The sequence below is a fragment of the Paramisgurnus dabryanus genome, chromosome 3, assembly GCF_030506205.2.
Source record: "Paramisgurnus dabryanus chromosome 3, PD_genome_1.1, whole genome shotgun sequence".
NCBI lineage: Eukaryota > Metazoa > Chordata > Actinopteri > Cypriniformes > Cobitidae > Paramisgurnus > Paramisgurnus dabryanus.
The window spans coordinates 44,736,755-44,880,933 of NC_133339.1; the positions used below are offsets into that span (position 1 = coordinate 44,736,755).

At 40.2% G+C, this 144,179-nt stretch overlaps 1 protein-coding gene and 2 long non-coding RNA genes across 3 annotated transcripts; all 3 read right to left on the reverse strand.

Moving 5' to 3' along the window:
- Positions 1–46,536: 46,536 nt before the first annotated feature.
- On the reverse strand, positions 46,537–104,574 carry LOC135744760 (5-hydroxytryptamine receptor 3A-like). Its single transcript, XM_065263069.1, has 9 exons — positions 104,498–104,574; positions 95,513–95,694; positions 95,368–95,412; positions 86,635–86,744; positions 64,317–64,486; positions 63,959–64,089; positions 51,655–51,847; positions 46,873–47,013; positions 46,537–46,754 (listed from the first exon to the last, which is right to left on the reverse strand). The coding sequence occupies exons 1-9, from the start codon at positions 104,535–104,537 to the stop codon at positions 46,537–46,539; spliced, it is 1,230 nt and encodes a 409-aa protein (XP_065119141.1). The 5' UTR covers positions 104,538–104,574.
- Positions 87,163–90,608, reverse strand: LOC141281996 (uncharacterized). Its single transcript, XR_012336474.1, has 5 exons — positions 90,311–90,608; positions 88,731–88,787; positions 88,525–88,586; positions 88,182–88,243; positions 87,163–88,021 (listed from the first exon to the last, which is right to left on the reverse strand). It is a non-coding gene; the product is annotated as an uncharacterized lncRNA (long non-coding RNA).
- A 29,352-nt stretch (positions 104,575–133,926) lies between the features above and the next one.
- Positions 133,927–134,711, reverse strand: LOC135744841 (uncharacterized). Its single transcript, XR_010530869.1, has 3 exons — positions 134,423–134,711; positions 134,247–134,312; positions 133,927–134,160 (listed from the first exon to the last, which is right to left on the reverse strand). It is a non-coding gene; the product is annotated as an uncharacterized lncRNA (long non-coding RNA).
- Between the last annotated feature and the right edge of the window lie 9,468 nt (positions 134,712–144,179).

Below are 144,179 nucleotides of genomic sequence, written 5' to 3' on the forward strand. Positions count from 1 at the left end.
ATTGCTCCCATCTGGGCGTAGACTAAAGAATCCCCATTGCTAGGAAAATGTCTATAAAAAATATTTTCTCCCAATGGCAGTTTAATCATTATCAATTACCTTAAATTGTGTGTATCTTAAATGAAACAATAGAACGGCTGTTTTTTTCTTTCTTACAGTGTTTAATTGTATAATTTGTGTATTTGTGCTGTTGATGTGTGATGTGTTTCCTAAGCAGTAAGCTAATGTGAATGTATGTCGCAGTGTCAAAGATAAATTTCCGCTCTGTAAAAAAAGACTGGACAATAAAGTTCAACTCAACTCAATGAGAATTAAGAAAGGAACATGAAGTAAGAGAACAAAGATGGATATTGGATAAAGCAGACTGGGATAAGTATAGATAATTTAGTGATGAATTATTGATATCTATTAATAATAATCATGAAATCGAGAAATTATGTTCTGAAATTAGCAATGGTTTAATTGTTGCAGCAGGAGTTTCTATTCTAAAAACAAAACCTAAGACATTAAATAAAATAGTACCATGGTGCTCGAAAGTCTTTAAGGAAGTAATAAAAGATAAAAATAGAGCTTTTAAAAAGTTAAAGACAACACGTAATTTCCAGAATTTAGTTTGATATAAAAGATCTCAAGCAGTGGTCATAAAAACAATAAGACAAGTGAAAAAAGATTACTGAAAACAGTTCTGTGATTCTATTGATCAAACTACTCCAGTGGAGAGAATTTGGAATATGTTTAAAGTTTCCATTCTTTCTGTGTTTTTGAAGCTTTGATTGTGTTTATAGTGGGCAATATAACGTGTGTTCATGTTTCACGTGTAAAAAAACACAGTATTTTTCACACAATTTACTTATCTCTATAGCGCTGTTTTCACCGTCCTCAAAATGGGCTGATGTCTTCCTTGTTCTATGAAGTCCCTCCTTCAGAAATACGTATCGAGTTTTGATTGTGTAGCTTATTAAGTGTATTGTGATTCCATAGCAGCTTAGCTTGCCGTTAGCTTAGCTGGCCACTGACGTATTCCTGTGAGTGGAGGTTAGTAAATAAACTGTTCTAGTGACGTCATTAAAGGTGCCCTTCCTCTGTCGTTTTTATTGTTTTAGACTGTTGTCTGAGGTCTACTCATGACGTTTGCATGGTTTTTACATCCAAAAACATCAAAAGCAATAAGTAATAGGCCATTTTGTACACTGATTTTGAAGCTGGTTAGAGAAATGATCCGTTTTAATGGGCGGGCTGCATTGACGACTTGGAAGTAAACGCCCACTGCTATGATTGGATAACAGTTTTTCGTTCAAACTAACTTTCAATTTAATCTCATGTGTAATCAGTTTAATGTTAAGTGAGTGTCTTAAGACACAGTGTCTTTCTTACATACGCATATTTTATCATAAACCCTTTTATCACACACACGCGTGTCTTTTATTGTAAACCCACGCACAAAAACACACACACAAACACACACACACGTGTCTTTTATCGTAAACCCTTTCGATGCGCGTGTATCAGCGCACGCACAAACACACACACACACACGTCTTTTGCATAAACCCTTCGATGCGCGTGTTACGAACGCACAAACACACACACACACACACACACACACACACACACGTGTCTTTTATCACATTTAATGCGTGTGCATCATGAATTTGGTGAGTCCCGGCCGCAACTGATAGTGACACATAGTACTAAAGTGTTTTACTCACACAAACACGCGTGTCTTTTATCATAAACCCTTTCAAAGCGTGTGCAGCATGAATTCGCGTCCCTCGGAAGAGAAAACACCGGCCGCCACAGTAACACATAGTACTAAAGTGTTTTACTCACACACACACGCGTGTCTTTTATCATAAACCCTTTCAACGTGTGTGCAGCATGAATTCGCGTCCCTCGGAAGAGAAAACACCGGCCACCACAGTGACACATAAGTTAGTACTAAAGTGTTTTACTCACATAAGCTGCGCCATTCTGTCCGGATCCAATATTGATAGAGGAGCATTGCTTTTTAATCGCAGTCTCTCTTCAAATCCAGCGTTCTTCTGAACATCCAAACATGTAGCAACTGTTATGATTCCCTCGTTTAATAGGAATGATGTCTCTCAACAAAAACAATGACCGAATACGGTACGGTTGACGTTTAGCCATCCTTGCTGTAACTTGTTATGAAAACTAACTCAACTACACGTAATATGTGGGCGCGGTCTCAAGTTGAAGAGCTCATGAATAGTAATGACCTCGATCAGTTCCACGTCACACTGATGAGCTTTTCAAACTGACCTGATTTCTCCGCTTATTTCTTTTCAGTGGCTAGAGCTGACAGAGGAGGTGGAAGTTAATCTTCACATTCACAACACAACACAAACACATATGGACCTAACACATATCAAAAAATACAAGTAAAAACAGTTTTATGTGGAAGGGCCTCTTTAAAGCAGGAAGTCGAGGGCTGTAGTCCAAACCGGCTGTTCACTGTAGGCTTTTAAAGAGAAATTCTGTTAAAGAGAATATATCGCCTGGCAATGAACATTGAGCTTTATCATTTTACAGGTATTGTTCATGCTATTATAGCAACATTACACACTAACTAGGGTTTAAAAAATGGGAATGGAAAGGAATATGGATAGCCAATGCTGATTAAGGGGCAAAAAACTATTACAAGTCGTAAGGAAAAAGCAGAGGTTATGACAAAAACATTAGCCAAAGTGCACAGCACAGGAAATTTACATCATGAAGAAAATAGAGGTAGAGAAAAAACTATGGCAAGCGAAATTTGCATTTAAAACATAGATTTGATTATCCTTAATTATTAAGAGATATCTCCGTTTGCACTTTGACAAGATTAAATGTATCTTCAATTATAATTCGACTAATAATAACTATAATTCAAGATATTTGTAAATGTATTTTGACTAGTGGTAATTCCATTTAAGATATCTTTAATGACGTCACAGAGATCGTTAGTAAATGCGTAATACATACACAAAAGTAATAAGAGAAGTATAAAGTAATAAAACCTCTAAGTTTTGTCCAAACACTATTTTCAGATATCTGAAATGAATTATGTACTAGAACTATGATGCGACTTTGACGTTTTACTTTTATGAAGTGAAATTAGAGGTGAGGAGAACTGTTTGTGGTTTGGATCGACTGGAGTGATTTGGAAACCATGGCGGCTGCCGTTCTGTCAGGAAAGGAACTCAGGAGTCAAGTGCAAGTTAACAATTTATTTAGAAAAGGTTAAATATAGAGAACAGGAGAGCAAAGTCAATGGTAGATCCACACACGGCACACACCCGTTGACTCACTCTGGTGGAATCACTACTGTGGGGATGAAGCACTCCCACAGTAGGAGAGAGTGAGTCGGTGCTACACAATAGTCCAGTACAGATCCGAAGGGAGAGAGAGAGAGCCACCCACGCACTCCGTCGAGAACGCCAGCACAGTCACCACACGCAACAGAGGGATGATACACGCCGCCTTGAAGGTGGATGACAGGCAGAGATGGAAGATGGAAAATCCAAGTTCTCAGATGGGTAATCCACTGTGAAATCCAGATGTAGTAGAGCCTCCCGTAAACCACTGGTCACCGCCTAAAAACGAAGCGAACCAGTGGTTCCGAGAAACAACAGTCGTTAGAGTCAATATAATCCACAATGGTAATAGGTGTACTCCACTCACGGGTGATGATGCAAACCGGAGAGAAAGGGAGACAGCTGGTATACCGCCTAGAAACGAAGCGAACCAGCTGTAGCGAGAGACAAACAAAGTCAATAAATCCAATACTCCACAAGCGAGCGGTCCGGGTGAAGACGAGTCCCCGAACGCCGAAACCAAACCTGGGGTAACAGAGGAGAAGACAGAGAGCGACTGACAAGACAAGGCAGGGCAGCAGGACTGTGATAAAACAATGAGCGCGCAACGAAGGACAGGACTACGTGCAATATAAAGGAAAAGGTAAACGAGACACCACCGGTGAACAATTACCAAAACAAGGGGGCGGAGTAAGTGAATACACGAGGAACCGGCACCACAGGTAAACAACACACACACACACAGATCACACAGCCATCGATCACCCAGCAGTCATGACACGTTCTCAACAAAATTGCGAGAAAATGTCAGAATATTGAAAGAGTTCATTGCCATGGAACTTGTAGAGAGCGGGAAGTTTGTGCGATTGACAATTGCACAAAAAATTGCTCATTTACTATCTCCGGAGGAATCTGAAGGACTTAACAAAAGTCTGGATGCTCTCCTGTAGTGATGGGTCATTCATGAACGATTCGTTCATTATGAACGAATCCTTAATAGGACTCAGGAGTAACAAGTCGTCTCGGATAGTGATTCGTTCATTTTGTGTTGACCGCGCATGTGCAACATCTATTGGTTCTGTTACGGAAAGAGAATTGATTAGTTCACCTGCCGAGTCTTCGGGTCCTCCGAGTCGTTCGTTCCTTTCACACGTGACAACCCTGTGAGCTATGCTATGTTGTCAGAGCCGGCGCCAGACCATAACTAACAGGGGGGCACTTGGCTTCCAACGGGGGGCACACAATAGCAACAATAACTTGCAAAAACAAGACATTAAAACAACAAATACAGTGCAAGCACACACTCATACAGCTGGTACAGACTGTCAGCTCATTTCCCGTATAAAGTGCAAAAGACCACAAACTATGCGCAAAACGATTGAACTTCGACCGCGACAAGAACGCAAGCTGAGCTCCGCTGCGCTCGCGCTTTGCTCGACACAACGACAAACCGCCCTCGCGCGGCGCAAGCCATTGAAATGAATGGGTTTCATAGCGCAGCGCACACCGCGTCCTAGCTTTAAAAAAGCCGCTTTACCATAATCACGTCGTAATGCTGTTAACAGTGTATAGCCATACTTCACATTTAAGCTTACATAATTTAAAACAACGCTAACTTACCTTTAAAATAGCTGAAGACGGCGTGTAGGAACATTAAACTTCCTTAAAACAGTGTCCTGTAGATTTGTAAATTCCAGCTTGACCTCTAGTCTATGAGCCAGTCTGTGTTTGCATGAAGTCAGATGGAGCAGGCGGTGTTCTAATATCCATATTTTACACGATCCATACAATGCCGCGAAAAAACACGTTGCTAGTGTCAAGTCACAATTATGCTAAAGACGTAAGACGGGTGACATTACAAGTCATGAAACATTCAATGTTTAATTTATTTTCATTATTCTTGATATATATTAAATTAATAAAAAACTTTGTAGGGTGGGGCAGAACAACCTGTTTGGGGGCGCACTGCCCGCGAATGCCCCCCCTTGACGCCGTCCCTGTATGTTGTATGTACCGGAAAGAGAAATTATTAGTTCATCTCGAGTTTTCGGGTCCTCCGAGTCGTCCGTTCCTTTCACACGTGACAACCCAATGGGCTATGCTATCTGTACCGGAGAGATAAATGATTAGTTCATCTCGAGTCTTTGGGTCCTCCAAGTCGTTCATTCATTTGTCATGTGTGATATACAGTATAAACAATAAATAACAATTATGTGTACAGTGTTTATGTGTACATCATTGCTATGTTATAAACTTACACAGGCATCTCTATTATTAAATAATTGTACATTTAATTTATATTAATCATGTAATTATTGTTAATAAGGTTTGCAGTTATTAACTTTCTGTATCCAGTCACATAACATGACAAAAGGCAGAACAACTCTGACCCAAAGACTCGAGATGAACTAATCAAATCTATATCCGCTATGGGCTGCATAGCCTTATATTGGAAAGATCGAATGACTCGAGTCAAACCCGAAAACTTGACATGAACTAATCAATTCTATTTCCGGACGGCATACACAGCCTGTAGGGGACTGTCATGCAACAGAAGCACAATGTCTTGTACACGAGGACTGACTTAGGAGGTAAGATAATCGCTTGAGTCTCTTGTGCAGGGGTCAGCTTATGCGAATGTGAAATAATAAAATAAGCATTTTTATTTCTCATAACTTGTTAGAAATGTCATAATTGTTTGCATAAGTGGCAGTTCTGGGGGAATTTGTGAAATAACAAGTAATCATAATCAAATGAACGAAAAGAACGAAATGACTCAAAAAAATATTTGTTCATTTTGATGAACGAGATTCAAAGATCCGAATCAGAAAAATGATCCGAACTTTCCATCACTACTCTCCTGTCAGTGGTCTCTTCGCATTTACCAAGCGAGGGAACTGGAGCTTTCTCTGTCTCTTGAAGAAGCTCAGGTGAGTTTTTGATAAACGATTTTGATAATATGACATTGACCTGGTCTGTTTGTTTGTCTCTCTTTTTTTGTAAATACAGTAACCATAATCAAATGATAAAACAAACCAATATACCACATGCAAAACTGCAGTGGTCAGTATCTATCAAAAGCAGACAGGTTCATGGGGGCCAAGGCTCATTGATGCATGTGTGGAGTGCATGTGTGGAGTGCATGTGTGGTACGATGCAACAGGTGAGCTACTGTACCTGAAATTGTTAAAAAAGTGAATGTTGGTTCAGAAAGAAAGGTCTATTGGTGACGAAATATGGACCTACACAATAATAGGCAGGTGGTCATAATGTTTTGGCTGATCTGTGTATATCGTGACAAATGTCTAGCTTTTCAGGAGGACCTGTTCTTTTAACAACAGCATTCAAGCTTACCACAATGCAACAGAAATATCTGCTTAGTCTTAAAAAAACTTAATATCTAAAACATTAGATCTAGCAGTAATAACTAATCTAAAATAAACTTTAGACAACACCAAAAGTTGGTCTTTGCACAAACTCCCTCTGTCATGTATATTTTAAACATTGCATACTCTGTGTGAATTGGCAACTGAAGTACAAGTATTGGCCTCTGGGAAGATTTTTCCATGATCATGAAGGAACTCTATTTGTGGGCTGTGAGGGAAACCCAGTGGTGGCACTGTTAAAGCTCCAGTGGCAAACTCCATTAGCATCTCAAGGGTGATCACACTCTCCTTCTGCAAAAAGCAATTGTAAAGAAAATATGATAGTACAGTAAGCTTTTATTTAAGCAATTATGCTCATGAGAAGTGTGAAATAGCTCGGCCTGTGGCCTCGTGCCTCTGGCCTAATCACAGCCATGATAATATAGAACTATCATCACACGACTACGAGAGCAAAATGGTTTTTATAAGTTTGCCGTCACAAGTTTGGTAAATGACAACTAGAAAACAACAACCTAGTGTTTAAAACCCTCTTGTGAGGAACTACTTTCTGGCGGCGGCTCTTGTCAAGTGTGTTTGTATAAGCGAGAACTGCTTCATTCGTTTTATACAACAACAATACTATTGTTGCTGTTCATGCCGACATTTGCTTGTCGAATTAGTGTTACATATATTTAAACAGCGGTTTAGTAGAGAGCGAGAGAGATAGAGAGATGACAATCTATTCTAATCTAACATTAATAATGTAACACTGTACTGCATGATTTGAAACGATTACACTGTAACATATGGTTTGTATGATTTACTAAATTCTGCATGCAACAAAGTTATGATGATTATCTACAGATGTGGCCTTTAAAAATGCGCGTCTCTGAAAGCAGAATGCCGCGAGCACTTCCGAAATTCTGCGAGATCCCGCAGAAGGGGGATTCGGTGGGGGACGCAGGAAATAAAAAACCTGTAGAGGGCAGTCATGTTTCAAGTAGGGTATACTACAAAAATGTGTGCTCGACTTTATGCTTTAAGCATACTATATGATATTGAAGTAACATGACAGGGATTCTCGGTGCTTTGGCAGTACTTTGATGTCACATGCAAGCTTTTTGACAAACATTTGGTTGGCGAAGTTTTCTTTTGCCAGTTACATAAACAGTCAAATATTCTTCATAAAAATCTGACTTTAACGCGGATCATTCGTATTATTTTTTTGTGTACACTTACAGTAGAAGAGACGTGATGATAACGGAGTCTTATAACAAAATAATTCGCGAAGACCTTTGAAGAAACCGAGAGCATTTGCGCAATATCATTAACTAGTTTATCTAATTGTACATTTAGTTCATTTTTGCATCTGAACGTTTTTAATAGCTTGAACATGTACAGTAATGCAGAAAAGCGCATTACAACCTTTTTATATTATCATGTTTTCCTTTACATGGTATGAAACTCGATATAAAGTGTGCAATGGTGTTGAATAAATGTGTATAATGTGTTATATTTTGTAGTAAGTAAATAAAATCATGTTGTAAGTGTAAATATTCAATTCGAGGAGTTTCTAAGGTGTTTGTCATCGGCAAAAGGCGCAGTTTCTCTGTTGCTGATTAAAACCCGTTGGCTACATGGGCGTAGATTTAGGGTGGGACGCTAGGGACATGTCCTTACCAATATTTAGGGAAGACTGAATTGTCCCTAGCAATAATTTCGACCAAAATTAATCTGTATTTATATATAACCACTGATGTCCGTCTTATTCTTGTGTTTTCTATTTTTTACTTATTATATTTTTTTCAGGAATCATTTAAATGAGATTAGAAATCTTTTGCAATCCCGTTCTGTAAAAATAACGCTCTATGTGGTACACAAACAGTTAACAGCTTTCGTTCTCTGCAATGCCCGCCTCCGTAACTCACATTGCTAATATGATTGGATTAGCATTTCTTGAGTCCCGCCACTCTAACTCACATCACTTTATGTCTTTACTCGCTACGTGTGATAGGATGGTTTCACTTTGTACAACGCGCCAAAGTTCACTCAACAAGACGCGCGTGATTATTCGGGCTACAGGTAAGTGATGAAGAAAGTTTTATTATACCCACTGTAACTGTTTCATGCACAAAATACGGAACAAGTTGTGTCACATAATGATTCAAGGACAGTCTTTTCACCAATACACGACAATCCCATGTTAACCTGAGGATTTGCTAACTTGTGTCAATCTTTTATAAATGGGGTTGTAAGGTGTTTTAGGGGGTCCCTAATCCATGAAAGAAAATAACCCCAACATGGTAAAAACATGAATTCATGTCATGATTGCTGAATACTTTACATTACTGCACTGTGGTCATTACTTGCACAGATGTAGACATAATGTAAGGTTGCATTTTAAACTTAAACTATTTTTTTCACCCTGATTAACTGTCTGTTAATGAAAAGAAGATTTAATGTGAACTACAGAAACGTTAATAAACGTTGTTCAGGAAACAGCATGATATACATACCTACTTCAACACTGGGATTTTTTTGGCAAAATTAAATTAAGAATTAAATATTAATTGCATATTCTTCAATGTTATAAAGTAAATATGGATTCATATATGTTACAAAGTGATTTTCTTGATATATGTTACAAAGTGATTTTTTTTGACAAAGACTTTAACAGTTACTGTTTATTAGGCTCTAGGACATAACGAATTGTTTATTATAGTACATTAAATTTGGGATGGCACCGGGGGTGGCGAGTCAGATGTCACTGAGTAACGTGCATACTGAGTTGTCTGTTGGTTATGTCAAGTAAACAGTGATAAACAGTTTTTGCAATGCGACCATTTTATTTATGTCCCCACCAATGCCAGGAGCAAACCTACGCCCTTGGTTGGCTATATGGGATTTTTTTAAATTAACATTTGTTCTACTTATTATTTTATTTTTTGCCTACATTTACTCAAATAATATCAATGTAAAAATAGTAAGTAAATCATAGTTCAAGTTAGGCGTAAAACGTACATTTTTTTAAGTTGATGTTAAATACAAATAATATTAATTTGAAGAAAGCAATTATTACATGTTTAAAAACTTAAATATATAATTCTGACATTATCAAATATATTGATTAAAATAATCTGTAAATTAAATACTTATATTATTAAGGCGTATACATCAAATAAAATATGTACATTTTAAACAAAATATCTATTTCTAGTCATTAATTTTGGTTTGTCTAACTAAAAAAAAATCACATAACTGACATTAAAAGATTTTATTAAGTTACTTTAATCATTTATTTTAGATAGCCTACATTTACAAAGCCACTGAATCATTTTTACAGTGTATACATTATGATCTTACGGTATTATTAAATGCATATAAATAAAAATATGTAAAACTAAAGGAGATGTCATACACGGACTCCATGAAAGCATACGTTTCTTGTTCGGTCCACGTGGGGTTAAACGGTCACAAAGCCTATTCTCCATAAAAATCCGACTTAAATGCGCATCATTTGATTCATTTTTTCTGTGCAATTAGAAGAGACGTGATGTATAACGGAGTCTTATAACAAACCTCTAATTCGCGTAGACCTTGAAGAGACCGAGAGCAAATTTGCGCAATATCATTAACTAATTTATCTAATTTTACCTTTTTTGTGATTTGTGAATTCATGTTCTGCTTGCCCCAATTCCAAATATTCTGTTGTATTATTATTCCCATTTTTTGTTAAACCGAGTATAACTCCCAAGCTGAACACCTACAAAACTAACCGTTTTGTCCAGTCTTAACAGTGTATGATATTCAGCTCGTCTTAATTTAATTATTTTATTCCGCCGAATGGAAACAAATCCATAGGCTATCTGAATGAATGGGATTCAGGAATTAAGTACAATAGTCTATACGTGCGTTAGTGAGACCTGTCGGCAGATCACGTTTGCCAAAACATGAAAAGAAACGCGTTTTCAAAACATATTGCGAGCAAACACAGACGCCTTCATCTGGACGGGATTACATTTCTCAGATGACCTCTGAGTTCGGCGTAAACCAGTAGGTAAAATGCGCTGAAATTTACAGATTACAGAGGTCGTCAGAGAAAAACACAGACATGGCCGATTCAGACGGGATTAAAAACACAGTGGACCTCTGAGAAGCATGATTTTCTCAAAATGATTTTTGTCGAGGGTGCCCTGCAAGCACGAGTTTGAAGCCTATGAATGAAAACGTTATTATTCGCTTTGCGTCAAACCCTGTTGCTGAAGGAGACGGACCGAAGCTCCGGGAAGGTGTGTTGTGGACCCGAGGAGGCGGAGCTGCGCTCCGGTGCGCTCCGGCCCAATTTAACCTATTACTTCCACTAACTGAGGTATCCTTCCTCCTTTGCTGACTGCCTGGTATGATTTTATTGGTCATCTAGGAATAATTTTCACTTTATCTTACTTAATGGGGCGCAGCGCAAACCCGTTGGCCTTTGACATCACACTACCGCGAGATCTATTCAAAAGCATACTGTATGCCTACTGTCTCGCGGTGCTAAGACGTCACATGCCGTCCGATCGGGCTGCGTGGCGCCGCAAGTCGTCAAACGAGCGCTGAGCATTGAGTCAAATAAGACACGCGTCAGAAAATTACCGAGGTCCGGACGGCCATGCCCTTTTTTTGCCTCAAAATGCAGACAAATAATGATTTTAGTAAGGCATGTTTGTTAAAACTAATTTCCTATTTAAACTAAGTCCTGGCTTAAGCTTATAAAGACCCCGCAAAAACCCTGCTACAGCTCCTGAGGGGGTGCTCTCACTATTCACATGTAAATAAAATGGTTAGAAACCGGTTTTTCTGGTTCTTATTGCAGGACTGTGCGGGGGGAGGGCATTCCGTTTCCATGTGGAGACATTTAACAAACACATTTGATATACACCAAGTTCCAGATTACAACAAACACCAAAAACACATCACGTTTGATAGCAGTGCATGTAGGCCCTACTTATTTGAGTATAATGATAGAGTGAGTATTATGTTGGACACTTTTTTGGATATCAAATTGTCCTTTTCTCCAGACAAATAAAACACTGATGTGCATGTCTATAGATCTTATCCAAAGAGTCATTGCTATCATTTTCACTTTTGTGTTGGGTTAATTCCCTGACCAGACCTCTGTCATTTTCTTACGCTTGTCTTATAATTTGACTCAACGCTCAGCGCTTGTGTGGCTTTTTGCTGCGCCGCGCAGACCAATCGGCATGTGACGTCTATAAGCAGAGGTGGGACAAAGTCATTGTTATGCAAGTCACAAGTAAGTCTTTGCCCTCGAGTCCCAAATCAAGTCGAGTCAAAAATGAGGCAAGTCCCAAGTCGAGTCAAAAGTCAAAGCCAACAAGTCTCAAGTCGAGTCCAAAGTCCTACCATTTTAGTTTCGAGTCATGTCAAGTCCTCTTACAACAGAAATAAAATGCATGCTGTGGACAGGTGGAGGGAGGCCCCTATACTGCATTGCATTTTCAAAAGATCAAATTGGCCATGATGCCACCATGGCTGAAAACTCGCTCCACTGTAGCACTAGAAGCAGGCACTGCCAAGGCTACTTGAAAGAGTGAAGGAAGAGTGCCCAGAACAAAATGGCATTCTGTCCTTCTGCCATGTCAATGTAGTGACTTAGCTGCAGTGGTATAGATCTCTTGGTGATGTCAAAGTACCGCGAGAGCGATTCCAGTTATCACGTGGATAAATCCGCTTTGAATCGCTCTCGCGGTACTTTGCTGTCACTCGCCTGTGGGTTTTTGTAGCGCCACACCACTCTGCTCCCCAGTCACTTTCGCGCCGCTATAGTGATTTCATATGCCGATCGGATCGCGCAGTTCGGCAGAAAGTCAAACACCCCAATAGCCTAATATGTATATGCATTTCAACCCGCTAAAGTAGCAAGTGTAGCATGCTAATGGTCAGTGCTTCACTATTACTAAAAGTTTGAAATGTCACAAAACCATGCTGTTACTCATCCTCTCACGCTATTTTTAGCGGGTATACGGAAATCCTTTACAATTCCTAGTAGACTACACCAATGCTGAGCTGTACTGGTACGGTCCCAACATCCAACCAACGTGGGACTGCAGTGATTGGATGTCGTGCAGGCAGCGCGCGTCCTCTCTGCATGCAGGTGGTGCACATTTTTTTCATAGATGCAGACACACTGAGAGCGGTGCGGCCGTGTGCATTTTTTGTGTAATGGGTAGGTTGCTTCACTGCTGATTCTTGCCATACCTCCGTTGCCTAAATGCGCACGCATACGGTGCCATGTCATCATGGTGTACAAACAGTTAAAGGGTCTATTAAGTAAGATAAAGTCAAAATGAAACGGAGATGACCAATAAAATCAAACCAGGCAGACAGAGGTGCAACACAGAGGTCAGATGCGCAGTTAGTGGAAGTGCAAGAGAGATGTAAGTAATCAAACGCTGACTATTATACAGCAGTTTATTGACGAGAAATATGAAACCGTAGTGACTGTCAAGGTGACAGGACAAGAAACATTACTGCAGCTGAGCCAGGGGCGCCGCTTGCAATTTTGGGCCCTATGAAAGAATAGGGGGTCAGGCCCCTACCATACCCATTTCGCACCAAACATACAATCCAACCTACTGTAGCTATTCAAAATCTTTGTCTGTAATTTAATAATACAGAACTATTTATTTTGCTATTGTTATGAACACAATTATCAGTATTTATAGACACCTACAATGACTGAAACTAAGATAATTTATTGTGCAATGTAAATTTAATTGAAAAATACAGTACATTAATCGAATATTCAGAGAAAATGTAACGTTCTTAAAGATTAAAGATAAATGTGACCATGCCTGTGAAAACCCAGCTGAAGTATTTCTTTGTGGTTTACTGTTTTCCACATAAATTCATCCTACATAATGTAAAGAACATTTTGTGAAAATATAAACTTGATATCTTTAATATTGACTGAGTAATGTCATGTCAGCGATTGAAATCAAAGTGAAATTAATGCTTGAAATTAAACTGTGATGTTTTTATTTCACAATAAGATTTGAGACTTTAGTCTGATTTTCACAGGCAGTCTCAGTGACATACTGTATACTTGAGCTGTTACACACATCAATAACATTATAACATTTAAAAATGGCGAACAACAACAATGCATCTTTTCTATACAGTTACCTTATGCCAAATAAGACTGGGGAAAAAATGCTTGACCAAAGCCTGTATTATAATTATTAGCATTATTTATAAGGTAAAGAACAAGCTTCACACACCAGCAGCTTCAGTAAAGCAAAAATAACGACAGATCATTGAAACTGTGAACTTGAGAAAACAGCTATACTCGTAAATGACTCTTCAGACTGTTTTTATCAACGGGACTCTAAAATGAAATGAATGACAACTATAGCAGATTGCAACATAGATTTCCATTGATTTCTTAAACCTGTTGCAAGGTGAGAAGCTTTAATAAACATAACTGGACTAGTTTAGCCTTCAGTTTTATCACAATCAACTCGATTCACGACTGCATTAAAATACTTCCTTGGCATATTGCGTTACAAAACATTGAAGTGTGTAACCGATCGCATTTCTAATTTATGTTAATTAGATTATATGGGCGATGTTAATTAAAACAGCTTGTAAGGGCTGACTTCGCGTTAGAATCATAACATAAAACAGAGAACGTAAATCGCCTTGTGCTTTTTTAAACTGAAGTGAACAGAGAGAAGACTTTACAGTGGAAAGAAAACTGCACTGTATTGATCCAGCGTCACATTGTGTAAACTGCATTTATAGTAAGGAAGTGCACATATGCAGATATAATAGGAAATAGCAGTAAATACACACACCTTGTTCTCTTCTGAAGTTCACGCGCACTGGAGACCGTGGATTAAAGACGGCGCTAAAACGCAGAGTAAAGACGGGGCGGAGCTAAGAGGGCTCAGCTTAAGGGGGTTGCGTTTGCGGCACAGTCCTTGGCTGGGGCCCTCAAAAGTTCATGGGCCCTTTGAATCGTCCTAACTTTTCCCCCCCTTACGGCGCCCCTGAGCTGAGCACTTGGGTGTCCAAATTTAATGCGCTGCTTTCTCTCCCTCCAGTAATTCACTTTCCGTTATTCAGCATGTTTATTAACAACATTCAACGCCACCCTTTAATTCTTGAAGATATGTTTTTAACTGTATAATGATTAGATTCACTGTGTTGCACTGGACTTCTGCTAAGCTTGAACTTGAAAACGCGATGCATCACGTGCGCGGTACAACGCTTCATCCACCCGTAGCGTGCGTGCACGGAGTTTAAATGTTCATATTTTGGCTTGAACATTTTATTGCATTCAGTCTTAAAGCCTAATAAACAGTACCTGTTGACATTAAAGTTAAATAAATAACAAAAGAAGAGAAAGTGTGCAGCAGTGTGCCCAGGATGGTAAAATAATTATTACAATGTATTCCTAATGACCAACACAAGTCTTCCGCATACTGACATGGTTTGAAATCTATAGGTATTTGATTCTTTGGTTTTCTGATGTATATATGTAGAGCAGGGAAATAAGAAGCTTTTTTTCCTGGGGTGCATGCCCTGGAAAATACTTATATGGACCTCGGTATTTATAAAATCATGCAATGCGGCGTGTTTGTCTTTACAGTTATGAAATTTATTATTTTAAACACACATTTCACAAAGTATATATTGTAAGTGTAAATATTCATAAACTCAACACTTCGGAGGCGTTTTTCTAAAGAATAATGTTTAAACTTTATTGGTGGTGGTTGAGAATAATTCCTCTTTCCATATGTAACGCATTTTAGCGCAATATAAATGTATCATATTGTTATTCTTAATATATAAGAATACTAATATATTTTTTAAAACATTTATAACATATATTTATATATATTTATATATATAAAGATGCTTAGTACAATAGCTTTGCTTCATATAAGTTTCTGTAATACATCATTAAATCAATCACAAAACGTGTTGACAGTGGCAAATTAAATGCTTGTTAATTTAAACAAGGCAGAAAGGTGTATAAAACAGCTTTAATTAACAATATCTGAATTGGCTCTTTTGTACACTTCTAATTTTCTCATGTCATAATTTATAATTATTAATTAGATTTAATATAAATACGTTTTGAAAAGTGTTGAATGCGAATATCTGGAAGGCGATGCGGCGTGTTTGTCTCTACAGCCACATGTTATAAAATTGATTATTTTACACACACATTTCACAAAGTACATATTGTAAATATTCATAAACTCAACATTTCGGAGGTGTTTTTCGTCCGCAAAAGGCACAGTTTCTCTCTTCGTGTCAATTATTTTGGTTTGACCAACTAAAAAAACACATAAGTGACATTAAGACATTTTATTAAGTTACTTTAATAAATTATTTTAGTGATATTCTATTTTACAATAATATTTTTTACAATTGTGAATTACGTAGAAACACTGACTGCATATGCGCAAGAAAGGTAGCCTATTATTAAAGATTTTATAAATATAAATATGTAAAAACGAAATAAAAAAGATATCATATGCCAACTGTGCAGCCGGCATGGGTTTAAACGCCTTTTTTCTAAAGAATAATTTGTAAACTTTATTGGTGGTGTTTGAGAAGAATTCCTCTTTCCATATGTGAAGCATTTTAGCGCAGTATAAATGTATCATATTGTTATTCTTAAAATATAAGAATACTACTATATTTTTTACAACATTTTTAACTTTAAAACATGTCTTTTTTATACCACATTAATTTCTTTAAAATATTGATACTTTTAGAAAAACTGAAAATTATAAATATTATGAACAAACAATGAAATGGTGTCAAAATTCGACAACACAAATAATTAAGATATTCATTGTAAATAGAGTCGCGTTTATTAGGCTCACACTAAATTCTCTGTTGCACTTCCTATAAATTCGCATTGCACGTCTCTTAATAGTTGTATGCGCTGTTATGCTGGCAAGAAGGGGTTGACATATCACTTTGCTGTTTTAATACAGTAGCAATGTAAAATATTCAGCAATGCCCTTATTAACTTCTGGAAACAACGCGATGCAATGTTTTTATGCGCCACCTGGTGGATATTCTGTGAAGCGAAACACATTAAGGGAAAATGGAAAGTAGCCCCCCCGAAAGCACTTGCAGAATGCTGCGAGACTCTGCGAGACGAATTGGCGAATGCCGCGGGAGAAAACGCGCATTTTTAAAGGCCACATCTGTATTCCTGATTATGCACAACTCTAGGAATAAATCTATAAATAGTAATATATACTTACTGGTTGTAATCCTTCAACAAAGTAGGAACAGATCTATCCTTTAGGGGCAAAAGTATAAGTATAAATGAGTATAAATCCAGCCTTGAACTCTCCGAGGTTAAGGAAGCAGTCATTTAAAAAATGACGAGAGCATATATAAAGTTTCTGGCTGCAGTGCGAAGGAATTGCATTAAACATAAATTGAAACCACTGTTTTTACATCCTCTGCCTTTAGAATACTGTACAATGTTATTTTGCCCTCACATAATGCCCCTTAATTTGCCCCTAATAAAACAGCGTCTTCTAGACAATAAATAACTCCACAATTTCGTTATCAAACAGACTTGGGAAACCGCCCCTTAGACAGTATTTTATAGTCTGAGCACATTAAGGAAACAGGGCGCCAATTCTTTAATAACCATTTTTTTTTTTTGCAGGAGGGAAAACAGCTCTTTGACAGCTATTTGGTAAAAAACCTTTTTTAAAACATTCACATAAAAACATTGTGCAAATCTTCGCCTTAAACACTCCAAAAAGTTTTATAAAATTCTGCTGGTGAATCATCAACTCCTGGCGACTTTCCAGTAGAAAGTTGTTTCACAGCTTTTGAAAGTTCATCAAATGAGATCATTATGTCCAATATCTTTTTGTCCTTGGGCTTTAATTTAGGAAGATCTTTTAAGAGTTGGTCCATACATTAAACATCACAGTCTGTATTACCAAACAGTTCCTTATAAAAATCAATACTTATATTTCTTACTTTCCTCTTCACATTAGCTATAGCATTGTAAGAAAACTGTTGACAAAAGACATTTATCTGTGTTTTCCCCACTTCCCACCATTGAAACAGATTTTCAAAGTTACTTTTTCTTCTGCCTCCATATTTCCCAAAAACTTCGTAAAAAACTTAAAATTCTTTATCCTCTAATAATTTCAAATTAAAATGCTAATAAAAATTAGGTCTAGAAGTTTTTAGATCATTTTAATCTAAAGTCACCTTATGATGATCTGAGAAACCATTTGGTAGTATTAACCCTGTTCATAGGGCTGCACGATTTATTGAAAAGTAATCGAAACCGAAATTCAGAAACTTTAACTGACCCTATTTTATCATGTCGGTTATTTCATGTCAGTTTGTTTTTAATCTTGTTAATACTTTCCCTTTAAAACAGACGAGACGAGACTAAATATGTTCATCAAAGACCTTTTTTCCATGACTAAAACGATGACAAGACTGCATCAATGTCCAAAAACACTGACTTAGACTAAATTAACATGCATTATTATCTTGTGATCGAAATGTCGCAATAAATATTTTTTTATATTTTGCAAGTTAATAGTGTGTGGGATACCCTTTATTTTATATATGTCTCTTTATCCAACGCACCTATCCGGAACTAACAGGTGTGCGACATTGTTCTTTCTACCAACAAACTTAAAATTGTTTTTATGATGGCTAGAGCCAACATTTTTATATTAAAGAAATAAGTTCATATGCCAGAACATGACTGAAATTGTATGTATGTGGAAACCAATATGTTATAGCAATAAGGTACAGCATACTTTCTCTATAAATAACTATCAAGTCCATCCAACCAATAGCTATACTTGTTTTTCTTTAGAGGGTCATGGCATGGGGGGTCTAGAGCCGTGAGATGCCGCATTGACAGGCTGTCAATGGATTTCATGGCTAAACCAAAAGGGTAAAAAAAGACTAAAAAAGTTCACAATTGTGCCATCCTATATCTAAATTGTAAATAATAATAAAAAATTCCACTGACCCTTTGGATTTCTTGAATCGGTAATGTTTTCTATTGCCGTCTGGAGATATAGCCAGCATGTCTGGTGTGCATGCTGGGCATTTAAAGGGCTCTATCAAGCACAGATCTTCCTTTTTATAACTGCAGAAGGCAAACTCCCGAAAAACTGTTAAATGTATTGCCACAAATACTACCCATCTGGATAGAAGGATGGAACAGCTTTGGTTAATGAAAGATTTTAAAGTCTGATATTTAAGAAACTTTCTAAATGAAAAAGGCCCTTACCCGACCAGTGGAAAGAGATCGATGCTCAAGCATTTTGAGGAATCCTTGTTGGGATAAGGATGGGCCAGCTAACTTCATCTGCTCGAATGATGTGATCACATCAAACTTAAACAGCATTTGGCAGCTGGTGGTTGCTGGCCAATATCTACATTCAAGCAAGTTACTAATCCCAGGAGTCCATTTAGAAGAAGAAAGTGGACAGCATTAGACATCGACCGATACTCTTTTTTTTTTTTACCGATACCGATAACAAATATTTGATGCTTATGTGCCCGATAACCGATATGTTGAACCGATTTTTATTTACTGTTATACTTCTGTTTTTGACATAATTACTACAACACTACTGAACTGAACAAACCCTTATAATAATAATAATCACCACCACAATCACTTCCTCTTTGCATACAAAGTAATAAATAGAGGGGACTGAAAGAGTGAAGAATAATATTAATTTAATAAATAATTTAGAAACTATATACATGGACCATTCCAAACACCCCTATTATTTCGTCAGAAATGGACTGATCCAAAGTTCGCCCTGGAGTTGCCAGGTAACGGAGCGGGAGAGAGAACAGTATAGCGGAATTGGTTGCATATTTTACATAGTTTATAGAGTAAAACAGGTGGATTAAGTGCCTTTTTTGGGATATAATATCTTCGTCTTGACCAGCAACCTGTAGCCTTCAGCAATCCAACCAAACGTTAGCAAAGAGATTTTACAAATAATATCACTGACTGGAATACTACATTCAGGAAAGTAACAAACAAAACGACTTGTATATCATTAAATTTCTTAACTGGTAATGTTATTTGATGTCAGAATAATGAATATTTTGTTGTTATAGCTTATGAAATGGCTCCGCCATCATATTTGCTGTGCACGCTTCTGCTCCCGTGAGCTCCTCTCCTCAGATGCGTTCAGCGCGCAATTCTCAATTCTCTTCTTTATCGGTCAATCCGATATTACAAAACCGATATCCGATCATCGGAAAATGCTCAAATATCGGGGGAAATAACGGAAAACAGATATATCGGTCGATTTCTTGACAGCATACACTAGTTGTATCGAGGCACAGGTTGTATGGACCTTAAAACAAACATGTGTTTACCATTTGACCAGTATTTGTACAGCACAGAACAACACAATAATTGTAATCCTTTATTATACTTAACTTCAACTGGTGGGATATAAAAAGGTAGAAGGAAGTGACAAGACATACCACTGATTGTCACCAAGACTGTCTGCTTTCCTGGGATGATTTTTGAGGTCTTGGTTTGGACCACAGGGGCAGATTTGCAGTGGTGAAAAGAATCAGAAGCATACACACTGCAGTAAGTCAAATTACAGAAAGTAATATCAGTAATGTCTGCACATTTACTAAACAAATAAAAAAAACAGATAAAGGAAACAGCAGACATAGTTTTTATAGTACCACTGTACATGTAGTAAACATTATGAAAACACGGTGAGAGGACATACTAAATTATCTGAACATACTTCACTGAGGTAATACTGGTCCCCACAAACCACCACAAAGGATGTTGGTGAAATAGGATTGAAAAACCCATCCAACATAACTTCTCTATTATGCAAAACATTTTTTCTGTGGATCTCTGTGGAACAGAAAAACCTGAATTCCAGAGGGAACACAGTCCAAGCACCGGACAACAGCATCAACAGTCTTGCATTGTTGACAGCAATGCTGGTTTACAGTCTCTGCAGTCAACATGCAATTTTAGATTTCTGGCATCGCAGCCTTGAATTTTTTTCAGAGATAGCCTGTCCACACAGACATGGTGGTTGTGTCTTCTTCCACCGATGCAGAGACAGTGACGGAATTTACCAGGTCTTTTAGTCTCTGAAGATGTTGATATAAATTAATAATAAAAGATGCTTATAATAATAATAATAATAAGATAAAAGACAGTTACAATGATGCATTTAATAAAGCAAATTTGCAATTTCTGTAACACTTTGCAATAAGGTTCATTAATGCACTGTGAACTAACATGGACAAAAAACAAACAACTGTATTTTCATTAGCTAATGTTAACAAAACATTAGTAAATACAGTAACTGTGCGTTTACACCGCACTGGCGAGAGCGTCAAAGTGGCCAGAAGTCATTACTTTTTAATGAGAGCGGCAACGAGCTCCGGCGCGTCATGTACGGGGTGAGCGTCGAGGAGAGTTGAAATCAGCTCAACTTTATGGTAATGAGCCAGAGATGTTCACAAGTCTCTGAGCTTGAGTCCAAGTCAAGTCTCAAGTCTTTGAGCTCGAGTCCAAGTCAAGTCAAGTATCAAGTCTTTGAGTTTGAGTCCAAGTCAAGTCTCTGGGCTAGAGTCCAAGTCAAGTCTCAAGTCTCGTTGTAACAAATAAACTCTAATAACAAATAAAGAAATTACAAACATGTATTAAAACTGCAAGCAGTGATGGAAGGGCCCTCGCACACCTGACACCGCCACGCCGTGGCATGAGAAGAATTAAAGGGAACAGTAGTAAATAGGCATTTAAGCATGTAAACATAGGTGAACCATTTAAAAGTGTAGTATAATGTGCCACATTTCCTGTTGCTAATTACAAATGACAACGAGGTAGCATTGTGTAAGATAGCATGAGAGAGAGAGAGAGAGTGAGTGAGTGAGCGAGTGTGTGTGTGTATGAGTGACTACATGTAAATATTGGCACGTAGATGTGTTCTGTCCAGGACTCTTATCAATCATGTGAAGTTTGGGACAAATCTGACATTGCATTATCATTGTAAACATGTTACTTCCTGTTACCAGCTGGTGGCGCTATGACCGTAACTGACTATTGGCATCATAAGTGACTATCAGTGATGGGAGTAACGCGTTACTGTAACTCCACTATTTTTTTAAATCAAGTAACGCAATTACAATTACTGAAATTTAAATGAGTTCGTTACGCGCGTTACTCTATTTTGTAAAAAATAGACAAGACATATCTGACGTCGCAGGACTGTAGTTGGCGGCGCAAGAATTCATTACACTTCATCATAGCTGATAGTGCATATAGAATGAACATGAAAAATCTAAACGGGACAACATACCTTTGTTTAAAAATTGTGCGCAAGTCATAATCCATCCGGTCTCATGTTTGTAAATTATCTTCACCAAGCAATCGCAGTATGACATCAACTTGCATTTGTAGTCCACAAAGGTAATAAATCTAAGAAATGATCATATATTCTTAGATGTTTACATCGGCTTCATGGAAGAGAACGATCCGCGATTGTTGTTTCCACTAAAATATTCACACTGCGGTGTACACCCGTGTTAAAACTCCATAGTATGTGTGAGCTCGCTTTTAGTTTTAGTTTCAGTCTCTCCGTATCCGAACAAAAAATCCACTCGCTCTGTGTCCATCTGACAAAACAATCCACTCGCTCTGTGTCCGTCCGACAAAACAATCCACGTAGCCTACTCCGTTTTCTGAATAAATATCTTCCTTTAATCCTGTGTATCATTTAAATCCAACAGAAAACAAACAATATATGACCAAAGAGCGCAGTCCCTGTGGCAAGCTTCACAAGCTGTGTTCCAATTCAAGTGCTGCACCCTACTAAGCATGCAATAAAAGGTGAGCACTTGCCCATTCAAGGCGCTCAGAAGTTCGCGAAGAGAACTGAAATGAGACGGTCTAACCTTCGGAGGACCCATAATTTGCCTCATCTGCTGCACACGCATCGTGCCTGTCAGCAGGACACAGCGGAGACGTTTCTAACTTATTAAAATAAATATGAAATCAGAAAAATTATAATTTATTTTAGAAAATTTGACATGTTGACACAATTGTCTCCAAATTTTTAAAGAGACACTACACAATTTTAACACATTTTATATTTTTGTAAACATGCAGAATATTTGTCTAAATGGTCTAAATGATATACATAAATAAACTAAGTTTAAATATTAAGATAATTTATAACAAAAATATTCAAAGGTTGAATCTAAAGCAAAATAGGCTCCTACAGTATGTGATATATTAGAGTCTTATGTGTAAAATAGCCCGTCCATATCATTTTACTGTTTGACTGTTCAGTACTGTTCATATTTACATTTAAAAAGCAGACATAAAAGTAACTTAAAAGTTACTTTTCTAAATAACTAATTACTTTTGATATACAGTAACCGGTAGAGTAATTCAGTTACTTTTAAAAGAAGTAATTAGTAACTGTAACTAATTACTAATTTTTTAGTAACTTGCCCAACACTGGTGACTATTGACATGTAGATGTGTTCAGTCCAGGACTCTTATTAATCATGTGAAGTTAGGGAAAGATCGGACATTGCATAATCAGTGTAAACATGTCACTTCCTGTTGTCAGCTGGTGGCGCTATAACCATAAGTGACTATTGACATGTAGATGTGTTCAGTCCAGGACTCTTATTAATCATGTGAAGTTTGGGACAGATCAGACATTGCATAATCAGTGTAAACATGTCACTTCCTGTTGTCAGCTGGTGGCGCTATAACCATAAGTGACTATTGACATGTAGATGTGTTCAGTCCAGGACTCTTATTAATCATGTGAAGTTAGGGAAAGATCGGACATTGCATAATCAGTGTAAACATGTCACTTCCTGTTGCCAGCTGGTGGCGCTATAACCATAAGTGACTAATGACATGTAGATGTGTTCACTCCAGGACTCTTATTAATCATGTGAAGTTTGGGACAGATCAGACATTGGATAATCATTGTAAACATGTCACTTCCTGTTGCCAGCTGGTGGCGCTATAACCATAAGTGACTATTGACATGTAGATGTGTTCAGTCCAGGACTCTTATTAATCATGTGAAGTTAGGGAAAGATCGGACATTGCATAATCAGTGTAAACATGTCACTTCCTGTTGCCAGCTGGTGGCGCTATAACCATAAGTGACTATTGACATGTAGATGTGTTCACTCCAGGACTCTTATTAATCATGTGAAGTTTGGGACAGATCAGACATTGGATAATCATTGTAAACATGTCACTTCCTGTTGCCAGCTGGTGGCGCTATAACCATAAGTGACTATTGACATGTAGATGTGTTCAGGTCATGACTCTTAGCAATCATGTGAAGTTTGGGACAGATCGGACACTGTATGCCTGAGTTCCAGCAACCTGTTTCATAGCGAAACATCAAACTTTGGCTGGCCGAAACAGACACAAATTTTAATATAGAATCAAATCCTTCGCAATTTAGCATCACAAAGGCCGTAAGATGACACTCGCCAAATATGATGATGATCCGACGAAAACTGTAGGAGGAGTTAGTTAAAGTATGACTTCTGGAAATTAGAAAAACTGAGCCAAAATCTGAGAAATAATTCAAAATAGCTGACTTCCTGTTTGGTTTAGGGCGTTGCTCCAAGAGACTTTTTTGTAGGGCTTGTAATAATACATGAGCATACCGAAATTCGTACATGTAAGTTAAACACAGTCCAAGGGCTGCTTCATTCAATATTTGAAAGTGGCGCTAAAACATGTTCCTTCAGGTTGCCAGCTGGTGGCGCTATGGCTATAAATGAAAATTGTTATGTAGATGTGTTCAGGTCAGGACTCTTAGCAATCATGTGAAATTTGGGACAGATCGGACACTGTATGCATGAGTTCCAGCAACTTCCTGTTTCATTGGAAAACATCAAACTTTGTCGGGCCAGAACCGACACAAATTTTTACGTAGAGTCAAATCCTTCGCAATTTAGCATCACAAAGGCCTTAAGATGACACTCACCAAATATGAAGATGATCCGACGAAAACTGTAGGAGGAGTTAGTTAAAGTATGACGCCTGGAAATGACAAAAACTGCGCCCAAATCACAAAAATAACTCCGAATAGCTGACTTCCTGTTTGGTTTACGGCTTCGCTCCAAGAGACTTTTTTGTAGGTCTTGTCATGCTACAGAAGCGTACCGAATTTCGTAATTGTACGTCAAACACAGTCCGAGGGCTGCTTCGTTGAAAATTTGTAGGTGGCGCTATAGAGCCATTTTCCCACGCCTAATTCTAAAGCCTACACCACATGTAAATTTTCATCACTCTTGACATTTGTGCAAAATTTCATGAGTTTTTGAGTATGTTTAGGCCCTCTAAAGTCCCGCTGAAGTCGGAGAAGAAAAAGAAAAAAAATAATAAATATAGCTGCAAGCAGCAATGGCGGGCCCTCGCACGTTTTTTTACCGCTACACGGTGCGTCCGAGAAAACGATGCACAGTGGGCAAGGGCATCAAGTGGGTAAATATCATTGGGTATTTACTATTAGCTATTTAATGTTGTTACTGACCCATTTGGGGACTGTAGGTAAAAGAAACCCCACATTTTAAACAAACGGGGGCACTAGTGAGCCACTTAAGAGACACGCCTATGTCTGACCTTTTTGTGCACACTTAACAGCCGACAACTCTGATGTGTGTGCCAACTTTTAGGTTAATCTAAGCACGTCAAGAGCCTTAAATATGCCAGAAATGAAATTAAAGTTTGCGGTATTGCCATGGGAACAGCGTTTGAGATATCAAAAATCCCTTCGCAATTTATCAGTTACAATGTCTCGGCATCATGTTGACCACTTCTGGTGTTAACCGCATGAATATCCTAGAAGGAGTATTTAAAGGAACATCGGCGTCAACTGAGAGGCTTAAATATGCCTTTAAAATGAAAGTAAACTTTGACGCATTGCCATGGGAACAGCGTTTGAGATATCAAAAATCCCTTCGCAATTTATCATCTACAATGTCTCGGCATCATGTTGACCACTTTTGGTGTCAATTGCATGATTATTCTAGAAGGAGTATTTAAAAGTTAACTGCATACAATTGTAAGGCTTAAATATGCCTTCAAAATGAAAGTAAAGTTTGACGCGTTGCCATGGGAACAGCGTTTGAGATATCAAAAATCCCTTCGCAATTTATCATCTACAATGTCTGAGCATCATGTTGACCACTTCTGGTGTTAACCGCATGAATATCCTAGAAGGAGTATTTAAAAGAACATCGGTGTCAACTGAAAGGCTTAAATATGCCTTTAAAATGAAAGTAAACTTTGACGCGTTGCCATGGGAACAGCGTTTGAGATATCAAAAATCCCTTCGCAATTTATCATCTACAATCTCTCGGCTTCATGTTGACCACTTCTGGTGTTAACCGCATGAATATCCTAGAAGGAGTATTTAAAAGAACATCGGTGTTAACTGAAAGGCTTAAATATGCCTTTAAAATGAAAGTAAACTTTGACGCGTTGCCATGGGAACAGCGTTCGAGATATCAAAAATCCCTTCGCAATTTATCATCTACAATGTCTCGGCATCATGTTGACCACTTCTGGTGTCAATCTCATGAAAATCCTAGAAGGAGTATTTAAAAGTTTCCTGCATGCAACAGAAAGGCTTAAATATGCCTTTAAAATGAAAGTAAAGTTTGACAGGTTGCCATGGGAACAGCGTTTGAGATATCAAAAATCCCTTCGCAATTTATCATCTACGTGTTGACCGCTTTTGGTGTCAATCGCATGAAAATCTTAGGAGGAGTATTTAAAAGAACATAGCATGGAACTGTCAAAAAAAATCCAGCTTTGTGACTGACACACTTCCTGGCGCCTGGTGGTGGCGCTATACCCGGGAGTCACAATAGGCACATCGATGCGTTCGGAATCTTCAGACGAACAAACACCCTGCATGGCATCACAATAAGATATTTTTTGCCTTAGAAATTAGACACTTCCTGTTTCTCTAAATTCGCCATAAATTCGTCGCCTCGCCATGGCAGAACCGTTAGAGATATCAAAAATCCCTTCGCAATTTAGCAAGTACAATGTCTCGACATCATGATCACCACGTTTGGTGTCAATCCCATGAATCCACTAGGAGGAGTATTTAAAAGTTCAACGCATTCATTTTTTAAACAATCCAAAATAGCCGACTTCCTGTTGGGCGGAGCTTAAATCTTAGAGTGTGAAAGTTGTTCGGGTCGATGAGATCTATATGCGTACCAACTCCCGTACATGTGCGTACATTTTTGCCCGATCTGTGCATCAATGTTATTTTTTTGAATTACAGGGGGCGCTACAGAGCTCCCTTGCCACGCCCATATTCCAGCCTTTGCATGAGCCTAGTGGCACGTGACTTTGACATCTGTGCCAAATTTCCGTTGTTTTCGAGCATGTTAAGGCACCCAAAGTGCACGCCAAGATCTTAAATATGCCTGAAAATGAAAGTAAAGTTTGACGTGTTGCCATGGGAACAGCGTTCGAGATATCAAAAATCCCTTCGCAATTTATCATCTACAATGTCTCAGCATCGTGTTGACCGCTTTTGGTGTCAATCGCATGAAAATCCTAGGAGGAGTATTTAAAAGTTCACCACATGCAACTGTCAAGAAATCCACCTTTTGTGACTGCCACACTTCCTGGTGCCTGTTGGTGGCGCTATACCCGAGACTCAAAATAGGCACATCGATGCGATCGGAATCCTTGGCCGAACATACACACTGCGTTTCATCCCAATAAGACATTTTTTGCTTTAGATATTAGACACTTCCTGTTTCATTGAATTCGCCATAAATTTGTCGCCTCGTCATGGCAACACCGTTTGAGATATCAAAAATCCCTTCGCAATTTAGCAAGTCCAATGTCTCAGCATCATGTTCACCACGTTTGGTGTCAATCGTATGAATTCCCTAGGAGAAGTATTTAAAAGTTCATGACTGACACACTTCCTGGCGCCTGGTGGTGGCGCTATACCCGGGAGTCACAATAGGCACATCGATGCGATCGGAATCTTCAGACGAACAAACACCCCGCATGGCATCACAATAAGACATTTTTTACCTTAGATATTAAACACTTCCTGTTTCTCTGATTTCGCCACAACTTTGTCGCCTCGCCATGGCAGAACCGTTCGAGATATCAAAAATCCCTTCGCAATTTAGCAAGTACAATGTCTCGACATCATGATCACCACATTTGGTGTCATTCGCACGAATCCCCTAGGAGGAGTATTTAAAAGTTCACGCATGCATTTTTTAAACAGTCCAAAATAGCCGACTTCCTGTTGGGCGGAGCTTAAATGTTAGAGGGCGAAAGTTGTTCGGGTCGATGAGATCTATAAGCGTACCAAGTCTCATACATGTGCGTACATTTTTGCCCGATCTGTGCATCAATGTTTTTTTTTGCATTACAGGGGGCGCTACAGAGCCCCTGTGCCACGCCCGTGTTCCAGCCTTTGGATTTCTGCAATGACGGACGACTCTGGTGTCTGTGCCAAATTTCAAGAGTTTTCGAGTATGTTAAGGCCCCCAAAAAGTCCAAAAGTGTTAAAAAAAAAAAAAATAAAAAAAATAAAAACAACAAAAAAAAAAATAATAAATTCTAACAAAACCAATAGGGCTTCGCACCTTTCGGTGCAGGCCATTCTGGCCTGCTCCTCGGTGCTCGAGCCCTAAATATAGCTGCAAGCAGCGATGGCGGGCCCTCGCACGTTTTTTTACCGCTACACAGTGCCTCCGAGAAAACGATACACGGTGGGCATGTGCATCAAGTGGGTATATATCAGTGTACTATTTAATGTTGCTACTGACCCATTTAGGTACAGTAGGTAAAAGAAACCCCATATTTTAGACAAACGGGGGCACTAGTCACTGACTAAATAGACACGCCTTTATCTGACCTTTTTGTCAACACTTAACAGCCGAAAACTCTGATGTGTGTGCCAACTTTAAACTAAGCACGCCAAGAGCCTTAAACATCTCTGAAATTAAAGTAAAGTTTGACGCGTTGCCATGGGAACAGCGTTCGAGATGTCAAAAATTCCTTCGCAACTTATCATCTACAATGTCTCAGCATCATATTGACCACTTCTGGTGTCAATCGCATAAATCCCATACGAGGAGTATTTAAAGGTTCACAGCATGTAACTGTCAGCCTTAAATATTTTTTTAAAATGAAAGTAAAGTTTGACGCTTTGCCATGGGAACAGCGTTCGAGATATCAAAAATCCCTTCACAATTTATCATCTACTATGCCTCAGCATCATGTTGACCACTTTTGGTGTCAATCGCATGAATATCCTAGAAGGAGTATTTAAAGGAACATTGGCGTCAACTGAAAGGCTTAAATATGCCTTTAAAATGAAAGTAAACTTTGACGCATTGCCATGGGAACAGCGTTTGAGATATCAAAAATCCCTTCGCAATTTATCATCTACAATGTCTCGCCATCATGTTGACCACTTTTGGTGTTAATCGCATGAATATCCTAGAAGGAGTATTTAAAGGAACATCTGCGTCAACTGAAAGGCTTAAATATGCCTTTAAAATGAAAGTAAAGTTTGACGTGTTGCCATGGGAACAGCGTTAGAGATATCAAAATTCCCTTCGCAATTTATCATCTACAATGTCTCAGCATCATGTTGACCACTTTTGGTGTCAATCGCATGAAAATCCTAGGAGGACTATTTAAAAGTTCACCACATGCAACTGTCAAGAAATCCACCTTTTGTGACTGCCACACTTCCTGGTGCCTGTTGGTGGCGCTATACCCGAGACTCAAAATAGGCACATCGATGCGATCGGAATCCTTGGCCGAACATACACACTGCGTTTCATCCCAATAAGACATTTTTTGCTTTAGATATTAGACACTTCCTGTTTCATTGAATTCGCCATAAATTTGTCGCCTCGCCATGGCAGAACCGTTCGAGATATCAAAAATCCCTTCGCAATTTAGCAAGTCCAATGTCTCAGCATCATGTTCACCACGTTTGGTGTCAATCGTATGAAATCCCTAGGAGAAGTATTTAAAAGTTCATGACTGACATACTTCCTGGCGCCTGGTGGTGGCGCTATACCCGGGAGTCACAATAGGCACATCGATGCGATCGGAATCTTCAGACGAACAAACACCCCGCGTGTCATCACAATAAGACATTTTTTGCCCTAGATATTAGACACTTCCTGTTTCTCTAAATTCGCCATAAATTCGTCGCCTCGCCATGGCAGAACCGTTCGAGATATCAAAAATCCCTTCGCAATTTAGCAAGTACAATGTCTCGACATCATGATCACCACGTTTGGTGTCAATCCCATGAATCCACTAGGAGGAGTATTTAAAAGTTCAACGAATGCATTTTTTAAACAATCCAAAATAGCCGACTTCCTGTTGGGCAGAGCTTAAATGTTAGAGGGCGAAAGTTGTTCGGGTCGATGAGATCTATATGCGTACCAACTCTCGTACATGTGCGTACATTTTTGCCCGATCTGTGCATCAATGTTTTTTTTTGCATTACAGGGGGCGCTATAGAGCCCCCGTGCCACGCCCGTGTTCCAGCCTTTGGATTTCTGCGATGACGGACGACTCTGACATCTGTGCCAAATTTCAAGAGTTTTCGAGTATGTTAAGGCCCCCAAAAAGTCCAAAAGTGTTAAAAAAAAAAAAAAAAAAAAATAATAATAATAAATATAGCTGCAAGCAGCAATGGCGGGCCCTCGCACGTTTTTTTACCGCTACACGATGCGTCCGAGAAAACGATGCACGGTGGGCAAGGGCATCAAGTGGGTAAACATCAGTGGGCTATTTAATGTTGTTACTGAGCCATTTGGGGACTGTAGGTAAAAGACAAACCCCACATTTTAGACAAACGGGGGCGCTAGTGAGCCACTAAAGAGACACGCCTTTGTCTGACCTATTTGTCCACTCTGAACAGCCGACAACTCTGATGTGTGTGCCAATGTTTAGGTTAATCTAAGCACGCCAAGAATTCCTAAATATGCCTGAAATAAAAGTAAAGTTTGGGGCGTTGCCATGGGAACAGCGTACGAGATATCAAAAATCCCTTCACAAATTATCATCTACAATGTCTCGGCATCATGTTGACCACTTCTGGAGTCAATCACATTATTTCCTCAGGAGGAGTATTTAAAAATTTACCGCATGCAGCTGTAAGGTTTAAATATGCCTTAAAAATGAAAGTAAAGTTTGACAGGTTGTCATGGGAACAGCGTTTGAAATATCAAGAATCCCTTCGCAATTTATCATCTACAATATCTCGGCTTCATGTTGACCACTTTTGGTGTCAATTGCATGATTATTCTAGAAGGAGTATATTAAAGGAACATCGGCGTCAACTAAAAGGCTTAAATATGCCTTTAAAATGAAAGTAAAGTTTGACGCGTTGCCATGGGAACAGCGTTTGAGATATCAAAAATCCCTTCGCAATTTATCATCTACAATGTCTCGGCATCATGTTGACCACTTTTGGTGTCAATTGCATGAATATCCTAGAAGGAGTATTTAAAGGAACATCGGCGTCAACCGAAAGGCTTAAATATGCCTTTAAAATGAAAGTAAACTTTGACGCGTTGCCATGGGAACAGCGTTTGAGATATCAAAAATCCCTTCGCAATTTATCATCTACAATCTCTCGGCTTCATGTTCACCACTTTTGGTGTCAATTGCATGATTTTTCTAGAAGGAGTATTTAAAAGAACATAGCATGGAATTGTCAAAAAAATCCAGCTTTGCGACTGACACACTTCCTGGCGCCTGGTGGTGGCGCTATACCCGGGAGTCACAATAGGCACATCGATGCGATCGGAATCTTCAGACGAACAAACACCCTGCATGGCATCACAATAAGATATTTTTTGCCTTAGAAATTAGACACTTCCTGTTTCTCTAAATTCGCCATAAATTCATCGCCTCGCCATGGCAGAACCGTTCGAGATATCAAAAATCCCTTCGCAATTTAGCAAGTACAATGTCTGGACATCATGATCACCACGTTTGGTGTCAATCCCATGAATCCACTAGGAGGAGTATTTAAAAGTTCAACGAATGCATTTTTGAAACAATCCAAAATAGCCGACTTCCTGTTGGGCGGAGCTTAAATGTTAGAGGGCGAAAGTTGTTCGGGTCGATGAGATCTATATGCGTACCAACTCTCGTACATGTGCGTAAATTTTTGCCCGATCTGTGCATCAATGTTTTTTTTTGCATTACAGGGGGCGCTATAGAGCCCCCGTGCCACGCCCGTGTTCCAGCCTTTGGATTTCTGCGATGACGGATGACTCTGACATCTGTGCCAATTTTCAAGAGTTTTCGAGTATGTTAAGGCCCCCAAAAAGTCCAAAAGTGTTAAAAAAAAAAAAAAAAAAAAAAAAAAAAATAATAAAAATAATAATCCGAGCAAAAACAATAGGGCTTCGCACCTACGGTGCAGGCCATTCTGGCCTGCTCCTCGGTGCTCGGGCCCTAAATATAGCTGCAAGCAGCAATGGCGGGCCCTCGCACGTTTTTTTACCGCTACACGGTGCGTCCGAGAAAACGATGCACGGTGGGCAAGGGCATCAAGTGGGTAAATATCAGTGGGCTATTTAATGTTGTTACTGACCCATTTGGGGACTGTAGGTAAAAGAAACCCCACATTTTAGACAAACGGGGGCACTAGTGAGCCACTTAAGAGACACGCCTATGTCTGACCTTTTTGTGCACACTTAACAGCCGACAACTCTGATGTGTGTGCCAACTTTAAGGTTAATATAAGCACGTCAAGAGCCTTAAATATGCCTGAAATAAAAGTAAAGTTTGCGGCGTTGCCATGGGAACAGCGTTCGAGATATCAAAAATCCCTTTGCAATTTATCATCTACTATGTCTCGGCATCATGGTGACCACTTTTGGTGTCAATTGCATGATTATTCTAGAAGGAGTATTTAAAAGAACATCGGCGTCAACTTAAAGGCTTAAATAAGCCTTTAAAATGAAAGTAAAATCTGACGCGATGCCATGGGAACAGCGTTTGAGATATCAAAAATCCCTTCGCAATTTATCATCTACAATGTCTCAGCATTATGTTGACCACTTCTGGAGTCAATCACATTATTTCCCCAGGAGGAGTATTTAAAAGTTTACCGCATGCAGCTGTAAGGTTTAAATATGCCTTAAAAATGAAAGTAAAGTTTGACAGGTTGCCATGGGAACAGCGTTCGAGATATCAAAAATCCCTTCACAGATTATCATCTACTATGCCTCAGCATCATGTTGACCACTTTTGGTGTCAATCGCATGAATATCCTAGAAGGAGTATTTAAAAGAACATCGGCGTCAACTGAAAGGCTTAAATATGCCTTTAAAATGAAAGTAAAGTTTGACGCGTTGCCATGGGAACAGCGTTCGAGATATCAAAAATCCCTTCGCAATTTATCATCTACAATGTCTTGGCATCATGTTGACCACTTCTGGTGTCAATCTCATGAAAATCCTAGAAGGAGTATTTAAAGGAACATTGGCGTCAACTGAAAGGCTTAAATATGCCTTTAAAATGAAAGTATAATTTGACGCGTTGCCATGGGAACAGCGTTTGAGATATCAAAAATCCCTTTGCAATTTATCATCTACTATGCCTCAGCATCATGTTGACCACTTTTGGTGTCAATCGCATGAATATCCTAGATGGAGTATTTAAAGGAACATCGGCGTCAACTGAAAGGCTTAAATATGCCTTTAAAATGAAAGTAAAATTTGACGCGTTGCCATGGGAACAGCGTTTGAGATATCAAAAATCCCTTCGCAATTTATCATCTACAATCTCTCGGCTACATGTTGACCACTTTTGGTGTCAATTGCATGATTTTTCTAGAAGGAGTATTTAAAAGAACATAGCATGGAACTGTCAAAAAAAATCCAGCTTTGTGACTGACGCAATTTCTGGCGCCTGGTGGTGGCGCTATACCCGGGAGTCACAATAGGCACATCGATGCGATCGGAATCTTCAGACGAACAAACACCCCGCATGGCATCACAATAAGATATTTTTTGCCTTAGATATTAGACACTTCCTGTTTCTCTGAATTCGCCATAAATTCGTCGCCTCGCCATGGCAGAACCGTTCGAGATATCAAAAATCCCTTCGCAATTTAGACAGTACAATGTCCCGGCATCATGATCACCACGTTTGGTGTCAATCCCATGAATCCACTAGGAGGAGTATTTAAAAGTTCAACGCATGCATTGTTTAAACAATCCAAAATAGCCGACTTCCTGTTGGGCGGAGCTTAAATGTTAGAGGGCGAAAGTTGTTCGGGTCGATGAGATCTATATGCGTACCAATTCTCGTACATGTGCGCTCATTTTTGTCCGATCTGTGCATCAAAGGTTTTTTTTGCATTACAGGGGGCGCTATAGAGCCCCCGTGCCACGCCCGTGTTCCAGCCTTTGGATTTCTGCGATGACGGACGACTCTGACGTCTGTGCCAATTTTCAAGAGTTTTCGAGTATGTTAAGGCCCCCAAAAAGTCCAAAAGTGTTAAAAAAAAAAAAAATAATAATAATAATAATAAAAAATATAGCTGCAAGCAGCGATGGCGGGCCCTCGCACGTTTGTTTACCGCTACACGGTGCCTCCGAGAAAACGATGCACGGTCGGCATGTGCATCAAGTGGGTATATATCAGTGTACTATTTCATGTTGCTACTGACCCATTTAGGTACAGTAGGTAAAAGAAACCCCATATTTTAGACAAACGGGGGCGCTAGTCAGTCACTAAATAGACACGCCTTTATCTGACGTTTTTGTCAACACTTAACAGCAGACAAATCAGATGTTTGTGCCAAATTTAAACTTAATCTACGCTGCCAAGAGCCTGAAATATGCCTGAAATAAAAGTAAGTTTGACGCGTTGCCATGGGAACAGCGTTCGATGTGTCAAAAATTCCTTTGCAATTTAACGTCTTCAATGTCTCAACATCATGTTGACCACTTCTGGTGTCAATCGCATGAATCCCATACGAGGAGTATTCAAAAGTTCACAGCATGTAACTGTCAGCCTTAAATATGCTGGAAAATGAAAGCAAAGTTTGACTCGTTGCCATGGGAACAACGTTTGAGATATCAAAAATCCCTTCGCAATTTATCATCTACAATGTCTCAGCATCCTGTTGACAACTTCTGGAGTCAATCGCATGAAAATCCTAGAAGGAGTATTTAAAAGAACATCGGCGTCAACCCAAAGGCTTAAATAAGCCTTTAAAATGAAAGTAAAGTTTGACGCGTTGCCATGGGAACAGCGTTTGAGATATCAAAAATCCCTTCGCAATTTATCATCTACAATGTCTCTGCATCATGTTGACCACTTCTGGTGTCAATCTCATGAATATTCTAGAAGGAGTATTTAAAAGAACATCAGCGTCAACTTAAAGGCTTAAATAAGCCTTTAAAATGAAAGTAATATCTGACGCGTTGCCATGGGAACAGCGTTTGAGATATCAAAAATCCCTTCGCAATTTATCATCTACAATGTCTCAGCATTATGTTGACCACTTCTGGAGTCAATCACATTATTTACTCAGGAGGAGTATTTAAAAGTTTACCGCATGCAGCTGTAAGGTTTAAATATGCCTTAAAAATTAAAGTAAAGTTTGACACGTTGCCATGGGAACAGCGTTTGAGATATCAAAAATCCCTTCGCAATTTATCATCTACAATGTCTTGGCATCATGTTGACCACTTCTCGTGTCAATCGCATGAAAATCCTAGGAGGAGTATTTAAAAGAACATCGCATGATACTGTCAAAAAAATCCACCTTTATGACTGACACACTTCCTGGCGCCTGGTGGTGGCGCTATACACGAGACTCACAATAGGCACATCGATGCGATCGGAATCTTCAGACGAACAAACATCCCGCGTGTCATCACAATAAGACATTTTTTGCCTTAGATATTAGACACTTCCTGTTTCTCTGAATTCGCCATAAATTTGTCGCCTCGCCATGGCAGAACCGTTCGAGATATCAAAAATCCCTTCGCAATTTAGCAAGTCCAATGTCTCGACATCATGTTCACCACGTTTGGTGTCAATCCCATGATTCCTCTAGGAGGAGTATTTAAAAGTTCAATGCATGCATTTTTTAAACAATCCAAAATAGCCGACTTCCTGTTGGGCGGAGCTTAAATGTTAGAGGGCGAAAGTTGTTTGGGTCGATGAGATCTATATGCGTACCAACTCTCGTACATGTGCGTAAATTTTTGCCCGATCTGTGCCCCAATGTTTGTTTTTGCATTACAGGGGGCGCTACAGAGCCCCCTTGCCACGCCCGAGTTCCAGCCTTTGCCGGGTCCTGATGGCCGACGACTCTGACATCTCTGCCAATTTTCAAGAGTTTTTGAGTATGTTAAGGCCCCCAAATTGCCCCGAAACGTAAAAAAAAAAAAAAAAAAAAAAAAAAAAAATAATAAATCCGAGCAAAAACAATAGGGCTTCGCACCTTTCGGTGCAGGCCATTCTGGCCTGCTCCTCGGTGCTCGGGCCCTAATAATAATCCGAGCAAAAACAATAGGGCTTCGCACCTTTCGGTGCAGGCCATTCTGGCCTGCTCCTCGGTGCTCGAGCCCTAATAATCCGAGCAAAAACAATAGGGCTTCGCACCTACGGTGCAGGCCATTCTGGCCTGCTCCTCGGTGCTCGGGCCCTAATAATAATCCGAGCAAAAACAATAGGGCTTCGCACCATTCGGTGCAGGCCATTCTGGCCTGCTCCTCGGTGCTCGGGCCCTAATAATAACTCCTTGAAGAACAATAGGGTCCTCACACCCCGGTGTGCTCGGGCCCTAATAAAAAAGAGAGTTGCACATTAAGTAAGGTCTAAAATTAGCATTAGGTACAGAAATCGAAGTGATTTTCTGTTTGTTTTGGGTTGTTTGATTAACATTAATGACACAGACTTAAGTAGGTTAATTGAGGTTACTGTCTCTCTTTAATAACAAATAAGCACAGACTGGTTTCTGACTCTATAATTCACTTAAGACATAAACAAATGATTTTATTAGAAAAATAATAATGTGAGCTCATTTTGTGTGTATGTGCCCTGTCAATAATCGAAAGATTTTATGTTGGCTTACATGTATGCTCATTACAGATATGGGGATTCGAGTTTGAGACTCGGACTCGAGTGGGACTTAAGTCGCACACACACAGTGACTTCAGACTCGACTTAAGACTCGTCCTCAAAGACTTTAGACTCGACTCGGACTCGAGCCGCACGACTTGTGAACAATTTTAATTTTTAGGAAACGTCTGATGAGCTCGCTGTTATTCCCCTCCCTCCATTACCTACAACCTGCCCACGACGTAACACGTGACGTACATCGTATCTGCTCCGTGCGAGCGGCCACACATTAGTGAACGTACATGGAAAAACTAAATGAGGGAGACATGAGGAGAGCTATTTTCTTACAGAAATAATGAATGAATAACATTACATTTAAGGTTTCAAACATTTGCCAAGGTTTTTGCCATTATCTGAATGCCTCGGATGCCATTTGCAGATTTTTTAAAGATAAATAACAAAAGGATAAAGGAATAAAGAAATACAAAAAGGGAGAGAGATAAACACAAGAAAAAAGAGAGAAACAGAGAGAGGAGGAACAGTTCATAGAAAATAATAAAATGTGTAAAATGCATGATTGCTTGATTAACATTCAAATTATTTGTATCCAAATTGGTACATTTTAAAAACTGTTATAAACCTGCTTGTGACATTAGAGTTCTATGACAATAATTTAGTAAATTGTTTAATAACATTTGTCTCCCTTCTGTAGCCTTAAGACATAAACTACAACTTAACACTATAAAAAATGTCTGTAGAAATTACAGTATTACTGGGTATTAGTGGCAACTAGCTGCGAGTAACTTACTGTATGTAACTTACTAATGAAAACATTTTCAGTCTTTACCTTCTACAGGAAGTTACTGGCAACCAGCTGCATAATTACAGTTATTTTTTTACAGTGAATGTTATTTATTTTTGTACTTGATACAGTATGTTTTAGCTTCTTGCCAGACGAAAAATTAAAGCTGATACTCTAAACACAGTGTTCAGATCAAATTAATATAGATTAAAATGTGTGGCACATTTATGGTTAAATTTCATGTTAATTAATGTAAATGCAACATTTATGATTATTTAATTGGGTTGTTGATTAAAAATTTCTTATTTAAAAGTACACCATGGAACTTTTGTGCCACTAGGGGGTGCTAGACATGTATTTTTCACGTCTAGCACCCCTAGAGGCCTCAAGTGCCGCAGCACTGTCGCAAAGGAAAAGAAGACAACTCTTTAGGTCACAAAGTGTGCCTTCCAGCATGTCATATGAATATAATTTCATGGGGTTTTTTTTAAACGCCAAAAGATCGCGTAGCTCACGTTTACAAGCCAGTTGTAACGGTGGTAGCTTGGTTAAAGTTTATATTAAAAAAATATTGCCTTAAAGGGGAATTAAACCCAGCTCGCCCATGTCCATGTAAGAAGCCAGATGTGTAGTGTAAGGATTTATTTAACTCTATTAACCCTGGTATTACATGTATCATATTGTTTTTACCTTTAGAGGACAGGTCATGATGCCTGTGTGCCAGCAACATTTACAGCAGGCAGAGAAATATCACAGAAATCCAGGGCCAGGATGGATGAAGAGGGCCTTGAAATAGAGGTGTGCAGACATGGAATCTTGCTGCAAAGCTTGAATCACTATCGTGGTGAAAGATATCCTTACCCAATGTTCCTGCAGAAGGAACTGGCACGAGCTGCAAATGTGACATTCTTCAGTATGGACATTGCTTGCAGGTAGATAGCCATTGCCAAATGACAATTGATGTTTTACAGTTAGTAATCTATGCCATGCATGAGAAAAACACCATGGCTACAGATAACACACTTAATATATTATGGACTTAGAAGGTTAATATGGCTACAGTGTTATCAATTTACTTCTACCACAGATTCGTCTTGCAGATACAAGGGATACATAGTGTTCATGGTTGTTTACAGGAATTGTATATAGGTAGTCACATCGGTCCTGGTTTGAAATATGTTTTCAGGAGCATATCTTTACAGCATCAGAAAAACATTTGCTGGATTCGTATCTCTTTTAATATGCATGTTTCAGAAAAGGTTATACACATTAGTGAAATACTTGCAGCGGTTGCCAAACCTGTCCTGGATGACCCCCAGCTCTGCATTTTGTACAGTATGTCTGTAAACACCATTCATATTGCTTTAGTTTTTTTTGCACCAAAATAATACAACAAAGACAATTATATAAAATTAAAATGCCAGTGAATCCTCGTGTTGCAGTACTACAGATATGTGTATGTAGAAATGAAAAAAGATGTATCATCAGTGCTAAGTTTTGTATTTCATAAAACACTTTTGCTAAACACAACACACAACTCTCTATGTAATACAAAAATCTAACTGGAAGTAATTTGATTTCTTTTTTGAAACACAACCAAACAAAATACCACACTAATTCATCAGTGCCTCACACTATTCACATGTACAAACGCTCATTGCTTAGCTTAACACCTACCCTGAATTGGTTGCTTTTTGGGATTAAACTTTTATCAACTTTACTGAGCAGTTTTGTCAGTACAGTCTGTAGGTCAACCCTGCAAGAGACCAAGATGTCATTCAGTCAAATAAATATTGAACTGCTTTTAAAGGTAAATATTACTAAATGAATGGAATAGTTAAAGTCATGTCAAAGATATTCTCATATATTATTATGTAACTTGTGTAAATACATTATTTATTTTAGGATAATGTTTGTTTTGTATTCAGGCAGCACATTTGACAGTTATCTGTTTTTGGATCATTATTATCCATTACAGTATATCATAATACATTTGGTTAAAGTGCATTCTGCATAATAATTTGGAACAGCATATTTTTTGTGTTAAAGTATCTTTTGACATTTTTATTTCATTAAACATATTAACATCCACACTGTCATATAACTGTTGAGGGTAAATAAAAATGTGTAAACTTACTGACTGTATTGGAAAAATAAACAAACATGGCATGTGCATAATCATTTGAAACGTGGTGTAGTGATGGCGAAGTAAAGCTTTCTTGAAGCTGCGAAGCTTTCAGCCCAATTGGAAATAGGTTAATTACTCAAAGCTTTCCATATAAGAGCCCGATGAGGACCTCTGCTGGTGAAAGAGCTGTATCATACAATGTTCCACAACCAAACAACATATTTAGAAGCAAGAATTAATGGATTGACAAATTAAGAAACGATTAATAAATAAATGAATCAATATATTAAATACAACACAACACCAAAGCATGTTCCATTGCATATGCATGGTAACTCCAAACAAAAATGTAATAAAGATAACTTTTTGTGTATGGTGAATGTGGACATTTTTACTGTTTTTAGAAAAAAATCAAACTTTTGAATTTTGAAGGTACATAAGTGCAGACACACTTTTACAAAATTATAAATCTGCCTTACAGACTAATGTAATGTAGGCTGGATTGGCACAGTTTATGGATGCTTTGTGCTTAATTATGTTTTATTAACAATCAGCAGTCAGCAATCAGTTGTCCACCTGTTCAGCATGACTATATAAACACACCTACTTATTAGTAAGTGTGAGCTTGTGAAATGGACATTGTAAGTGTTCTTGAATGAGTGACGCTTTGTGTAAATGACAGATGAAAATAAGAGTGATATTGCTTAGAAAAATGCATACATAGTGGGATGGAAATGAATGTTGCTATAAGCTTGGGGGAATTTAATTGTAGTGATATATTAGTAACTTATGTGGTTTGATTTTTATTTAGGAACAGGATTTTCTCCACAGTGCTGGGGCTGAGCCTATTTCTCTTCTTGCTCACCACTTTGCCAGAAAAACCCATTCACAGGGCACAGAAGAGGCAAGATAACACAAAAGCTCAGGGCCAGCATGTATAAATGGGAATAAATGTGCTTGTGCCAAAACTGTAGTGGATTTTCAGAGCAGGGAATGTTGGGTTCACTCAGGTAGTGCTGAACCTCAATGGTGGCAGTGGCACTCTTTACCGTTCTTGTTTCCATTACCTGTTGATCAAGAAGATCCCACAGTCCTGTCCCTGAAAAGTGGAAAAATTCACAAGATTTTATATGTGCAGTAAAATACAATTGGGTCATTATAGACTTTGTGTCCTACCTGAGGTGTCTGCAGCTGCTGTAGAGGTTTCTCCATGCTCTGGTATGGGGTAAGATGCTGTTTCCCTTACCTTTGTTGAACACTCGGCTGTGAGCCTTTTAATGGCATTCTGGGCAGTGGATGGATTACAAAACCCAATGGTTTTAAAACGTGGATCCAGGAGAGTGGAAAGGGTTCCTTGGCTTGCAGTTTCTTAATGAGCCTTAATGAGTTCAGCAGTTGCATCCTTTAGTGGACTGTCTAGTACACCAAGGTACTCCCACATTGTGTCTCACAAATCTGTCCTAAGGGATACCAGTGCAGCACCAACTGGTTCATGCTGTTCATAAAGTCTGGAGATCATGTCTAATGGTAAAGAGTAAATGGACTGAATTTATATAGTGCTTTTAACAGACCTGACATTCACCCATTCATTCATACACCAACGGCGATGTCAGCCATGCAAGGCGCCAGCTCGTCGGTAGCAGCTCGTGTTAGGTGTCTTGCTCAAGGACACCTCGACACTTCTGCTGGAGTCGGGGATTGAACCACCAACCTTTCGGTTTGTAGACAACCTACTGTACATAAACCACTGAGCCACTGCCGCCAAATGTGCTATTCCAGCGCGTGTCTACTTCCTGCTGTAATTTATGAGCAGGTTTGCCCATCTGTTGCTGAAAATTGACAAGTCACTCTTTTGCAACAGTGCTTGATCTAAAATAAGCAACAATCTTCCTTGCTTTGCTCCTCATGTCTTGAGCCCGTAAAGTCAATAGCTTTTTAACAATAAGGTTTAGGTTTAGCATGAGCTATGCAAATGCTATGCCTTAGCTGTAAATTGTTGGCACATGCTATCATATTAGCAACTGCATCAGTGACAAGACATCTAATTTTAGACTGAATCCCCCATTCCTCAATGAGAGATGTCTTCATGTCAACATTGTACTCCCAGCAACATCATAGCAAGTTGTTCTTTACTGTCAATGAATTGGCAATAACAGCTAAATATTCAACTTTGGGTGAAAAGTCAGAAATGTCTGAAGTCTTACACGTTCACAAGAGCCTCATCAATCCTGTCTTTATTGTCCCCCCCCCACACACACAGAGAGAGAGAGAGAGAGAGAGAGAGAGAGAGAGAGAGAGAGAGAGAGAGAATTCTACAATGCGTACAACATTAAATTTTCTCCAGTTTCACAAAAAACTACACACACTGATCAAATTTCAGCAAACATTGCAATATTATTGACCAATTTATAGTATGTGTACTCTATCTTAATTCTAGTTGTTATCAATCCTTTCTGTGCATTACACATTGGTTGGCCAAACCCCCAACATTTGATTCTTCCTAGTTTTCCATATGGACATCTTAGATGGAGTAACTCACAAAATTCAATAAACACTTTTTCCTTCTTGCTTGAAAGCTGTATTTTGGGCCACCTATAAAATCCTGGTAAGATAGTGTTTCACCAAAAATCTTGTGTTAAATAGTAAAAAAAAACCTTCAACCTAAGAGGGCGTGCACACCAAAGCTTTTACACCCGCAGCCGGCGCATGTTTTCAATAGTTTCCAATGGAACCTCAGCGTTTATCAAAAAAGACTGCAGCTAGCGGTTTTCTTTTGCACTGAAAACCGGCACGCTTTCTTTTTTTTCACACTCAGTGCTGAGCCCAGAGAGTTGGAAAATATCCAACTTTGAGTGAAAAGCTCCGCTCATCAATGTCAGTTCTCACACGGCCATCCAATCACAGTGGAGGAGGGGCAGGACATTACCACAGAACCAACCGGCTCACAGCTGAAGTATCAGAGCTGCCAAAGTGTTCAGCTGAGGAAAGCTGGCATTTAGCTGAAAAACAGCTGTCATTCGCGTTTTCAACCGCGTTTAAAAGTTTTGGTGTGCACACCCCCTACAACACTCAATTAACAAGTGATTGACTATTTCTTCAACACCACAAAATAGAAATTTTTGTGTCTACTGCTGGATTTAGATCTGCCACGTGCCTGTTTGTAGCTATAGCCCCGTACATCAATCGCCACTGCAGGTCCGAAACACGCTTCTCAACAGGTGCTTAAACAAAGTCCTCCACCAAGCCTTAAATTTTGTCCCAAACAGTTCTGACCACCTGCAGGTGTTCACTTTGCCTAAAACAGTTTGATGGGTAACTTTTACAGACATTTCTTCTTAATGTTCTGAAAATCTCAAGTCTGGAAATACAGGGAAGTTCCAGCTATTTTGTCTGCTGTCTGAAAAAGCAGATCTTCATTGCCAGCATAGAAGTAGCAAAACCAAAATACTCATCTGAACTCACTAAGGACATGAGCAACCCTTTTAAAATCATAGTCTTTGTCAAAATCTGAATCTGTGGTCGTATAGATGACACTACCAGTGTCACATGCATTTAAATCTGGTAAAACCGGCATAATTTGCTTTTGATAAACTTGAACATTAGCTATTTTAGATTTTTGTTTATTTCCAAACTGAGCTCTTAACTCTTAACTATCTATCTTTTAATCCCTTCAGCTTTCCTTACATAACTTCTTTATGTCTGTTATGATTGTCTCATTGCATGTTCGTTGATTGATGATTTTATTCTTTGAATTTCACACCATGCTTTTTTGACGTCTCGATACGTCTTCCTTATGTACGGTGGCCTCGGGGTGCAAAAATAAATTACAATGGTAAATTACTTATTAACAAGTGTTTTTAACAAATGTACAAGTTTTTTAACAAATGTACAAGTTTTTTAACAAATTTACAAGTTTTTTAACAACTGTACAATGACTGAATAAATGTACAAGTTTTATTAACAAATTTACAATGAGTGAACAAATTTACAAGTTTTTTAAACAAATTTACAAGTTTTTTAACAAATTTACAATGAGTGAACAAATTTCCAAGTTTTTTAACAAATTTACAATGAGTGAACAAATTTACTAGTTTTTTAACAAACTTACAATGAGCGAACAAAATTACAAGTTTTAAAACAAATTTATGTTTTTTACGGAAAGGATAGGTACAATACGCTGATGTCACGCATCCGTGCGTCCGGTGGGAAGAAACCCGGATGTATAAAATCCTAATCTTTTAAAAATTATTCAGATCATATCATCAAACAAGTTAACGCACCCTTGATTAATCTAAAGTGTCCTCCTGGGTTGGAGCTTACAGCACCAGGTAAACAAACTCGTCACGCTGCCCCGTTTCAGTCTATGTAACCCCGGAAGCGAACGAACAATGCAGTCCTGATTAAAATGTTTGGAGTCCCCTCTCCTGTTGTCTGTAATATAATGAGAAAGTCAGTGAATTATTTTGATAACTGCCATCCAAAACATGTGCAACTTGGAAAGTAGTGTTAGCGAACTAAAACTACCTAAAACTAACTAAAACTACCTGAAAATAAGGTCCAATATCCCTTTGAGTCACTCGGGAATCGATGAAAGGTTATATATTATCACTCTCTTTCCGTTAATAGGATGTACAGCCTAATACACAACATCACATTTGCAACTCTCATGAGATTCACGGTGATAACTCCGGGTGGCTCAGATGCGTGACGTCAGCTTATAGTACATACCCTTTCCGTAAAAAACGTAAATTTGTTTTAAAACTTGTAATTTTGTTTGCTCATTGTAAATTTGTTTAAACACTTGTAAATTTGTTACAAAACTTGTAAATTTGTTCACTCATTGTAAATTTGTTAAAAAAATTGTAAATTTGTTCACTCGTAATTTGTTCACTCATTGTAAATTTGTTAAAAAACTTGTACATTTGTTAAAAAAACCTTGTAAATTTGTTTTTAATCTTGTAAATAAGTAATTTACCATTGTAATTTATTTTTGCCTTTTCAGGCCACGGTACTTATGTCTTGGGAACCTAAAGACTGCCCCTTGTATTTGATGTTATATTTAGCAGCTGATTTTTTCTTTTTCTGCTTGTTTGATCTTAAAGTACTCTTTCAGCTGTTCTGTTAGCATTTTAATCAGATCATTTAGCTTAATTTTTGACTGCACCATTATCGAAATAACAATATAATCTGACCCAGTAGTCAAGCTACTTCCACAGTACGTCCTGAATTTTCATGAAATGTCAAAACAAAACCCACTCACTCTTGCTTAAGTGAATGAGTCAGGAGACACCTGCGGGAGTTACCCCCATCTTCACTCGCGGCTCGGAGTCAGAAGCCAGTGGTCTGGAACATTTCACTATCTGGACGTGCGAGAGATAAACCCGACTCATCGTTCGGATAGAGACAACAAAGATGTTATTCTATCCTGCCGACTACACCAAAACTGTTAGATCAGGTCTCCAGTCAAAATATTTACCATCCAGTTCCGGATGCCAGATCACGTCAGAAAATATAAATTTACTTGTTTAAAAGGCTTCTGTCAGTTAAGAGGTTGTTCGATCAAAGCTAGAAAATAACACAAGCAGGACACGAGACTAAATTTATGATGATAAAATAGGAACAGAGTTTTATTGATGGACAGTTTCAGTTGCATATGTTTTAATGTTCAAACTTTGTCCCACCAGCATGAATTCAACATGCCCTGTTATACTTAAACTGCTTAATAGCAACATCCCATAAACCTTGAGCTTCCATAAACATTCTCTTTATCTATCTCTGTTTACACAGACAGGACAGCTCATGAAACTTCATAAATGTGAGACAATAATGAATATAATAATATATATAAAACATAGAAATATAATGAATGAATGAATACATGAATAAACAATAATTTAATGATAAAATTATAATAATGAAATTGATAATAATAAAACAATATGGAATAATCAAATAAACAATTATATGGATAACTAATGATTATAAAGTGATTATGATGATTATGTAAATAAATGATTTGGAATAAACAAAACACAATAATAAAAACGTTCTGCACGTGAGGATCTAAGGTAAGATCCATCACAGCAAACTAAAACGTAGAGGTGAGAGAATGCTTTTGCAGTGGCTGGTCCTGTACTTTGGAACACCCTGCCCTTGGAGATCAGACTGGCTCTTTCCTTGTCAATTTTTAAATCCTTTTTGAAAACCTACCTTTGGTTTTCTTTGCTTTTGATGTTTAATCTTACCCCTACCTTTTTCTGATCTTAAATTTGTCATCAGCCATTTGAAAATGCTAAAATACATTGCAGAAAAAACACTAGAGACAGAAGGAAAATATGAAACGGGGAGAAAAATAATAAAAACATGAAAATTATGACATACAGAATGCATGACATTATACAGATCATTTTAAAGCTGATTGTAATAATATAACATAACATTTAATAAATGTCCAATTTCACCATCACAAACACAAAAGAATAAATATGATTTTGTATTGTCTAAAACTAAATAAACAACACCAAATGCTACTATATGTCAAAGAAAAGGACAAATTCACTTAAACATTAAACTATGCATTCCTGTTGTTTACAAGAGAAAAACAATAATTGACAGCAGAAAAAAAAAAAAAAAAAAACGTTTTAAACTCACCACAAACAACATGAAAACAAATTCATGCAAATAAAAGTTAGTATTGCATGCCATCTCATATGTAAGAGTTATTACAGAAACCAACGTTTGCCAAGAACAGACAGAAGCACAATAACAGTGATTATGTAAAGAACATTATAGGTCACATCTATTATTTTTGCTGCTCTGGTCCAGCACAGTGAGGCCCTCTTTCCAGTGTCACTGGTACATGTTGACTCTTCATTTCCACTGGTATCTGTGTCCATATGGTCTCTTACACCACCCAAGGCGAAACTGTCGGTGCTGTGTCCTTTGTTGGTACAGTTGGTTTTAAAATCAAGGTGTAGCTTTTCAGTTTTTTATATAAATTCTTAACTTAGTAAGTAAAGATACAAGAATATATTACCAAGAACTGGGTTGACACTTACCATCTTGACCATTTACAACATCTCTGGTTTCCATTGATATTGCTGATTCGGTCTCTTTTCCTTTAACAATCAGAATATTCACAAAGATGGTCTCCAGAATGCTTAAGCCAATAAGTACAAAAATTGAACATGAGTAAATCCCTGTGAAAACAACAAACTGTGAGGGAAATACACTAACAAACATATAAAAATATAGCCATACCTGTCAACACTCCCATTTTTCCCAGGAGTCTCCCGTATTTCACACCTATCTCCCGCCCCTGCCCGTTTTGTTATTTCTCCCGGAAAACTTCTATAATTTAAACGGCCCTACCTCGTTATATGAATAATCACATCGCTATATTATTCCAAGGTTGTCCAGTTGCCAGATCTTGCATGAAACGAATCCTACTCGTACAATAGACACATCATACAATTTTGAACTTATTTTTAACCGCAACCTACAACTCGGTTGCATCTGCGCAGGTAGACAGGGGAAGTTGAATAAGTAGACCGCGCATTTGCTGCTGGATTGTGGGTCAACAGCGCTACCATATTAGTGGTGGCAACTTTTTCGTTAATCTCATAATAAATCTCATACAAACGTTTCGTTTCTGTGACCATGTGCAACTGCAAGAACCAACAGGTGGATGACATCAAAGTACCGCGAGAGCATTTCGGAAGCAGTCTTCTGTTATGACTTCTCGAACTGCTCTCACGGGATTTGGATGTCATCTGCCTCTTGGTTCTTGTGGCACCACATGAAGTTTACCCACGAGTTTAACAAACCCTTTGTATCAGCCACTGGTTATATCAGCATAGCAGTCAAAAACGGGATGCGAGTAATCACGTCCGCGGAGATCATTTACCCACAAAATACAGGACACCTATCCTGTGCAAAGACACGCAAGTTACCTGGCTGTTTGGTTTTCTTGTCCCACGAACTGAAAGGCTTGCCAATTTTCATCATTTCGCTAAGCCAAGTCAAGGTCTTTTACACCTTTATCGATCTCCAAAACATTGGAGCCTGCATTATAAGTTTGTCCATGCTATCTGAAAAAGTTTTTACCTCATCTTACGCGCTACAGCCAGAAAACCCGAAGTGGTTCCGGTGCGTAGTGATTACAGAGCGCTTACAGTGGAGAGAGGAACGTGATTTGGCTCCACTCCAGGCTTTGATCACATCCCACTTAAAAAGGTGAATACACATCGTCTTTATAAAAAGTGAATTTAATAATTTTGCAATTGACGGAAATCCGTCTAGAGACGGAGAACTTTAATCCATGTATAACTTTTCAGTTTTCGTTTTATAGTGTACATAATAAAAAATGATGCAATGAATGAATGTACTAAATTAACTTACGAGATAGTTAAACATCGCTACTCATTTAAAAAAGGGGAGGAGACCGCCAGAAACTCAGAGTTTACAGAATAAAACCCGACCAGCAGTGCATTTCCCAAAAGCATCGTTGCTAAGCTGTTAGCAACTTATTTGGTTGGCAAAGGGAATTTGGATTGCAACCAACAAAGTTGCTAACTTAGTTAGCAACTATGGTTTTGGGAAACGCACCCCAGGTTAGGTTCAGAGAGTTACCCTGGAAACAGATTCTGAGTATAAGTTACCTCTCCTTCTGAAACAGGCTTGACTAACCCCGCTGTTTTGGGTTTCACCTACAGTACCTCCCATTCTGAAACGGAAAACCCAGAGTTTCCCTAATTTCAGGGTTAACAAACTCAGAGTTTTCACTTAATCATCTTTCTGAAATGAGCCCCAGAAGATCAATACATGCACAGTTTAAAATGTTTATTTATGTTTTTGTTTTTGCTTCAGGTATTTTATAAAATGGGTAAGAGCTTCATCTAGTATAGATAATAGCGGAATTACAGATTACCATAAAAACTCTTCAGAGAAGGGTCATTGGCAAGGAAATGTTTTCTCTTAATTGATGAGATATTTTGAAGAGATGAAAAGATGTTGGTTTGGCCGGATGTTGATGAAAAACACACAAGCAATTATGTCACAGGAAAATAAGTGAACAGTGTCCCATGGTCCTTACCAGTGCCCGAACCTGTGTACACGATATACTAATTCACAACCTTGGGAGCTGATCGAGACACAGCCAAGAACTACAACTGACCTCCACAACACTGCATAGACATAAAATCTCTCTTATTACAAACCAGACTGACTATTTTTGTCATTTGTCTGTAGTTAACTTATTCAGAGGCGTCATGCCCATTCAAACTGAGGGGGCACTTGCCCCCTTGGTTTTTTGAGCCTCAAAATCAAAGAAGCGTCCATTAATCTGTTATTTGTCTTTTAATCTGTTTAATATGCACAATATTATTAATTATGTGCTGCATCCTTGTCACTTTTCGGAGATTTTCGCCGTTTTGATCGTGTTACATTACTTTATGCTGGCGGCAGGCGCTGCATTCAGCGCAGTCAATGATGTCATCAACGTCTGAGCGCGTTCACGAGCTCTTTGCTGTTGCTGCTGCATTTTGCTATCTGAGGAATTAAAACGTGGAAGAAACGTTCACAACATTTCCAAACCCCAGTACGGTAATGTGCAGCTAACCCCCTCTGTGTATGGTTGTATGGTTTAAAATGTGACCGTCTCAACGTTATATTAGTAGAGATTTTAGATTCATCTTCTTGGTACAACGCCAAAGTTCACGGGGACGCGGAATATCACACATGTTCACATGAGGTAAAGTCGAATGCAAAAATCAATTTCTCTAATAATTTTTATCTAAAAAATTTTTTGAATCATTATTGAACATTAAAATCAATCTGGCTATAATTTATGTAATTTTCGTTGTTTATAAACTTTATGGTTTTAAAATTAGATTAATTGTATAGGATTATGCAGTTGTTGTGCAAAATGTATTGACACAATTAAACAAGTCATTAAACAAAACGTGAATAAACAAAACATGCCGTTCCAGATGTAAATGCCAATATGTCATTATTCCGATTGAATAGTATTTGATATGAAAGTTAGTCAACACTTTTATTTTGGAGGTTTTTGTCATGAAGGCAGGAAGGCTCAAAATAGTGCCATGGAAAAGACTGAAAGCTTTATAATATTTCGTTTGATGTCCGTGTATGCATACATTTCTGTATCTGTGCACACTGTGCCCCCTTAAAAAAAATTGGTGCATGACGCCCCTGAACTTATTTATTTTTATTTTTAGAATTTTTAGTTTAGATAGCTGATTGAAAACATTGAAACATGTTTACATTTTTATTTTTGTGGTTGTTGTTAATTAAAACACATTATTTGTTGCAAAGGATGTTGTAGACAAAGATGACATCACAAACTCTTTCTAATTGTCAAGAGAATTGAAGCACTAGTTTTATAAGTGTTTTAATGTGGTTTAGACAACAGATGTGCAAGAAGTTACTTTGTTTTCTGAAAGCAGCTGTGACTTAGCTAGGTAGTTTTTCCAACGCTTGATCCTCTGATAGTTCAGCAGAGAATTGCGTCGTTGTACAGAAAACGCAGCCCTGGTTGGTACAATCTCCAGGTTAGGGTGACCATATGTGCCATTTTCCCAGGACACGTCCTGGCCAGGATTTCTGGTGTGTCTTCCGGAAGTCATATGTCGACCGCATACGTCATTGAGGTTTATAATTTTAGGTTTCAGTAAAGTAACAGTTACATTTCAAAGTAGAAGAAGAAATAAATCTTACTTTTATAATGTTTTTAACTGTAGTAATGCAAAGTCAGCAACACCAAAGCTCCAAAAGTATCAAAAATATTTATTATTTAAAACTAGTGCATGGCATCAAGGTTACGTTTCAAGCATGCAGGCTCTTCATGATGATATTTTTGATACTTTTGGAGCTTTGGTGTTGCTGACTTTGCATTGCTACACTATTACATTTTTTTGTCAAGGACCCAATTTAGATTGATGTGCGTGCTTTAGCCTGCTTATTATAATGTTTTTAACTGAAATGTGAGAACCTCGATGACGTATGCGGTTGACAAATGCGATGTATGGTCACCCTACTTCAGGTGTTTATCACTAATAACTCAGCATCTGGATCTGTTGATTTGATTTCAGGTTGACTAATGCACTACCGTATCAAGCACCTCCACAGGTAAAGGAAATATCCGGTCATTTAATACTTTTCTGCTACTGAGCAAACACCTCATGGTCAAAATCCTCAACGTTAAATTGTGCATAGGTCCGGCAGGTAAAGTCTTTTGCCAAAGTTGTTGGACTGAGGCAAGCAAGCAGCGGGAGCTCTCATTACCCCGTAACGTTACGGGAATTATTTTCCTCCTGCTGCCGACGTATTTTGGAAACAAAAACTAAAGTTTGGAAACTTTTTTAAGCTGCTCTGTTTCATTTTAATTTAACATACTTAGCAAACTTCTGTGTTCCTCTGTAAAATGTGCTCCGGCGGGGTGTGTGGGGGGAGGGGCGAGGGGAAAGGCGCTGTTCGAAATGCACTATATATTACACTACTATACTCACAACATTAACTTATTCATTATCATTATTTGCCAAACAAGAGGCAAAAAACAATGCAATTTATTTTAATAGGTCAAGTGTATACTCAGGGTACCTTGCGAGGCAACTAATATAGGTCTTACTGGATAGGCCTAGCTGGCACAGGTGCATGTGCCATGAACTACTTTTACAGAAATAACCAATTGTACCCAGAATGCAAGTTTTTTACAGTGTCAACCCCTGCTCCTGAAAGAACATCTTCCCGCAAGGTTTATCTTCAACCTAATGAGATTAAATGTAGTTTTTCATGTTTTATAGACAATCATGTAGACTTACCAATTAATGGGATTACACTGACAGTAGGAATCTGCAGTAACACGGAAAGGGACAGCAGTAAAGTCACTTTAAAACTCAACTTGTCTCCTGCAGATGCATTTATGAAAAAGGATGCCACATCCAGCACAAGGAAACAAAATACTGGAAAAATTAAGTTGAATATATATAGAAGAGGTTTCCTCTTTATGGTGATCTGCAATATAGAAATAAAATAACAGAAAAGTGAATCTATCTGCCTGGTCATCCATTTATCTAATGAAGCAAAGCTCTTTCTTGTATTATAGGAACATGTGTTTCAGCAGAAAGAGATATATTTTAAAGGGGACAGAGAATGAAAAACCATTTTTTCCTTGTCTTTGTTGAATAATGGTAGTCTACCCACATTCACAAACATACAAAAAGTGCTAAACATGCTAAACATCTCAGTCTCATAGAAATTACTCTTTTAGAAATGTCAGCCAGAAAACGGCCCAATCTGAAAAACTGATGCTTATGACATCACAGGCATCTAACTGCCCCTCCACTTTAAAATAATTGGCTACATTTTTTGAGTGGCAGCAAAGTCAGCCAATCAGAAATGAGATTGCAAGTTAAGCCAGTATGGGGAGCCAAATAGGTGCAAAACCACTTGTTTAAAATCCCCCACCCTAATAGAGCTATCTGAGAGAGGTTTTTAGGAAGCTTCTAAGGCATTACAGACCCAAACAAAAAAAAATTTGTCTACATGTCACATCACAGAACAAGGATAAATACCCCGTTCAATCATTCTATGTCACCTTTAATTTTATCATCACTTTATCTCCAGTCTGATCTTCATCTCTGTATCTGCTTTGTGATTAAGCACAAGTGAACTCAAAACTCAGTTAACAGTCATTAATAATGTAGATCTAGTGAAACAGTTGTAATGACTGAGCTAGATCAGACACACAATAACGTATTATATTTCATAAATATAACTGCAGACTCTCCACCCAACAAGCAGGCTAAGCCCAGGGGTCAACTACCCCCAAACTGCTTTTAACACTCCAAAGCAGAACAGATCTCTCGCGACTATGGCAACACATCAAGATTAGAGTTTTATGACCACAAAAGAATTTGAAAAGTTTTTGTGACAGACAGAGAATCGTTCTATTTAGTCCTGCATGTATTCACTTATAAATGTATAAGGGAAATGTCTTAATCAACCATTTCTAATCTCATCATGAATTATGTTCTTGGTGTTTATGTTATATCAGTATATTAACCCAAACTAGTTTAAATGAATGTTTAGTATCACTTACTTAATCCAAATCATATCTAGACAATGTTTGGTATCTATCTATGTGTTCCATTTCCTGAAGGATAATATGCATTATGTTGGGAAACTCTTCTTCATATGAATATTATGAAACTCTTTAACATTTCCACCTTAACATCAAATCGAATTCCATATGCAAAACAGCATGTTGGAAGACAAAGACAGTTAAAGGCGGAGTCCATGATGTTTGAAAGCCAATGTTGATATTTGAAATCACCTAAACAAACACGCCTCTACCCCAATAGAATCTGGACCTTCTGTTGATAGACCCGCCCCACACATACGCAACCCGGCATTTGATTTGATTTGATTGGCTATTAGTGTGTTTTGGTTGTCGGCCCGTCTCCTTTTCCAAACTGTTTTTCAAACATCGTGGACTCCGCCTTTAACTTTCCCTCTATAAAGTATGACCTCTGATTGGGTCAGACACAGGTGTGACCTCTTCACAGCATAAAGACCCCTGCCTAAGAACACACCCTGAGTTGCTAGTTGTTCTGAGTTCTTAGGGAGTTCGAGTCTGAGTTCTTATCTAAGTTTTATGTGTGAAGCAACACACAATGTATCTTTCTGGATACATTTGAGTCCTTTCAGGACTCTCATCAGGATGAGGATGCGATACTAGATGTTTAGAAGTTTGTGCCAGGCCTAGGCCTTGTTTTTTCATTTACAAAGGATCATCTTAATCAAGCTGGGGTTTTCTCTCATCAATCCTTTCAGCCAAGATCAACTGAAGTCTTATCAAACTCCATCAGGACACTTTTTTAATGGGCAAGACATGCAAGTATCATACTTAGTCTTATTCACTGATGCATCACGCATCATTATCCTCTTTTAACTAAGGTGCATTCAAAGTAAGTAACTGATGGTTTGTTTTAGGCTTTCTTTTCTCTACTTAAACCTTTACCTTCTTCCGATGCTGAACTGTATGAATGTTTGTATGTTTAGAGTACACTCTTAGAAAGTATGTGTTCATTTTTTACACATCTTTGTGCATTAAGCTTTTAACACATTATGTGTCATTTTAACACATTATGTGTCATTTTGTGTTAAAATATAACACAAGTTGTGTTAAAAAATGTGTCAATAATAACACAGATATGTTGTTTTTAACACATTTGTTCTAAGAGTGTAGTATGTGTTTAGTTAGTCAATAAAGTCTGATTTGTATCACACATGATGTTGTTTGTAGTTCATGGTCATAATCTGGAGTCACTAATCATTAAAGGTATCGCTACCTGCTCTTAAAGCTGTTGGATCAATTTTAGGATATTCATCTCCTTAGCCAAGAGAGTTATATCCTAATATAGTCTTTAGTAGTGATGCAACAATACACGGTTCAATACAATGTCTGGTTCTTGTCCACGGTTTTCGGTTCGGTTCTGATGCCTTGGCCTATTAAAGTGTTTTTAAATTATTCTATGCTTAGGTAACAGGAACAGTGAGATGTTAAGAAGAAAAAATACTGGTTTTAAGCAGACCCGTCGCCAGACCTCAGTCTTAAGGGGGGGCATATGAAATGCATGGGAGGGCACACTTATTATTAGCCTACAGTACGTATAATTATAATAATATATACTCTATTCGCGCAGCACGTAATCAACACATTAAACATAACCATCAGCAATATGACCAGATAGCCTATAGCCTACACCACATTACATATAGAAGCAATTTTATGAATATCCATAAATCTATACAACATATTACATGTAACACCAGAGACATCTCTCAAACATTGCATTTTAAAGCAGTCAACAGAGAGCATTGCCATGAGACACATGCGCACACACACATTCACACACACGCACGCACGCAGACTTTGAACCTACGGTACTTGAGTAGAGGCAGCGCTGTCGTCTTCTCTCCCTTCCCTCCTGTCAGTACAGCGGCAGGCGGCGTTTCTCCGAGCAGAACCTCCTCATTAATAAAGTGTCCACTCGGAATTAAACTAGTGAGTGAGGTCCTTTTTCAAAAGCAAGCTGAATCACCGCAGTGAACAAGTCCATATCTTCTGAATGTAGTAGTCTGTTAGGCACGGGGTTGGCCTCCACGGAGCTGGCATCGGGCTCAGGCTGTCGTCCAGTGTCGTCTTCTCCAACATCAGGCGTCAATGTCGTTTCAATTTTGGCAGAGGAGACTGTTGGTGGGCTTTTCAACCATTTGAGGATAATATCCATCTTAAAGCAGTATAGCTAAGCGAAAACTCATCCAGTTTAAAAAAGTGCGGTAACTGTTGAGCGGCTACACTGACGTAGGCTACGTCACGTACGTAGCCTCGTGATAGGCTGTTGAAGTGTAGCTAGATTCCCATCAATCAAACAAAATCACACCATTGTTTTTTATATTTTTAATGTTTTAATTATAAAGAATACAACATTAATGCAACACAAAATAGCAACTATGATAATTTAAAATTACAGTATTTTTTTAATACTGGGGGGGCACAAGCGTCTTTGAGGGCGGGCCCGGCCCCCTATGGCCCGCCCATAGCGACGGGTGTGGTTTTAAGTCTTTATTTTATGTAGATGCAAAAATCATCTTACATATTTCTAGTCAGGGCCTGAAGTTAACTTTTTTGACCACCAGCCACTGTGGCTGTTATGAATGAAGGCGTCTCTTCACATCCTCCCGGCCGTCAGAGGGCGCCTTCACCAGAGTGTTAGTATTTTCCCTGTTCACTACATTTCCCATAATACCTCTTACCTGGGACTGATCACGCCACCAGCTGTAGACTATTATGAACTAGCTTTATAAACCCATGTTGCACAAGGAACGGTGCGAAGTCTTGTATTGCCCTGGTGTACATTTCTGAGCGTTTATTGAACATATTTTCTGATTGCTATTTCTGTTGTGACGTTGCCTGTTTTTGGATTACTGAGTGTTTGCTACCTGCCTCTTTACTTTGCCTGTTTTCTGGATTACCGATTGTTATCTGCCTGCCACTGACCCGTGCCTGTTTAAAGGATTATCGATTGTTATCTGCCTGCCACTGACCCGTGCCTGTTTAAAGGATTATCGATTGTTATCTGCCTGCCACTGACCCGTGCCTGTTTAAAGGATTATTGATTGTCATCTGCCTGTCTCGACCCAGTCTGTCCACCACTCCGATTCTGGTTTGCCCCATTATATTTCACTTGTGATACTAATAAAACTGCGAATGGATCCTCCGTCTCATGCCTCTTCGTTACAGAAGACTTCGCCGCATAGCGATCCAGCAGTGATGTCACAGATGTCTGCCGAGCTCACTGCCCAAGCTCATCAGATAGCAGCTAATCAACACCAACTCGCTCGTCTCACGCATCTCACCGAGGAGTTGGTAAAAGCTATACAGGGTCTGCAGCTCGTATCTCCCGGAGCCGCGGCTTCATCCACCGCAGCACCGGCTCCGCCTATCCCTGCACCTCTGCCTCAGAGCAGCACGAGTCCCCGGCTGGCTTTCCCTGAAAAATTTGATGGAAACAACACTCGCTGCAAGGGATTTCTATTACAATGCTCGCTGTTTATTAACCAACAACCCCAGTTATACCCTACAGACATCAGTAAGATCTCCTTTGTGTGCTCGTTGCTTACAGGGCGAGCACTCGAGTGGGCCACGGCTGTTTGGAGAGATGATGGAGTTTCCTACTTTCACTCAGTTTCTCCAACAGTTCCGGGATGTATTTGAACATCCCGCTGGGGGTAAAGGAGCTGGTGAGCAACTACTAACTTTATCACAGGGTCACCGCACGGTGGCAGATTATGCTTTAACGTTTCGCACGCTAGCTGCACAGACGAACTGGGTGGATGATACTTTAAAGTTGCTGTACAGGAAAGGATTAAAGTGCCCATCTTATGACTGCTTTTCCACAAGTTATATAGGTGTATGAGTTCCATAAAGCATGTTTCAAAAGTTGTTTGCTCGAAATAGCTTGTAGGAAAAGATTGTTACCCATCTCTAGTAGCCTCTGTTTCAGGGCAGTTCAGATTGTGCCGTTTGGAGCTAGTCTTACATATTTATGAGCTGCTGCTCCTTTGATCACGCCCCACTACTAACGTCATGTGCCCGTGCGCGTGCTCAGTGGTATCGTGAGCAGTACAGACCATACTGTGTTATTTTATATATTATTATTATTATTAACGGTTTATGTTGCCAACAGACAAATCATACAGAAAAGTATCACTAATAAGTACACTACAGGAGAAGAAACTCATGACACACAATGATTCCAGAGTAAATTGTGATGTTACGTTAGCAATCACAACAATAAACTGGTTTTCCCTGGACAATGCTAACATATTCCCATTATAAAACATTTTCAAACGCATTATTTTAGCAAATTACATAAATTAAGACCCGACGGGGGATGTATACTGCTTGTGGACCGCATGCTAATTGCTAGAAGCTAGCAGGAGGTCCGAACCGTAAAGTTATAAGAGGCTCGGGGGTTAGCCTCGTCAGAAAAGCCGGGGCGGTAAGGCCTGGTCTCGGTGTGTCAAACTCATCATGACACACAGAGATTCCAGTGTAAATTGTGATGTAGCAGTCTGAACAATACACTCGTTTTCCCTGGACAATACTAAAATTTCCCGTTATAAACATTTTCAAGCGCATTATTTTCGCAAATTACAGAAATTAAGACCCGACGGGGGATGTATACTGTTTGTGGACCGCGTGCTAATTGCTAGAAGCTAGCGGGAGGTCCGGACCGTGTATATATCTATGCGGACCGTAAAGTTATTAGAGGCTCGCCTCGTCAGAAAAGCCGGGGCGTACGGTCTCGGTTAGTTTGGCAAAAAGCTTTTAGCTATAGCATCATAAATGTAGTATTTTGTGACAGAAAAAGACAACATGCAAAATATAACGTGACTTCTTACCTTTTGTGATGAAACAACGCGATCGCGAATCGAATCCAGTCTGTTTCAGATGTGTGAATGATCCATGAAAGTCCAATAAAATACATCCAATTACCATTTTTGTCCACAAATGCTTATAATCCGTGAAATATAGATACATAGTCTGTTGTTTACATCAGATTTCGCATGAAGGTCTTATCGCCTACAATCTGAGGACTGTTTGCGTCGTAACACACTGTATATAAGATTACTCCGGGTTCCAATAACCACGCGTTAAAACTTTGTTTTTAAAAGTAGGTGGGAGTATAATCCATAATATCCAAATAGCGCTGTTATTTCCGTGAGAGATGATAACAGCACAGAGGGTCTCATTCAAGTGACTGCTCTATGCTCTCTAGCTACCTGGTGGGTGGAGACCTGCGAGTGGGGTGGTGGGCGGGAAAATTCAAACTGAATGTGACGAAACAGTTTGTTACGTCACAACGGAGCTGAGTTTTAACTGGCGCAATCTGAGACTCAAGGCAGAGGACATTCAGAAACCTGTATCTCACTCAAAACAGCATGGATGGATTTTTTTCCAAGTTTGTATGCGTGTGGGAGCATCAAAGACACAAAATAACACCCCAAAACCCAGAAAAAGTGAGTTTTTCATAATACGGGCACTTTAAACCTCGAGTTGCAGTCTGAATTAGCGTGCAGAGATGATGGATGCAGTCTTCGTGACTTCATAGAACTCTCCATACAAGTGGACAATTTAATCCGATCTCGCCGTGTTCCACGCACGGTTCCGTTAACCCCTTCGGCTCCTGTGAATACTGCCGAACCGATGCAACTGGGCTTCACACATCTCACCACCGAAGAAAGAGATCGACGACGTCAACATCATCTGTGTATGTATTGTGGGGAATCTGGACATCTGAAGTTTTCCTGTCCCTCTCGACCCGCTGATGCTAAATTCCGTTCGGTGAGTGAAGCAACCAATTCCTTTGAATCCAAATCTTGTATGGAGATACCTGTCATTCTATCTGGTTCATCCAAAACCATTAATACTTCCGCACTGTTAGATTCTGGTGCTGCTGGGAACTTTATGTCATTACAGTTCGCCCAAAGTCACAACTTCACGCTCAAACCCTGTGTTTCTGATTTGGCAGTGGAGGCATTAGACGGTCGTCCAGTTGGAGAAGGAAAGATCTTACACATCACGGAATCTCTTCACATGCAGATTGGGGCACTGCACAAGGAAAATATTGAGTTTCTCGTGATTTCTTCTCCTAACCATACTCTCATTCTCGGCATGCCATGGCTACGCAAACACAACCCACAAGTATCATGGAATCTTGGACAGATCAAACAATGGGGCCCTAAATGTCGCAATCAATGCATCACTCCCGTTAACCCTGTACACCCCAACAATCAACCAAGTGAAATTTCCAAAGTCTCCATTTCAGACCTGCCAAAAGAATATGCAGATTTAACAGAGGCCTTCAGTAAAGTTAAAGCCACCCAGCTACCTCCTCACAGACCCATTGACATGGCCATTGAGCTCATTCCTGGAGCTACTCTACCCAAAGGGTTTACCCACTTTCACAACCAGAGTCAGAGGCAATGAAGACGTACATTAAGGAGGAGTTGGATAAAGGTTTCATACGTTCATCCACATCATCAGCATCAGCCGGGTTCTTCTTCGTGAAGAAGAAAGATGGTAATCTGCGACCATGCATAGATTATCGGGCGCTCAATGATATCACTGTGAAGTTTCGTTATCCTCTTCCCTTGGTTCCAGCAGCTCTCGAACAGCTAAGACAAGCCAAGTACTTCACCAAGCTCGATCTAAGAAGCGCATACAACCTCATCCGTATCAAAGAAGGGGACGAGTGGAAGACAGCATTCTCAACTACCTCAGGTCACTATGAATATTTGGTGATGCCCTTCGGTCTTTCAAACTGTCCGTCAGTGTTTCAATCATTCATCAATGATGTGTTCAGAGACATGCTCGATAAATGGGTCATAGTTTACATTGATGATATTTTGATTTTTTTAGGCTCCTATGAAGAACACGTTCAACACATCAGAGCAGTGCTTAAACGTCTGATCCAGTGTCAACTCTATGCAAAGGCAGAGAAGTGTGAGTTCCATCAAACTGTCACTGCTTTCCTCGGATACATTATCAGTCAAGAAGGAGTAGCTATGGATGACTCCAAGGTAAAGGCAGTATTAGATTGGCCCCGTCCTAATACACTGAAAGAACTTCAAAGATTTTTAGGCTTTGCTAACTTCTATAGGAGGTTTATCAGGAACTTCAGCTCCGTTGCAGCCCCTTTAACTGCCATGACAAAACGCTCCATGTCCCGTCTGCCCTGGTCCAGTGAAGCACAAGAGGCATTTGATGAGCTCAAAGAACGTTTTACTACAGCACCCATTCTACGTCATCCAGATCCCGAAAAGCCCTTCATCGTTGAAGTGGACGCCTCAAACACTGGCATTGGAGCTGTCCTCTCTCAACGGCAAGGTAATCCTGCTAAAATGTATCCTTGTGCCTTCTACTCCCGAAAACTTTCATCTGCAGAAAGGAACTACGATGTCGGCAACAGAGAACTCCTGGCCATGAAAGCAGCATTGGAAGAATGGCGACACTGGCTGGAGGGGGCTCAACATCCTTTTACAGTTATCACAGATCACAAGAATCTTGAGTACATCCGTTCTGCCAAACGCCTCAATCCACGTCAAGCTCGCTGGTCATTATTCTTCACCCGGTTCAATTTTTCCATTACTTACCGCCCCGGATCCAAAAACATCAAAGCTGATGCCCTATCTCGCCAGTCAGATGAACCCACCATAACCAATCCATCAGAGAACATTCTTCCGGTCACTCTACTTGTTGCTCCGGTACAATGGGACATCATAACAGAACTCACTCAATATAACACTCAGAATCCACCTCCTGCTACATGTCCTCCCAACAAAACATATGTGCCAGAATCACTGCGACAAAAGCTCCTCCAACACACTCACGCTAACCCCAGTTCCGGACACCCAGGTATTACAGCCACCATTCACATCCTGAATGAACGATTCTGGTGGTCTACTCTTATCTGCAGATACTACTACCTTCATCAATCAGTGCACTGTTTGCAACACATCAAAAGTTCCACGTCAACAACCAGCAGGTCTGCTCCAACCTTTACCCATCCCTCACCGCCCTTGGTCTCATATCGCTGTGGATTTCATCACTGATCTGCCCAAATCCCAAGGAAATACAGTTATACTCACCGTCGTTGATCGTTTCTCCAAAGGGTGCCGTCTAATTCCTCTACCTAAACTCCCCAGTGCATTGGAAACTGCCATAAGTCTCTGTGAAAACGTCTTTCGCTTCTATGGTCTTCCTGAAGATATTGTGTCCGATAGAGGTCCTCAATTCATTTCCCGAGTCTGGTCAGCATTCTTTAAACAACTAAACGTGAATATCAGTCTCACTTCAGGTTATCATCCACAATCTAACCGGCACCGTCGTCCCAACCCAGTCTACATTCCCGGCCAGTGGGTGTGGCTGTCAACCAGGGATATTCGTCTCCGACTCCCCTGCAAGAAGCTCAGTCCCAGGTATGTTCGTCCTTTCAAAATTCTCAGACAAATTACTCCTGTTTCATTTCGATTAGAACTCCCTACTAATTATCGTATTTCTCCCACTTTTCATGTCTCTCTGCTGAAACCCGCTGCCGACCCGGGAGGATTGGAGGAGGCAACTGAGACACAGGCCCCTCAACCCTTGATCATCGACAGCGAGGAGGCATACCTGGTTCGTGAGTTGCTTGACTCCAGACGCCGGGGAAGTATGCTTCAGTATCTAGCTGATTGGGAGGGGTATGGTCCGGAAGAACGATCCTGGGTCAACGCGAGCGATATTCTTGATCCCACTCTCACGGAGGAGTTCCACAGATCGTTATCTGCCTGCCACTGACCCGTGCCTGTTTAAAGGATTATTGATTGTCATCTGCCTGTCTCGACCCAGTCTGTCCACCACTCCGATTCTGGTTTGCCCCATTGTATTTCACTTGTGATACTAATAAAACTGCGAATGGATCCTCCGTCTCATGCCTCTTCGTTACAGTGGCAGGTGGATTTAGAAATCCACCTGCCACAGTGACTTTTTACCAGCCATTTTTTTTGCCTGAATAGTGAATGATAACACTGTCTTTATTGTATGAATTAAATATCATTACTTTTTAGAGCTACAGAAGTGAATTTCTCTTTGTCTTAGGTTGTTTGATTAACATTAATGACACAGACTTAAGTAGGTTAATAGAGGTTACTGTCTCTTTAAGACCAGCACAGTCTAGATTTTGACTCTCTATACATACACTTAAGACATAAAGAAATGTTTTATTAGAAAAAGAATACTGTTGAGATCATTTTGTTTATATGTGCCCTGTCAAGAGCAGAAAGATTTTATGTACGCTTGCTTTTGGGAACGCGTCTCTCCGATGTGCCCTATTGAGTGCCCTTAAACCTGCGCGCGCACACAGAGGGGGCACAAACTGCGCACAAAAACACCTCACATACGTTCTTTTTCATTACTCTATTCGCAAAATGTATTTTAATGTACTACAGTATTAGACACAGTAGCGCAACTCTCTCTAAAGTTTACACATCAAGAGTTCTGATCCGTCACAGCAGCACTACACATCTGTGCAACTGCGATTATGCTGTAGCCTATGTCAGCATTGCATTCTCATCCCATCTCACCAACAGTTTAATAATTACTCGCATATCCAAACGTAGTCAGAGAAGTGTCTCATCTTCTTTCCAATCGCATGAACATTGCGAAACAGCAGTCGCATCCTCTCAATGAATCACTCAATTTGCATCAGTGATATGCGCAGGTTGATAAGAAATGAGCGGTTGCCGGTTACGAGTCATCCAAAAATATTTTAATGATATTCGGGCCGCGGTCAGTCGGTTGAGTTAAAAAAAATGTTTATACATTGACCCGCGCATCACTGATTCGCATTGGCTACCCGCCAATGTGGCTGGTAGATTGACAGTGTTACCCGCCAATTGCAAAATCCTCCCGCATTTGGCGCGTGGTCGGGTGTTAATTTCAGGCCCTGTTTCTAGTGTATTGATACAATAATATAAGATATAATTAAATAAAGATATATAAAAATGATATCCTATTCAAACTGGGGGACATGTGAATTCATTACATTACATAAATTGGCCATTTTATATACAGGTACCTGTAAACTTTACATTGTAAATGAAGGCTATACCTTACTGCACTACTGTTAAATCCAACATCATGCTGTCTGTGTAGAAACCAAAAATGCATTCCTCAATCAAGATTACTGGTGGGATTTATTTTAGAATCAGGCGCAATCTCTTCTTGAGTTGAACTTTTTCAACTTGCGCGGAAGACGTGTTTGAGGCAAATAACGTGCGTTTGCATCAATAACAAGCCCAATTGGCGTCATTCGCATTGCCTCACATGAATTTGCATCTTTACATTGATGTTGTATGTAATCTACACGCGCAAATAATTAATACACACCTCAGATTTAAAAGACAGTCGTGCTGCTTCTTTTTGTTGTCGTAGTTCTGTTGGGTGTGTGTGCGCGCGAATGAAATCTGATACCAGCATTGCAAGCAGAGTTCAAGCTGAGCTAAAGCAGCTAGTGACTGGATATCAACTCGCTGTGGCGTTTGTAAGCGTGCAGATCACGTGGACGCGCACATTAACAAAAGTGCAGGGAATATAAAACTGACAGATTTGAATGGATAAACCGCAATTCACATTGGACCGTGGGGGTCGAACCGAATGGTTCAATAATGTATTGAGAATTGTGGCATCCCTAGTCTTTAGTGTCTAACTAAACATTCGCTGGACGAGTGTTGGCCAAGACCTTTATTTGATCAACATACTTATAATTGATTACAATCCATTGTAAGTACTTTACATTTGAGTGCGCATTTGTTTCCCTTAATTGGGATGGTGGAGAATGTTTTTAAAATATTAATAATTAATATAATTAATTATTAATGATCAAAAGCCCCTCCTTTAAAATTGCTGCACAGCAATGAGCTTGTAAACAGGAAATAAATGATAAGTGAATAACTATAAATATGAGTATTATTATTAGCATCATGATAGTTAATGATGTGCCCTCTGTTCTGTACCTGAAATAATAAATGTCCATAGGTTTCTTCATGATTGCCCTGTGATATTACATCTAGAAGTTGCCACTCTCCTGGGATCTGAAGTGACTGTTGGTATGATACGCTGGACCAGTCTCCCAATACTATTTTATCTGTGGGTAAATTGAAACAAATCATGAATAATCATTAGAATTTTATTAACATTATGAATTACTTAAATAATGGATGTGCTTTTTGTAGCTTTGCTATGTTGACTCAAATAACATGATGCCAGTTTAATATACAATTATTTGTACCTATGAAGAAAGGATCTGTGACGTCATAAGGGTGAGTAAATTATGAGAGATTATTTATATTTGGGTGAACCTTTTAGATTTACCTCTAAGTGATAAAGATCGAAGAGTTAGGTCGCAGGTTTGTGTGTCAAAGGGAAATCTGTACAAGTCCATGCTACAGACAGTGGTCAAAGATAAAATGTCAACCTTGACAAAGTAGCCATTCCAGTTTAATGTGACATATGGAGACTCTGATGCAAACTCTGTCTTGATGCTGAATAAATAAACAAAACAAATGTATGCATACAGATATTTAAATCAAATCAAGTAACTCTTACCCCAGTGGTTCTCAAACTGGGGGGCTCAGTTTTTTAAGAAGGGGTGCACTTTACACAAGGGGGGTGCACTGCATGTCGAAAGTTTGAGAACCACTGCCTTACCCACCTGGCACCAATTATAACATCAAAAGAATGTTGGACATTAACAGCTTTTGGCTAATGTTGGATTTTGGTTACAAATCAGATAGATTTCAAAACCTTAACTTGACGTTTACAAAAGCACAAACTGACAATGAACAAAGGTTTAGCTGTAGTTCTTGATGATGTTTTCATTATAGTGATCATTGTTTATCTTAGTTGGTCTTTTGACATTTGGCTGTTATTAAATCATAATTAAGGATGTGCCGGAAACCAAATACGTTATTCTGAAATGCATGGATAATGGCTTCAAAATGAACTACAGCACTACATTATAAACCCCTTAAAGCAATAATAATATGTGTGCGAAGTGAATGAATGAAATGACATAAGTTAAAATTTCTACTTTCTCTTATACATCTGTGACATCATCACTGCTTGCGCACGCAACCGAGAGGCAGAAAGAGCCTTGAGTTGGAGATTAGTAGCGGTGTCTGTAAGTCAAAATGCCAAGGAGTTGTTGGGTGGTTAATTATACCAACAGAGCCAATTCTGGGTGCCTGATGTTAATATACCAGTAGATGTGACTATTACGTTACTAGTAGTGATGCGCGGGTCGGTGTTTTTTCCAACCCGCGGGTCCCGCTTTTATGAAATATTTGGCTCGCCCCGCAACACAGTATCTATTTTTACAACCCGCCCCGCGCCCGCGACCATTAAAATAGACATACTAGGCATTTGTAATGTAAATAAAAAGAGGCTTTATTTCAGCCTAAAAGTTCTTGGAAACAAACAGCCATTAGATTACATCGCCCTGTAAACTGGCAACAACATACACGAATGAGCAATAGAAACCAGCATGGTCATATTAATATAGAGATAGGATAATGATAAACCAGGGGTGTCCAATACGTCGATCGCAAAGGCAATGCCGGTAGATCGCACATAAGTTAACTGTGTATTTTCATGCTGCTCCATGCCTCCACGAGAAAATTGGCATTATGAGTAATTGTGAAACACGTTTCTTCTCATATGTGTTTTTATAAATCTTATGCCTGCCCGCTGCAGCTCAGTCGTGTAAACTTCCGAAATTTACAAGGATGCAATCGCATCACATTCTTGCCTTCATGCACAAGCTGATGCACGCGCCCAGTGTGTGTGCGCGTGCGTGTGCGTGCGTGTGCGCGTGAGCGAGCGAACGAGAGGAGAGAGAGGCAGCGTTGTGCTGATATATGCTTCTGATACTATTGTAATTTTCTTTCTAGTTTGTTTCACTAAATCTCTGCTATTTTAAACAGTATTGACATGTGCTCCAGGAAAAATATGCGAAAATGCCAGTAAAACTGACTATTATCAGCTTAAATAGAATTTAGTTTGACCTAAAGGAAGTCTATCCTTTTTCCATATTAAACTATGTTATTACCTTAACTAAGAAGAGTTGATACATACCTCTATCATCTTAGTGCGTGCACGTAGCGACACTTTGATAGCATTTAGCCTGAAAAATAAGTAAAAAAAAAAGCATTTAGCCTCATAATGAGAGGGAGAGGTTACTACGCCGAGTCGAAGTACTCCCAAAAGTGCTATTCCGCCATACAATATAGTTCCTCTTTTAAATTCGCTTAGAAAAGCACTACGTTTTACTTTGAGCCACCATACTTGCTCGTATAACTACTCGTCTTAAATAGGAAAAACGTTGATGTGTTTGGTCACTTCTAACTTTATCTCTATTTGGTACCATTGAATGAATGGGGCTAAGTTAAATGTTATCAAAGTGTCGCCGCGCGCCACAGCGCTTACGCGCACGCACTAAGATGATTAATTATGATGATTTAATAGCAGAGATGGACAATACTTAGTTACATTTTCCAAGCATTTGTGCTTTATTAGGGTGTTTGTATTGGAAATTTTTTACTTCACTACATTTTAAAGAATAGAATCATACTGTGTATTCTTTTATATTGCATATTAAAATGCAGATACATTTTGTAGCCCGACAGGAATTCGCCATAGCCCCGGGACGTCGGGGTAGCGATTTTGCGAGCCCTGTATAGGTTTGTTTTGTAGAAAGACTTTCTTTAAAGTGAATTTCGTTTTGTATAAATTGTATTTTAATATTAATCAATGTTTAATCAAACAATTGCCTTGATTTAATAAATAAGAAGCAAACCAAGAACGTCTGTGGTGTGGATTGAAGTGAACCCACTATATTTCCGCAGCCTACATCTTTCTGCTTTTAATGCATTTGTCACCAGGTGACGATCTGTGAGGGCGGAACCAAAAGTGTGGAAGATGGGTTCCGCCCGACGATGGTTCCGCCCGGACAACTAACTCTAAACACCGGGATTTCCGGGGTTTTCCCGAACGTTAAATCAAGCCAAATTACACGCAGGTGGGGGCGATTGACACGGCGATTCCTGATAGGCTGATCAGAGGAGAAAGCAGAGTACAATAAGGCCTTTGAAGACATCAGATGTGTGCTGTTGGTGTACTTTGTGCACGCTGTGTTTGCTGTTGTGGAAGCCGCCGTAGTGATCCACGTCGATCCCTTGGGGAAGAGAAGAGGCAAAAGGTGACTAGGTGAAGAGATTTGTGGACGGATTTACTTGTGGATGTGATGATTTAGAATCAATGAGTGCAGTGAAACCCCAGGTTGTGAGCACAAACAACGAGTGAGTAACCGCTGTTGCATGTGTATGCTGCATTGACAAAAGGCTGCTATTGTGTATTCTGAGTGTGTTAAAGGTACCTGGCCCCACTGTGAAGGGAAGCGTGGGTGAGCCGTGGAACAACCGGAAGTACGAACAGGTTGTGAGATCAAACAACGAGTGAGTAATCTCTGTTGCATGTGTATGCTGTATTGACAAAAGGCTGCTAGTGTGTATTCTGAGTGTGTTAAAGGTACCTGGCCCCACTGTGAAGGGAAGCATGGGTGAGCTGTGGGACAACCGGAAGTGCGAACGGGAACGACTTGGGAGCTGATGCTGTAGGTCGTCTGGCCCTGCGGATACAAGAAGCGTGGGTGAGCCAAACGGGTAGCAAACAACATACAGGGGTTGTGCTGACTGTGTTCTATTATATACTATACTGTCTCTCCTGCGGTGAGGGCGATGCCCAGCCAGCCTCACTGACCGGCCGAGGCCAGGTGGTCCAGTCCAGAAATTCACGTGAGAGTGTGTCGAGTGCTGTGGGGTGAGTGAACTTATCATTTGGTGTTTACACAAGCTTGCTGTGTGTGCTGTGTCTGTAGCGACCAGAACCGCCCCCGCCTCGGACGGCTCGTAAGGAAGGGATAACACGTCGTGGCTCGCGCCCCGTGTGAAGAAGAGCTCAGACCTTTCGGCCCCCTGTGTGTCATCATTAACCAACTCACTTTCGAAAGCAGACAGTGGTGAAGCCCAGCGCTACGTCCAAGTGAGTAGCAAACTAAGTGCACTGTAAGGATTTTGGGTCGCGGTAGTATTTAGATTTATTCCACAGAAGCCCTTGGTGTGTGCGGAGCCTCATCGAGAGTTCGCCCCAGCTCGTGGCCCCCAGTTGTCCAAGCAAGGAGGGAGAGCCCGGGAAGCGTTCGGCTCCGTAGCACTCGACCCAGCCGTCCCCACGACACCCCTGAGGCGTAAGCAGACGGGTGAAGGTATACGGTGCACGAACGTTGTGCGAAAGCCCACTGTCCAACGTACACGAGAAATCCATACCTCGTGGATAACTAAATTGTGTGATGTGATAAACTTACCTGTACTTACAGCAGCGCCCTGAGGAAGAAACAAACTGTGAAGAGAGAGTGAAATACCTACCTTTGTCCTAGTGTACCGCCTCAAAGTGAACGAGACAGTCCAAGCCCCGTGAGTAACTTACCTGTGTGATGTGTTAACCTGTCTGTGCTTAAAGCAATGTCCAGAGGAAGAAACGAACTATGAAGAGAGAGAGGAATACTTACCTTTGTCCTAGTGCACCGCCTCAAAGTGAACGCGACAGCCTAAGCCTCGTGAGTAACTTACCTGTGTGATGTGTTAACCTGTCTGTGCTTAAAGCAACGTCCAGAGGGAGAAACGAACTGTGAAGAGAGAGTGACATACCTACCTTTGTCCTAGTGTACCGCCTCCAAGTGAACGAGACAGTCCAAGCCCCGTGAGTAACTTACCTGTGTGATGTGTTAACCTGTCTGTGCTTAAAGCAACGTCCAGAGGAAGAAACGAACTGTGAAGAGAGAGAGGAATACTTACCTTTGTCCTAGTGCACCGCCTCGAAGTGAACGAGACAGCCTAAGCCCCGTGAGTAACTTACCTGTGTGATGTGTTAACCTGTCTGTGCTTAAAGCAACGTCCAGAGGGAGAAACGAACTGTGAAGAGAGAGTGACATACCTACCTTTGTCCTAGTGTACCGCCTCAAAGTGAACGAGACAGTCCAAGCCCCGTGAGTAACTTACCTGTGTGATGTGCTAATCTGTCTGTGTTACAGTCACACCCGGAGGAAGAAACGAACTGTGGAGAGAGAGTGAAATACTTACCTTTGCCTTGTTACACCGTCCCGAAGAGAGCGAGGGGCCCCCACAGGGAAAAACCTAAGAGTGCAGGAGATACGGATGAAAAAGCAGGCTAGTTGCCGTCCCGTGTTAAAATCAAGTCACTAACAGAGTTTTACTTGTTTTGCCTCCAGGAGGAACGGAGGGCGCCACGGATTCAAGGACCAAGCCGTAAAGGAGCCCCTGTCCCCATTCCTTGGTCCAAATTGCCCTGGAGGCGAGAAGAAGTCTTATTAGTTTTAATTGCCCTTTCCCCTTCCCCTTCTTCTTTTAACTATTTAAATAAAGCTATACTTTTAAACTGTAGTATACTTGTCTGTCTGGTCATTGGAGTGGTCTTGGGAACCTCCTCGAGATGGAAGTTAGAGAGGGGCGTGGCCTTTTAGTCACCTTGGTTCTGCCCCCGGCCGTGACAGATTTCTTAAATTAATGTCTCAGTTACACAGTAGGCTTATAGGTAGTTATGATAGGCTATTTGTTGCTTAAAAGCAATAGGCTATATTGTATAAAGTGTAGCAATAAACGTGGCGTGACTTATAGAGTTGAGTTAGAGAGCTCGTAGGCTATAACAAACAACATCACTGTGATCAGATCTTTTCTTTCTATTTTTTACCCCGCTGTCATATTTGTTGTGTGTTTATGTTATTGAGAGGAAAGCGCGCAGCACATATTGATAACGTGTTGTTATTCAAAATACGTTTTCCACTTGCTTGCAAAATAAGTTATCAAAGTGATCATTGCTGAAAGCTGCTCGGGAATATTTTTCTCATTAGAACCATAATGTAACGCAACATTCAACTTCTTTATAATAGTTTTTAAATAGTTATCAGGCTTACTTATAATTTTACTGTTTTTAACATAACATGCAATAGATAAAATACACCATATGAAGTTGTATCCATTTCTAACTATACAGAGTAGTATTTTTTTACATTTCTGATTGGGCGGGCCAGCTGTCAATCTGGGCGGGCCCAGGCCCGTCCAGGCCCGCCCATAGCTCCGCGCTTTACAACTACAGAACAATAACAACGTCAATATACCTGAATAACAGTACAACAATAATTACATCCACAAAGAAAGAATAATCACTGTTACCTGTTGAGAAGAATTTTTGCGAACTGCGCGTCTGTCTTGACACCTCTCTGTTCATTCATTGCTCTCCAGCGTTTAAATGTTTCTCCATTAACGACTCAGGTTACATTAAGTTACGTTCTTCTGACAATTTTCTCCTATTCCCAGCGGCTTTAAAAAAGTCTTTCTTTTGCATCCTACTTCGGGGTTTTCTCTTCCATGGTGCAAATTCGAGGAGGAAAGCAGGATCGACAATGAAAACAAAACGAAACTTAAGATGGAGTTTCATGCGCTATGCGCCGCCTGTGTAAAGTTACTGGAGCGCGCACGTATCTCACAAGGATCGTAATGGCAGTGATTGACAAGCCAGAGGGCCAATGATGATTGCGATGACAGGGGCGTAGGCAGAAATTGTATTTTGGGCGGGCCGGAGCAAAAGTGAGTGGGCCTATAGTTTATCAGAATAAAATTACTTAAATAATAATTAAACCTTAGAGTGGAAAAAAACAATATACAAACTGCAAAAACAGTGACATCTTTACTTTTCAATTTTTGGCGAAGTAAATAATAAAACACTGTCTAAACATGTTAAACCAACAGAGCTCAATAAAGGCTGGACAAACCAGGATTATTCAGGCTAGTCAGCAGTGCAAAAACAGTTCACCTGAAATAAAGTAGGCTAAAAATAAATTGAAATGACGAAAACTCTCAGCAGAGCACGGTTTGAAATAAATAACAACACAATCAACCATATACAGTGCAATCAGCGTGGTGGAAATTAAGCTTTTGTGCCAGAAATTAGTTAAACAGCATGCCTACCTTTGTTGTTTTAATTCTTCAAAACAAGACGCAAACGCCTGGGTTTGATGTTGAAAACATAAATGATCTCATTATAGTCCAAAGAGTCACAGAGTTCTTTTTCAAAAAACAAAAGGTTGTTGAGGCGGGTAGTAACTCATGGATGCAAATTGGGTTGTGAAGGTGGTTCATCAATTGCAGTTAGATCGGCGGGTAACCTGTGTCAGACTGACCGGCAGAGAGCACTGGAACTGCCGCCAGAGAGCAAGCGGCAGCCGGCGCCACCAGCGTCTGAAGAACTGGGCTGGTAAGACTCGGTAGATGGAGGCAGTGGCGTATCTTCTTCATCAAATCTTGCTTTTTTAAATAACACATTAAAGAAACTTTAGCCATTATTGTGGCAATGTTAATATTTGCGAAAAAAGCAGTTAGCAAAGTTAGCTGGCAGACTGCCAGAGCCCGCCGGCCGCCGCCCCCCACAGAGTCTATCTATCAGAACTCCTAGCAACCAAGCAACCAATTACGTTTCGGAAGCTTCCTACAACTTGCTTCAACAATTCCATTTTATTTAGAAAGCAAATTAAACACACACCAGTCAATAATAAAGCCGGTTTATGTTAATATATTTTATTAAATACATTTGAATAATAAAAATAAACTAAAAATCTATTTTGGTTAAACTTGCCTGGGCGGGCCAGGGAGTTATGTGGGCGGGCCAGTGCCGCCCTGGCCCATTACTGGCTACGCCCCTGTGCGATGACCTTGTGCACAGATGACGTATATTAATATTATTACTTTCAGTGCACCTAATAAATAGTCTTTTATCATTTAGTAAAGACAGTTTCAAGTAATATTGCAAAAATGTATAAAACAGACATCCTCTTTTCCACCTTTAAATATTAAATGTAAAACAAAAACTTGTGTTTATGAAATGTAATAGAATACAAATTGTGATAATATGCTTTGGAATGTATGTTTTCCAAAGAAAAACAAAACACAAATACTTGAAAAAAAATACTTTTAAGTAGAAAGTAAAACCTTTGCTTGATTGTGACCCTAGCAACTTGTCAACCCACCTGTGGTCTGTGGATGCTGGAATGAACGATCAATTTACTTCTCCTTTCGGTGTTTTTTTGGTAAATGATAAAACGATAGCTACGAATTCTTGTTAATCTGTAAGTACAGTCTATCGCACAACAGCTGATTCCGATTTAGTCGCGTTTTCCCTGATTTCACACTGTACTCCAATTTCTGCCGCTCTGTCTTTTGCCACACTGTAGGCGTAACCGCAGGCACTTTCGCCGAAGGTGACGTCACGTGCATACCCTCTCTTAGGAAGTTGCTTTGAAAACCGAAATGAACAGTGGCGGCTGGTCACTAGGGGGTGCTGGGGCGTCGCCCCCTTAAAGTTGGCCAGATAGGAAAACTACTATAACATGTTACTAAAAAGTTAAATATATAGTGCAAACTAATACAAAATAAAATCATTTAGTTGTACTATTTCACTGTTAGTCATGTTATAATTCATTTAAAAATCAAAAGTGAGTTTGTTGTGTGTGTGTCATGTTTGTGTGTCTGGGGCGTATCCCTAATGATTGTCTATGTAGGTCAGTAAAAAGGGTAAAAACAAGTGACCTGAGGTTTGTTGGAGAAAATGATTTTATTACCATTTATGGATATGTTTCTTTGTAACCAATACTTTGCTTCTTCCTTATAGCAACATAAGAATATGTGCTAAGTTTTAACACCCCCCACCTTTCTTAGTTTGGGGTGGTGGAAAGTTTTGCTTATCTATTAAGAACACAGTTTTTTCTATAGTCTAGTTTAAAGATGCTTTTAGATGTGTGTGTATGTGCGTGTTACATTCATGACGTATGTTGTCTTGCACTTATCTTTTTTTGGGTGTCAACCCATCTAATAAAAATGAGCTTGCAGACAAAGAAACGGAGAGAGACAGCTTGAGCATTTCTAAAAGAGGAATCGCTTAGGTTACTCATGTAACCCCGGTTCCCTGAAATAACGGGAACGAAGCATTGCGTCAGTTTGCTGACGCTATGGGGGGAAACTCCTGTTTACTCCGTGATTGAAGCCTATTGGTTAACGTCTGTAGAAAATACAGACCAATGACGTTTGAGCCCGCGCGGGGGCGTGGCACACGTCCCTATATAAGCCGGTGAAATACGTCAAGAGCTCATTATTATTCGACTGAAGCGCGCAGCCGAATAACACTCGCTGCGTAGACGTTTGTAGCACGGCCAGCGACGCAATGCTTCGTTCCCGTTATTTCAGGGAACCGGGGTTACATGAGTAACCTAAGCGTTCCCTTTCAATACGGTTCACTTCGCATTGCGTCAGTTTGCTGACGCTATGGGGGAACGTAATCCCATCCCGCCGTGCATACACAACGGACTGAGGTGCCCTTACCGGAGAGACACTGCATGTGGCCCTAACCCAGCATATACATAGCTCTAGCGAGCGCAAGTGTAAGCACCATATATGAGACAGTAATACGCATACAGTGAAGTTTCTAAACGCACCATGATGCATATACAATAGAGCACGAGACGGCGGGTTCCCTGAGCGCGCCGCGAGCTGTGCATGATTTATTAATAGGTAGCCATGACGGTGAGCTAGCAACGCACCGTGAAGGCATACAGAAACGCAATCGCGTGAATCATTAAGCCGATAAGACCTGTGCTTGTAAGGCAGGGACATCCAGGCTATAAAATCTGACAAACGTAGACGGCGAGGACCAGCCGGCCGCGTTACAAATGTCAACGATAGAAATCCCCGTAGACCAAGCCCAAGATGAAGCCATACCCCTCGTGGAGTGAGCTTTTAAACCAACTGGACAATGTTCATTCAGGGAGGCGTAAGCCAAAGCAATGGCTTCGACGATCCATTTAGATAGCCTCTGTTTAGTGAGCGGCATACCTAAGGAATGTTGTGCGAAGCTTACGAACAGCTGATCTGACTTGCGGTATGAGGCAGAACGGTCCGTGTATATTCTTAACGCTCTGACGGGGCAGAGCGTGTTCGGGGTTTGTTCGCCGTCCGCCGTTGGAAGGGCGAGAAGTGAAACCACCTGAACTCTAAATGGCGTGGTCAAAACTTTAGGAATGTATCCCGCTCTCGGTCTAAGGATCACTTTGCTATCGTTAGGACCGAATTCCAGACACGACGGGTCAATTGAAAACGCGTGTAAATCGCCCACTCGTTTAACCGATGCCAACGCCAGGAGGAGAGCGGTTTTAAACGAGAGAGCGCGCAGGTCAGCCTGCTCGAGGGGCTCGAAAGGGGGACCGCGCAGCGCTTTCAGGACCGTGGACAGATCCCAAGACGGGACCGTGTTAGGTCGCGGTGGGTGTAGTCTGCGAGCGCCTCTGAGGAATTTAATGATTAGATCATGTTTTCCCACGGTGCGACCGGCGATAAGGGCGTGATTCGCCGTTATCGCCGCCACATACACTTTAAGCGTCGAGGGCGCGCGACCGCTGTCCAGCATTTCCTGCAGAAAGGAGAGAATATGCTCCACTTCACAGGTGTTTGGGTTTAAGTCTTTCGTCGTGCACCAATCAGAAAAAATAGACCACTTTTGAGCGTAAAGGCGCCTGGTAGATGGGGCCCTAGCTTCAGTTAGAGTATTTAACACTCGTCCTGAAAGGCGTGAAGGTTGCCGTTCAGAGACCAAACGTGTAGATTCCATAGCTCCGGCTGTGGATGCCATATCGTCCCTCTCGCCTGAGATAGGAGGTCTTTCCTCAGCGGTACTGGCCATGGTGCTGATGTTTTCAGCTGCCATAGGTCGGGGAGCCACGGTTGATTGTGCCAAAACGGAGCGACCAGAATTATCGCGCATTTCGTCTCTCTTATCCTCTGAAGGACCTGTGGTAACAGGGCCACCGGAGGAAAAGCATACAGAAGACACGCCGGCCATGCTTGCGACAGGGCATCGTGATGTCTCGAGAAGAAGATCGGGCAATGCGCGTTCTCGTCTGATGCAAACAGATCGATCTCCGCCCGGCCGAAGACGGTCCATATTCTCTCGACCGTCTGAGGATGCAGTCTCCATTCTCCCGGCGGCGGACCGTTGCGCGAGAGAATGTCTGCACCCGTATTGGCTACACCCGGTACGTGAGTCGCTTTTAACGAACGTACGTTCGCGTGAGCCCATAATAAAAGCCGTTTCGCCAGCCTGGATAGGGAGCGAGATCTCAGCCCTCCTTGGTGGTTTATGAACGAAACCACCGTCATACTGTCCGACCGCACTAGAACGTGTTGATGTTGGAGTTTCGGTCGAAAGTGTCGTAGCGCTAAGATAACCGCCCACATCTCGAGGTGGTTGATATGTAGCTGAGACAACTGGTTGTTCCACGCACCGAAGGCGAGCTCGCCGTCGCAGTGAGCGCCCCAACCCGTCGCAGACGCATCCGTAGTCACCACTTTCCTCCTGCTCACGGAGCCGAGCTCCGTGCCCGAGAGGAAAAGGTGAGGGGATGTCCATATCGAAAGCGCTTTCACGCAGCTGTACGTGATTTTGATTAATAAGCGGCCCGACAACCAAGCACGGGGCGGAACTTTCGCTTTCAACCAAAACTGAAGCGGCCTCATGAACAGCATTCCCAACGGTATTAGTGGGGATGCTGCTGCCATCAGACCCAGCATTTTCTGGAATCGTTTGAGAGGGAGATGTGAACCCGCTTTGAACGATGCCGCCTCGCGTCTGACCGTGAGCGCGCGTTCCTGTGTAAGCCATGCCCGCATCTTGCGTCGTGCCTAAGAACGTGATTCGCTGCGTGGGGGTGAGCAAACTCTTCTGGAGGTTGATTTTGAACCCCAAATTCTCCAAATGCTGGAGTACAACGGTCTTGTGCGCAGTAATTTCCCTCTCTGACTGTGCCAGAATAAGCCAATCGTCGAGGTAATTCAATATGCGGATGCCGCTCTGTCTGAGAGGGGCGAGAGCCGCATCCGCACATTTGGTAAATGTGCGTGGTGCCAGAGATAATCCGAAGGGCAGAACTTTGTACTGGTATGCTGTCCCGTCGAACGCGAATCTTAGGAACGGCCTGTGACGTGGCGCTATCGGAATGTGAAAGTAAGCGTCTTTCAGATCCACTGATATGAACCAATCGCCCGGTCGAATTAACGCCATGATTCGTCTGGCTGTAAGCATTTTGAATGGCCGTTTGGCAAGAGCGCGATTCAAAACGCGTAGATCCAATATCGGTCTGAGGCCGCCGTCTTTCTTTGGAACGAGAAAATAACGACTGTAAAAGCCTGATTCGCTTTGATCCGCCGGGACCGTCTCTATCGCGTCTTTTAGTAATAAAGAACGCACCTCTTCCCTGAGGATCTGTATACGATCGTCTGGGACAGTGGTGTAGAGAACGCCGCGAAACCGGGGTGGTCTCCGGGCGAATTGAAGTGAATAACCGTGTTGGATTACGTTTAGAATCCAGCCCGGCATACCGGGGGTGGATTGCCAAACGTGAAATTTGACGGCGAGCGTCGATATGCTTATGGACGTTAAGCCGTGTGTGTGTGTTTGTGTGTACAGAGGAGGAAATTTGCTCTTTTTGTGAAAAGGTAAAAATTTGTGTTTCGCTGTTACAGCGAGGGTGTGTCCAGCGCCCGAGGGGACTGAAACACGCAGAACTTTCGAGGGCGGGCCGGCCGAAGCGGGACCAGAGCCTCTTTTCCTCCTCAGACTCTCTTCAGGGAGGCGGTGCCGGCGTCGGGTCCAGCGTAATCCTAGGACGGGGACCGCGGCGTCGAGGCGGGCCAGCCGGTCGTGCAGGACGCTGGCGCTTGACCTCCGGTTCAGCTCTCGGCTGGGGCTGAGCTGGTGCTGGCTTAGGGCGTTGAGTTGGCGGCGGTTTTGGGCGGCCGGTCTCAGACGCTGAGGCAGATCGTTTCGGTAGAAAATGCCGCATAGCCTGCGACGATTTCTGTGCCTCAGTGAAGCGCTGGGTGAACCCCTCCACAGCGGAGCCGAAGAGCCCCGACGGTGACACGGGCGAGTCAAGAAGGGCAACCCGGTCCGTGTCCTTGATTTCCGTCAAGTTCAGCCACAGATGTCTCTCCAGAACAACCAGGCTGGCCATGGCTCTTCCTACAGCCTGAGTGGCGACTTTAGTGGCGCGAAGGGCCAGATCAGTCGCGCTGCGCAGGTTTTGAAAGGTCGATGGGTCCGGACCTGACTCGTCCATGTCACGGAGGAGTTTTGCCTGGTATACCTGCAGTACCGCCATCGTATGGAGAGCGGATGCAGCGTGTCCGTCGGCGGCGTAGGATTTCGACGCCAGGGTCGATGTCAGGCGACAGGGCTTCGACGGATGGTTCAACTTAGCCCTCCATCCGCCGGCTGAAGACGGGCAGAGATGGGCGGCGACAGTTTCCTCGAGCGGCGGCATCTTAGAGTAGCCGTGTTCGTCGGCGCCGTCCACTACGGAGAGGACGTGGGAGACGGCGCTCTGAGCTCGGGTGGAGTGGGGAGCACGCCAGGATTTGGTGAGCTCCTGGTGAACCTCAGGGAAAAACGGCGCCTGCCGTTGGCGGGATGATTGACGGCGCCCGGGCTGCAGAAACCACTCGTCCAACCGGCTGAGTTGAGGCTCTGACGGCGGCGACCACTTGATATTGAGCTCCGCCGTAGCTTGCGTCAAGATGCGGATGAGCTCAGAGTCGTGAGGACGCGACTCGGTAGGTTCATCGGCGGCGGCTGCGTGGGCGTCGTCATCCGAAGCCGCCCAATCCTCCAACTCCTCAGAGGATGACATCATCTCCAAGTTGTCACCGGACCCAAAGGAAACCATGCCGCTAGCACTCGGCAGGGGGCGTAAGTCCTCACGGGCGAAGGTGACAGGATGACGGCGGGGAGACAGAGCACGCGGGGGATGAGCCGGCGTGGACTCGGTCTCAGGGTGTCTTCCAGCTTCACGGCTCCGCTGCTGTTTAGGCGGGAGAGCACGGGAAGCCTTCCGTTTAAAGATATCGAGGCGGGAGCGCAGCACCGCGATAGGAAGGAGCTCGCAGTGGGCGCAGCCCGCCTCAGTGAGTACGGCCTCGGCGTGGGCAGGACCCAGACAGATGACGCACTCTTTGTGGAAATCCTCCACGGGCAAAGGGGCTCGGCAGGAGCCGCAATGCCGAAGCGACATTATCTCAACGCGCTTCTGCTCTTTTAGATACTCTTGTAGGCTCACCGGAAAGCGGCAGGGGAACACGCTGGTGTGTTGTAGTCCGCTGCAGTGCTTGGATCGACGGCGAGTAAGGGCTTCTTCTTCGGAGCAGCGAGAAGGTTCGCGCTGAAGGAGAAAAGTAATGAGCTCTTGACGTATTTCACCGGCTTATATAGGGACGTGTGCCACGCCCCCGCGCGGGCTCAAACGTCATTGGTCTGTATTTTCTACAGACGTTAACCAATAGGCTTCAATCACGGAGTAAACAGGAGTTTCCCCCCATAGCGTCAGCAAACTGACGCAATGCGAAGTGAACCGTATTGAAAGGGAACTCTCTGGTTCTTTCCCTCGCGAGTTTTAAACCTTTATTCTTGGTCTGATGTGTTTTAATTGTTGTTAAGGTAAATTGAATAAACCTAACAAGGTTGAGCTCTAATTCGCTGGTTTCGGATCCGCCCTGCAGGCAGGACTGTGCGCCGCAAATCCTCCCACTTATGTTGTAAGCGAATCAATATTGTTTAAAATTTTTTTTATCTCTGGTGATTGGACCATTCTCAGAGTCTCATAACCGCGTTGCAGAGTGTTGTGTTAACTGATAGCTACAGTACTGATCAGTGAAAGCAAGTGAAATGTCTTGAGATGAAGGAAAATATTATTTTATCCTTACAAAATCACCCTATACAAGGTATTTAATTGATGAATAAATAAAGGATTAAGAAGCTTGGACCAGATCGACCAACGGAGTCAAATGATGGCAGTCTGTGTGCTCCACCACTTCTCATGGCAAACGGAGTTGGCTAGCTGGTAGGGCTGCACGATTAATCATATTTTTATCATGATAACGATATGCGTGCCCCACGATTATTTAATGACAATCGTCACAATTAATGTGTAAAGACCAAGCACAAAACAGACAGTCTAGAATCAAGCAATGTGTTTGTTATGGGCGGAGTCAGAGTAAACGAGTGTTTTTGCAAGCGCAGTCTGTGTTATGGTAGAAATACGTTAGCATCACAAGATTTACGGTCATTCACCTTGAACGAGAATAAAGGCAGAGCAACAAGAAGAAAGTGCAGAAATATGTATGTTTAATTCCCAAAAAGGGTCATATAGGCCTACCTACATTGTTTGGATATTTCGGATTTGAGGAAAGTGATGCTGATCAGGTAAGATACGTCTTGTGCAAACTGTGATCCTGTTCCGCCCAAACGTGAAATATCAAAAGTTTCAAAAGTTGAAGCCGCAACCATAAAAAAATCCCCGACCATCCACGACACAGAAAACAATAAGGGATCGCTTATCATGTAAATTAGCCAAAGATATGTGTCAATAAGCACTGTGAGCAGCAAGGGGTTTTAAAAAAAATTATTGCCATAATTTGTTTTTATTTCAGTTTAATTCTAATTTGATATAAATATATATTAGAGCCCTGCATTTCAGCCTTTTTAAGCCCCTCGGGTCGGGTTTCAGACAAATTTTAACATCACAGATGATATGCGGCCAGGCCTCTGGATTTTTTAGGCTTCTCCACCTTTTTATATTTTAATTTAATTAAAACAAATGTTGAGACATTGATAAATTTTAAAAGACGTTTAACCTATCGCACGTGTCCACTACGCACATTCACAATGCACCTGTTGCAACGGTGTTTAGCGTCTTCGCCAGCAGCAGGACCTTCAGTGCATCGTGAAAAATGGAGAACTGAATTAAAACCTTAAATACTGCGCATAATCTATAAAAGACTTCTTTCTGTAGTCATGTAAAAATGCGGTGTCATTTTCTTCTTGTTTGAGAGACTTTTTTTCTTAGTTTAACTGTTGGATACACGAATAACCATGTTCTATGGTAAAGCCTTGAATTTTTATTGATGCATAGCGAATGTGTAAGGTAAGGCAACCTGCATGTTTATTTCGTTTTATTTCGTTTTGTTTTGATTCATTATTTTTCATTATTTTTCTGCACCCCGCCGCAACTGCGAGCAACAGAGCAGCCTCCCTCCGCTTTAAAAAAAATAGTGTGTTGATAATAAACATTTAAACTAACATTGTTATATGCTGAAAATATATATTTTATATAGATGTTATTGTAGGCAAGTGAAGTCTTGATTTGAGAGGCTGAACTGATCAAACAAGTCGTCAAAATGACGTTAGCTGTCGGCTGCTAACCGCTTGGTCATTATCAAAAACCTTAATTTAACCAACAAAAAAGGCTCTAAAATGTAAGAAATAAAAGATATTTTATAATTTTTACAGTTAAAACTGAACTGCTTTAATTGCTGCAATAGTAGTACAGCTGTAAGGAATCTGTGTAAGGAGTTATTTTTTTGTTATTTCTGCGCATTTCTTTTGCAAAATCTATGCGGAATTTTGCGGAATTATTTTAAATGTTTTAAAAAGATCTAAGAGAATGGGAGCTGTGGATATTACAAAACAATAAAATATTTTATAATATAGCCATAAAATGTATATAATATTATATACATGGCTGTAAAATGTGATAAAAATACAGAAGTAAATAGAAGTTCTTCACAAAAATAGTGATCGTAATTTTTAATCGTGATCAAAAGTTTGGGCAAAACAATCGTGATCATCATTTTTCCTGTAATCGTGCAGCCCTACTAGCTGGATATCATGTAAGTCTTGAGTTGTATTTTTTTCCCGTTTGCCATTTTAAACTCTTAATGCGTGATAGACGTGCACGACATGATATTATGTGGCGCGTTTGAGCTTGTGTTGCATGGACATAATGAGGGCGAGAGCTCATATATAATCCGGTATATTCCGTGGCTTGGTCAACTTTGTTGTTGTTAGTTTTGTTGTTGTAGAGTTTAAAAAAGCGCCCACTAGAAAAACACTGTTTTTAAGGAAACTTCACGAACTGTGCAGATTGAGCTGATGGACTGTATGTACTTAGTCTTTTGTGAGGGAAAAAATGTGCTTGTGCTATTGCTATAAAAGCAAAAAGAAACGTACAAGCCTGTGGTTAGGCAACTTTAGTGTCTCTTTTTGTGTGTGTTCGGTCGCGTTAAACGAAAAGTCTTTGACAGAGAAAATTTTAAGCAGAATAAAGAAAAAAATTTGAACGCAATTTTGGCAGATTGCCCATACAACTTAACTTGAGAATGTAATTCCTAGGCATGTCCAGTTGGTGGCAGTGTGTTGCTCAAATGACGCCCTGCTTTCTAAACATTCTCGCAATATTTTGATGTCATACACTGATTGGTCTGCGCATCGCTGTTGAAGTTAAACACTACAGGTACGCTGCAACCAGACACCCATCTAAGGTAAAGATACAAAATCTAATGACAAGAGTCTGCATTAATCTGCCTTCATGAGTTTATTACACAAGATGGTTTCAGATGAGTTTGTTCAATTCAGATTTTTACACGTTTATTGATATTTTAATCGCAGTAGTGTTTTGGATTTGTTCATTTGTCTGTTCAGCATACAGCCAGGGCCGCATTAATACATGGGCTTACCTGGGCTTAAGCCCAGGGCCTCGGGCTGGGAGGGGCCCTGAGATGCCGGAAAAAAATAACAACCGCATTTTATAAAAAGTTGATACTCCCTTTAAAATTTTGCTTAATCGCTTTGCTTAAAATTTCCGTGCGTGAATGCAGTTCCTGCGCAAGAAAATCTCTCACTTACTGTAGGCTACCCTGCAATCATTAGTGAGCTTTTTTACATTTCTGTCTGAAATATCCATTATTGCATTTCTGAAAGCAACACACAGACAACTTTCTGATAAAGTGACCGCAAGTGCCTTTCAAGTGATGAACAAAGACGAAACTGAGGACGTGTTTTTATCTTAAGTTAATATGAAAGACAACGTGTATATAAACATTCATTAAATGATTCCTCGTAACATTTTAAAGCCAAGATGTACAGAACAGCACACAAAGATGTTACACAAAACATTTTTAATAACTAAACCTAATAAATAACAAATGTGATTGTGCCTCGGAAGCGGCTAAGTTCAGCAATCTTATTTCATTTTGAGATTTAGCGTGGCAAGGTACGGAAATAAAAGACGAGAAATTAGGCTACATATAGCCTATTTTAATTTGTTACTGTAAATTATATAAAACAAGTTTAATATACAATTCCTTAAACGTTCATTTATAACCAGAAAACACTGAAATTAATGATTTTTTAGAAACTATATGCTCTATTATTTTGCACAGAAATAGGCTATCTGCTTGCTTACTTTCACTTTGATCATCTCTGTATACACTTGAAACACATGATGATTCTTATAACATTTGTTTCAGGAATCTCTTTTCTATCATTTGAAAGTTAACACCGACCATAATATTAAATCACAAGAGAGACAATTGTGTCAGATTCCGTGGAGATATTTGGGTGTCATTACCGGAAAAAAAAAACGGCTTACCTGTTTTGTAGCTCAACTTTTGACAAGTTGACTAACTTTTTTTAAATACATTTTAAAACTTATACTTGTCGAAAAAAATTTGTTTTTTGATGTTTAGTTTTATAAACACCTAAATATGATCACGCAGAGCACCTAGCGTGAAATAAGAATTCGGCTGAAATAATGTGACAGCATTAAACAGCGCAAAATCGACACAACGGAAAGCAATCCAAAACATACAGAACTTAAATTAGATCAGAATTTACATTTATAATTAATAAAAAAAAAAAAATGAAGTCAGAATCAAGTAAGGTGCCGAACATGTGTGCAAAATGCCTAAATGCACGGGGGAATAAAACACAAGCCACAAATAGTTTAATCAGACAACACTGAATAATCTATAAATTAAATAAAAACAAAGAAATTGTTAAAATAACGAAAGTGTAGAATTGCCTGTTTTGTCTTTTTAATTGCAGAAACAAAGAGACTTTGCAATGTTTTCTGGATATGGACGTGTAGCCCTGTCACGGGATTTATTCATGGACTTTAAACATATTTATTGAAAGCTAGTTTTTCACATATTATTTACTTAGTATTATCATAATAGGCTGTATATTTTTTATATTGGGAGAAAGCTGTTATATGTGAAATCAGATAATGTGCACTCTTATACAACTGTGCAGTAGTCGAATCAGGCTTCTCCTGTCAAAGCATCTAATCTTAGACTATTCGGGTCACCCCTAGCTAGGACTATGTGCATATGTTATGCAGTGATATTTGTGTATATTGTGGGCATTCTGATATGGTTTTAATATTTTGTTATTGCATTTATTCCAGCAAAATAAAAGCGTGACAACTTGCACTTGATTATAAAGATTGTGTGAATGTAGGCTGCAATTCTGGTGAATGAAGGGCCCCACAAGAGGTAAAGCCCAGGGGCCCCTAACAGTGTTAATGCGCCCCCGCATACAGCTCGCGTGTTTTATCGCCTCCACTGTCACTGTGAGAAAGAAAAACATTAATTCATCTGCTTCATGTGATGTTAAACATGTAAAGTGATGCACAGTCTCCGTTTATATGTTCTCTAACCAAATAAATAAACACATTTGACTTGTATGCTCGTCTTGTAAGTTTATGATTAGAATGACTGTGACGGACTCTTTACAACACTGTTAATCAAAAAAATGACGGAGATTGAAAAAGTCTATCGCAACCTGTGTGTGTGTGTGTCTGTGTGTGAATGATTACCTTGATATAAGTTCATTACAGATTCATAGTACATTTATTTTGTGCGTTTGATTTCAACTGTATCATTTTCCACATTTTAGCTATGCAGTAGCCTAATGATATTCGTCACCCGATAAATGGCTATTAACAGTACTGCATTACTACAGTAAAAGTTTGATTTTGAGTGTGTTTGCGCCCCCCCCCCCAAACTTTTTTAGCACCTGCTGCCACTGGAAATGACACTGGTTAATGTGAGTCTCTATGACGAGTTAGTTGATAGATTATTAGCCATAGCTCAGCTGATGGACGTGAAAAAAAAATACTCACTTTATATTCTGGCCTCAGTTTCTCCCATTTTTTTGTATATCATTTTGTCACAAACATCGCTTCATGTACTATTTTGCACATGATTTCAAATGACATAATACAAACCAATGTTTTTCCACATCACTCCGCCCAAGTAGCAGTGCTTCGTCTTCAGAGAATATAGTTCCCAGTATGTATACTGTTAAAAGATCGCTGTGTCTCATATTACCTTGTTATTTGTACATGGTGTGACTATACAAATCACAACACATGAATAGGAAAATGTTCGAGTTATTTTGTCACTTTCTGGGAGCAGTTTGCTAGCTGGAGCCATTCACTTCCAGTGCTAAACTAAGGTAGCGGGGGCTGCGTCAGACAGAGTTACAGCACGCACAGAGATGAGAAAGGTATGTATGGACTTATCTAACTCTGGGGGATACGGTGAATAAGCTAAATTCCCAAAATCTGGGCATGTTCTTTTAAAATTAGTCCTGACTCAATCAGGCATCCCAGCCGAACACCTTTTAGGACACTCTTTTTGCAAAGGTGCCACAACCACTGCCACTCAAAAAGGACTCTAGTAGCAGCAGGTCCAAGCTCCTGGTCATTGGTCATCTGAAAATTTCAAAAGCTATGTCAGATCTAACCACTTCCACATCAAAAAAGCACCCCAAACCCTTATCAGCTAAACCGACTTTAACTGGTTCGATTGTCGGCTAACCCATACGATCGCAATGAGTATTGATCTCCTGTCCAACGGTGAGAGAGCCCTTCCAATCGGTAACCGCTAAAAGTCTTCACGTCTATATCGGTGGGGCTTACCTGTCCAATCGCAGTGAGTATTGAACTCCTGTCGGACATTGCAAAAGCCCTCTAAAGCCCTATTCGGACGGGATTAGTTTTACAGGGGGACCTCTGAGAAAATCGTGCTTCTCAGAGGTCCTCTGTGTTTTTAATCCCATCCGAATCGGCCATGTCTGTGTTTTTCTCTGACAACATCCGTAAGAATTCCAGAGCAATTTACCTACTGTGTTTCGCCGAACTCAGAGGTCCTCTGAGAAATTTAATCCCGTCCGAATGCAAATGTCTGTGTTTGCCCGCAATATCTTTTGAAAACGCGGTTCATTTCGTGTTTTGGCCAACGTGATCTGCCGTAAGGTCTTACCAATGCGCGTATATTGTATTTCTTGAGTTCCATTCATTCAGATATGAATGTTTTTTCGCATTCGGCAAAATAAAATAATTAAATCAAGACAAGCTGAATATCAAACACTGTTAAGACTGGCCACTGTAATATCATTAACGTTATAAGAAACTCTGTTTAAAGTTGTTCAACTCCGGAAGGGTAATGTTAATTAATAAAGATATTAAATTTTATTAATCATTTTTTCTTCATTACTTTGTGTTTGTTATAAGCAGACAGTTATATAAAACACCTAGGCTAACGTTACTTTAGTAGGATTTGTATATTTTATTTTATTTGTTAAAATAAATAAATAAGTTACATGTTCTGTCATCATTTTACATTTAAAGCAAAATATGAAACATTACAAACACGCGTATCCAGAGCACGTATACTTCTGCAATGCCCAAATGCATGAAACAGACACTCCCATCTCTGGAATAGCCTGCATCATTTTAATCCTGTCCGAATCGGTACATAAAATCACAGACGTCCTGGGGGACACGTTGAAACTCAAACGTCGTTTGGAAAACTAATCCCGTCCGAATAGTGCTTTAATCTAGAATAACCAAACCTTAATTAGCTGCTTCAGGTGTGTTTGATTAGGGTTGGAGCTAAACTCTGCAGAGACACCGGCCCTCCAGGACCAGGATTGGTGACCACGTCCATATATAATCACAGTAAAACTTACCTAAGGGTTCTCAACATCAGTGGTTTTCAAACTGGGGGCCGGGGCTCCCAGGGGGGCCGCGAGATGGTGCCAGAGTTGGTGCCAGAGTTTTATGACACTTTATGAAATACATTAATTTATCATGAGTTCTGTGTAATTAATCCTAAAAGACATAAGGTTACTAACCAAAAGCACTACTTTTTTGTATAATTTAATGTTTTTTTATTAAAATGTTGAGTTTTAGAACAGTTTTTTGTTACAAATTTTCTTTGGGGGCCGCGAAGGAATGCCACGTACACAAGGGGGGGGCGCACGCTGAAAAAGTTTGGGAACCACTGCTCTACGTAAGTGTGAAAAAAAAACTTTTTGAGCTGAAATTGAGGAAATGCCACAAAAATCTTTTTTGTTTATCTTTCCTTCTGCTTGTTATCAGCAAGTATCATCATTACTCTTATTATCACTTCATTTATTCAATTCTTGATGTGAATTTTAACATCTAAAATCCTAAAACAAATACATTTTTTTTTTAATAATCATTGATGAGTTTAATTGATGGGTGTTGATGGAGGATGAGCACCCACTGGCAGAAACATAAATCAACACATACAGTACAGTGCTGTATGATTTCTTTTATAGAAAATGGGGGAAGGAAATTTTATAACGTCATTACCTTTCCATGAAGACAGCGTCTGGAATCCAAAATAACTCTTTTTGAACTGAAATTGAGGAAATGCCACAAAAATCGTCAGGCTCCCAATAGACTTTATCTTTGTACCAAGCCTGCAAAGTGTAGTTTAAGGTTAATATTAGTGCTGTAGCAATACACAAATCTCCCGATACGATCTGATACACTACTCATCTCACGATATGATTGCGAGATTAATTGAACTGAAAACTAAAAACATCAATTACACAATATATGTCTCTGATTGGACAGAGAGCAGCTTGCATTTAATGAAAAGGCAATCCCCAAAAATATGCCTCTTATACAGAACTTAAACATTTTAGCATGTGTCTTAAATACATGGGACATTATAACAAAAGAATCAACAAAAAGCATGCTATATCATTGCTTTATTGTCCAGCAGGCCCATTGACATGGAGCTGTCCTAGGGCACAGGCCTCCAACTATTTTTCTTTAACATTTCAAACATGAACATTAATATGTTTTATGCCAACTTTATGTAGTGCACTGTTAACGATTTCCCTGTATTTTTACAGTACGGTACTGGCAGCACGGTTGCCAGTAAGTTACTGTATTTTGGGTTTACAGTACTGTACTGTAATACCATTTTACAGTACACAAACTAGTACTGTATAGTTACAAAGCAGTACTGTACTGTAATTTTACAATATTTTATTACAGTAGTCTATTTTTACAGTAATTTACTGTAATGTCTATATTGACCCATAAATACTATTTATTACTTATTACAGTTAATACAATAATATTATATAAAATAGATAGAGATTTAGGTTTAAATCTATAGTTATTAATATGGTAAAAATGCTATCCTTGACATGACATAATGAATTAAAAGGCAATCCAAGCAATGTTTGTATCAAAATTTTATTTAAAAAAACATTTAATTGAAACAAAACATTTAAAACAAGATTTTAAACAATAATAAACATATAATCAAGTAACATAAAATAAAATCAACAAGTATAAACAAGTTTGGAGACCCCTGCTGTAACATATTTAACTCTGGCAAATAGAACACTGTTCCATAGTTTGAAGTTTTCAGTTTAAAGTCCATCATCGACTTAAAGGTAACATTTCACTGTGGTAAAAAGAACACTGGCCCATAGTTTTAAATATTCTACTTGAATTTCATTGAACACTAAAAATAAATTAAAAATTAAACTGTGGCAGACAGACCAGTGGCCTTTACTTTGAAGTCGTCCATTCGAACTCAATCAGGGACTGCATGAAGCTGTTCACATGGGGGTTAATGGCCACAGCTTTTCTCTGCACCAAGTTCCTTGTCTATTTGCTTGCTCCTTGTCTGGATGTGCACTTTTTCCCATCTTTGGAATTAATTCTATCCAGAAACCTGTTAGAAATATCATAAACATTAAGTCAACAAATATAAGATAGAAAAAGATTCTTAAAAAAACTAAACTCAGCCTTGAATTTACTCCTATTCTGAAACCTTTTGCTCTTATTCTACTGTTCCACGCCTAATTACATTAAAATACAGAAGATTCACTTACCTCGGAACAAACTCTTTCCTCAATGGACAGCATCCACATGGATCATGTCATGATTGAATGTCCTGAACAGAAAGTACAATTGTTACTGATTTGGACACTTATTCTGAAAACAAAATCTTTTGTCAATAAAGTCCAGGGACACCTCTGCTAAATAAATACAATTATTAAATTAAATTTCTTATAACCAAAGTCTGAATATTTCTGTTTGTATATTTCTACATGGCAAACTAAGACTAATTGTGTACATGTTGTGTATGGTCGTGTTACAGTGTTGTGTGTGAATGAGTGAATGAGTGTATACATGGGTATTTAAAGAAACTGTAGTGGTAAAGTGCAAACTTACCGAACAATGTGCTTGGTGTGTGTCTGGTGTCACCCCTTGTGCCTCCACATCTGCCTTAACTCCTGAAAAGTGCAATGACACTCATGTAAACTACAAATAAAAAGTGATCAGCACATTCCTGTGTACTTTTACATGTGACGTGGTGAAAGCATTTAATATTGCAGTCGAAAAAATACATGACTTGTAACTGTACATCATGTACTTGCCTGGTGCCTTTAAAGATGATCCATCTTACCCAATCCAGCTTACAAGCAATGGTAAGACTGTAAAAAAGACAAATGTTACAAAATCTGTTAGCCATAGAAATAAGTAGACATTGTGAAGGAAATGGTAAAAGAAAATTTAGTAACACTTTACTATAAGAGTTTATTCCTTAACATTTGGTAATGCCTTAGCTAATATGAACTAACAATGAACAATATATTTTACAACATTAATAATATTTGATAATGTTCATTGTGCAGAGACAAAGTGATTGATTTAAAAATGTATTAAGTGTTTAAATCTAATATCATGCTATGCTAACAAATAAAACATTACTGTAAGTGTTAAGTCAGTTGTAAAACAAATATATATATATATATATATATATATATATATATATATATATATTAGTTGTTATATTATATATTATATATAAATATCTAAATAAGTCTTTTTTAAATTATTATTATTCTATAACATCTTGTCTACAGAAAATCTCTGAAAATGTCTCGTTTACTGCAGAAAATAGCGATTTATAGTGACAAGGTAAAAAGACTGTCCCTTTAATGTTTTACCCGGACGGCTGCGGTGTAACACTTTTTCACGCAAAGTTTTTTAACAAGTTAGTAGCTAGCTGCTCACTTTAAAGATAAACATGATCGCCTAAATCTGAGCAATCCTGGTGATGCCAGTTTCCTACACGATGTTATTATGGATTATTTTACATCAAGAGATGAAGGATCAGATGACAGAGACGAGAAGACAAAGGTACGTAAATGCGGAGCCCATTCTCTTTTCGTGCATTGATTTGATGTGTTTTGGAAACTTATATATACAGCGTGTAATGCATCTGAAGTGGTGGAAACAATATGCCATAAAAATGTATTGGACAACTTACTGGGCGTGTAAAACGCTTAAGAGAAGATATTCTCTGCTTTTGCGGATATACCGTAATATAATAACAACAACAACAATAAGCGCGGCAATCCCTTTCGTTCATCTGATATTAAGATGAGCCCAGGTCTGAATTATATTAGGTCGAAGTTAAAGCTGCGATGAGTTCGATGCATGTATCCAGTTAAATATGAGGTTTCTTGTTTTCACTTCTGTGGAGGAGTTCGGTATGCTGTGTACGGCGTGTCAAGTCCTGTCTGTTTACAACCACAGCCTTACCAAACAGTCGAACTTCATACTTTTCTCTGACGCTAACTGAACGGATGAAACGCCGTCAACGACCGTTATGCTGGGACCGCAAGACCGCGCTGGCGGGTTGTCTTTGTCCATTTCGTTAAAAAATAGTTTCATTGTCACCACACTTTCAACACAATATAAACTCACCAAACCGTCATAATTTAGTTAAAACAACCCTATATTCATTTAAAAAGGTGTAAAGCGAGTTAAAGCAGCGGTAGACATCTGTGTGTAACGTTTACGTTAGCTTACTTTCTGAGGGAGATTGAAACTTTGTTGGCGACCGTTTTTCTCTCTCATTGCACGTTTAAAACAATATTGTTACAAACTATTGACAACATTCTTAAACTAAAAATTAAGTTTTCATGAAACAGAAATATTTCAAACTTACCGAACTGCCAGAAATCAATCGTCCTCCTTCAGCTGCAGCCAAGAGTTGTGCTCTCTCTCCCTCTGTGTGATTTGACTCTGGCGCACTTTCTCTGATTATTGCAAGTACACCTGGCACATTACAGCAATGGCTACAGCAAGGTTACATCAAGACCAAAATATACTGTAAAATTTTCCCGCTCAAACAAATTTACCCAGAATGCATTATGAACTGCAGTACTGTACTGTAATGTACACATACAGTATAGTACTGTGGATTTTTACAGTACAGTGCTGCTAAATCTACAGCGACATCTAACAGTGTGTCCTAAAGTTGATCTAGTGAACTAAACAGTAATTTCATATCTGACAATACAGAACAGTACACAAACATGTGTTGATTTTCTCATCATCTATACTTACAGCTTCTATTTCCCTGCTCTGCACAAAAAAAATCTGATGTACATCTATGCGAGTCAGTAAGGATCGAGTCAGAATACGACTGATATTTAGAAACGTACTTTAGTTTTGTCATGTTTTCTGGCGTGCTGTTAGCCTGACGTTGTCAAACTCAATTCTAGTCAGAATTTGAGTCTGATTCCGCTCCATTGAGCTATAATTATGAGGCGTGTCTCAACTGAAAAATGCCTCTGCACTCAATTGGATAGACCTATGACCAATCAGAGCAACGGAGTGTGTGGCGTATGTTGAAATGATGTCTTTTGCAGCCTGACTGAACTGCTAGTTATTTCGCTACAATGACACTACAAGTCTGAGTTAACAAACATACATCAACACCTACAGTTGTGTCCAAAATTATTAGCACCCTTGGTAAATATGATCAAATAAGGCTGTGAAAATTCATCTGCATTGTTAATCCTTTAGATTTTTTATTAACAAAATTCAGAAAAATGTATTCTTTTATTGGATAATAAGAATTTAAAATGGGGGGAAATATGATTATGAAATAAATGTTTTTCTCTAATACACATTGTCCAAAATTATTAGCACCCTTTTATTCAATACTTTTTAAAACCTCCATTTGCCAGTTTAACAGGTCTAAATTTTCTCCTATAATGCCTGAATAGGTAAGAAATCACCTAACAAGAGATCAGAGACCATTCCTTCATCCAGAATCACTCCAGACCTTTTAGATTCCCAGCTACATGTTGTTGCTTCTCCTCTTCAGTTCACTCCTCTCATTTTCTGTGGGGTTCAGGTCAGAAGAGTGGAATGGCTTTAGCAGAAGCTTGGTTTTGAGCTCAGTGACCCATTTTTGTGTTGTTTTTGAGGTTTGTGTTTTGGTTATTGTACAGTTAGAGGATCCAAACATGGCCCATTATAAGAATTCTAACAGAGTCAGTCACTTACGGATTTTTTATCTGTTGGTATTTGATAGAATCCATGATGCCATGTATTTTAACAAGATGTCCAGAACCTCCAGCAGATATATTGGCCCACAACATCAAAAACACAGCAGTATATTTCATTGTACACATGGGGTACTTTTTTTCTCTGTGTTTATCAAACCCATCTTGAGTGTTTGCTGCTAAAAAGCTCATTTTTTAGTTTCATCTGACCATAGAAGCCATTCCCATTTAAAGTTCCAGTCATGACTGATAACTGAATATGCTTTAGTTTGTTTTTGAATGAGCTAGGAGAATTTTTCTTGTAACCCTCCCAAACAACATGTGTTGATGTAGGTTCTGTTTGACAATTTTTTAAAAGGTTTTCTGAACCAGAGGCTCAACAATTTTCTGCAATTCTTCAGCTGTGACCCTAGGAGAGTCTTTAGCTACTCAAACTCTCCTTCTCACCGCACATTAGGACGATATAGGCATAGGTTCTCTTTCAGGCAGTTTTGTAACATTTTCTGATGGTTGGAAATTCTTAATTATTGCCCTGATGATGGAAATGCTCATTTTCACTGCTCTAGCTCTTTTCTTAAAGCCACTTCACCAATTTGTGAAGATCAATTATCTTTTGCTGCACATCAGAAATATATTCTTTGGTTTTTCTCATTGTGATGGATGATTAAGGGAATTTAGGCTTTGTTTCCCCTGCTCTTTATATTTTTGTGAAACAGAAGCCAGAGCTGAATGATTTTGTGTTTACAATCATGCTGGAGTTCTGAAAATTGTGAAAATGAATGGAAATATACTTCAGACATATTTTACCAATAAGAATTTCTAGGGGGGCTAATAATTCTGTCCAACGAGTATTTGAGAAAAACATTCATTTCATAATGATATTTCCCCTCCATTTTAAATTCTTATTATCCAGTGAAAGGATACATTTTTGTAAATTTTTTAAAAGAAAAATCAAAAGGATTAACAATGCAGATGAATTTTCACAGCCTTATTTGATCATATTTACCAAGGGTGCTAATATTTTTGGCCACAACTGTACTATGTTTACAACACTTTATTTACATCACAAGTATTTACTAAGTCATACAGTAAGACAATCTCTTCCCATTTGTACGTTAGGTTAACTTCATCTACGACGAAACCCATTACGTTGGCTTGAATAATATCGGAGCCTAGCATGTCCCTCCACTTGTTCAGCAGCCACGATTCTGGGGTTCCGAAAAGAAGCTGGCAACGACCGCTATATCCATCTCGTCATGCACGCCGAGTTGCATCGCCGTGATACCCATTTCAGTTACTTCTTTAACTTGATCCTTGATCCTCCTTAGTGCGACCAACTTTTGCCGAATCCCATAGGAAGGACGGCAAAAACATCAACCTGCGAAATGCCTTTCTCGCGTTTTTCAGTTCCTCTTTAAAAAACAAATCTCTGTTGATATCTTTTAGAACAGACTCAATGTCAGAATCCACACATATGAATTCTACCGCGGCAGCCATTTCGTTGTAAATAGATTCAACACACGCGCTCTTGGTTGACGTGGTTGATTACTGTTGAACATCTGTCCATCATCGTATAAAGCCCGCCCTGACAATTTGATTGGTTCGACCCGCTTTGGGTCTAGCATAGTAGCTCCTCAACGGAGAAACCCCAGAACGATCTTCCCGTTTCTCAAAATGTTGTGGGCGGGTCTAAGATCGGCTGGCACCCAGGCTAGCGTGCTGTCACATGGACTTCTGAGTGAGCAGCGGCTGCGTGCTACAAAAAGGAAACACAAACGTTCCGCTCGCGGACATTCATTTCTGCGTGCTGCTCGCGCCAGTTTGTCTTTTTAGTTAAAGTGCGACTGCAACACATTTAAAAAACTGAATTACTTTTCATATAGCTCAGTTTTTTCCCGAGATTAGAAATGTAAATTAATATATTGGCAAATAAAGTGAAAACTTAAACTGGGCATAAAACCTAAACTTGAGGCACAAGATAGGACACTTGGTAGATTTACACTGGGGCACATGCCACAGTAAAAGGGACGACCCTGGTTGGCAGGCTTAATTCTCATACCCTGCCTATTTACCTTTAAAAGTTTGGAACCGTCTTCCTTTGTAAAACAAGTCACAGCATGAAGACAGAGCGAGATGAAAACTATTTTGTTATTCTCGTTATTCTTTTGATGGCTCCCTGCTCTCCGCTTTGAAGAGTTTAAAACTAGCTCTATGATTGGTGGAAGTCTTCTTTTCAGGTTGCTGCCCAATGCGGTTACACTAATAGACGAGTTGCCTAGTGCGCAAATGCACAGACAGTTGAAGTCAAAGCCATCAATGGCTTGCCGCGTATTTTGAAGTGACAGATCGTAGCAGCGTAGTTTCGTGTCTAGAGTGTGTATATATATATATATATATATATATATATATATATATATATATATATATACACACTCACCTAAAGGATTATTAGGAACACCCGTTCAATTTCTCATTAATGCAATTATCTCATCAACCAATGACATGGCAGTTGCTTCAATGCATTTAGGGGTGTGGTCCTGGTCTGAGTATTACACAATCTGCTCAGTTACTGTGATTTTCATGCACAACCATTTCTATGGTTTACAAAGAATGGTGTAAAAAAGGGGAAAACATCCAGTATGCGGCAGTCCTGTGGGCGAAAATGCCTTGTTGATGCTAGAGGTCAGAGGAGAATAGGCCGACTGATTCAAGCTGATAGAAGAGCAACTTTGACTGAAATAACCACGCATTACAACCAAGGTATGCAGCAAAGCATTTGTGAAGCCACAACACGCACAAACTTAGTGCGGATGGGCTACAAAAGCAGAGGACCCAACCAGGTACCACTCATCTCCACTACTAATAGGAAAAAGACGCTACAATTTGCGCAAGCTCACCAAAATTAAACGGTTGACAACTGGAAAAATGTTGCCTGGTCTGATAAGTCTCGATTTTCTGTTGAGACATTTAGATGAAAGGCATAAACAGAATGAGAACATGGATCCATCATGTCTTGTTACCACTGTGCAGGCTGCTGGTGGTGGTGTAATGGTGTGGGGGATGTTTTCTTGGCACACTTTAGGCCCCTTAGTACCAATTTGATATCGATTAAATGCCACGGCCTACCTGAGCATTGTTTCTGACCATGTCAATCCCTTTATGATCACCATGTACCCATCCTCTGATGGCTACTTCCAGCAGGATAATGCACCATGTCACAAAGCTGGAATAATTTCAAATTGGTTTCTTGAACATGACAATGAGTTCACTGTACTAAAATGGCCCCCACAGTCACCAGATCTCAACCCAATAGAGCATCTTTGGGATGTGGTGGAACGGGAGCTTCATGCCCTGGATGTGCATCCCTCAAATCTCCATCAACTGCAATGCTATCCTATCAATATGGGCCAAAATTTCTAAAGAAAGCTTTCAGCACCTTGTTGAATCAATACCATGTAGAATTAAGGCAGTTCAAAAGGCAAAAGGGGGTCAAACACAGTATTAGTATGGTGTTCCTATTAATCTTTTAGGTGAGTGTATATATATATTTACATCACAGAATCGATAAAATCGCACATCCCTAGTCAATATCATCAAATTATTAAACATTAATCAATTAAACTATTAAACATTATACTGCTATAAAGATTCAAGTTTTGCAAATTAAGGAAACCTGTGTGTGGAGTAATGAGAGTTTTGAAATACTTACATTACTAAGTATTACTTGTGTTGACATGGTCTGGGCATTCTCATCCTGTGGATTAAAGCAAATGTTTAGTGTTAAACCTACAATTCTTCTCAGATTAATACTGTTATGAGCCACATAAGAAGAGTAAATCATGCTGGAGTCATACCACATCTGTGATTGAGCTCAGATACAAATCCCATAAAACCACAGTATAGTCGTCATAACTCAGAGGCCGGACTTGGTTAGTTGCATTGCTATTATCCAACAAGCCAAGCTCTTTGTGAAGTTCTTCATAAGCTGCCTGATATTCTGTAGTATTGCATGATTTTTCATCAGCAGACACCCAACCTGCAGAAATAACACTTTATATAACACAGATCAAGTCTTTTACATACTATCAGAGATGGGCACTCAAGTTAGTGACACGGACTTGAGTCACACTCGAGTTACATTTTTATGGACTTCAGACTCTGGCAGAGGTTCTGACATGCTTTTACATTGGTTCGTTTTTCAGTTGCTTTAAACATATTAATGGCTAATATCACATAACACTGTATTCAGCACAAACTGTGCTATAATAATGTGTACGTTTTTTTATTTTTAAGCAAATGATGTTTATGGTTAGTAAAAATAAAAATATTAAAAGTTGCTGAAATAAGGCCATTTACTAAACTTTTTTTTCACAAACTGTATCTTGTGGAGTTGGGGATTTGTTAACTTATTCACATGAAACAATATATTGATTTAACTTTTGTAAGATACTTTTTATTGTGTAAAGGCAATATGCAAGGGAGGGTCAATGGTCAAGAATATTAATGTGATTCACATCTGAGCAGATAATGACCCAACCCCCAAATGCCTCAATGTGGAATGTTGAGCTAGAAGAATGAATGTGAGGAGACTTAAAAAGGAAATGTTTTGCTTGTAGTTTAATGACAAGCTAGTGTACAATAAAATCTAAATAATAAGAATCAAATGTTAATTTTGTCACATTTTAGCAGACAACTTTGTGTCATTTCCTAAATATACAAGTGAACATCACATAACTAGCATTCCCAAAGTCTTTATACAAGCAATGTTAAGTAACTGAAACTTTGAGTGATACACAACAGAGCTCTGCTATGAGCTGTAAAAGTCATGTGGCTCATGTTACCATATAACTGTGTGAATATGTCTAGTTTTGTACTGATGAGAGGGATGCAGACCTGTAAGAGAGTTATAAACAGCTGTTAGCATATATTGTCCACAGTACTACCAAATACGACATAGCCTTCATAACTGATCAGTAAATATCACTGGTTACATAACTCATCGGTTAATATCACTGATAACACCAAATTCAGATAAACTATCAAGTACATAAACTAAATTCAGATAAACATCTGCAGAGCTTAGTTATATAAAAAGCTGTTTTCAGATGCCCATCGACTGATTGTCTAGATTCTGTTTTTAACAATGTTTTAATGTGTGTGTTTCTTTAAGCACATATGAACTTTCAAAACACGTTGCATATGGCATCGCATCCACGTACGCGAGTACACGCGTCTCCTCACGCTTAAACGCGGCACTCCTGTAGTGCAGCCTTACTGATAGTTGCCATGAAGGTTACATGATAGTGAATTACTGTGTCTAAACTGCACAGCATGTAGATAAATATCTGCCATTACGCAAGCCCTTATGAAAATTAACCATGGTTTTATTGTGGTAAAAGTGTAGTAACCATGGTTTTGTGGTGTATTGATTACTATCAGCAAAACTATTGTTTTTCTACACTAATTATGGTTTAACTATGGTTTTTGTAATCCATGGTGTCAAAACCATGGTTATTTTGTGGTTACCATGGTTTTAATACAGTAACCATGTTTTTTTGGTTTTAACTGTAGTAAAACCATGGTTATTTTCGTAAGGGAAGTACATGCGTCCTTGTTTGTAAACAATGCTTTCTCAATCCGAAGCCTGCAGTCTGCAGTGCTGAGGTCGCATATGAATAAGCATATACATGATAGCAAATAATGAGGATAAATGACTTACTTCAGGAATATTATCCTCCTCCAGGCAGTGTTCCATTGTTCTTCTGAGGTAAGTTAACGTTAACCCGTTTAATCCCAAATTTTTTCTTGGAATTTGAATACATGCAATTTACTCCTTAGACCTCCCTAACACACAAACTTTATGCCTTCTTTGATTTTATGTTGGTTAAGTTAGTGAAATATTAGGTTTTATACTCGGTCACAAAAGTGACCGGTGGGAAACATCATAGCCGGACTTCATTGAAATTCAATTAGACATATTTACATTAGAAAAAGTGTGTTATACTACCGGTCACAATTGTGACCGTTAAAAAAATTCTCAAAATATATCTGTAAGTGACCCCACCTACAAAATTGATAGTTCTATTTGTTAATTAAGATGTTTTACTTCTTTTTGTAGTAGTCTGAGGTAGATATCTTCTTCTAGATGTGCAAGCAGGAAGTAAACTGATCTGGTCATGTGACCTTTCACCCTAGTCACATGACATTGATACATTTTAATCAAGACAATCTATTTTTTTCATTTAAAAGTTTAATTTCTTGCCCAGAGCCAACATCAACACTTTTAGAGCTTTCAGAAAGAAGAAAAAAAACACGGTCACAAATGTGACCGGTGGGATTAAACGGGTTAAAGATGAACGCTTCTTCATTGTCCAGACATAACTGAAGACGTGTGTATAAAGTTTATCATTCAAACGCGCAGTAAAGTTTTTAAATCTGATAAAACTGCTTTGTCACCGTTTGAACTTTTCGCCTATTCATTACCAAGTGAACAGATAGAGATAATGAGCTCAGCCAGGAAAAACTGTACTCTCTTTACTTCAACACAGATTATATAAACAGGCAATATTTGTTTTTGATTATAATTAGTTTGTTTAAAAGTAGACATTTCAGACTTTCTTTGGATATATTTTTGTACATGTAAATACAATAAAAAAATATAAATAATAGTAAAACAAAACACATGTTAACAACAAAATAAAACTTCATTTTTTCCAGTAACAAAAATAAAAAACTCAATTTACATGTACAAAGGGAGTAGAAAGTAGTAAAACTTATGTAAAACTTTTCCTAGTAGTTTGAAAACTGGGAGTCTTAAAATCTGACATTGCCCTGAACTCTTTTTTTTTTTTACTTCTGTATATTGCCAGGCAAACATTTTTTTCTAGCCTTGAACATAAATACAGCTGTTTGAAATTCAACCAGATCAATTAGTTTAAATGCTTTAAAGGGGACATTCCACACAACATTTTAAAGATATTAAAATAAATCTTTGATGTCCCCAGAGTACATATGTGAAGTTTTAGCTCAAAATACCATATAATTTATTGTGGCATGTTAAAATAGGCTCTTTATGGGTTTGAGCAAAAATACACAGTTTTTGTGTGTATCCCTTTAAATCCAGGTTTGCGGAGTCTCAAGCACTTGAGCTGTAGACCGGCCATTCCCAAACTGTGGTCCGCGGACCACTAGTGGTCCGTGAGGGTACTGCAGGTGGTCCGTGAAAAGGCAAAATAAAAATATGTATATTTTAATATACAAAATCGTTCATAATTTGGGCGAACGTGTACTGCTGCCTAATAAACGTTACTGTGAACTCATTCATTCTTGTGTCTGTGAACGGAACGCTCTCTCAGTTTAACGTCGTTCAATAGGGTGCCAGATTTGTATATTCTTCCAGGCGAAAACCCGACTAAAACACACTGTAAACAGGCCTTAATGTGTAGCGGAAAAAACACCCAATCTGGCAACACCGCCACCACTCAGTGTTCACCAGTCACGTTGCATGCGTCATCACAACAACACAGACGCTGCTGAAGTTCCTGCCGCGCAACTCAAATAGTTTAACATTAAATAACACCATATTCGTCCTAAATCGTTAAAGGGATACTTCACCGATTTAGCATTCAGCTTTGTATCTGTAGAAACCTGGCAGTATTACTGAATGACCATGTTTCCCTCCCTCATTTCCCCCTGAGAGGAGAGATATCTGCATTTTGGTTCTGCAAAAAAGTCCTCCGATGATGTAATATGACGATTTTTGCATCATCGGAGGACTTTTTTGCAGAACCAAAATGCAGATATCTCTCCTCTCAGGGGGAAATGATGGAGGGAAACATGGTCATTCAGTAATACTGCCGGGTTTCTACAGATACAAAGCTGAATGCTAAATCGGTGAAGTATCCCTTTAACGATTAACGTAGGCTGCTAACGCATATCCCGGATCTTGAAATAGACTCTGACTAACGTGCACGTGTGGTGTGCAATACCTGCGAGTTGTCATACACGCAATGCCTCGCAATGCTTCTCGCCCGGGGTGCGACCCCCACCCAGCTAGCCTTTCAAGGTATGTGTAAGCAAATACAAAAATTAAAAGACAGTCAATGCTAATGTAAACCCTGGTTGGATAAGGATTTAAAGTTGGACATGAAGATGAAATCTGACGCATTTAGCTTCAGTGTTAAAACTGATCAAATAATTGCTGTCTGTGGTGGTTCTATATGGGCTACAATGGCAATCATTTAAAAACAATAATATGGGAAAAAATAACTATAAATTAGTTCATTTTAAAATTTGTGAACTGTGAACTAAACTAGTTCATGTAGAAAGTGAACTTTCCCAACACTAAGAATATGTATATAAATAATTATGATATAAGGTTAAGAAACCTGTTGTACTGATGTGATGACCAGTTATAGTTTTAGTGCTAGTAAGACTATTTAGATGTGCAGATTAATTCAGGACTTTGTGTAGACATATTTTATAATGAGTATTATGAGGTGGTCCGCGAAAATTCTTGATTACAAATAGTGGTCCACACACACAAAAAGTTTGAAAACCCCTGCTGTAGACAAGACAGAGCATCAAGAGGGAGATTCACTCACAAAAGAAGCTATAAGCGATGTTCAGCATTATATATTTGAACAAGTTTAAAAAGTCAATCAAAAAGTCAAAATGTTTTATGCATACTAAATACATGTTTATCATTTATCATATTTATTAAAAATAAAGACTTTTAGGTCTCATGCTGCTGCCAGTGTTTTAAACAGGCACAATGATTTTCAGCATGTTACAATAAAATAAACTTCCACAAACACTCAGAAGTTTACTTTTTGACCAAACCACACAAGCACATTTAAATAATCTCTATTAAAACAACACGTTTAGTGCTTAAACTTTAGAGAAACAGATCAAATGACATGTTTATGCTTATTGTGTATGATTGAACACATTTGCGCTTCTGTCAGTCTCTCACTCTCTTTCTTGTGACTACTCGTATTCATTTGAAACTTCAGGGAAACATTAAACAACATATTTATGCTTATTGTGTATGACAGTGAATATGCGTTGTTCTCTCACTCTGTCTTGTGCAGTGCATTAATTCTCGTGTTCATTCATATAAACTTCAGAGAAACATATTAAACAACATACTTTTGATGAAAAGGGAACCGTCGCGTTGCTCTCTCTCTCTCTCTCTCTCTCTCTCTCTCTCTCTCTCTCTCTCTCAATTTTCAATTTAATTTAAAGAACTTTATTGGCATGATTGTGTCACTTACAATATTGCCAAAGCATTATACATAGAACAAGAAACATACAATAACACCATATTAACAAACATTAAGGTGCAATTAAGCTAAGGTGCTGGGTGATAGATGAAGTACTACTGCAAAATAAAATAGAATCAGAGGATATTTACAATATAAAGTAGACTTTGAAATATAAACATATGAAGTATACAAATGTACATTTATGGAGGCACATGAGAGGTAAAATAAAAGTACTGTACAAGATCAGGGCTGTGGATTATTTCTGATGGTGTGTAACTGATAAATGAATTTAGCAGCAGCTGAAGGGTGTCTGTCTTCCCCCAGTAACATCTTCATTTGATCTGAATCTGAAGAGCTATGAAACTCTGGTATGAGCTTTGAGATTTTGTCTCTCTCTCTATCTCTCTCTCTCTCTCTCTCTCTCGTTCACTCACTCGCTCTCTCTCTTGCACTAAGGTAATGTTAATCCTAATCTTCAACCTTTAGAAAGACCATTAAAACTACAAGTTATAAGATTGTAGGCTACTGTTTGTGTTTGAGGGAATACAAACGCGTTGTGCTGTCAGTCATTCTTTCTCTCTGTCTCTCGCACTCATGAGGCCACGTCATGGTTGGATAGCGCAGATGAAGTGGCAGTATCATTATAATTAGATCCCCTTTAGGGCTGTCAAAATGGCTGAACAAGTACATTCGAAATTCGTCCTTGAAAAATTATAAAGACCTACTTTATCTTGGAGAAAATACTCCTAAAAGCCCACAAGAGGGCGCAGCACAAAGCAATAAGTCCTCCTAACACACATTTAAAGTGTTATTAAAATGTAACAGTGTTTTGTTAAAAAATGTTTTTTAGCAGGTAGGTCTTGTCAGCTTTATCATTTTAAAAGCAGATTACCACACAAAAAAGGCTGGACACCCCTGATTTTAATGTTTATGCTTTAAAAAGTGCATATAGCTGCTAATTGTATTTGTTATTTGCTGATTTTCAAAAATAAAACTTGTTAAAATGTTTTCAGTGTGTGTATCAGTTCTTTTTGAACATTTCCATCTCAATTTAAGAAAACCATGATAATATTGATAACCGTGATAACTTTGGTCACTATAATCATGATATGAAATTTTCTAACCGTCCCATCCCTACATTGTATCTTATTTTTTTAATCAACAAAAGGTCGGGATTTAATAAATAAGATGTTTAAGTCAATTAGAAGCATGCACTTCCTGGGCTCGAGCGTACTGCGCAGACTCACGTGAACAACCTTTCTGACAATTGTAAGTCTTTTAATAGCCGTGCCAAGAAAAATCTGAATCACCCGCCAAATCTTGCAGAGACGTGACCAGTAGCTAATTTTAGTAAATTCTGATTAATAATCTCCCTTGACTTTATGCCTCCACGTCCACCCAATTGCCTCATAGACAGTAAAAGAGTTTTTTTAATTATTTTATTAATAAACAATTAAATGTATCCTTGCTATTTTTGACACAATCATAATCATTACTTTTGCCAGTTCTTTGTGGCAAGCTTTATGCGTGCGCCTGAGTGTGGAATATGCTATATTACTTAAACGCTCATTATGGTTTAGTAGCCTATATTCTGTCCTGTATAGTATGCTATAATTAAATTATTATAAATAGGCGATTTGTTGAGTAATGGCTTACTTATCAACTAAAAAATAATTTTATTCGGGACAGCCCTTATTTCACATATTTGCAGTCCGAGCAAGCGGAATCATCCGAAACCTGCTCTGCTCACATGCTCTGCACCGAATTAGGTTAGTAATGATTAAAAAAATACAAATGCTTGACCAAGGGCCAGACCCGGTGTTGTTTCGAAGTCTGTTCCCCCTATGTTTCCATTTAGTGTAGTGTTTTTATAGGGTTTTTTATCACGTTATACATTTGTTATTTATATATATTAAAAGTTTAAATGGCTTGAGATGTATTTGTGCATTTATGTAATGTAATTTCATTGTTCTTAATGGTAAGAACAATAGATTCTCTCCTCCGGCAGAGAATCTAAACTCTAATCGCAATCCTACACTTATCTCATTGACATCTATATTTTTCTCATGTTAAAAAGTGTAGTTTACCTGGGCATAAACTTGAAGGATTTGTATTATTAATGCAAATTGCACACCTCTTCTATTTCTTTTGTTTAATATTATGTATGCAAGTTGGCTTTGGATGCTTGTCAATTGTTAAAGAAGTCTAAACTTTGCCGTTAAAGGAGATTTTTAAGTTTTTAGTTTATTTTAAGTTGTTTGTTAAACATTTGTACAATAAAAGGTTTGTATTTTGACTGCAACTGTCATGAATTCTGATTCCTTCACTTCATTAGAATCATAGTGTAATTTAGAATTAATTTGTGTACTTTTTCTTCAATATTCACTCATCATGACAGTAACATAGGACAGTGTTTCTCAACTTCGTTCCTAGAGGCCCAATGCTCTGCACATTTTGTATGTCTCTTTCATCTGACAGACTCAGTTCAGTTCATGGAGATCTCTTGTGTGTCAGGTGTGTTAAATAAGGAAGACATAAAAAATGTGCAGAGCAGTGGGCCTTCAGGAATAACGTTAAGAACCACTCAAATAAGACAATCAGTGAATTTACTGCAGTATTTCCTCTCTTAGTCAGGAGAAAATGACCCAATCATGCATAAAAAAATACTGGCCTACACCGTTACACCGCCGCAATTTTGAAAAAATACCTTGATATAAATGTTTGGTCATATGCCCAGGGCCAGCACTAGCAAATACCAATGATATTGTTTTGACCTTGTGTAAAAGGCTGAATATCTCAAAAAGAATAGGCACTGTTTTGGATTCTTGAAAAAATGTCACATGAGCAAAGATTGCAATAAAAGAACGACATGTCAGATATGTCAACAAAAACTTCAACATCCACAATTAACAATATAAGGCTGCAGATTTTGCTAAACCCAAACCTCATAAAACTAAAAGAAACATAATGGTGCGCTAGTATCAGCTGATTGTGCAACAGGGGCCAGTAGAGAATGTGTACTAGCTATCGTGCCAGTTCAAGTTGAAGTTGCCGAAGGCATCAAGACCATAAAAACCTACACCTTTTTTGACCCAGGCAGTTCGGCAATGTTCTGCACTGAGAACCTCATGGATAAACTGAATGCCAAAGGACACAGCACCAAAATCCTTCTGCGAACAATGGAGCAGGAGAGACCTGGTAAGAGCTATGAGCTAACATGACTTGAAGTAGGCAGTATAAATGGAAGTGCATACTTCGGTTTGCTCAAAGTATAAACTCACCCCAGGATTCCTATTTCAAAAGAGAACCTACTCGCCTACCATTATCTTGAAAAAATGGCATCAAAAAAGCTCAAAATACACACCAGGTTTTTGTAAGGTTTGTTTGTCCTAATATATCTAAGGCCAAGTCTTGAATTAATCAAAATCCTGTCCGGCAAACCACCCCATAATCCTAAATATTTATATTACTATTTATATTAGGGTATATATAGTAAGGGTCTTTGTTGTATACAACACAAAAATTATACAAACACAGAATATGACTATAACACATAGCTTAAAAGAGACTTACAGACTGATGCAAGACAAACAAACAGCAGGTGTAGGTACATGGCTGGCAGTCAGAGATACCTGTGGTGGAGGATGAAGATTGACTCTGAAACACATTATTGTCATTTGTTTATATTTATACAGTGGGTGAGAAACAATGCTCCACCTCCTTCTTGCAGTCATCTCTCTGCCTCTATATGAATGAAGAAGTTGTAATGATCTGATCTGCCTTATCAGATGAGTTACACAAATTAAAATTGGGTAAAATCTGGCTGTGCAATATTAAAACAGAGTAAAGATGAGACCAACGAGTGAAATATATTATACAAGAAAAGACCACTGTCCCAGAGTAAAACAACAACCTCTGGTTTGTTTAAGCAGAAATCTGATTTTTATTTGAAATAGGTTTCACGAGTTCGCCCTTACATCCAATCTGATTGTGGAAGTAAGCATATGGCCCAAACCCGGAGAACTCCCCTATCCCAATGTGGGATAGAACAGAAATCTGTGGATTGGTTTATGAATTAAGTGCATGAGGTGGTAGAGTGAGCCACTGATCTGCTTACTGCTCATGAAATGTTTCTACAACTGAAAAATACTCTGTAGCGGAGATCGGGGTCCAGTGCACCCCAATGGGGACACTGATTCCACTGAGCAATATGTACTGCACGTTTTGCAGAAAATAACTTATGGTATATGTTACATGCACCCTCATAATGTGACTATTATGAGATTGTGGTGATGCTGTGATTATACTTTACCTCATTTAAATGCAATACTTGCAATAAAATAATAATGCGATTAAGCTCATAATCGCAGTGAGTAAAATTGTATTAGAAGAGGTGGTGTATGCCGTATTTAATCACAGTATGCGTCCATTGTAAATGCTTTTATCGCATTTATACCACACTACCTGAAGTGCGTGTGTTTTACTCATGCACCTTAAGCGCAAATTGGTTTTAAACTTGACCTTAGTTTTACCTGAACTCTGTCAACACGACTCGCTGTCAGCAGTCTGCCTTCATACAGAAACAGCTCAAATAACGCTACAGCAGCGTAGGCTATAAGATTGTTACAGGCGCTGTCATAATATTTCTGTCTTCATCACGGCACCAAATAATGAAATATGTCTATAACAACGTGTTTGTCGCACAATAAAATTAAAGGCACAAAAGAGGATGTTTTGTTTTATACATTTTTGCAATATTACTTGAAACTGTCTTTACTAACTGATAAAAGTGTGATGACTGGAGGTGAAAATCATGAGGCAAATGCAGGATAAAGTAAACACAGTTTATTGGCAAGATGAAACAGATGATATGATGGAAAGTTCAGACAGACAAAGGCTGCGGTGACTGGTCCTGGTGCTCGTGGGTGAATTCAGAGTGTTGGATGAAACCGGATACACAAACAGGCAGAACTCCAACGCGAAGACGAGACCACAGGAACACACGAAGACGACAAGACTGGTAAGACACGTAGCATAATCATCTGGCAGTGAGAGGAGAGAATGAGTGAGTATATATGCCGTCTGAGTAACTACCGCCAGCTGGAGTAAAGCAATCACGCACACCTGCACTCACTCAGATCATTAGTGATCAGACACGCACACACACACTTCAGTCATACAGACAAACACAACACAGAAAGTCACGATAGACTTATCCTACCGTGACAGTACCCCCTCCCCCAAGGACGTCACCTGACGTTCTCGGGCTACTTGACCTGTGATGGAAATCATCAATAAGGGAGTGATCCAATATGTCCCGGGCAGGAACCCAACTTCTCTCCTCCGGACCGTAACCTTCCCAATCCACCAAGTACTGAAATCCACGTCCCCTCCGTCTGGAGTCCAGAATGCGATTAATCGAATAAGTTAGTTCCCCATCTACGATACAAGGCGGAGGGGGGGAAACGGGACAGGCGGATTAAGACCAGATTTAAACACGGGTTTAATTTTGGAAATGTGGAAAACCGGATGAATTCGTCTGTACACAGGAGGGAGATTAAGGCGGACCGTTACTGGGTTAATGATCTTACCAACAGAAAATGGGCCGATAAATTTGGGAGTCAACTTATTCGAGACAGAACGCATCGGAATATTCTGAGTTGAAAGCCACACTTTTTGACCCATGACGTAAACGGGAGGCTTCGACCGGTGGCGATCAGCCTTAGCCTTGGTGCGTTGTCTCGCTTGGAGTATAGCCTCACATGCTCTACTCAAAGTGCGACGGCACCTCTGGACGAAAGCGTGCGCGGAGGGGACCGCAACCTCGGATTCCAGACTGGGAAATAAAGGTGGTTGGTACCCTAAGCTACACTTAAACGGAGATAGGCCCGTGGCTGACACTGGTAATGAATTGTGCGTGTACTCCACCATAGAGAGTTGTTGACTCCAGGAGGAAGGATTTTTGTAAGCCAAACATTGCAACACTCTTTCCACGTCCTGATTGGCTCGTTCGGTTTGACCATTGGTTTGAGGATGAAACCCCGAAGACAGACTAACCGTAGCCCCTAGCAACCTGCAACCTGCAACTCTCGCCAAAATTTAGATATAAATTGGGGACCTCTATCGGAGACCACGTCTGTCGGGAGGCCATGTAACCGGAATACGTGGTCTACGATAATGACCGCTGTCTCCTTGGCAGAAGGCAATTTGGGCAAGGGAATAAAATGAGCCGCCTTCGAGAATCGGTCCACTACTGTTAAAATCACCGTATTGCCCTGGGAGGGTGGGAGGGCGGTAATAAAATCGAGCGAAATATGGGACAAGGGTCTCGAAGGGACAGGCAGCGGTCTAAGTAATCCGTCAGGAGGACGATTAGACGACTTACCCACAGCACAAACCGAACAAGCCAACACAAATTCATGTGTGTCACGAGCCATCCCTGGCCACCAAAATTGTTGCTTAACCAAAAATTTGGTTCGACTGACCCCTGGATGGCAAGCTATACTGGAATTATGGCTCCATTTAAGTACCTCTGATCTCAGTCCCTCTGGCACAAATAACTGGTTCGGTGGGCAACGGGCCAGGGGCGTTACCCCTTCTAAGGCTTTGGTTACCTTCGATTCGATCTCCCATGAGAGCACAAAGATGAATAGAGTCTCCGGTAAAATGGGCTCGGGAGAGGAAACACGATCGGAACGCTCAAAAATGCGGGACAAAGCATCAGGTTTGGTGTTTTTAGAACCTGGACGGTAGGACAATGTGAAATCGAAACGACTGAAAAATAAAGCCCACCGAGCCTGCCTAGAGTTCAAACGTTTAGCAGATTTGATGTATTCTAAGTTCTTGTGATCAGTGTAAACTATGAAGGGCACACCCGACCCCTCAAGCCAATGATGCCATTCTTCCAGTGCTAGTTTAACAGCCAACAACTCCCGATTACGAATGTCATAATTACGTTCAGCAGGCGATAAACGATGGGAGTAAAACGCGCAGGGATGCACCTTTCCGTCTGAAGATGTGCGTTGGGATAACACGGCTCCTACCCCCACATCTGACGCATCGACCTCCACTATGAACTGGCGTTTACGATCAGGGGCCACGAGAATCGGGGCTGAAACGAAGCAGCCTTTCAGTTTGGCAAATGCAGTCTGGGCTGCATCCGACCACCTGAAGACCGTACTAGGGGAGGTCAAGGCGGTCAGAGGTGCGGCTAGTTGGCTGAAATTGCGAATAAAACGCTGATAAAAATTGGCGAACCCCAGAAATCTCTGCAGGGCCTTGCGAGACTCTGGGGGATGGCCAATCAACCACAGCCTTAACCTTCTCCGGATCCATACGGACACCCTCAGTCAAAATGATGTGCCCTAGAAAGGAAACAGACTGTGCATGAAATTCGCATTTCTCCACCTTGACAAAAAGCCCATTCCCTAGCAACCTGAGAAGCACTCGTGTTGCACATGTTCCTGGAGAGACGTAGAAAAAATCAGTATGTCATCCAGGTAGACATACAAAAACTGGTCGACCATGTCTCACAACACGTCATTAACAAGTGCTTGGAAAATTGCTGGCGAATTAGATAATCCGAAAGGCATCACGCAGTACTCAAAATGGCCTCTAGGGGTGTTAAAAGCAGTTTTCCATTCATCCCCCTTCCTTATGCGGACCAGATTGTAAGCATTGCGTAAATCAAATTTTGTGAAGACGGAGGCTCCTTGCAACCTCTCGAAGGCTGAAGACATTAACGGCAAAGGATAAGTATTCTTTACCGTAATGTTATTCAACCCTCGGTAATCAATACAAGGACGCAAGGACCCATCCTTCTTACCAACAAAAAAGAACCCCGCCCCCGCTGGAGATGAGGAAGGGCGGATGAACCCCGTTGCCAGAGAATCAGAAATGTATTTCTCCATGGCCTCCATCTCGGGAACAGAAAGAGAGTAAAGTTTGCCTTTAGGCGGAGACGTACCTGGCAGTAACTCTATGGCACAGTCATAGGGACAGTGTGGAGGTAGAGAAGCGGCTCGGGACTTACTGAACACTCCCTTCAGGTCGTGGTACTCAGCGGGCACGTTAGTTAAGTCCATCGTCTCCTCCTGAAACACAGACGCAGAGACAGGTACACAAGCAGAGACAAGACTTATGATAAGCTTCACTCCATCCGGTGATAGTACCCAGTTTCCAGTTGACAGACGGGTTGTGTTTAAGCAGCCAAGGATGTCCAAGTACAATGGGAGCCAGAGGGGAAACCGTGACAAAAAACTGCAAAGTCTCAGAGTGGTTGCCAGAAATACAGATGGTGACCGGGTCCGTGATGTGCGTGATAACAGATAATTCACTTCCATTGAGTGCGAAGGGTGAGATGGGTTTGGAAAGAGCTGACAACGGAACTTTGAGCTTACGTGCAAAGTGATGGTCGATTAAATTCCCCTCGGCTCCCAAATCCAGTAGTGCATCATAGGTGAGAAGTGTATTACGCCACTGCAGCTTCGCCGGGAGGAGGGTAGATGTTAAAGGGTTCTTTGCCGAAGAGATTCCGCCCGAAAGTAACCCCAGATCTACTCCCGGGCGCTGCCTTTTACCGGACACCGATGGAGTAGGTGTCCGGCCTCCCCGCAATAAAGGCAAAGCCCCAGTGATCGGCGACGAATCCTCTCCTCCCGGGAAAGCCGAGGCACACACACACTTCAGTCATACAGACAAACACAACACAGAAAGTCACGATAGACTTATCCTACCGTGACAAAAAGACTATTTATTAGGTGCACTGAAAGTAATAATATTAATATACGTCATCTGTGCACAAAGTAGGGCCTTTAAAACATCAGCCAATCGCGGTCATCGCATCAGCGATTGGCCCTCTGGCTTGTCAATCACTGCATTACGATCCTTGTGAGAGACGTGCGTGCTCCAGTAACTTTACACAGGCGATGCATGTGCATAGCGCATGAAACTCCGTCTTTAGTTTCATAGGTGATCCTGCTTTCCTCTTCGAATTTGCACCATGGTAGAGAAAAAACCCGGAGGATGCAAAAGAAAGACTTTTTTTTTGAAGTCGCTGAGATGAGGAGAAAATTGTCAGAAGAACGTAATATAACCAGAGTCATTATTGGAGAAACATTTCAACGCTGGAAAGCAACGAAGGAACAGAGAGGTGTCAAGACAGACGCGCAGTTCGCAAAATTCATCTTGACAGGTAACAGTGATTATTCTTTCTTTGTGGAATAATTATTGTTGTACTGTTATTCAGGTATATTGACGTTGTTCTTGTACTGTAGTTGTAAGGCAGTGACCAGTCTGCTACATGCTAGTTGAAATAGGAGTAGCGTCGACTGATCTAACGTTACGTCTTATGTGTTTATTATCATATCATTTTACATAATGAATCCGCGACACAGCATATATGCCGGTGGTAAACAACACTTGTGTTCAAATACTCGTGCACGAGTTTTGGAAGGCGTTCCCTAGAAATTAACTGTGAAGGAGGGGGGGCTGTTCTTACGCATGCGCTCAATTTAAAAAGTCAGTAACGGTCTTTGGATTCTCAGTCGGCGAAAACATCCTCTTTTGCGCCTTTAAAACGGTGGACAGTATATGTGAGTTCCTCATTGTGCTTGCATTTTGGGTAGATAGGTTAGAAGGGAGATGAGGAGGCGCTGAAGCTGTATGCAAAGGCAGCCTTGCGGACTGATTAACGCCTGGTGCTTGGAGAAGCCTATAGGATGAAAAAGATGGATGTCCTGCTTGGGCACCTGCAGCTGGGGTTGCTGGCCATTGGTAGGAAAAGATAGCAGAAGGAAAACAGGCAGAGGCTGAGTTTGAGCTGCTGGCATAGGCTTCCTCACGCTAGCGTTTGCAGCCAAAGAAAAATAGAAAAATTGGAATGAGGCAGTGCAGTCTGAGAGGTGCCAGGTTTGGGGAATGCCTAGACTTGCTGATGATCTGCTACGTAGAGGGGAACCGGAGTTTGAACTCCGTAGATGATGAGGCAAGTTATTGTTCCCAATGTAAAACTCCCCTCTTGGACTACAACAAACACACGAATTGTAGGCAAATGGTTTACGTCCTGGGATTAATGATGCAATGAAGACTGATATTATTATAAATCCTCCCTCTTGGTCTCGCAGCCTGTACGTTAACTGATGAAGCCTTGTATTGTGACCAATACTTTCAAACAACGTCACATTTTCCGTCTGACGTCAGATGTATTTAGGCCGATCCCAGCGTACAGACCAGCTGGGAAATAAGGGTCATTGCGCTTTCAAATAAATGAGTTTGTACGAAATCAGTGCATTTCAGGAAGAGAGAGAAATCTGGAGATACAAAAATGAATGGTATGTGGAAAATAATGTGTTTTTGAACCATGAAAAACGCGAACACATTGTATTATAGCTAACAAATACACAAAATCATGTTGTCGTTTTTGGCGACGAAATATGTGCTCTTTAACTTCCGGGTTAATCAGAACTTGTCTTGCTTGCGCCGGAGGCTTGTGGTGGAGCGATGTCAGATGGGAAGAGCACTATTTCAGACATGTTGACGGTGCAATGCTGCTGTCGGAAAACAAACTCGAGACTGGGGTAGGTAGGATGTCTGTGTCAGGGAGGAGGGTCTAGCTGCGGCTTGGGTGTTCCCGTAACGACACAAGAACGCCCTTAGGGCGTTACTGATAGCGTTTCATCGACCAATCGCGAAGAGTTTCGCGAGCCCCGGTACAGTAGGTGGCGATATGCACCTGAACAAGTTGGTTGCGATCCGCCAATAAAACCAGAAAGAGAGAGAGTTTCGTAAGGCACGCTGGGTACATGGTATTTCCCCTTCCATATTGGCAGTTTTACCTCTTGGTATGTTTCCCGGGAGAAGTAGATTATGTCAGTAAGTATGCTATTGTTTATTTCGACTACTTTTTTTGGGAGATGTTATCTTTTATCACTGATATAATGTAGCTGTCGTTTCGTCTTAATCTGATTAATAATCGCGAAAGCATGGTTCGGTAGCAGCTAATGTCATGTTATCTCGTCTTAGCCATAGCTAAGTTAATAGTCAAAGCAGCTAACTTGGCCAAAAGAAAGCAATGGACTAAGTTAACATTAAATGTTAAAGTGTTAACTTGGATGGGAAGAGGCATGAAGTAGCGGCCACGCTGCGCTTTGCCTGGTTTTTGTAGTAGGCACCATTGTCTAAAATAGTCTTCTAATACATGTACAGCATTTAACGTTAACCAATATAAAGTTCGTTTGACGTTGGAAGTTTGACGTATGCCAGAGATACTTCAATGCATCAATAACGTTATGAACGAAAAACAGGTTGTGTTCGAACTGTTTTAAAACGTAGACGATAACACACTGTAGTTTGTTTTTAATGGCATTTACTGTCTCGAAATCTATACATTTTGGAACGTAAAACTGCAGATAGGGATCGTCTACATAGTACAAAGCGAAGAGGAAAAACGCTCAATGGTTCCATCCATATGCTTTAGGCTACTCTTAAAAAAAATCCGGTGGACACACACACACGGCAAAATACCATTGTTATGCATTGCGAAGAATAACTTTAGTAGTTATGTTGTTAAGACAAAGAAGTTTTACATTGAGTAAAAACCTTCATAAATTGATCCCAAAATTCAATTATATTGTTGTAACTGCTTTCAGTCAAATGTTTTTCCTTTTACTGTCAAAAGTGATGACAAAAACAATGCTAATTCAGATGTGAGAGAGACACACACACACACACACTCTCTCACACACACTCACAGACACACGCGCGCACGCACTCACAGACGCACGCGCGCACGCACTCACAGACGCACGCGCGCACGCACTCACAGACGCACGCGCGCACGCACTCACAGACGCACGCGCGCACGCACTCACAGACGCACGCGCGCACGCACTCACAGACGCACGCGCGCACGCACTCACAGGCGCACGCGCGCACGCACTCACAGGCGCACGCGCGCACGCACTCACAGGCGCACGCGCGCACGCGCGCACGCACTCACAGGCGCACGCGCGCACGCGCGCACGCACTCACAGGCGCACGCGCGCACGCACTCACAGGCGCACGCGCGCACGCACTCACAGGCGCACGCGCGCACGCACTCACAGGCGCACGCGCGCACGCACTCACAGGCGCACGCGCGCACGCACTCACAGGCACACTCACAGGCACACACGCGCACTCTCAGACACACACGCGCACGCACGCACACTCACAGGCACGCGCACACTCACTCACAGGCACGCGCACACTCACTCACGCACAGGCACGCGCACACTCACTCACGCACAGGCACACTCACTCACGCGCACACTCACTCACGCACAGGCACGCGCACACCCACTCACAGGCACGCGCACACTCACTCACAGGCACGCGCACACTCACTCACAGGCACGCGCACACTCACTCACAGGCACGCGCACACTCACTCACAGGCACGCGCACACTCACTCACAGGCACGCGCACGCGCACACTCACTCAAAGGCACGCGCACACTCACGCACAGGCACACTCACGCACAGGCACACTCACGCACAGGCACACTCACGCACAGGCACACTCACGCACAGGCACGCGCACACTCACGCACACTCACGCACAGGCACACTCACGCACAGGCACGCGCACACTCACGCACACTCACTCACAGGCACGCGCACACTCACTCACAGGCACGCGCACACTCACGCGCACACTCACGCACACGCTCACTCACGCGCACACTCACGCACACTCACGCACACGCTCACTCACGCGCACACTCACGCACACGCTCACTCACGCGCACACTCACTCACCCGCACACTCACGCACACGCTCACTCACGCGCACACTCACGCACACGCACTCACAGGCACACGCACACACACACACTCACAGGCACACGCACGCACACACAGACACACACTTCACACAGACACACACACAGATATAAATATATAGATGCAGATTTCTTCTAGAATTATAATTTTTATCAAGCTCGTATATTTAAAGATGTAGTGTGTAAATTTTGAGCCAACGGCTCAGTCCATGACTCACCTCTTGCTTTTGAAGCGCATAGAGAAGCTACGGTAGCCTCCACCGAACAAACATGTCATCGTTGGAGATAACTTAGTAAAAAAAGAAACATGGCTGAACAGAATGACGGCTTCCATGCAAGGGGACCCTCTGTGTATGTAGATAAAACATCATTCTAAGGCAATAAACACATAACGGTTCGTTATGAAAGGTCTTTATACACCTCTGATAATTTAGTTTTGTGTATTATTTTGCATTTCTGTCAAGGGATCCTTCAAAAAATTACACGCTGCACCTTTAAGTTCAGTAATTTCACTTAAATGACCATTAATAATTTTCATTGCAATTTAAGTTAAATTACTGTATTAAATGTATTTCAATACATGAAATGTATTATCAGGTTTTAATTTAATATTGTTAACGTGTTAGCTAAGAGGCATGATGTAGCAGGCACGCTGTTTCTTTATTGTGGCACACAACATTGGTGGGCGCATTGCTTTGTTTTGGGAGCGTTTTGGTGATAGTAGGTAACTTTTTGGAATGTTCTTCTACAGGTACAGAATTTATAAACGCACATTGTTTACGAACTTCGTTTTCACAATGCATTCAATGCAGCAGGTAGTAGCTAGTGCTAGGAGGGAGAGAAAATTAATTTGAGCTTGGTTAATGTTCTCCATATATCTTATCTATAGCTACATCTGTCAATTTTGCCGAGCGGCCACAAGCCCCAGGCCACAAGATGTTTTGAGCAAGGATGCCAGTTTCTCCACTGCCCCTTTTGCCCACTTTATAAGGGTGACTACTCAAAAGTTGAAACGCATTTACAGTCCCATCTGAAAACAGTGGTACAGCATGGAGGTATGTTTTCTGATTGCTGATTCATTGGTTTAGATTAATAATCTTTGTGTTGATATGAAGAAGGTTAGGACACTAACCGTGGTCAACAAGGCACTTGTGTTTGGACCAGTTATTAAAGCCTGCTTTGTTTTTTAACTTCCTTTCAGAGTTTGTGATGTATACCTGCAAATGGGGCTGCAGAAAGGAGTCCCATTACCACTGCTGTGCTTGTATTCTAACGTTTCAAAGAAAAAACGAACTGCTTAGACACCTCAGCCAGCCCCACCCTCAGCCAGCGGCAGGCCAGCCCCACCCTCAGCCAGCGGCAGGCCAGCCCCACCCTCAGCCAGCGGCAGGCCAGCCCCACCCTCAGCCAGCGGCAGGCCAGCCCCACCCTCAGCCAGCGGCAGGCCAGCCCCACCCTCAGCCAGCGGCAGGCCAGCCCCACCCTCAGCCAGCGGCAGGCCAGCCCCACCCTCAGCCAGCGGCAGGCCAGCCCCACCCTCAGCCAGCGGCAAAAGCAGTTGGCCTACGTTCAAAGGTCAGAAAGGTTAAGTGCACAAAGTGTGATTTGGTGCTAAATAAAAAAAATTTAAAGCAGCATATGAGCCGACGCCACTCAACTGTCAAGGAGGACATTACAGCCGACCGTCATCTGGCATGTCAGCCAATAGAGATTGAAAGGGGAATATTTGCTGTTGTAAAGTCCTTCAGCAGCAATAGTGCACCCATCCATGTACAGAAGCTGACGTTGGGGGCAAGCCAAAAAATTTGTTGTGAGATGGATGCCTGTCTGCGCAACACTGAGGTGATGCACAGGAGTGGGTTTATATCCTTTGATTGTGCCCATCTGCAGTCCCTGCAGTACTGCCCACCAATCCTCAGTCCTCAGATAGAACTAAGGGAGGATGTTCTGAGGCACATTGTCAGTAGCAGGTGGTTCAGCGAGGAGCGGAAGAGGGCATGTCTTCTTAAAAAAACTGTGGCAAACGCTGAAGGGATTCCCTTGAGTGTTGATGTTGAGGTGGGAAGCTCTTCATCAAGAAGATATGTTTCCATTTATGAGGCAAATCTGTCTTACTATAATAAGTTTGGCAGAGTGATGGTGATGTTTGACACTGCAAATAACACGTGGCATTGCCATTGTGTTAAAGCCAAACAGGCCTGTGTCCACAAGGCCATTGCAAAATGGCACTTTTTCCAGACAAGAAAGGAGCTCTTCACGGGAGACGAGAGCGAGGATACTCAGAGTCAGGGCTCTGAAGACGAGGTGGATACTGTCATCCCAAGTGATTTTCAGTATCCTCCTCGAGATCAGGACTTGGGGAGAATTGTTAGGTACATTCGCAACAAGAAAAGGCTTCCTGCAGACTTGCCTGCAAATGTGTATGGGTTGACAAGTGAGACAGAAGTGCCTAAACATCTGATGCCCAAAGAGTGTGTTTGTCCTGAATGTCCTGGCGATCTTCCCCTTGGTGAACCCCTGATCATCAGTAAATCAGCAAAAATCATTACTGTCAAGGGAATCATCGAGGGTCAGTGTCATGTTTAAACTAAAATTGACTGTTATTCTTCCTTTTCCAAGTTGTATATACCACTAAATGCCCCAATGATCTACTTATGCATTTCAGGTGTGACAACTTATGGGAAAAAATGCAGTAGATGTGGAATGATTGTGCGATACCAGGAATGGGAGGATGGCTTACATAACTTTAATGATAAAGTCATTCTAACCCTCCATTTTTGCCTGTATCTTCGGAACTGCCTCCAGGTCAAATTTACAAAAATTCAATATGTTTAATTTATGTGATTGACGAATATTGTGTGACCCTACTGCATGTTTAAAGGACAAGTTGGGTATTTTACACTTAAAGCCCTGTTTTCAGATTGTTTATGATGAAATGGAACGGTTTTGACTGAAATTTCGTCATATACGGCTGCCCCGAGAATTTTCGTGTGTTTGTTGTTTCACCTCCCACCTCTATAAAGAGTTTCACGTCTTTGTAAACTAAAGTTTAATGCATTTTAGGAAGGATTGTTCTTGTGCACCTATACACACATTGTAGAGGTGGGAGGTGAAACAACAAACACCCGAAAATTCTCGGGGCAGCCGCATAGCTTCCAAGCTGACAGTCATGACATTAGGTCATTAAATACATAATTGGAACCCAGTTGCACATTTGCACGGATTTACATTCTCTAATTTATTATTCATGTTTTATTCCAGACTCATACAGCTCTGGGTCGAGCCATTGAGACATGGGAGCTGACGTCGGGACAGCAGTACCCAAACAAAAATAGCCTGATACATGGATACCTACATTTTGAAGCACTGACAGACCATGATTATAACTTCTCCTGTGTCCGCTGTGGACATCACCCTCCTGTGGTGGTCATGGATCTCCACAAGAGCTGTGTCTTCAGCTTGGCAGGTATAAAACAGGTTTTATTTGCATGGTGAACCCCTCCAGGTGGTCTGACAACAGTATATTGATTTTTTTTATTTTAGTCAGTGAACTAGAGGATCCACCAGATGGATTTGATGGAGAGGTGGACATTGATGAGTTCTGGGACTCTCTATGTTTAGAGAGGATTGCACGTGGGTTTGTTCCAAGTAAGTGACTTTTTAAATATGTTTGTTTCCCGTTATTTTTTCCCCCTGTCTTTCTCACTCCACTTGAAGATCTACAAAGTTAATTTCAAACCATCAATACAGTCTATTTTTCTTTCAGGTGATAAACAAAATCCTTTTGCGGTTAAACCTACGTACCACCACTGGGCCCCATGGATTGGACCTCACACCCGCAAATCCAGCAAAGTGCTCAATACGGAGCATCAAAAGGTCCACACAACAAGGCACCCAAAAGAACAGACAGAGATTGACATAACAGAGGACAGGCTATTGGATGAAGTATCCAATTTGAAGGTAAACAGGTCTATGTGGAGTTTTTGTTTTGTATTCTTTAGAATCAATATAGCTAGTATAAATGTGTTTACAGTGTACACCTTTATTTTGGTAATCTATTACAGGTCCATGCCATCCGAAAGCTCTGCAGGGAGTGCGGAATTGATTCCCAAGGTTCCAAAATGGAATTAGTTCTAAGGCTGAGAGAAGAAATGAAAACCCGAAGCAAATTTGATAAAGTCTTTCAAAAGGTTTGGGGAGCATCTGGTAAGTAAAAAAAAACAGTGCCAACAATATTAATCTGTTCTCATTAGCTGACTGCTGGTAATTTAGTTTGACTTCCTTGAACACTTGTTCTCCTCAGGTGGCTGGGCTGTTGTTATGTGCCCCTGTGGACAGGTTGTCTCGCTGAAATTTAACATTAGGGCAGAAAGTCCAAGGGACTTCGCTGACTTATTGTTATCGTGGAAGCACATGCCCAACATATGCATATATGACTTTGCAAGAGGTCTGGCAGTGCATGCTAACCTTAGAGAGCCCGAGACGATGCCTTTCAGCCCTCATGAGGGTAGGCTGTTGGACCCCAGCCATGAAAACTTGCAGTACGCATCAAATGGTGGTATGGTCAATTTACCATGGCTTAACACTAGGAAACCTGTGCCAGACCCGTGTGGCCATCCATTGACTGGGTCAGCAGACCACTATTGTCTCTACGACACATTCCATGAAGGAAACACTAAAGACCCGAAAGATATCCTCAGGAGGATAAAGATGGTACCTGAACTGGCATGGAGAATTAACAGCCAGGTTGCAGAACAACTCTTCTCAACCATGAAAAAAAACAACTATTACATGAACATGCTTTCGCCATCTGCTCATGTTTTTATGATGCGTAATGTTATTCACAATTACAATCAGCGGAAGAACAAGAAGATCAAGGAGGAATTAAAGAAGCTTGTGACTCCTGAAATTAAGCTGTGTCTCAATGAGCATGGTCAGGCAGAATTCTGTGTCTCTCTGCCAACAGGGCTTAGCCCCGACCCTGTTGTTGCCTCCTCTCAGCCAGCAGAGCTTAGCCCAGATCCAGTTGTTGCCTGCTCATCTCAGCCAGTAGAAATGGGGTTTAGCTCAGACCCAGATCTTTCACCACCCTCTAAACGTAAAGATATCTTCTATATTTTATGCTTTGTTTTAGTGATTTGTGTATTTTATACAATAAGACATTTCCTCTCATTTTTGTCTTATCTACTTATTTTGAATTAGGTTCAAGGTTACAGTCGCTCTCCTCAGCTATTGACCGTATTAATCCCAGCTTTACAGTTGCTGATTGGAAACGAGAACCAAACGCAAGACTCTGTGCATTAGTAAGTTTGAGATTAGTATTTGTGAATTAGAAATTTGAGATATGCATGCATTCATAATGTTTTGTATATTTTCCCATAGCTGGACTATGTACTGGATAGTAAGGGTGACCCTAAGGAGGAAATTGTCCAAGCCAACAACTCGATCCTCACAAGGTCTGACTTTTGGACTCTAGGCCTAGAACGAGATGTTGAAGCAACGGTAAATCTGAACCAAGTGTTAACTGTATTTCCTATGGTATGAGATTATTAATTGTCTTACTAATTATCCTTTTTTAGATTGCAAATTGTTGTTTCAACATTATTGTCAAGACTGCAAATGCACATGTAAGTTACATGTAGTACATTTAGCATGTTTTCTGACTGTATACTATATTGTTGTCTACACAAAGTGTGTTATGCATCTGTTTTCAAATAAAGGGCATTGCAACTGTGGCTGTGGATGCCTATGTGGTGGTCACCTGGCTTCCTCCTTTTGAGGCTTCTCCCATTGCTAAAATGATTGTGAGTAGTAATGTAACAGAACTTGTACCTCAGCTTTAACATCATGTTCACGTTCCTCTTTATACTCTTTTTTTTAATTTCCTCAGTGTGACTTTGCATCCAAAGACGTGGTGCTTCTCCCTGCCTGGCAGCCTGGGCACTGGACATTGTGTGTGAGTAAAACCTTTTTTATCTGAAATACTGTGCTGTTATTATTGAATCCTCATCCATGCTCTGGAACATTTCATGCAGTACATAACATTTTAAAAATGCATAATGATTTTAGGTCTAAGAATGTAACCCGACCTTTTCTGGATCAATTCCAAACCTCTCCTTGCCCCCTACTTTGGGTTGTTTGTTGAAGGGTCTTATCATACACCCCCACCTCCCAATGAAAGTAATGTTTTTGGCTATGCTGAACATATATTTGAATGTTATTTTGTTTCTGCCTCAACAAATGGGTGAATGAAAGCAATCACTTGTAAAGCACTTTGTATAAAATTATATTCATGGAATACACTATTTACTATAACTGTAATTTTGTTTGAAGTAAGATTTGGGTCTTTAACCAACCCTTATCTTGCCATTCCATGAAATAAAACTTTTAACAGGTTCTCAAACCAAGACTGAGGATTATGCAATGTTTTGACTCAAGACACCCTAGTGGCTTTGGAGATGACCGCTACCTAGAAATCTTGAGGTTTTTCATAGAAAGCTGACTACTGGTTCCCTATGTTCATATCTAACTCGGGGGGGTCTTGCAGCAGTAACTATTTTTTTAATTCAAAGCAATTTCCATGTTTACATCATTAAAGTAGTTCTTTATTGGTTTACTAGAAACCTCATCTGCATCTTTACTTTAGAATTTTTTTTAATTAGATCACCCAAATACTGCTTTGAGAACCCGAGAACTTGGATATGATCATGTTTTATGTTTTTTGGATGTATGGCAGTTCTGTTTTGGACTATACATCCCTTTTTCTTGTTTTGTTCTTTATTGTTCCTGTTCATATGTTCCATATGTTCTGCATTTATTGTTCCTGTTCATATCTTCCATATGTTAAGTCCCTACTAGGAATTGCTGCTGCTTGGGGTGTCACGATTCTCCAAATCCTCGATTCGGTTACATTTTCGATTCTTAGGCCGCAGTTCGATTCGATTCTCGGTTTTTACTTTTTTTTTTTTTTTTGAAAGCACAGGTTGCTATGCCATTTCTAGACTAGACTTTTATGAAATATTATATCTGAGCTTGAACCCGGAGATGCCCTGCCATGTTAGTCGTGCTGCCAGTGGAAAAATATGGTACACGCGCACTCCTGATAAAATGATACTTCCTGTAAGATGAACATTCCTGTCAGTACTTTGCAGCCTAAAAATGCATTTTTATTACTGTCAGACGAGATTGTGAGACTATACCCTAATAAGTCATGTTTAAATGCTGTTTACATAACTCTTAAGCAGCTGAAATAAGTTGTTGTGAAACTTCAATGGATCTCAGTTGAGAGAAACGACCGGTCCTGTCACAGACGCCGTTCTGCTGTACACTGTTTTGATTGAGTTCAATCTGAAGGCGGGAGGCGCGTGCTGTTTTTTTTGTTTCCCATGTAAAGAGCAGCACGCGTGGTGTCTCCTTTTGACTGGCTGTAGCTAGCTAAGTTAGACTCGCAGCACTCAACATGGGTCCTTTTCTGCTTGGCAAGCCGACCGGATGTGACATGGGGGCGTGGCAGCATCGACAATTCCATTTTTTGAATTCAAAGTTTGAGGTTGTGACTTAATTAATCTCGATTTCGATTTAAAAACAAAATCGTGACACCCTTACTCCTACTCCCAGGTCACTTTTTAGCACGGGAAGGTGTAGTTCAGCCCTATTTTTAAACCATACTCTTAGGGCTCAAGGTGGGCATGTGTAGCCATCGGAGATATTCAGCAATTCCTAAATGGGGTTCAATGTTAAATTTGAAAGCCATGAATTGCAACTAACACGTCTTCCAAACCTTTTCAGTAACCTGGCACATGCTGTATCCAATGGACCATGGAAGGTCTGTTACTTGGCTGACGAGGTAAAACGTGTGGCTGGAGCACGATTAATTGCATATAGCAGAGTAGGGTATATAGGCAGGCCTCTTGATATTTTTATTGATTTGATAAAATGATTTTATGTGACGTTGATGGACCCTGGTTGCTGCTTAAAGGTATTACGGAGGATTTTCTTTTTCTGGGTGGATCATCAAGACTATTGGTCCTCATAGTTGTCTATCATTCTGGTGATATGTTTATGTAAGGCCGTTGTACGTGCTCGTAGGTTTCGCTTTCTGCGCATGCGCACTTTCAGGTGTATATGTGTGCTGTGGTGAGCTTTCAGCCATTCATTGTCTGAAGCTTGCTGTTCTCCCCGTGTTTTTTCATATTGTCTGGGGGTCACAAGAGAAAGTGTCTTTGAAGAAAGAAACAAGACGCTGGCGTGTGCTAAAAGCACAGGTTGGGCTTCCCACTGATACCTCAGTTGCGAAGTTTCTACTCGACAGGTAAAGTTTGGCATGCTATTTAAATCTTCTTTTGGAAAGTAGGCTTGTATGAGCCATGCCTACAGCAACTTGTAAACAGAGCGCGCACGAGGAGAACTAGGCTCGTGCATGCTCTCTCATGCACGCGTTTAATAGGCGTTCCCTCTGCACGTGCATTTTTAAAAAAGTGGAGAGGGCGGTTCTTTTCTAAAATTCGGGAAAATCCTCCATAATGCCTTTTTAATGCAAGTTTAAAGCACGTTGTGTTGCACTTTTTGTATGATTAAAGCTACAAAATGAGTGTGGATATCAGTATGTATCATATAATAAGAATCATAGATAATAAATCACACCCCCCCTTTACCACCACAGGGCGCATCTCCACAGCATCAGAGCAATAGCTGTGGGGTGTTTATGCTGATGGTGAGATGCAATATTTTCAGAAGTGATAACTGATTGCTAGTTTGCAGAACAACTAACACATTTGTATGTTCATTTCAGTATGCAATGTGTTCTACGCTTCAAAAGCCATATGATTTCAGTGAGGTGAGTTCGTTCAAATCTCAATCAGATTTGTAGTGTGAAATATAAGGCTTTTAATAATTTAGTCCTATCTGGGGGCTACAGTTAACATGCACCAATAGGTCTTACACTTAAAGGAAAAGTCGAGTATTTAGCACTTTTGGTCTCATTTCTTGTTTGTTTTGGATGAACTAGAGTGGTGGACACTGATATTTTCACAATTGGTCCTGTCTCAACTTGAATGTGTACAATCGTGGCTGGCTATTGGCATGCACAAATATGATATTAAAACAACACTTAACATTCATTTTCAAAACTGTGCAACTCACTGAGTGGTTAGTGGTGTTCCTTGATGATTAAAAACAAAAATATCAGAGCAATGTATGATTTCAATCCGTGTTATTTGCTATAGTGGAACTATTTTTTTTCAGATACCTCACAACCATGTATTCTTCTGCTCGATATTCAATAACGTTAGCACACTCCCGACCACTTGAGGGTGACAACCAATTTGCCGTGCAAGGACACTGCACTGAATAGACCGTAAAAACAGGTCAGCTTCCGGCTGTGGCATAATATCATCCGAGCAATGATCTTCCAGTAGAAAGCAATGGGATTTAAAAAAAATGCCTAATAAAACAAGACAGAAACTGTATTTCGCTACGCTACTTGTTTTGCAACATCAACAAGCACCACTAACCACTCGGTGAGTTGCAGATTTTTGAAAACGAATGTTAAGTGTGTTAATCACATGTTTGTGCATGACCATATCCAGCCACTCTGGGGCAGTCAAAGACAATTCTAAAAGAGTGAAAAAAGTTGAGACTGGACCAGATGTCAAAATTTCAGTGTCCACCACTTTCTGAGACCCAATGTGCTAATGACTTCTGCTTTAATTTTGCCTGCAGGTACAATACTTACTGGAGGAGATTGCTACATCTGTAAAAATGTGCACTGCCATAGTTATCTCAATGAGTAAACAGTACTGTAACATGGATTTGTATCAGGCTATGAAAACATTTAAAGCATAACTTTACTTTCAGGTGGACATGCTCTCTATCAGGAGGTGGTGGTGTGGGCAGCTGCTGGAGACCTTTACGCTTAAAAGGTGTTAAATACTGCGTCCATATTTTGTAATTTAATTATATTTAGTGCTCATGAAGATGGTTTGCCAATATTCTATACTATATCTCTTTTTTCTTTCTCTAGCCCTGCAGGACTAGCTGGCACACCCATCTCACCCTCTGCATCTCCCCATCTCAGCCACACCTTCAAATCTCCAAGCAGTGGAAGGTATTATATACTGTGTTAAAGGAATAGTCTACCCTTTTGCCATATTAAACTATGTTATTACCTCAACCTAGACAAATTAATGCATGTCTATCTTTTTTCAATGCGTGCACTGTACAGCGCGTTGTGAATGTGTTAGCATTTAGCCTAGCCCCATTCATTCCTATGGTACCAAAAAGTTTTATTTTGGGACACCATACTTACTGGTATAACTCCTCATTTAACATTCTTTAAATAGGGAAAACACGGAAGTGTTTGGTGGCTTCCCTGTTTGGTACCATAGGAATGAATGGGGCTAGGCTAAATGCTAACACATTCACGACGTGCTGTACAGTGCACGCATTGAAAAAAGATAGATATGTATTAATTCGTCTAGGTTGAGGTAATAACAATAATATTAATATGGCAAAAGGGTAGACTATTCCTTTAATATATTGCTATTTATATGTAGTGCTCATGAAGATGGTAGCCAATACACTGATCTCTCTTTTCTTTCTCTAGCCCCACAGGACTAGCTGGCACACCCATCTCACCCTCTGCATCTACCCATCTCAGCCACCCCTTCAAATCTCAAAGCTGTCCAGCAGCCACACCCATTACCACAGAGGACTGTCCATTCTTACCACTTATAGTCCTTCAGCGTATTATTGAAGAGACGCTGAGTATGGACATGGCTATGCTTGGCGTGTTCAATAGAGTTTCTAAGACTTTCCAGGAACTTGCAAAGCCATTCCACCCCTCAGTTTATATTAATGATAGTTTAGCAGAGGACCTCAAACTTAAGAAAGACAGTCTGATGCATATAACTGTTAGAAAGATTTATAAGACTGCAGGCCGTGGCAGTGGCCTTGCACTGCGCCTCAAAGGCTTTTCCAAAACAAGGAATTGGCCGAGCGCACGCCTGGTGCTGAGGCACATGGCTTATGGCAGGTATTTAATTGAAGATGTCTGCCTACCATAGTGTTTTTTTTTCATGTGGGTAGAACAACAACAACACCAACACTTACTCATTTCTTATGTTATATTTGTGACACGTTTTATTTTGTAATCACTTTCATTTTTACATGCCAATAAATTGGTTTGTTTCTACTGTATGTACTACAATGTTCAAAAGAAAATTGTTTTGTGTCTTTATTGAAAACATCCAAACCCATACGGAAATGTAATATATGACATATATGTCCCTATATCAAAACCGATCTTGGCATATATGTTACATATATATGCAATATATTAATATCACATATATAGATCCTCTGGATATAAGAATATATAGGTTTAAAACATATATGAAATACTCATATTAAAATGTATATAAATACATATATTAATATCACATATATAGATACTCTTGATATATGAAGATATATGTTTTAAACCTATATAAAATACTCATATTAAAATGTATATAAATATATATATGAATATCACATATATAAATAATCTTGATATATGAGATATATGTTTTAAACCTATATGAAATACTCATATTAAAATGTATATAAATACATATATTAATATCACATATATAGATACTCTTGATATATGAAGATATATGTTTTAAACCTATATGGAATACTCATATTAAAATGTATTTAAATACATATATTTAAAATATGTATATGTATGAATTCTTATATGGGTTTGTATTTTACAACCATATAAGATGGATTTTTACATGATACTGTATGCTCCAACCATATGATATCAATATGTTTTATGTCTAGATTTCTAAAACAACATAGCCTATATAGGTCTGTAAATATATTGTTTAAAAATTATTAGGGTCATAACATTATAACCCTGCCTAGTTTCAAACTGCATGCATTTGGCACAATACTATACTTTTATTATGGAGTTATACTCCATGGGGGCGGTTTCCCGGACAGATAGACTAGTCCTAGACTAAAACATTTTTAAGAGCTGTCCAAACTGAAAACAACTTGCACTGACATCTTAAAATACATCAGGGCCCTTTGTTTTGCCTCAAAATGCATACAGGTAATGTTTTTAGTAAGGCATGTTTGTTAAAACTAGTTATATTTCCTAATTAATTCCTGGATTAAGATAATCCCTGTCCGGGAAACCGCCCACATATTACTCAATGTACAAGCTAAAAATTAAGCTCTGCACAGCACAGGTCTACTAAAGGGTTAATGGTGCCACATGGTGATCAACAGTAAAAATGACAAATTTGACCTCTTTGCAAAAGGAAAAACCACCAACATTCAAAAATGCATGATAACAAGGTGTCATTGCTCTGCAATCAAAAAATGTGGTTATAATGGAAGTCAATGGGGCAAAAACAGCCACTAACCACAAATGAGGAAGAAAACAATAATCAAAAGCCAATGTTTTTACTTTATATTTGACATGCCCAAGACTGCGAAAAAGGTTAAAAAAATCCAGTCTACAATCACTTTTTGTATTGAAAATTTGTCATTTAGATTTTCCCCAAATCCACTTATGAACTTGGCAATTAAAGAGTTAAAATCATGGAATTTTTGTAAAAATTTGGTAGTTTTGATCAGAACTGACTAACAAATTTATGCAAAAAAAGTGAAAAAATAATCTGATACATTTTTACAGATGTTTAATTTAGTGGATGTATTAAATTTGAACAATGCACAAGGGTTAAATTTGCACTGTGTACCCCTGCATAAAATAAAAACAGGAGGAATAATAAAACGAACACTGTAAAATACAAGCTAAACAGCGCCTACTTCAGTAACACACAAATAGCTTAATCATCCAACTGCTGGGTGGATCAGTGGATAGCGCGGACGACTTTCAACGTGAGGACCCGGGTTCGAGGCCCGACTGGACTTATCAGGTACATTACAAATAATAAATTGTGTTTGTGTGTTAAGTTGTGTGAATGGGTTGTATGTCCTACCTGTGGTCAGAAACATGCGAAAAATAGATAAAAACCATGGTTCAAATTTAATAATTTTATGATATATGATAAGTATATGTATGCAACATATATTAGACATATATGTGAAGTCATGTATGTCACATATATAAATAATTATATAGATGACATATATGTCTATGTATGTTTTTTGCACACATAGACATATATTTGTATGGGATAGACATATATGTCAATATATGAAATTGTTCCATTTTCGAATAGGTGTCATATATGGTTGTACATATATGTACATATATGTTTCTACTTTATATTACCATATATTTCATATAGGGATATTTCATATATTCACATATATTACATTTCCGTATGGGAAGTGCCTGTGGGAAGAGTAAGTGAATCCTTGGAGTCAAATAGCTTACTGTCTGAGCCTTCATAAAGTGTCTGGTAACTAGATTGGAACTGCACAATATATTATTTTCATCTATTCATTATTCAATTCAGGCATTCTTAGACAACTGTATTGGTTTCGGACTGTATGTCCATGGGTTCCTTTATTTGAAGCAACTAACATATCAAGGGCAGGGCCAAAGTACTACACTTCCATAGTGTACTTAATGTGCTTTATTTTCTAACACTAAGTTTGTACTTAAGTACTTATGATGAATTCTTAATATACTAAGATGTTCTTAAGATCATCTAAGTGTACTTCAGTGTGCTATTTTGGGATACCATAAATATGAACTAAAATGTGAAAAAAATGTATTTAGGTACCACTTCTAGTAAACTTGAACCCATCTTTGTATAAAGTTGAGTTCAAGTTTAATACAAGTGTTAACTAAATACATTTTTAATACAGAAATACTATGTTAAAAGTGAATTGTAGTTCATGTTCATGGTGTCTCAAAATAGCACACTGAAGCACACTTAGATGATCTTAAGAAGTACTAAAGATTAATTTTACGTATATTAAGTACAAAATTATTGTGCGAAAATAAAGCACTTTAAATATACTATGGAAGTGTACTTTTTTTACCTTTGTCGTAGAAGATAAACACGTAGTGCACAATATTCTCATATTTCGCTACCATGGAGCCTTCCTAAAATGATTGTAATGTAATATCAGTAAATTAAACAAGCCGCTCGAAAGCTGGCTTGGTCATCTAGTTCGATGCTAGCTGACGTCTGCCTTTGCTTAAAGTTAGGACTGAGAAATAAACTAGTCCTACACGTAAATGTAATCTTATTAAGCTGTAATTGGACTAATGTTCTGTAGATGGCTTAGCTTGCTAACGTTAGTTTTATGCTAACCGTACAGACTACTGATCTTAACTTCTGAGAGGAAAAACTAACTAGCTAATTTGTTATATTAACCCGGATAACTGGATGTTGACAGTTTCAGCAAGGCGGCGAAGAAGAACGGGGGGATCTTGACAGTTAACGTTACAGTTCAAGACGGCGAAGAAGAACGGGGCGTGTCTGTCTGCGAAAACAGGAACCCCCAGCAGTACGAGAACGCCTATTTGTGGCCGCAGTTGGATGATATTGGTGTCAGGGGGTGATTTTAAACAGTGGAACCCAAAATGGCGGAAATAGTTCCGCCCAGACCATTTTCATTGAAACACCCGGCCAGTTCCGGCAACTCCGGGCAAACAAATTTGGGGTTTATTAGGAACAGATGTGCAAAGCGAACGTGGCGATTGACGATTGGACATTGTAAAGAAGAGGAGGCACATAAATAAGGCATCAGGAATACAATAAAGAGGAGTTTATTCCGGCAAAACGCTGTGGGTGAGGCGGAAGTGATCGGTGTGCTCGGAGAGACATATTGGTGTGGATAATGCAGACTGGGGGAAGTCACCAAGGAGGTTTGGGCTTAAGAAAGACAAAGCTAAGTGTAAAATCATTCCTTTTGAAGTCTTTGTGCTAATGTGTACTGTTTACTTTGAAAAGACCATGCACATTGAGAAGTCACCGGAAACTGATTGAAGGGGAAGGAACAGAGAAATTATTGTACCGCCGGCCTCGGATACACAAGACATCTGGAAGAGAGAGGGAAGCGTCAAAGGAAACTGTGAGTTACGTTGGAATTCGTCTTGTTGTTGCCTTGCCAGTTACACCCTTGCTAGTACTGTATCCCAGTGTATTCCCTGTGTGTCCGATCAGCAGACCCACACATGTCAAGGATCGGTGGGTAAGCCGGAACCGGCCGAGAAGAGGAAGAAGTGGGCTTAAAAGATCGTGGTCTTGACGTTCTCACATGGTCGTCCTCTGCACCAGCCCTTTCGACTTTCCAGGACGATAACCCCGGCCTTATGTTGTGATTCTGACCTTAATTCACAGTGAGTGTGTGGAGTGCGGTGGTCTTTTGACATGTGTACACCTGAGGAATTGTAGTGTTGTGCTGTGTCAGTGTTGTCAGCGATCACTTCCTAGGCCGAAGAGAGAGCCCTGCCATAGAAGAGTGGATTGGTGACGTTGGGCTGCTGTCCTATATATATATGTCACAGGTAGGGGTGGACCCAGATGTTAATAAGGTCACGCCCCTTTTTCCACCTCGAGGAGGTTCCCAAAGCCACCCCAACGACCAGACACACAAGGTAAGCATAATATTAAAATGCAGTTTATTTAAATTACTTAAAATAATAAATAGGGGAGGGAGGAAGGGGAACTTAAAATAACGGCCTCTTCAGGCTCTCGTTATCTTCACAGGCTGGAGTTCACACAGTTCCTTTTCGTGTCGCTCACTATCTCTCCTTCTCCACAGGCGACGGCTGGGACACAGAGACACAGTCATTTGGACTTGATTTACTCTCACCTCTCTGTTGGACATAACGTACAGTAAGTACGGGTTTCACACAGTTCCTTTCCGTGTCGCTCACTCTCTTCCTCTCTCTCTTTCCGCAGGCAACAGCTGGGACACAAGAGGCACAGTTACTTGGACTTGGTTTGCTCTCACCTCTCTGCTGGACACAGCGTACAGTAAGTACGGGTTCCACACAGTTCCTTTTCGTGTCGCTCACTCTCTTCCTTTCTCTCTTTCCACAGGCAACAGCTGGAACACAAGAGGCACAGTTACTTGGACTTGGTTTGCTCTCATCTCTCTGCTGGGCACAGCGTACAGTAAGTACGGGTTTCACACAGTTCCTTTCCGTGGCGTTCTACTCGTTCCAACTTTACACAGCACGTTCCTTGTTCCTAACAAACAGATCCCGGAATATATTAATTTTGGTTACACAGGGTGGCGGACTTACGACACCGATGTCTTCGATGCGTCCGCTGGAGTAGGTGGTTTTCATGTGGCGTCGGGGACAAACCCTCTCGACAAGCTCGGCGGTTGCAGGGAGGGGGAAACGTCGTACTGTCTCACCGGGCCGAGCGCTGCCCTTCCTTCACCCTCCTTAGGTGTTCGAATACAGGACAGGGGCGCCCTTTCGACGAGACCTCGGGACAGACGGGATTTTCCACTCCTCTCTCTTCTGCAACGGTAAGTAGCACACAGATGACAATTTCCACGATAGTGACTCGTAATATTACTCACACAACCGTACTACTCCAGCACTTTACCGCCACTCCTAGACCCACTCCAATGTCCGGAACCGGACTCGTTCTGGACACCACACTGTTACTCTCTACCTGGGACGTGCTCACAACATATAATTAATGGCCACACTGAGACCGACAGCCTTTTCGTCTTCCCTCGACGAGGCGTACAAAGGCGGGGGTTTGGTCTGACAAGACACACAGCAATACACAGCAATGCACAGCACCACGTCAAAAGTGAAAGTTCCACAGCACAAAGACTCACCCACCACGATCCAGTGTACAGTGATTGTGCTGTGTCAGTGTTGTCAGCGATCACTTCCTAGGCCGAAGAGAGAGCCCTGCCATAGAAGAGTGGATTGGTGACGTTGGGCGGCTGTCCTATATATATATGTCACAGGTAGGGGTGGACCCAGATGTTAATAAGGTCACGCCCCTTTTTCCACCTCGAGGAGGTTCCCAAAGCCACCCCAACGACCAGACACACAAGGTAAGCATAATATTAAAATGCACTTTATTTAAATTACTTAAAATAATAAATAGGGGAGGGAGGAAGGGGAACTTAAAATAACGGCCTCTTCAGGCTCTCGTTATCTTCACAGGCTGGAGTTCACACAGTTCCTTTTCGTGTCGCTCACTCTCTTCCTCTCTCTCTTTCCACAGGCAACAGCTGGGACACAAGAGGCACAGTTACTTGGACTTGGTTTGCTCTCATCTCTCTGCTGGGCACAGCGTACAGTAAGTACGGGTTTCACACAGTTCCTTTCCGTGGCGTTCTACTCGTTCCAACTTTACACAGCACGTTCCTTGTTCCTAACAAACAGATCCCGGAATATATTAATTTTGGTTACACAGGGTGGCGGACTTACGACACTGATGTCTTCGATGCGTCAGCTGGAGTAGGCGGTTTTCATGTGGCGTCGGGGACAAACCCTCTCGACAAGCTCGGCGGTTGCAGGGAGGGGGAAACGTCGTACTGTCTCACCGGGCCGAGCGCTGCCCTTCCTTCACCCTCCTTAGGTGTTCGAATACAGGACAGGGGCGCCCTTTCGACGAGACCTCGGGACAGACGGGATTTTCCACTCCTCTCTCTTCTGCAACGGTAAGTAGCACACAGAGCCTCGACCTGTACCTCCACCTGCCTTTTTGCCTGAAGCCTGGAGGTGTTGTATCCCTCCCTAAATGTTCACTGGAGTATTATACTGTTAAAGGGAATCCATGTGTGTTTCTGCTGCCAGTCTGCCGGTCTGAGCCAAGGGCTCTGGGTCGTCGTGGGACTGTTCCACTACGTGTTGGGAAGTCAACATCAAAGTGTTCCTCGGAAGTCTGTCCTAGCGAGGAAGGCTAGAAGTTTGCTGTGTGCACATACGTCCTCTCCAGCCACCTGAGCCTCGAAGAGCTAAAGCCTGACGTATGCCTATCCACGTGCCTGTAAGTTGAATCCATTCAAGCTAAAAGCCTAGGATACTCACCTGTAAACTTACCTGTACGCTCGAAGCTCCAAGCTCAGTGTGTTCCACTGTATACGCACCTGTACACCCAAAATCTACCCCCAGTGTACTCCCCGGTATACTTACCTGTACGCCAAAGCTCCAACCCCAGTTATTCCCCTGAATACTCACCTTTACACCCATAGTCTACGCTCAGCGTACTCCCCGGTATACTTACCTGTACGACCATAGCTCCCAGCCGAGTATGTTCACCTGTACTTTTATTTGTATGCTTAAAGCCCCAGTCCAGTGTACCCATTTGTATACTCACCTGTACGTCCAAAGCTATAAGTTTAGTGTACCCCTCTGTATACTTACCTGTACGCCCCAAAGCCCGAGCTCAGCATACCTACCTGGACACCTACCTGTACGCCTCAAGCTCAGAGTCCAGTATACTTACCCGTATACCTTCTAGACGTCTTCAGCTCCAAGCCCAGGTACGCACCTGTATACCCTCTGGATGCCCAAGTTCCCAGCCTAGTGTACTTACCTGAATACCTTCTAGACATCTCCAAGCCCAGGCACGCACCTGTATACCTTTTGGACGCTCAAAGCTCCCAGCGCAGTGTACTTACCTGCATACCTTCTGGACTCCCAAGCTCCAAGCCCAGCATCCCTCCTACATGCCCAAGGCTGCCAGTAAGGTACTTATCTATCTACTCATCAGTGTGCTTACCTGTATCTGCTCTTTGCGTCCAGGAAGGGAGTTTGGAGTGGTCACCTGCAATTCACCTGGAAGACACAAGGAGTGAAAGCTGAGAATACTCACCTGTAATTCACGTGTGGATAAAGAGAGAGAGAGGAAGTCGGGAAGACCTACCTGAAAGTCCCCGTGAGAGTCAGAATCGACTCGGATACAACGCTCTCCAGTCCCAGAGAGCTTGTTTATTTTAAGAACCCTTTTTCCTCCCCCCTTACCCTTTTAAATTTAATAAATATTGTTTTATTTTACTTGCTTCGTCCGTCTGGTCATTTCAATCACACTTATTTTTGCACCGCAAAACATTCTCATTGGATGAGTTTCGGCGGACTGATTATACTGGAGCACCAACTAGCGTTCATGACTTCAGACAACAACAAACCACAGTGAACATGAACGAAGAAGCTGATGAGATTGCTTTGGTTGGCCCCGTGGATGGAATTTTTTTTATAAAAAACGAATGGATGCAAGCGTCGATAAGAGCATGGTTGTGTGTAAGCTATGCAACAAAGAATTCCCATATCACCGCAGCACATCGAGCCTCAAGTATAATCGCAATGCAAAACATATAGGGCTCGCAAAATCGCTAGCCCGACATCCCGGGGCTATTGTGCTTTGCAGTCAGGCTATCAAAATGCATCCCCGCCCTGCCCGTCAGGCTATCTTGACTTAAAGGTAGGAAAAAATATATTTAAAATGCTTATGCATTCTCTCACAGATTGGATGGGTAAGTGTGGTGTATGAAATTCAGGCATTGGGTATTTAAATTGCGTTTGAGCGCACGCTCGAGTTTTACTTTCACTTTCGCGCGAAGCCGCAGTACAGGAAGCAATCCGTACTGATTTGTCGTTCTGATTGGGCAAATCCTCCAACTTCGTCCTGTCAGTCATTACTATCCTCACGTAAGAAAATTAAATCTCTCGCAGCAAGCTTTAAAGTGATATAGATCAAAAAAATGATCCAATTTCTAACTGGATGATCTAAACTGATTTTTGTGACCCACTGAACCACTTTTAAATGGTGAGTATATCTGGTGTGTGGATGAGCAGGAACAGCTGGTTTACATGGAAATCCATTTTTTTTGTTTTGTTAAAAAACCAACAGCATCAAAACAACAACAAGAATAGCAGAATAAACATTGTGGTTAGAGGCCTATTGGGTTTGTATTGGCAAAATTTGCAGACAAGAACTGTAAAGCTTCATTTTTTATGATATAACATTGATTAGTTCATTGCAATGTCTGTTTAAATAATAAAATACGCAATTCAGGTGATTTAATGTAATTTATTATTTTTGGAAGTCTACAGTGTAACATTTTTGTACATTGCATATCTGTTTAAATAATAAAATATGTAATTCAAGTGATTTAATGTAACTTATTATTTTTGGAAGTCTACACTGTAATATTTTTTAACCTAATAAAATGCATATATTAAAAAGTGATGTTGTTTTTTATTTTGGGCATTCTACAGTTGTTTTTAATGTGCAAAAAAATCTTTGAATAAGCTGATTCCTCATGTGGAGCCCAGGGTTAGGTCCTTGTGGTGGAAGTATTGCTTCATCCTCCTCTACTACATCCACTTCTGGGTCAGGAAGGTTTGCCATTCTGCACATGTTGTGCAAGACAGCTGTAGCTTTGATGAAAAGAACAACCTTCTCTGGGGAATATTGGAGGTAGCCTCCACTAGTGTCATGGCATCTCCATCTAAAAATATAAAACTTGTTTTTCACTAAAGCGATTTTAGTTTTCTGTTTACATTAAATTATCTCTATATAAATATTTAGAAATACCTGCTCTTCCAAACTCCAAAGAGACGCTCCTGTCTGGACCTACATTTTTTATGTGCCTGGTTGTATCTGTAAGCAGAATAAAATATAATAGGCAATATAGCTAATAAAAATGTTACTGCTTGTATTGTATAGTATGTATAAGAGGTTTATTAATTTTAGGTCTGCATCTGTCTTACCGCATTTCTGCTGGTGTTTCCCCATTGAGCACAGGAGTCATTAGGAATGGTTTTAAAGGATATCCTGAATCTCCTAGAAGCCAACCATTTGTACACTTTCCTCCAGATATGCACTAATGTCACTAGAATAATAATGTTTTTTGTGTGTGTTGAGAAAAACAGTTAACAGAAAGGTGATAATAATGGTATGCTGTCTTTACAAACCAAAATGTTCAATTATATTTTAAATAGTAAAAATAAAAATAGTAGCATTAGTATTTATTAATGTAAATAAATCTGTAAAGTAATGCTAACCTACCTTGTATTAAAAATGAAGGAATCATGTGTTGACCCAGGCCACCTTGCTACTAAATGTCTTATGATCATATTGTGATCCCCTATCGCCTGTACATTGAGAGCATGATACCCTTTTCGGCAGACATATGCTGCCCCATTTCGCCACTAGGGGCCTTCATTGGAAAGAGTGACCCATCTATGAGTCCTATAACCCCTGGCATTCTGCTCGCTCGGAAAAACTCGGTCTTGATAGTGGAAAGCTCCTCTCCCCTTGGAAACCTAATGTAGGTAGGTGCTAAAGCGCTGATAGCCTTTGCCACTTCCGTTAGATTTTTAGACAAACCAGGCTGTGACATTTTTGAAATAGAAGCTACTTCACTTTGGAAATCGCCTTTTGCAAAAAAACGCAAGCCATTAGTCACTTGCACTATTACAGGTAACGCGCCATGACGCTTTGTTGGTCTCTGTAACATTGGTTGCAATTCCTGCGTTAACTGTAGTATCATGTGTCGAGGCAGCCTGTAATTACTAATAAGTGTTTTGTCATCAAAATGCAAAACATCCTCAGGGTCTTCCAACAGTCTTTCTGCCATTAAAATTTGCCGTTCTTCATGTTCAACTATTAATAATTGTAGAGAGAGGAAGATCGCTTTTGAGTCTTGTCGCTCTTAATAACTCTTTAACATTAATCAGGTACCGAACTTTATCTCTCTTAATGACTCTTTTAACATCAACCAAGTTCTGCAGTCTATTTTCTAAGTCATGAATAAAAGTGAAACCAAAATTAATTGAGACGCATCTTTGTATTAGATTAAAGGTGCCATTTGTAATAATTGAGGTAAAAGATTTTTAAAAATGAGCTACACGTATCAAAAGAATGAGAAGAAATAAGGGCAAAAATGTCATTAAAAAAATGACAAGGTATAGTGCTGCAGAGATATCAATCTGAATTAGAATGCTAAATTACTAGCTACAGCCCGACAGGTGTCGTAATACCAGTTTCGACCATGGGAGGCGGTATGCGGGCCATGTACATAACCGCCAGGCAAACTGCAATACACGAATAAGTCGCATGTGCGGGAAGAACAGCCCTCTACTACAGCTGCGTCTGAAAACTAAGGCAGCTGACTTGTTGACATGAAGGCAGCTCAGAGAAATGCAATTTGGACAGCCATGGATTCGGACATGCCTTGATGCCTTCCTGCCTTGCAATAGGGTTTTCGGACGCATTTCAGTTCAGGGAAGAGAGCGGAAGAATGGCTGAGCAAGAGACATTTACCACTACCACAACCATTCGCTGCAGAGAAAAAAGGTGCTCAGAATCAAAAATAAAATCTGATAAATAAAGGAACCGAACCAGAGTAAATACTGGCACTGCTTTTCATCGCTGGAGACAACTAATGGACATGAAAGAAATGAGGTTCGACTCCGAAATGACAACATTTCTTTTCGATTGGTAAGTAAGATGCTTTTAGTATTTCGCTAGAAGTTCACTTATAATAGGCCTTGGTATAACCTATGCTCAGCTTGCACATGAACTACGGCTTTGTGCAGTAAATGTCTGAAAAGCAGCTGATGGCGATTCACTTTTAATCAAGAAACCGGCTTCACTGACGAGAAGCGCAATGACTATCGCATGCTTAGCTGTTAGCGTTTAATAGTTAGCTCTACCCACGGATCCGATCCGGTTTTCACCCGTTATCTACCAAGCTGATGCTAAAATGTAACACTAGTTAAGAAGCTTGAAATGTCTTCGATGATAATGAACACCAAATGGAAGCACGAAACTTAGCGGAAAACATTGCAATTTTAATGAGACCGAATGGTTTTTTTTGTGACTAATGATAACTTACTTAGTTGCTAATGTAAATCAAACTTGATATATGCTGCTAAATTAGCAGCTGCTAAATTAAAATAGACGAACTCACTTTCTGGAGGTATACTGCCCCCATCTGTTTGGAGTGTGGAGTATGAATTGATTTTTTTTTTTGCGGACATTTTAAATAGTCCCTTTAAGCATTAGGAGGACGGTAACGTTACACCTCTCAGATGTATAAATAAAGATAATTTCAGATGTCCAACGAGAATTTAGAGCATTGGATTTGCTAGACGATTTGCTTAATGTTCTTATTTCTATGAAAACCTTTTACTCATTTAGACAGTTTCACATTTACCTGCATCTCTGTTTATTCAACTATTGGCTGGACCAAGGGTCTAAAAAAAATTTCGCGTTGCGTTAATCACCGTTAATAAAATTAGTGGCGTTAAAATGAATTTGCGTTAACGTGTTATTAACGCGTTAAATTTACAGCCCTAATATATATATATTAGGGGTGTCACGGTTCTCCAAATCCTCGATTCAATTACATTTCGATTCTAAGGTCACGATTCGATTCTCGGTTTTTACTTTATTTTTGAAAGACAAAAAATGTTATGCCATTGTTATTTATTACTATTATAGTTTCACATTAACATGCACATTGCATGCTTTTCCTCGCATGGGGGGTTGTGGGCTTCACTTAACGCGAGAGAGCTTGTAGAGAGGGGATTCCTTCTTGGACGCACCTGCACTTAATGCGCGCGTCTTGGACTCCTAGCATCTAAAAATAAATCCAGCGTGTCATAGGTCCTGTACACACTGCATATTAATTCGGTTGTCACTTCACCTTTTAATGCTTAATCCTGTTCTGTACACACACAGTTCAGTAATTTCAAAATATTAATAAAGATCAAAATAATGGGACCGGAACCTTCACACTTTATTAACACCAAAAACTTGATAGCTTCATGAGCCAAAAGCCATAAACGGTTAAGCGCCAAAACGGTATTTACGTACAAAAAAGACGAAGACCTGGCAACACTGCGCTGTGAAGCTGCCTCACAAAAGCGTACAATACACAACGCCAAGACGGAGGTTTATTGCAAAACACAATGCTGTCAAATTATTTTGGTCAAAGCTGTGAGTGATAAGCAGGCGAAACAGCGTGATTTCTGTGTCAATCATCACATTTTCGAGAGTGAGTCTTGTTCCGTACAGACATGAAACGAACATTTAGGAGATTCACTCCCGCATTTAAATGCTGTTGTCACTCCCGAAACTTTGCAGTGTGTACGAGACCATAAGCAGCTGCACTTCTCTCTGTCTTACGTGCACACGCTCTCGCATCTGTCCGAACCCTAAACAAACAAATAGTAATACTTACCTATTTGTTCAGTTTTATGCGTTTCCTGTGAGCTTAGGCAAACTATCGCTTTTGTTGAAAATATTATCCACTGCATCTTGGCGCCTCTCTCACTCTCGCACATGTGCAGAGAGCTGTGCTCTGTCCGAAGTCAGAGCACTAGGTAGTAATCCTGTTTATGATATGCATTTCAAGGAGTTATAGCAATACATCCCTTGTGTTTAAAATATAAATCTCTGAGAGTTTTTTCCCCCCGCTTGGCAAGCCGACCGGATGTGACATGGGGGCGTGGCAGCATCGACAATCCCATTTTTTTATTCGAAGTTAGAGGTTGTGACTTAATTTCGATCGATATACATATTTATTTATTTATTTATGAAGAAACTTTGTAGAATGTATGAGGTGCAGGCCGATTGTGTTTGATTATACAGGGATGATCACACAGAATGTACAGAATATTTGAATATACATATAAGTATATACATATACAGTGGCATATTCCAGTGATAGAAATGCAGTGCTGGGAGTATATAATTTGGACAAAATAGGTAATGTAAATAAGATTAGGTGTGTGTGCGTATTACAGTATATCGTACAGAATGCTTAAAAGTATGAAGGTGCGGTTCCCAGTGGCGGAGTGGCAATCGGGAGAGTCGGCCTTTTCCTGGTGGGCCGGTAGTGTTTTGAGTCAGACCGGGCCTTTGTCACGCACTCCCGCCACACATTGTATTTCTCACGCAGAAAAACTACAGTATTTATCATATAATATGCCGCAGCGCACAAAATGTATCTGGCCGCACCGCTTTCTTTAGTCGAGCATGCCACTTATCAGCCAAAGATTTAACACAACAACCAATAAAAAACCATGTCCTCGTTCACTAACAGAGGAATGGTGCTCCGAGCACCACTTTGAACACAGAGTAAGTCTGATCTCCTGTTTTAATGTTACAACAAATGCACAACTTGTTTGACCAAAACAATGACAACTTGACTGCTGTTAGAGAATGTTTCCCAGATAATCAGCATCAGTTTTTCATGAGTGTCTGTAACTAGCTAAAAGTTTAACAGCCTGTTCACTGACAACATGTAGTCTAGGCCTCATTATATTTTCGTTATCACACGATGACTGACATTTTGTCACATTAAACATCTCTCTTTCCAAATAGGCTTAATAATTTTATAAGCAACTACTTTGCAACCAAATTAACCTTTAGCTTACCTGAAACTAGGGAACTGTTGTTGACTTCAAGATCATATAAATAATAATTGTTACACTTGGTATTTCATTTTGTTGTGCAGTCAGTTTATTGTATTTTTAGATTTTAGCATTTGCTTATTTACAGGAATCCATTTCCTTGTTTTGTTTTTTTTTTACCACGGAGGGCTGGTGGTCTACAAAATTTCCTGGTAGATTTTTGGTCCCACTCCGCCCCTGGCAGTGCCAGTGAAAGTTCTGTAATGCAGAGTTCAGACTGCACGATTTTAGCCCTGATTTTGATTGGCCAGCAGGTTTTGAGAAATCGCAGACAAATGCCAGAAATCACAGGCAAATCAATGCTCGTGCACGTGAGTGACTATCACACAGTGTGAATTATCAAAGACGTGTTCTGAGAGAATCGCAGACGAGTCGCTGACACCCGTGAGATATTTGGCATGCTAAATATCTGGACTTATCTGCGATCCAAAATCATGCCATGTGAAATGTGTTTTGACTGAAAAATCAATTGGCGATGACCTACAGCCAATGAGAGAGCAACATACAGGACAGCTGGAAGTTCGGGGAGGAGTCTCTCCAAACATTTCATCCTTCATAATCTTTATTTCTACTTCTTTCTGCTGCAAATGAGCGCACATGCAATTTGTATGGTAAGCTTCTTGCGGGCAACCATTTTTAATAATAATCCCAGCCTTATGTGAGAACTCCGGTTTTGCACGTGTGACCTCGCATTGTTTCCCTTCGCGTCACTTCTCGGGTGTGTTTGGTTGTGAGACGTAGACCTGAACAAAGTTGTCGCAGATTCTTCCTACGGTAAAGTCATGCAGTGTGAAAACCCCTGTCGCCAATCCATCATGCAGTCTAAAACAACAGCGCTACCACAGATAATTACGCAGTGTGAAAACATCTGTGACCCGACTGGTTTGAAAATCATGCAGTCTGAACTCGGCATAAATGAGCAGTAGTGACTTACCTGACACAGCTTCAAAACACTGTTGCAAAGACCTCAAAGGCAGAAATAAGAGTCAACCCACCCAACTAAAGGAACCACTGATCACCATAATGGTGACCAAACAATTTCAAAGTAGACAAAAGTCAGTCTGTTTTGTAATAAGAGAGATGTCTTTTCAGTTGATTTTATCTAAGGCAGTGACTGGAAGTTGTAGTTGTAGTTCGGCTCATTATCACCAGGTGTCTTCAATAGTCAAATAATCACTCAAACGATTGCTAAAGTATCTAATTAACTCTAACACTGCTTCGGTGTTACTTTTAACACCCTGCTGGTGGTACCCATATAGACCTTTTGCGAGATAGTCAAATAATCACTCAAACGATTGCTAAAGTATCTAATTAACTCTAACACTGCTTTGGTGTTACTTTTAACACCCTGCTGGACGACAGTTACATCTGGTGGCAGAAAAACAGTGGAAATGAATGAGACACGAGTGAAACGAACAATATAACTCACTAGAAAATGTTTTGTTGTGCTGTTGAGTGTCAGAATAGGAATGCCAAAATAGATGACCTTCATTTTTATAGTATATCGTCGTCGAAGACACCATTTGAAGATAAACGTAGGTGTTTATGGTTGCAATAAAAGCCCTCAACCGGACAGACTGGAGTGATGAAATCATCTGAAAATCTTTTAATTATTTGAATAGAAAATAATTAGAGAAGATATCCGGTGTTCTGTCGAAGTCTGATCCCTCTATGTGTCTCTTATAGCGTTTTCATCACGTTACGTTTATAATTTATTTTGAAAGATTAAAGATTTTAATTAGTTCATAATATCAATAATATTACCATTTATTAAAGTTTTCGTATTTTTTTTCATTTTCTATTACTTCTTTTTACCATATATCTTAGGCTACGTTTACATGGAAACGATCAAAAAAGAAACCGCAAAAGTGGTGTTGCGTTATCACTTTTTATTCCGCGTTTATACAAGCATTTTGAGGGGGAAATCTGCGTGCATATGGTGATGCAAAAGTGTGTGATATTCGATGTAGTATGCACTCCAGGCGGCTAGGTGGCAATGTGAAGCACTGACACACAACAACACCAAGTCCGTGAGCCTGCGTACAACCTTCTTTCTGGTTCTCCCAGGTCTCATTCAAAGCCGTCTGGTTTGCCTCCGACGAATTGTCGCATCAACAGTTTCACTGAGGTAATTAATGTGCCTTCTCTGATCAGTAATACTTGCTGTGAATAATTCGTACAACTGCTGGAAAGACTTGTATATTTATCAGAGCTGCTATGGCAATTTGAAGGTCCGACGTATGGAAATAATCTGACATGTTTGTTGTTATTTTCCTGAACTGGCGCATGCCTGTGACGTAAACGCGTGCGCGACGAGAGCCACCGTGAGCAGACTTTTGCGTTTTTACTCTTTAGACGAGAACGCGACGGTAGATCGTTTTTAAGATTTCCACTCTGAAGGGTGGTTTCACTTTTTTGCGTTTTTAAGCCCCCAAAACGCCGTCGCCGTGTAAATGAAAGGCACATCCGATAAAATATTTTTACGTTTTTACCCTCGAGCGTTCTCGTGTAAACAGGCCCTTAGCCTATGTCTTCTTCCTGTTTGTTCTAAATTATGATGTTTACTAATAAATATATAAACATAGCACACACGCACGAACGCACGCGCACACGCACACACACACACACACACGATGTAAAGTGTTGATAATATATAAACAGGCCTATACAAATTAATTTGTATGTAAACATGATAGTATTGCTCTTATAAGTACTTCAGAGATTCATACTGTAAAAATAATTGATTTACCAATAAAGAACAATACATATACATTACATACATGCAAGCATATCAGTGGCCAAGCCATTAAAACTTTTAATTTATTTAAAAAATAAACGTAACTTGGTGAAAACGTTATAAGAAATATTACACTTAAGAGAAATATAGGGGAAACAGACTTCTACAGAACACCGGATCCTTAAAAATCACAGTTTAATGCTAAAACACTTCACACAGCTATTGAGAAGCATTCACTTTCTGCCACCAGTTGGGCTCCGCCCACAAAAAAGTCATCTCTGTTTGCAAACAAGCAAAAGGTCTATAAACACCGAGCCGGTGTTAATTTAACACCGGGGATTTTGCTGTGTAGTAGAGGTCAAGAAAAATATTCATGATGCTGTAATAAAACAACTTGCTGGAGTATTAACTCAATGACATTTTAATGAAATTCTTTTTGTATCACTGGTAAAAAGTGGACAGAAAAATATTCATGACACAATTATAATAGCCTCATGACAGCCATTGTCAGAACAAACCAAATGACAGTTTAATGTAATGTTAACCCATAAAGTTAGGTAGTTTCTTAAGTTTGATTAATCTGCTATGTCATGTTTATGATGGATTTATGACAAATTGTGATGCATTGGTTTATGTCAAGTTGTCATAACAGAGACATCCCAAACAATGTCATCTGTGCAAAAATTACATAATTGAGCAAATGACACCTTATGACAGTGAGAAAATCTCCTTCATGTTTATGACACGTGTCATGTCATGATTATGAAGGTGTTATGTCAGTCTGATGCACACCACTTTAAGTAAAGTGTTACCAACAATTTTACTTGTTTTAGACTTTTTTCCAGAAAATAATATGTTATATGTTAATATGTTGTGTCATTTTGCTTATCAAATCAAAAAATAAATTCAGACATTATTTTTTGCAGTGTAGTCTGTTTTGGGTTATAAAGGAACCATGGCATGAGAAGTTTAATGAATTCTGGTGTAATGGTACGACCCAGGGCTAGAAACCAGTGTCTAGTTACAAGATACCACTTATTTTAATGAAAATTCTAATTTGTAATTGAAAGAGTATTATCATTAGAGATTTTCCTATCCTAGGAGATTACTGCAGGCGGTCTATTAACCTGATCACTCTGGAAAGTTGTGGAAAATAAAACCACTCCTGGTCATGTACTGAAAGACAAATATTTAACATGAAGAAAGATGTTCCAGTAAATACGACAAACCGCCAAAAGGTATGTGCATTACTTTTAGTGCAGCAGGCAAAGACAAACAACTATTGTGTGAAATTACAATGCATTGAATCAAATGATGGACTATTCAGTTTCAAGGTATTGTGTTTGTTTACTTGTGAACACAAACTCTTCTTCAGAACTAAAGCTGATGGGACTTCTTCCTCATGTGAGGGGGGCATACGGTGAATTCAGGAATTATTCAGATCCCCTTCACTTTTTTCAATTTTTTTTATTATACCTTTATTTAACCAGGGAAGACAATTACATGTGAGCCCTGGCCAAGCTAGCAGCACACAATAAACAAAATAAAAACAACGTTTAAAAAATTAAATACATAAAACAATAATCACAACACACACACATTTCCAACAGTTAAACAAGATTAAACAACAAGTTTAATTGTTAAATTGCAGACAGTTTGGAATATTCGATTGAGATATAACTTAAACTTATAAAGGTACAAAAGAGGATGTTTGTTTTATATTTGTCGCTCCTTCTTTCCTCCTCGAATTTGCACAATGGAAGAGAAAAACCCAATGGAGGACGCAAAAAAAAGAGTAAGATGAGAAAAATGACAGAAGAACGTAATCAAACCAGAGTCATTATTGGAGAAACATTTCAACGCTGGAGAGCAATAAAGGAACAGAGAGGTGTCAAAACAGACACGCAGTTTGCAAAAATTCTTCTCGACAGGTAACGTTCACTGTGATTATTCTTTCTTTGTGGAATAATTATTGTTAAACTGTTATTCCGGTATATTGACGTTGTTCTTGTAACTGTAGTTGTAAGGCAGTGACCAGTCTGCTACATGCTAGATGAAATGGGAGTAGCGTCGACTGAGCTAACGTTATGTCTTATGTGTTTATTATCATATCATTTCACACACCCCAAAAAATCTCAGACTTACAGTAACTTAATCTCGTTGTAGTTATGATACTGTTCAACTCTGCTTACACACCAGTGGGTGAGACCCCAGCCTCCAGCTGTGGCCACTATTTTGCCGGAGTCACTCTAAGATTGGTGTGCTTCAGGGGCGATTCTAGGATTTTCATTTTAGAGGGGCTCAGCC

What these genes read in the sequence shown, in the direction of transcription:
- LOC135744760 (XM_065263069.1), bottom strand. Translation starts at nt 104,537, where the DNA reads ATGTACCTACACCTGCTGTTTGTTTGTCTTGCATCAGTCT. An exon ending in TGTTTGTCTTGCATCAGTCT is followed by an intron (nt 95,695 to 104,497) that starts GTAAGTCTCTTT and finishes TTATTTCTGCAG; the next exon opens with GTTGGGTGTCTGCTGATGAA. An exon ending in CACAAGTAATACTTAGTAAT is followed by an intron (nt 86,745 to 95,367) that starts GTAAGTATTTCA and finishes TACACTTTGCAG; the next exon opens with GCTTGGTACAAAGATAAAGT.